Below are 131,215 nucleotides of genomic sequence, written 5' to 3'. Positions count from 1 at the left end.
GACCATGAAAAAATCCACCACAGGCAAAATCCTAAAACAAGGAAGAAATTAAGAAGTTATATAAACAAACATAAAAATCTTGAAAGAATTTCTTATAATTTACGCACCCATCCTTGTGGCCATCTATCATAATCCCAGCAACATGTTGATGAGGAAGGGGTGCACACCAAAGAGGTGGCTCTGTAAATAATGTAAGTTATATATGTCATGCACTAAAAAATCATAAAAAATATGAATAAATACCAAAAAATGGATATAAAGTTGTAAACCTTCAACCCTCGACTCCAACATATCCAAAGTGAATAGAATGTCATACATGATTGTCCCTAACACAAAACAAAACTTTTTAGAATATATACTTAAAACAAAGAACAAAGAGCCATGGAAACTACTTTTGGCATGCATCCTCCTCTTGTCATACGGCAGGGGAAAGGACGTGCTTAATAGGAAAGATACACATGCATACAAAAAGACACATACAGAAAATTAGAACACATAACTTCAATACGATACCTAAAATTATTACCCATAAGCATCTAAGATCTATGCATAAACAATGTTACTTATATATGTAAGCCAAGCAATAAGGTGGATATCCTCCCCCAAGTTAGAGACCATAACTGAAAGGATGTTCTGGTAAAAAAACTATAGCTATCAAATCAGGTCAATCACATACACACTGTCTCGGAAGTAAAGCATCTAAAACCTCTTACCAGTTTTGATTGCATGCAAAAGTAATAAATAAATCAAGTTTGCCCTTGGAATGGATAACTGCCATTGCATTTGATATATTTTCCAAGTCCACCAATAAAACTCGATGGTAAATGGTGACAATTAGCCATGCAACAAATTGCTTCTAGGTAGTTCTTATTGCCATATGCAAAACTTCCTTATATACAACATTAGTAGTACAAACCGTCTCTCGACCACTCACAGTAGGTAGTATCTTGAAGAAATACCTTGACAGCATTTGATGATCGCACACGTGAGAAAGCAACATATAACTGTCCATGACTAAATACTAGAGTTGCCAAGTATAATCATAAAAGAGACATTGTTTAGGCTTGTGATTTATTTATTGTCATGGCAAATGTGAGTCGAACAAGGAACTGCCTCTACCTTATATCAAATGGAAGCTGCAATATGAAAGTTATTCTTGGAATGAAGACCCTATCTCCAATGTTAGTCCCAATAATAATTTTTGCCTCTAACACCTTTGTGTGAAATTCCTTGTATCTTAATCGAGTACCATTGCACAATCCCTCTCGAGGATTTAGATTACGCAATAAAATTATTGGAGCATTTCTTTTCAGAATCAGTTGATGAGGTGGATAACCACCACCAAGATTAAGACTGTTTAGGTACTCTGTTGCATATAAAAAAGATCCTTCACCCCACTGTTATTAACTGAATCTACAATCAAGTACTCCTTGCTCTCCCCCCAGGCATGGCATCAAGTGCACTACTATTGATCGCATCAACTTCAAGGTTTCGAGGTGCAAGAATAGCATGCTCTTTAAAATACGATGCATAATCTACAACACTGAGAAGCCCTGTATACACCCATTTAATCAAGTCCTCCATAGACCCTCTCTCTAAAAGCATTTTTGATGGAATTGACACAATATCTTCTTTTATTCCCTCCCTCTTTGTTCTGTTTTGCCAATGTCTAAAACCTACTGTATGAATTCATGCTCTGTTAAGTTATTACCATTTCGAAGTACCTGCATGTTCTGTGTAAGCTTCAATACTGTAGTGTCTCTTCATATTTGTGAGTGACATAATGTGGCATTAACAATGTCCTCTTGTCCTCCCTTTGGAACAACTGGCAAGATCTGCCTAAAATCTCCACCAAACAATATGACCTTTCCACCAAAAAGCTGATCACTGCCCATGATGTCTCTTAATGTCCTGCCCAAGGCTTCAAAGGCATATCAATGGGTCATGGGTGCCTCATCTCATATTATTTGCTTAGCTAGCTTCACAACATCTGCAAGCTGATTGTTAACCTTTATGTTATAGGTTTTAGCTGCATGTAGGTCCAATGGTATTTTAAACCGTGAATGAGCTGTGCGACCATTGCCTACTAGTAGCAAGGTTGCAATGCCAGAAGATGCACACGCCAAAGCAACATGCCCGTCCCCACGCAACCGAGAAAGCAAACAATTATAGAGAAAGGTCTTTCTCGACTCTCTTGGACCATCGAGAAAAAACACTTCACCAACACCTGCATATACTGCCTCTAAAATCCGATTAAAGGCCGCTAGTTGACAATCATTTAGAGTTGTTTTCATTCGATAAGCAATTTGTGCCTGCTGCTCAACATTAAATATTCTCTCTTCTTGTAATAATCCATTTGTAACTATGGACACAATTGGTCTATCCACATGAGGCATTCCCTCAAACTCAACCAACCTCATGTTGCTGAAGAATGCGCTCTAAATGCAACAGAGCCTCATTCTTTGCCACTACGTGACTTTCCAATAAACCTCTAGCTATGCATGATCCCTTGAAAGTAGGATAGACTTGCGCATCAAAACTACGCAAGTCATCAAAAGACTTACAACCTTTGCAAACAGTAAGCAACATACGCAAGAAATATTGCTCACCAGCAGGCAAGATGGAGAAACATTGTACATGCGACCGATGCTATTGCCTAACTTTCTTCTAGTCCACTTCTTAAGACTCGTGTTCCAAAACCATCGGCTGGGAAAGTCACTATAAAGCAAATCTTTTGCATCATCGTGCAACTCGTTACATGCAAACCACTCTGTGAGGGTAGTTTTTTCGTTTCTTTCTCTATCGATTATACTATGCAAATCATCATCATCTCGAAACATGACATTATTATGTAGGGAAAGATAAACTTGTAATCTTTGGACATCGGGATTTTCTTCATGCATGTTATATTCATAAATTCGTCAGCATGCTTCTAATGCTGACACATAACGTGCATCCAAGTACCTACTGACCTCATCCACCACAGCATTAGTTGAATGTTCTAATTCTCCTTGCCTTTCTACATGATTTACAGTTTGCATTCTGATTGTTGCTCTGTCATGACCCTTGCACACATTTTTATACAAATATTTAATTGCTATGATTATGGAGCATACTTCAACATGTGTGCCTTGTATTTCATGGAGAGGAAAGGATTAAATGGCACTCTCGCTAACGATTATCAATGATAGCTCCTTTCAATTGTATGTTCTTGCCATCATCTCGATGCATATAAATAGGATAGCCATCGCTACCCACCACAGTAGATTCAGAGAAGGCACGCGGATAACGACGACTACATTTCCCATTAGTCATGCATGGAGCATTGGGATTTAGTGCACCACATGGGCCATGAACATTACATTGTCTAATAATCTCATGTAACTCAAAAAACATTTCCCGATCAGGAAGCTCTGTACATACTAATCGATCATAATGACTAATCTCAGTTGCCTTAAATTCATCTGCCAAAAATCAATAATATGTGAGTGTGGCAAACCTCTCTTTTGGAACTCAATCACACAAACATAACCAGCCACTTTTCCAAAAAAATTATCCTTTGTAATTGACCTCATCATATCCTTATGTTTTTTATTAAACACGAACGCGGGTTGTCAAATCCGATCGATCATGCGCACTCTGACCCAGGAAGCAATGCTTCAGATATTTCAAACCATTATGGATTGCAAGTGAATGTAACAAATAAATCTGGCTTACCCTTCTTCCTTACAATTGCCATTGCATCCTGGTATAGCTGATACATATACCATGGCCCTCCTGTAAAAGAAGATGGTAACACAATTCTACTTCCCACAGTGTTGCCCAGTATAGTTCTTGTACCATCAACTGCATTAACCATGTCTGATAATCCTTGATACACTTCTGCACGCAAAGTTGTTTGATTATTATGTATCCATACCAACTTCGATTCCTCCATGCTACTATATGCATCTACAATGTACTGTTGCAATAATCTTCCCCCACGTAGAAGGCAAGCATTGGTATCAAATCTGATTTGCAACAATCGATATGCATAATATTATCTTTGAGTAACACATTTTGAGCTTTGAATCTCATGCAGTGATGCATGGGCAGGAAATGTATATATGCCAACCATCCTCCCCTCGTGGAAATAAAAGAACATATAAGAGTGGCATATATGATCGATGCAAATTAGATATTCTTCTCACAAACCCATTGCGCAAATTTTTTTTGGATATCTCGATAGCCGACATCGGCATCATCTCCTTGCCCTGGCATGATAGCAGCAACCTCGCTAGCTGTGGGCACCACGTATTGTCTAGAGGTAGAGCAGTTCTCGCAAATTATCATCTTTAAATCTGCATGTGGATTGCTTCCCAATGCTACGGTTCACATTGCATTCTTGGTGAGCACGTTCTTGTGTTCGATATTGCTCCCTCTGTTCTACATTTCTAGGTGGCTATTTTTTTTAAAATATTGTTCTTTGCCTTTCAACATTACGTCATTCTTTGCACGTTACGTGCCTTGGTATTTGTTTCATAAAGCTTTACCAAGGTGTCCCACGCCTCCTTGGGGGACTTGGCATCTTGAATGTGCCCAATCATGGTGTCCTGTATACTAATGGAGAGCCAATACATAACCTTCCTGGCTCCTTGGTTCCAGTCTTTAAACTCTTTCACATCTGCAGCAGTCGGATTTATATCCGGTATCTCCGGTGCCTCTTCATGCTCACCTTCTATGTAGTCCCAATAGCCTTTTCCCATCAGGAAGTTTGTCAACCTGAACCTCCAAGCATGGAAGTTATTGTTATCAAGCTTCTCAGCCACAATCTGAGTTATCCCATCATTTGACATCTTGCCAAACACACAATTTTACCAGAAACTGCACTCTGGTTTTTCTGCACAAACTGCTGTATTTTCTGCACAGCGGTACTGTAGTACTCTCAAATGTCACAACCAATGACTTCAATGTGCATACATACACCCAATGGCAACTGTAGACCTCTTTACAGCACCCACAGTGTCTACACAATCAATCTGTCTTCCTGCAGTTCTTAAAACAGAGTTCTGCAGAGAATCGATGACTTACCCGCAGTGCTCGAAATCGCCTGCTTTCTAAAAAACGGAGGTCCAGACGTGCCCGAAACGCATTTCCGGCCCGAAAATCTCAGTCCAATAGGACTATATAGTTGCCCTATAGCTTTACTCCCGCGAAGAAAGCTCCTCAATCAGAGACCGTTTGTCGGTGCCTCCCGTAGAGCTCCCGATAAGGGTGTAGTCACCAACACAATAGGGAAGAGTAGTTGAAGCTCTTACCCTCGTACCGCTTCCTGTGGTTCTCTTGCTTGCAGCTCAGCCCTTAGCACGAACCAGGCTTTGATACCATGAAAAGATGCAAGGGAAAGAGAGCTTGAGCTCTTGTAAGCACACACACACACTCACAAAACCCTAATAGAGAACACACAAGGTGAGAGGTTGAAAATCTTCTTCTTCGCTACTCACTCAACACACACTATACAAGAATAAGAGTACTCATAATATGAAAGATACTCAACCAATACATACACGGGTTCTCTATAGTGTGAACCCGACTAAATGAGCTGGCGCTATAACTATGCCAGTCTCTAGAATGGCTATCACACAGCCTGTCATCCCACTGGCCGTATATCACCCAAGATTTCACCAACCATGCCAGTGGTGTAAGTGTGGGGCCTATCCCCCAGGCGGGTCATCAGTGTCCATCGCCTCACTAGATGAGCTCGATATCTCAATAGGCCATAGGTCCAATTTTGAGGGGACTCTCTAAGGTCACGACACATTAGAAACCAGATTAATGGAATGCACATTGTAATCAAATGTGCTTTGGTGGTAGCCAAACTTTTCAAGTATGTATATATGGACCCCACCCTCACTCTTGCAAAGTTTGGTCACCATTGAAGCACTCTTGAATGCAATGTGCAAGCTAAAGGTCCAATTTTGAGGGGGCTCTCTAAGGCCATGACACTTTGAAAATCGGGTAAATGGCATGTACATGGTAACCAAATGTACTCTGATGGTGACCAAACTTTGTAAATGTGCTCTGATGGTGACCAAACTTTGTAAATGTGTATACGTAAACCCCACCCTCACTCTTGCAAAGTTTGGTCACACCATCGTCAAAGCACATTTAGTGGCCATGTGCAAGACCAAGGCCCAATTTCAAGGAGGCTCTCTACGGCTAATGATACATTAAGAACTGCACATATGGCATGCACACTGCAAGCAAATGTACTCCGGATGGCAATCAAAATTTATAAGTGTGTATATGTGTATATATTTTGGTCACCATTGGAGCACATTTGGTTTTGCAATGTGCGAATCAAAGGCTCAATTTCAAGGGGGCCCTCCCAGGCCATGACACATTGCACATTGTAACCAAATATGCTCCAATGGTGACTAAACTTTGCAAGTGTGTATATAAGGACCCTACCCTCACTCTTGCAAAGTTTAGTCACCATTGGAGCACATTTGGTTGTAATGTGTAGGCCAAAGTTCCACTAAACAAATAGAGACCAAAAGAGACAAAACATTAGTGAAAGAAAAAGACATGTTTGGATAAGTTTGTGTGTGTGTGTGTGTGTGTGTACATGTGAATATTTATGTGTATTATGCGTGTACTGTAAATATTTGTGTGTATTATGTGTGTACATGTGAATATTTATGTGTGTTATGTGTGTGCATGTGAATTTTTGTGTGTGTTATGTAGGTGCATGTGAGTGTGTGTGTGAATGCGTGTGCATTATAGAGGTACATGTGAGTGTGTGTGTGTGAATGTTATTGTGTATGTGTGCAGAAAGAAAGAATGATACACTTCTATGGAACTAAAATGGTATAATGTATAAATATAAGAGAATAATACATAGGATAAATTATGAAACTACAACAAAACGGTACTAGCCCAGCTACGTAAAAAAGTTATTTTTTTTTTCATTTTTTGAATTTTTTGCGTAACTCGACAAATTTACGTAACTCGGTTGAGTTACCTAAAAAATTTTGCTTTTTTGGAAAAAAATAAAGAGAGATTGATTTGTTTTCTTTGAAATGTTGTCGGTGCATGTTTGATGTATATGATTGCCATGGGTTATTTAAGTAACTCGACCGAGTTACATATTGGGCATCCATGTAGGAAGCTCGTATATCAATCAATTTTCATGGTGGATGTCCACGTAGGTATCCATGTCAGTGCATGTTTGATGTACATGATTGCCATGGGTTATGTAAGTAAGTCGATCGAGTTACATATTGGGCATCCACGTAGGCAGCTCGTATATCAATTGATTTTCATGGTGGATGTCCACCACATAACTCGATCGAGTTATGTGATACCTACATGAATGTCCATCATGTAACTCGTTGGAGTTATATGGATGTCCACCTCCTACCTTTATTAAATATACGTGGATATCCACCATGTAACTCGATCGAGTTACATGGTGCGTTTGTGGATGTCCCTACCATGTAACTAGATCAAGTTACATGGTGCGTTTGTGGATGTCCCTACCACCACGTAACTAGATCCACTTATGTGGTCATTGATAGTATCCCAGGTGGCAAGGGCGGTAACTCGATCGAGTTATTTCCCAAACATCTAGTGTGACTGCCACTTAGGATGATGTAATTGGAAGTATAACTTGATCGAGCTGCTATGTCAACGGTTTCCCATCCGCATGAAACGATATTAAAGTGAGGTTCCTTATTGTACCACCACCCAGGTACCCATGGGACAAGCACTCAAGAGCTTGTCTCTCCATCCAAGCCCTTGACCAAAAATAAATAATAAAGAATATACTAATCTAAGGGAAATAAGAGAAGAGAGGAAAAGTGTAACAAGAGGGAAAGGAGCCTAATGGAAATGCAACACAACACACTTACACTCACCTCAACACCACACTCACACTCACTTCCACACCACACTCACCTCTCACTCACATGCATAAGCTCAAGAAAATGAGAAGGACATGGCGGCAAGATGAAGGCAAACTCACACAAGCTCTCCACCGCAAACCTCTCACACATGGGGAGTGCTCAAGAGTGAGTAAGCCACACCCTAACCTCCACTCCCAAGAGAATGAGGAGGACATGAACTCACTCAACTCAATAATCTAAGAAGGAATAAAAAGATGGACGCCACATCTTGGGCTAGAGGGAAATGAGATCTCCCTCACCCATGCTCTCCTATATATATTGAAAAAGGTAGGGCTATCACATATGCACAATGCCATAGGTGAGCCCTCAAAAAATCCATGTGACCCTGGAGTAATAAAAAACTGTGGAATGCCATAAATGTAAGAAATATCATTACCTCATCTAGTGAGATGACCATGGCTCGTGTGTCATGACATCAGCTAAATTCTCTCATACATCCTTAAGAAACAGAAAAATACCCCACCAATCCTTGTACCACCTAAGTATGTGCATGAAGCTCATGGCATGGGAACGCTCGCATGGTGGTGGAAGGAGTCAACAACATGTGCTAAATGATGTGCATGATCCTAAAAGATGTGCATGGAGTGAATCAAGGCACTAATACACATAACAATTGGGATGGTGTGTGTAAAAATAAACTTGTTTCTTTTTTGGAATTTAAATTTTTAGCTTTTTTGTTATTTTCTTTTTCTTTTTCTTTATTTTCTTTTTTAACTCTCTTTTTGGTATTTTTTGGAAAATAAAATAAAAGCCATGCAATGGCGGAGGGGTACTGAAAAAAGGAGAAGAGTCAACACAAAAAGTGCTAGTGAGGGGGAAAAATCACAAGAAGTAAAGAGGAAAGGTAGTTCAAAAAAGTTAGAGGGGAAAGGGAGGTTATAAAAAAATGGGGTTTTTTATATTTTTATATTTTTTTGGAAGATTAAAATAAAAAGAAATGCAAGGGGGAAGGGTTAGGTAGAAAAATAAAAGGGAGGAAGGGAGGCGTATATATATATATATATATATTGTTAGACCTCCATGCAAGGCAACCAAGATCTTTGTATCTAGCCTCATGCAAAAAACGCGAGGGGCCATATGTGGCCACAAGTGTGAAAATCCAGGATGCTAGTGCACCGTGATCCTAGTTTGATGTCCGATGGCCATGAAACTTGGCAAGCTAGTGCAAAGGGTCACCTCCTAGCCGCTTGCTAAGTTTCATGGCCATCAGACATTGCATGAGTGTGGTGGTGCACTAGAATCCCATATTTTTTATATAAGGCCATATGTGGCCCACAAGTGCGAACAATCTGGGATGCTAGCGCACCGCAACCCCAGTCCAATGTCTAATGGCCATGAAACTTAGCAAAGTGCAAAGTGTCACCTCCTAGTTGCTTGCGAAGTTTCATGCCATCCGACGACGTCGCAAGAGTGTGGTGGTGCGTTAGAATCACAGATTTTTTATATGGGACCATATGTGGTGGGCGACAAGTGCAAAAATTGGGAATATTAGCGCGTTAGAATAATTGATTTTTTATATGGGACCATATGTGGTGGCGACAAGTGTAAAAATTGGGAATATTAGCGCACTGTGACCCCGGCCCGATGTCCAATGTACATAAAACTTTACAAGCTAGTGCAAAGAGTAGTTTTTAAGCCAATTTGATATTTTCCCAAATAGACTAGATTTATTTTAGGTTTATCTCTCAAGCTTTTCTTAATCCAAGCTAATTAGGCTAATCCAACGCTAAGCTAAATGTCACTTTCTTTCATTGCTATCAGAGCTCTTGGCTTAGATCCTTACTTAGGGAGTGATTAGATGATAATCATTTTTAGATGTCACTTTCTTTCATTGCTATCAGAGCTCTTGGCTTAGATCCTTACTTAGGGAGTGATTAGATGATAATCATTTTTAGATTATTCTTAATCTAGTTTTTAGAGTACATTTTCTTGATCACGATAGTGTTAATAATTTTTGAATTACTGTTAATCTAGTTTTTTTCAGAATGCATTTCCTTGATCATGATTAGTGTTAATCATTCTCAGATTAGAAATTTTTGAATTACTGTTAATCTAGTTTTTTTAGAATGTATTTTCTTAATCATGTGATTAGTGTTAATCATTCTCGAATTAGGAATTTTCACAGTTTTTAAAATGCATTTTCTTTGATTTTGTTGCATTTCTTGATGTTCTTGAAAATCTTCTTGATTTTCTTGAATTTTGGAAAATTTTTGCATGAATTAGAGTCTATTTTCGTCAAATCTTCACACAAACCCTAGTTTCCTACTATCATTTGTTGCAAGATCCTTTGAGTTCTTTGCATTTTTGGGGAGACTCTTGGTTGTTGTGTAGTTTTTGGTGAAAGATTCATCAAGAAAGGTATTGGTTACCAAAGATACCTCAATTTCTTCTCCCCTGATGATCCCAACTGGTTGAACTCTTCTCTAATTAGCCATCCAAATCTAGAAAGGAGTAGGTTGCATGTTTATGATTCCTATCTTTTTGGATGGCCTATTTGATATTATATTTACTCCTGATCCTCCATCCAAAATGACACCGTCTCCCCTTTGATCTTTATGGTCACTTTTGGAACGGATGTGTCACAATCCTAGACTGTTTCCATATTCTTGTGCTCAGCGGCGCCGAATTTTTCGTTTCCTACACCGGGCATCTATGCCAATATTTCACTTGGCACTATGGCATGGAGAGCAGCTTTTACCTGTAGTTGGGAACTAGATTCAGCATTTGATCCAATGTGATGTTTAGCTTCATCTTGCTGAGATCCTCCCATAGGTCATATTCCTTCATGTTGCTTCTTTTCTCCTTGTCAGCAGAGCAGTAAGCATATTTTGGCCTCTGTACACTCTTCCTTCTCCCTCCTTTACTTCTCTTTCTTTTTCCTGACCTTCCCTTCTAAGTTTCCTATCCGGACTTACTCTGGATTTCTTTCCATTTCCTTTTTTGGGACACTTCCACTGCTATTGGTTGTAATGGGCTCCAGTTGGAACTTCATCTTCCTTTCTTCATTCGTTTTACTAATGCCTATTGAAATTCCTTCCCTCTTCTTGACTAGGCTTATCCTGTTTGGATCCGCGTCACCGTGCTCACTTAGGAGCAAGCTTTCCTGCACTATCCGCACCATCCCTTGTACACTCTGCACCAACTTGGTGATTTTTTCTCAGACCCTCTGCTGCCCTATCCACTATTCTGGCTTTTGTTTCTGTTATGGCTTAAAATTCTTGCCTGTCACTGTCTTGACAAGTCCTTATGATTTTGTCATAGCCATCACTACTACTGGTGGCTTTTCTTATTGTCTTCCTGCCCATTGGTCCACTTTTACCATATTCATTGGTGCATCAATTCCTATTGGGTTTGCCTCTCTTTGTGGCATTGCCTCTTGCAATTCTTGCTGACGGCATTGTAATATGGGGTAGTCATTTTGTCTATGCCCTAGGGCACTATAGTAGTAGCATATCATCACGACTCCTCTCTATCCAAATCTTCAACCTCCTCTTCCATACGGTATCTTGTTTTGAGGCTCCGGTGGTAGCTGGGACCTGTTTTGTAGGTTGATGCTGCTTGCCTTTCCACCACTCTCGAATTCCTATTCTGAGTGTTGTAAAAACATGTGTCAGTTGTGTGCTTTCTCTATCTGCATAGATAGTGCATGGCTATTGCATGCTTTTCATCTGGCACTCTTCCTTTGTGTGACCCTGGTTGTTACACTACTTTGTGCACCAAACGTCCGGTCTCATTCCGGATCTTGTGTTTCCTTCGGCAAGCGGGGCCTTTAGTTCTTAAACATCCATTGCTTGCTTTAAGCCTTTCTTCTTCTAGAGCTTTCGCTCTTCGGCATCCGACTCCAGAGACTGGAATCTGGTTCTGAGGTATCTTCTCCAGAATTCGACTCCAAAGTTTTTTCCTCCTCCTCCTTTATTTTGTCCCTCTTTTTCTTTTTAGAGTCTTTACTTGTCTGCTTCAAGATTTTGTTCAAAGGTGAGAGTCTCCAAATTAAATGAGGCCACCACCATCTACAGCTTTTACCTCAGTCCTCTCATAAACCATTGACTCAATGTGGCTAGGGCAGGTTTGTAGGGCTGATTCAGACGTATTAGCAATGCTTGAAATTCGGTCGCATAATCCTCTGTTGGCCTCTTCTTCTGAGTTAGCCTCTGCAGCTTCTCCAGTACTTCTGTGATAATCTTGTCTGTCCTGAATCTTTTTAGGAAAGCTTTCTTCAATTCTTCAAATGTGCTTTCATACCATATTGTGCATACCAACTAGTGGCTTTGCCACCTAAAGTTATCGCAAAATGCTCTGTCTTTTATGGCAATGGAGATCAGGTGGCCAAGAATGTGGTCTCGAAGGCAAAGACGTGAGCATCTGAATATTCCTCACTCTTGCCCTTAAACTTTGGGTATTTGTGAGAGACATCATTCCCACAGCTATCAATTCATCTTCTTCTTAATCTTCTTGCCTCTTGTTTTGAAGCTCCTGGTGCTCTCCCTCTTGGTTTCTTAGAGGTTCCTGATTCTATTGTTCTTATGTTGGTGCAAAATTCCTTTCGGAAGTCTTCTTAGACTATGCAGTTTCCCTTCACTTCTTAGACTATGCAGTTGCCCTTCACTCCTTGCAGCTTTGAGCTATCTATGGCGATACCGCATTGCTCTATTTGAGCTCTCTTTATTCTCCATGCATTTTCCATTGTATTCCTATGACTCTCTCATGAACATACCCGAAACAAGTATGTGCACACTTCCTTTCTTGATCTACCCCGACTAGCTTTTCTATTTGGACTTGTTGTGCAGGAAACCTTAGAATTAGACTCTACCTTTCTACTCCCCTTCCTGGCATACCATTCCCAAAAGTGTTGATGTGCAGTCACTACCCAGCACTTACATGGTTCCGGACCACCTAGTTGTCTCCTCAAGAGTGGTGACTAATGCAATTGTCCAAGAAACCCTTGGGGGGTTCACCTAAAAATATGTAAGTATACCACGTGAGTTCAAATGAAGGGGTTTTTTAATTCAAAATTTTAAGGTAAATTTACTTTTACAGAAGGAGTTTTTAAATCAATTTTGAAAAAAAATCTATAAGTCCATGAAGAAAAAGGGGTCATTTTATTCATGAAAAATTTACAGGTAAGGGGTTTTTTAAATACCCCTTGAATGCACATAATACATAGGTTTTCTTAGTAGTGCACCCCCTGAGAAGAAACCGTTACAAGGTTTACAAAGAAAGAAGGCTCAAACCGTAATAGTTTATTATACAATGGGATAGTCTAGGCAATGACATGGGCGGCGGCCTCAAATAGGTCGGTTGGCCGCCAACAATAGTACTAATCTATACAATCCGGGTCCAAGATAGGGTCACTTGTATCAATCCATGATCAAGGCCTGTTGTAATAGTAGAGACATTGAGAAGCCCTTACGCCATAGAAAGAATGCAAGGAGACAAACCAATGTCGTGGGGATTTTCCCAACCACACTCAAGAGCATAAAAAACTCAACCGAGAACCAAATTACTATTGCCTAACTAGCACACAAATTCACAATCGGGATGTGCCACTCACCTTGTTAAAGCTTGATGCCTGGGATTCTCGTAGGAGACAATGTTACCGCATAGACGCACCCAAAAGCTCCACTCCAACATTTCCGCCGCCACCGCACTCCAAAGGAAGATCCACCCTCGTCTCACCACTTAATCTCTCACACTCACTCTCTCACATGCAAGCAAGTAAGCAAGCATTCATAAGAGCTCTCAGATAAGCAAGCAAGAAATAGCATGAGATATTAGATAGAGAAGAAGGCACTCTATTGAATTAGCATAAAAGAATGAGTTATGAGAGTTACATTTTGCCTCTTATGTGTGGTTGCTAGGGTTTACACTCTTGGGTGTGGCTAAAATTAAAATTAGGTCCTAGGGCTCATTTGGCCACTCTAGCTTGTGTAACACCTAATCCACAAATAGTACTCGCTACCTAAAATCTCGTGGTGTGCCTTTAAAAGACAAGCGCAAGCATACACGTAAAATATGCAATACATGGTTTTCAAGTGAATTTCGACCATTTCGGTGCTAGTGGCCCAAAGGTGGTAAAAATGAAAAAGAAAAAAGTAAAAGAGTACAAAGTTAAAAATAAAAAAGTTTTTAAAAAAAAGAAAAAAGAGAAAAAGGAAAAGGAAAAAGATAAAAGCCTACCTTTAATATATATATATATATATATATATATATATATATATATATATATATATATATATAATTTTTTTGAAAAGTGTACATACAAGTTTGCCTATTTATAGGTTTTAGGCTGTTTGTGATCATTTTGGTGCACTTGATACAAAACCTTAACAAAGAAGTGAGAATCCTAACCAGGCCTCACCAGTTTGTCTAACTACTAATCCTTATGAGTGACCACGTAGCTAGCTACCTCAGAGGTTCGGCCTACCATGCTACCTCTGAACCAAATCTTACTACATATTGACCACACAATGAAGGGGTTGAGGTAAACTTTAGAGAGACACCTAGTGTAGTCTCATCATTACAAGTAGGGAGCGTGCGTCTACCTCAAGAAAGAGCTACGCTTGCAAATCTTGAACCAACATCTTATCATAGATGAGTGGGAGTATGACACATCAATAGAGACTCTTATGGATGTTAGAATACATGAATTTAGGGAGGCTCATAGCAAGTGATTAAGCCCATATAATGAAAAAACTAAGAAAATGCTAATATGAGATTAAGATAAAGATTAATCAATGACAATGGTTAAGTCACAAACTCCATAATCTCATTGCATTAGCTTGATCCAAGTGCATCCTTTTATAGCTCTCATGAAGCTCCCAACTCACAAGATGTGTGCACCCTAGTGCCAACCATGTGCCTATAAATGATCACACTACATGTGCTCCCTTGCACTTTCCATGTGTTACCTTTTTGACCATTGACTTTAACTTTTACAAATGACTAAACAAATCAACCTTTGCCAATGTACCCTTAGTCTATTCCTCTTTCTAATGTGCATGGTCCTCCCCTTTCTCTATTTATGTTGCACCCTCACACATTGTTTTTCTCAACAATGGATTTTGCTACAACCCAAGCTTATGGTGTTAGTTAGGAAGGTATTGTCCAACCAATATCTAGGGCCACAATAGAGGAGAAACAATTGTAGGGCATCTGTGGTTACATAAGTAGGATCATTGAACATGAAAGAATCCAAAGACCTATGGCGCAAGTCAGGACGTCCAAACTAAGAAGGCCCAATTAACGAAATGGTAACACCTCTTGCGAGCCCAGTGGATGCTAATTTTGTAGTATCACCTGGCTACATTATGCACCAAGCCCCAATTGTTACTATTGTTCCTCTAGGCTACACAGGACTCCAAGAATCTACAAGCACAGACTTCACATTTCGAGACCGTAGTAGAGAGGTACCAACCCAAGATCTTGTTAGCACAATTTTAACTTTGTGGTAATATGTACTACACCACTCATAATAACGACACCACCTATGACCACCAACCACGCAGCGTTTCCCATTAGTTTCATGCCCTCGGTCATAACTATGGCAACCATGGTTGCAATCATCCCCCCAACAATGGCTCCATGCCTAGTTAACGCATCCATATCATCTACTAGGGCCATACAAGGAGAAACCTTCACATAACATCCTCAATTCCTTGTGTCTTCCTCTACTTTACCAATACAGCCTAGAGCAAGGGGGACATCCTCACAAATGACTAGACCTGTGGTGCCCTTGGCTCATATGCCATCGACACCTATGGGAATTCTTGTACGACCCTCTACCCGCAAAGGTTACACACAAGTTTAATGGAGTGGGAAATCCTAGAAGACATCTTGAGGTCTTCAATCAAGTTTGTGAGGCCTTAGGTGGGAGGAATGAGCTTGCAAAGACCAACGCCTTACACTAGATAGCAAGGTACCCAACTCTGAGAGTTGAAGAGTGTCTAAATTTTACTAGGCTTCGAAGGTTATTCTTCCTAAAGCAATTTGTGCATGAGGAAGCTTTGTGGAGTGTGGCTTCATAGTTGCACAAAGCTGAGAGAGAAGAAGAAGATGATTCAGTGAGAGATTTTATTAGTCATCTCAAGTATTTAAACTCTTGATGTGGTCTGCATGAGTGCTTCTCCAACAATCAACTACTTGATCGATTTATCCACGAGTTTAAACATGAAGATATCCATAATGGTTTGGTCATTAGAGGTATCACCACTTGGGAGGACGGCACATCAACAAGTGGTCGTAGAACCACCATTGCGAAACTTGTAGTAGCTAAACGTAATACTTTAGTGGAAATAACTTGGACTGGCTTCTCAAAAGCCCTTCAAGAGAAAATGAAGGCTACCAAATCTTTGAACAATGCGCACATGTACCCGAGGAGAGAGCTACTATGGTGTTCCATTTGCCATTTCAAGGACATATTACTAGCGTCCAATTTTAAGAGCTCATTACAATGGTAACTATAGCTTTTGTGGGCACTATGGTCATGAAGCTTGAGACTGTTGAACACGCCTACAAGCTATTACCAACACAATGAGACCATAGCTAGCCTTGCCAGAACTGTAACAAACACTAGCCCTCAGTCCTGCAAATTAAGCAATGGTTGAGCATCCCCAGGAAACAACTTCTATCAAAGGGAATGCACAATGCACCCAATGTGCCATTACCTTTGCCAGTATTAGGACCACAACCACCTCCACCTCCACCAAGAGTGACACTTCTTAATCAAGTAAGCTTTGAGGAGTCTATTGATTACTAAGAATATGAGGTGGATGTACAATCCAACCCATACCTCTTTGAGGACCCCACAAATCTTCATATTGATATGTAGTTGATGGGAGAGGGGGAGTCAAGCCGATTTACCAACTTGTTGGGATGGGAAGGGCCCGGGACATTAATGCAACGGGAAGGAGAAATTGTCTCTAAATTTTTCTCAACTCAAACATGCCACCGGCCACCTATAACAGTTGTGGCATATATCATTGGATTAAGGACTGTCCCAACAAGATTGTGGTGACAAGTACACAGACGAGATCCATCACCACACCCCTAAACATGATTGGGGAAAGTAATCAAACTTAAAGGTAGATCCTAAAAAATCAAGGTTAAACACATTTGAATGCCACTGTCTAGCTACAAGCCCAAAACCAACATGTTCTCGAGCAATGATTTGTGGCCTCGATAGTAGAGTCTAAGAAGAAGAAGGGCCATAGGAGAAAGAAGTCGATTAAGAATGGAAAAATTAAGAAAACCAAAAAGACAAATCTTGAAATGCCTCAAGAGCCAGTCTCCACCATTAGGGACCTAGATGAGGACTTAGACCCCTTGGGCACAAGGGATGATTTTGAACTTGGTAGGGGAATACCCTCCAAAACCAAGAACACGAGGAAGGAGACCCCACGGGAACCTTTAATTCCTAGAACTAGATCACACATGACAAAACTTGGCTCTTATCCTGACCCTCAGCAGAAGGAGATTGAGCAAGTCCAAGGATTTAGTTGCAAAACCACAAGAGGAACTTGAACCAAAGCCCAAGCAAGTGAGAGTCTCCTAATCTAAAGAAAGGTACGAAGTTCTTCAAAACACCAAGGAGAATATATAAAAATGGCGGAGACATAAATGCTATGTAGCCAATCATCATAGAAGGCTACAACCACCTAATGGCTACAATATGTGGGTGCATTTGGTGCACATCGCAAGTTTATCAACAATTGGGGAGAGGAATTACAAAAAGTTATGTATTGCAACCCTCCTCCCACTAAGTTGATAGCCAAAATCGATGTCATAGATGAACCAAAGCTTAATTGTTCCGTGAGACAAAGGAAGAACAAAGAGTTGGCCTAGAAAGACAGGGAAGTGGAACCTACAGCTAAGGCAGTAGAAGAAAATCAAGAGCCAACACCTAACTTGCGTGCTAACCCAGAGCATTATAAATCTTTTACAATTGGGGATGGCAAGCTAGTGTTTGATAACTCCACATGTAAACCAACAAGTGAGGCAGAAGGAGTTTATGATGGTCCTACTGAAGTAAAAGTAGACTTGGCTAAACCTGGAGAAGACCCTAAGCCAATCTTTATAGCCAAAGACCTCACTCCAAATCAAGAAGCTGAACATATTTATCTCCTCAAGGAATATAAGGATTTCTTTGAATGGACTTACCATGATATGAAGGGAGTACCTGCTAAGGTTGTGTAGCACATAGTCCCCATCATACCAAACATTAAACCTATCCCATCACTAACCTTATCCAATGAATCCAAAGTATGCTAACATTGTTAAAGAAGAGATTGACAAGCTTATCGAATGTGGATTCATCTATGAAATTGAACATTCGGACTGGGTGTCACCCATTGTGGTTGTGCCAAAAAAGAATGAGAAATTACAAGTATGTGTCAATCTCAGAAAGGTCAACACAGTAACAAGACAAGATCATTACCCCTTGTCGTATTCAGAACACGTACTCGAATGAGTAGTTGGCAAGGAAGCATACAACTTCTTAAACGAGTATTTAGGATATAACCAAATTTTCATTGCTCTCAAGAGGATCAAACAAAAACTTTTTTTGTCATAGATTCTAAACACAGAGTTTATGCTTATAGAGTTATGCCATTTGGCTTAATAAATGCACTAGCCACATTCCAAATGGCTTATGAACACTGCCTTTAAAGATTTTCTGAGGACTTTTCTTGAAGTTTTGTCTTAGATGATTTGTGCATTCATTTGTCATGGAAAGAGCATTTATCCTACTTACAAAAGGTTGTCAATAAGCATGCGATGTGCATCAACACCACCCACATATTACAGCCATTAGGCGGTGGTTGTTCTTACTTGCAGCTTTCTATGATGATTGGTTGGTTGCTTAAAGCTTTCTATGATGATTGGTTGCATAGCGTTTACGTCTTCACCATTTTTGGAGACGCTCCTTGGCTTTTTGAAGAACTTCATCCCTTTCTTCAGATTGGGAATTCGTATCACATTCATAACTACTCCCTATAGTTTCTTTTAATGTTGTCAGCTCTGTTTTACTTGTGGTAAACTAAGGAATTGGTGTCACTTTCAGTCTCTGTTTCAGACTCCCATCACCACCACCATTGCTGCTTGTGCTTTAGTCATCCCATGTGGACTCATGTTCACCTATAACCAATCCCCTCGGGATCAGAAGGTAAAGCCCAAATCATTTGTAGTGGCACAACCTTAGGAAGCACCATTAGGTGTAACCCATATAGATCCTTGTTAATCCTGTTTTGGATTAACAAACATGATTCTCCAATTGAGGACATTAATAAGTGTTATGAAATGTCACTATAAAAGTTGTACATTATGAGGTATTGGCCACCCAAGACCTAGTAAGTAAGTTTTGGGCACCCAAGTGTGAATAAGGGCCAAATGTATTTAAGGCATTTTCTCATAATGAAAAGACACAATCCCCTTTGTGCTATAGAGAGCTCTCCCTTGTGTCTTGAGAGAGATTGAGAGAGAGAGAGAGCATTATAGCATTGTTCCTCTTTCATGCTTGTGTGAGAGACTGAGAGAGAGAGAGTGATTTCCTTATGCGACGGTGCGAGCGACTCTACGATGACAGCATGGAGGTTGGAGCTTAACAAGCGAGCTTGGAGGCCTCAAACAAGGGACTCAAGCTTGAAGCATTGGTAAGTGCCCTACAACAATTGTGATTTATTGGTGCATCCTTTAGGTGAATGTGTTGAGTTCCCTCTTGGAGGTGTGGTAGCCCATAACATTTTTGGCACCGTTGTCGGGGAAACACCTTTGTTTCTTCCATCCTCTTGGAGTTTCAGCTCCCATTGCATAAGATTCATGATTTCGCTTGCATTCTGGTAGTGCATTGTGTAGAAAATGAATGGATAAGATTTGTGTGTGGTAGGAAGAAATTGTGAGAAATTGGTTGTGATGTTATGTATGTTTGTGGTGGATAGAGTTTCACTGTTTTTTCCTGTTAATTTTGATATTTGCATCATTGGAAGCACCAACGTGAATGAACAGGTTGGTGTTCTTTTTTTCTTCTTTTTCAAAAAATTCACAAAAATAAAAAACCAAAGGAGCCATTGACTGTGCCAAAAACTTGAATTCCATTCCTTAGGCGTGGCACAATCAATTTGGGATCAATTGGATAAGTATTTTGCACCCAAAATCATAACTTTTGACGTAAGAAGTTCCACGTAAAACTGTAAAAAACGTTCATTTTCTACAACTTCACGCTCGTGAATCGCTCTCGAAATCAGATTGTAATTAACGTCGTAAATCACGGGATTGCCTTGCCAAAAATAGGTAGCCTCGTGTGACACCTCTGACGCCACGAAGTCTGCCAAAATTTTGACCACGTGAAAGTTTAGCAAAATGTTCACGACGTGAAAGTTCAACAAAAGGTTCACGACGTGAAAGTTTCTAGAAAATCTTCACGGCATGAAACCCTTTTGAAAATCTTCACGGCGTGAATCCTTTTGTGTTCACACGTGAACTTTTTCTACAGGCTCACGGTTTGATCCAATCCATGAATAGTCAGGCCAAGGACACAAAGGTCGGTAAGGGAGGGCAGCCTATAACAAAGAGAGGGAGGGGGTCTGCTGACCCGAAAGGCAAAAATCTTTGAGCACGTGAAAGTGCAGAATAACGTTCACACCGTGAACCTTTTTTTGACTTTTCACGTCGTGAATCATTCTCTGCAGTTTGACGGCTTCAAAAATAGAGTGATAGAATCGGAAGTAAAATCGAATTGGGTCGACAACGTAGCTTATCAAATCGTACATACATGCACTTAAGATGTGGAAAACTCATCGTAGACGATCTTACACCTGACAACAGTGCATCGAATCACCCAGGATCTTCCTATCAAAGAAGTGTGGGATCAGAACATTCCGCAAGCACACACCTGAGTGTTTTAAGAAACTTGACCACTACTAGCGAATGAAGAGTCCATGGAAGAAGGACTAAGATACACTGGGTTTGGGGAAGAGGAGGAACCACACTCCCCAACCAAGTCCAATGGTATCATTGATATCACCCGGGGATTTTTTGTTCTCCAAACCAGTCATGAGACGAAGAAGCGCAATCTACGAGCATGGGTCCGTCAACCAAAGCTGGACTCGGTCCACGACAAGAAGTGCCCATCCAAATGTCGAATTCTAGACTGTCAAAATACGGGCACCCCCCGAATAAGACGGGACATGGAAAGTACAGCCAATAGACGGGTCAAATATTCTTCCTCACCACCAAGGAAGTGGAGTTAGACCTCAAACGTATCGAGGTGGAACGACAGCTACGAGAATTGAGCATAAGGAAATAAGATCTCGATACTTGAAGGGCGAGAGCTGAGCAAAACGAAACGAGAAGTTTAAACCCACTCCAATCATGAGGGAAGGAACTAGAATTGGTTATGGGAAGAAGTGAGGGAGAAATTCCAAACTTGGAACCCATAAACGAGGAATCCAGAGCGGAGGAAGGGTTTACAACCATAGAAGAGGAGGATAACCTAGCAAGAGTGGCGGGTGAAGTAGAGGACCGTCTGTACACCAAAAAGGATATTGAGCAGATGATCAATCACCCTATGTTCCTACAAGACATGGAACTTCTGATTCTGCAAAGACGTATAGAGGTGACTAATGATAAGCCACTCCAAGGTACAGTGGCTGGACCATCCCACAGGCCAGAAATGCCTAGAAGAGCCAATACAGGAAGGGGGCGAGGTCTACGAAGGGGAGGGATAAATTCCTCAAAGGCCAAGGATGGATCCAACCATGGACCTTAATGCAATCACAAGGACATACCTGCTAAATATGGCAGCAGAGATGGGCCGAGGGATGGTCAGAGAACTAGGCATTGCTCTAGAATCTCGACCCTCCCAAATGAAACCACATATTACTTCCCAACTTGTCCAAAACTTCTATGGGAGGAGATCCTATCCAACATGTAGAGATTTTTGAATCCACATGTGAAACCTGCGGGCCTGTTAGTGATCTGAAAATGATTCATGCCTTCTCATTGATCTTGGAAGGAAAAGCTCATCAGTGGTTCTGAACCCTCAAGCATGAGGATAAGGTTAACTTCACAAGACTCAAAAATATTTTTGTGCCTAGTTTTGCCCAAAGTGGTGACAGATGGAGCCCTATGGCACAGGTACATAATATCAAACAAAATTGAGTTGATGAGAGACTATGTGTCTCGTCTTAAGCACTTAAATTCAAGGTGCAAACTTTAGGAGAGGTTAACTGATGATCACTTTTATTGCCTTGCTTCTGGAGAGGGGTTAGAGACCACAAAATGCATGATTACCTGGTACTAGCCCAACTTTTGCTACTCTTGATGCATGTTGCAAACTGGCAATCAAATATGAAGATAATATGTTGGAATTGCTACAACAACCGAAAGATGTCAAAACATCTTCAGCAACTAACAACTTTGCGTGTATCGAGTTACCAAGAAATTGGAACTCGAAGTAACAGCAAGTCGGAAACATGACAGTGGATGAGCTCAGTAATGCCATATTAGAGAAATTGAAAGTAAAGGAGGGAAGAGAAACATGTAGGCATGCGTATAATCATCTTTACCCCCGCACAGGGAATTGGTGTGGTGCTCTATGTGTAGATTAAATCACACTACCACCGAGTGTCCATAGTTAAGAGCAAGGCCATTACTCTATTGTGCCCACTATGTAAAATTAGAAAATCATGACACTTCAATGTGCAGATATCCAAGATTTCAAAATGTTGCACAACTACCAACACTTAGAGTTCCATTGGCTTTACATGCGCCACTTGTACAGATCACCCACTACTATTGGACAACCCAACTCTTTCCACTTACCTAGGGGGATGTTTCGGGTATAAGACACTTCACCTCTGCCACCACCAATTCTACCACCACAACCACTGCAGGCAAAAATCAATCAAGTATTGATTGAAGAGCCGTCAGAAGATGTTGATATGGTGCAAGAAATAGAACTTAGCAGAGAGTACTACGAAGAAACGACGGAGGTCACGCCGTCGGAATATTATGTCCTACACAGAATAACATGCCGCCAGTACCTGTGTTTCAAACCACGGTACAATGGAAGGGCAAGGATATGAACTTGAACCTGAGAAGAGGACCACTACAATTTTTTGGCTACGGAGGGCTGCATTCAAGTCACCGAGTGTCCAAACAAGAATATGGTTCATACACGCCAACCCCAACAAGTGGCGGCTATGCCCAATGACATGCCAGTACTCACCTGTACTAAATGTGGGATTGATCATTTGATCAAGGATTGTCCATACCGCGTCAGTGGTTTGACTTCTACTGCCAATTAGGCCACCATCCGAACCATTAGTGTATAGCCTGGGAATATCACACCACTCAATATCCTAACAAGATCTCAAGCTCAATTAGGAGACAAGGGAAAGAACTGAGCGGATGCAACTATTTCCAGAATTGGCCACAAGAGAAGAGTGAAAAAAGTGGGTACGGTGACACAAGGGTCACAATCCAAGAGGGATCCAAAGAAGATACAATCGACACCGGATCTACCCAATCAAAGGAAGAGGGGGATCAAAGGGATCAATCACAAGGGGTCGGACCAAGAAGAGCAAAGGGAGAAACCAACAACTCCTAAAGGGGTCCGTGAATACCCCAATGTCGACGAAGATGCCAGGGTCTTAGTCGAAGAGTGCCAATGGCTTCATGAAGCAAGGCTAAGGGCTAACCGGGTCAGGGATACAGTTTATCCATGAAACGAGCCAACCAGGGGGGATAGAGAATTGGACGTGCCTACCCCAATTCCGAAAGAAACATAAGAGGAGTCCCAAGCAAACACACTGTCCAGAATGTTTGAAGAAAATGTGTTGGAGGAGTCCATCCATTCCTTCCCTATGGAGGAATATAAGGCTCATACATGGGGAGAACCCTCTATCTCAAGGAACCCAGAGACATAGGAAGTCTCCCAGCTGTGCTGTCCATGCCTGTACAAATGCCATTAGGGCAACTGTTACGCAATTCACTAACCCTATGGACAGACGTAAAAGAATGGGTAGAAGGCAAACTACAGCCGATACTATAGATGAGACTCTGCCACCTCTGGCAAAAAGGACCTTGAGACACACAAGGAAAACCCGAGTCGTTAAGATACCAATTAATCAATTGGGACGCTACTACGAAAGTGATGACACAAATGCTACAATTTTGATTCATCATAATGGGTACTAGCACTCGCTATCCTGGATGGTGGGGCAGGGGTTAGCATCATCACAAAATGTTGCTGGGAAAACTTGGGAAAACTTAATCTAAAAAAAGCAGATCTAATCGTTAAAATGGCTGACGGAACATCTTCAAGGCCCATTGGACTTCTGGAGAATGTTAAATTCAAACTCTTTACAGTTCGCTACCATCATGCATTTGTGGTCATGGACTTCCTGCGCCAACCTGATTCATATGACATAATATTGGGGAGACCCTTCATGAGGGAATCCAAATTGGTGCATGATTGGGCCTTAGATCACGTGTATGTACGTAGGGATTCACAAATCTTAAAGATTGATCTGAGAACATGGAAAGCGCACCCCATGGAAGGGCAATTGTTCGGTAACGATTCAGTCACAACGGAACGGACCACCTCTGTACAAATATGCCAGCCCTCGGTGGGAGATCCCAAGGATGAAGAGGAAATGGAAATGTATGTGTCACTTCCTCCTCCGGACTTCGGTGAAAACTGGATGCATGTGTTGGCCACCATAGATGTGATGCAACCCAAGGGGACCCAATATGTGGAATCTGGAACCGTCCCCCACAACCTCTATCTGTATGGTTAATTGGTAGACCATTGATGAAGCATCAGAAGAGGAAACATCGAGTTGTACAGAAGGGACCATAGCACAAGGCCGTACCAGTGCTCAATGCCTCAGACAGTGGCGAAAACAGAAACGATATATAACCCGACGAAATGCCCTATTACAAAGAAAACCCACAGATGCCCAGTGGCTGAGATACCTTGAGGCCACTAAGGTACACGATGAGTTCTCAAAGGATTGGGGTGAGGAGTTGAGTAAGATATCACTGGAGGGAAGACACAAGGAGAAAGTCTTCAAAACCTATACTATTGGCGAACAGAAAGTGGTCCGACTGACAACAACAAGGGTGAAGGAGGATGGACTGTCCACATCATACGATGGCCCGGTAGAAGTCAAGAAGTGGACATTATGGGACTAGGGGAGGAAGCTCAACCCATATACATTGCTAAGGACTTGACTTGAGCTAAAGAAGATGAGCTCATCGCTCTCCTTAAGGAATTTGAGGATTGTTTTGCCTAGAATTACAAAGAGATGAAGGGGGTACCACCTGAGGTAGTACAACATACGATTCCAATCATGGAAGGGTCGAGACCAACCAGGAAGAAACCATACCAGATGAATCTTAAGTATGCGGCAATTGTAAAGGAGAAAATAGACAAGCTCATTGCTTCGGATTTCATCTATGAAATCAAACATACGGATTGGTTGTCACCAATCGTGATAGTGCCAAAAAAGAATGGAAAACGTAGGATATGTGTTGATCTTAAAAAGGTCAACATGCAGCCACTAGGAAAAACCATTATCCACTGCCTTATATAGAACATGTTTTGGAAAGAGTAGCTAGGAAAGAAGCTTACAGCTTCTTGGATGTATTCTCCGGTTACAATCAGGTGTCCATAGCACCAGAGGACCAGGACAAGACAACTTTCAATACAATGTGGGGGACATTTGCATACAAGGTCATGCCGTTCGACCTCACCCCCAATGCCCCAGCAACCTTTCAACAGTTGATGTGCATAGCCTTCAAGGAGGACTACTTACAAAAGTGGTTAGAGGTATTCATTGACAATCTGTGTGCACACTCTCGATGGGCAGACCATCTAGCCTGCTTCAAGAAAGTGTTCGAGCGATGTCAATTATATCATTTATCCTTGAACCCTTTGAAGTGTCAGTTTTGGGTCAAACATGGTGTGATACTGGGACACATTGTCTCAAAGAATGGTATATCCACGGATGATAGCAAGGCCAAGCTTCATGTTGGAGCTGCCACCGCCTACCAACTACTACAAGGGTGTGCAAAGATCTATGGATCATGTGGGGTATTATCGCCGCTTCATAATTTTCTATGCTGAAATATTTAGACCCTTGTACAAGATCCTCATTGTCTTTGAATGGACTGAGGAGTGCCAGGAAGCATATGATCGACTGAAGCAAGCATTGGCTAGTGCGCCAATTCTACGACCCCCCAATTGGGATCTCATATTTCACGTGCATATTGATGCATCAAATTTTGCTATTAGTTACATACTAGCCCAGCCTGGTGAGTTCAAATTTTGCTATTAGTTGCATACTAGCCCAGCCTGGTGAGTTCAAATTGGACTATCTAGTTTGCTTCGCTAGTCATCAGCTAAATGATGCGGAGGTGAACTACACCACTATAGAGGGAAGGATTGGCCATGGTTTATGCCGTCAAGAAATATCGACATTACATATGGGAACCAAGCTCTAAAGTAAGTAACGGGAAAATATTGATATTCCCAAGCAGACAAAGCCAAAGATAGGGGGGATAGATTTAAGGAGTGAGAAGAAGTGCCATGGTGATGTAATTTAGCGAGATGGGTACAAACACAATATAAAGGAACTAGCGCTTAATTGTTTAATGGTGGAGATAGCAGAAAGAGGAATTTGATGAGGGTCGTGAGATTGTGCCCTATGCACTCCCATCATCATGAAAGATGAAGGGAAAGAGACAATTAAGTCAAACCCACATGGTCTTCTAGAATAATTACCAATGCATATCTCTCACGAGATTCCTAAAGTATCTCTTAGGAAACCTCGGTCTAATTATGTGGGTGATTATGGTGCAAAGTTGATAAAATTTGAGGTATCGAAAGGAAAGTCTGGTGTGATTGGATCTATGTTAGAAGGATCTCATTTGGGAATCTCCAAAATGTCTTAGTTAAACATCTAGGTGTGTTTGCATGGGCTTGTATAAGGACTTAAAGGGGATTAAGCTAGAATTATGTCAACACTATATTGACCTAGAGCCAAATGCGCGTCATGTCTATCAACGACAAAACAAGACGAATAGAGCTTGTTAAGGTAGAAATTACTAAGTTACTAGATGTTGGGTTCATCTATCCAATGTCTTATAGTGAGTGGGTATCACCTATTGTGATAGTCCCTAAAAAGCATAAGAAGATTCGTATTTGTGTAGACTATCGCGACAATTGAATAATAAGGCAAAGAAAGACCGCTTTCCTTTGCCATTTATTGATCAAGTTCTAGATAAAGTCACTAGCTATGAGCTTTACTCTTTCATCATGGATGGTTTTAGTGGTTATAATCAAGTGTTGATTCAGCCTGGAGATCAACCTAAAATTATGTTTGCTACTGAGTGGGGAAAGTTTTCTTTTAGTGTTTTGCTCTTTGGACTATGTGATACTCTTGCTAAATTTCAACGTGCAATAATATCCACCTACTATCAAGAATTTTTAAGGAAATGGATGGAGATTTTTCTAGATGATTTTTGTGTCTGCGGACTCGCAAGGATATGCCAAGGAAGTTGGATCAAGTGTTTGATAGGAGTACAAAAGCGAGTATATCTCTAAGCCCACAAAAGTGTGTGTTTGGGGTGAGTAAATGTGCTCTCTTAGGTCACGTGGCATCCAAAGATGGGATCTCTCTAGATAGTAGTAAAATACAAAATATCAGTGAGTTATCACCTCCTCAAAACCTTAAACAATTAGGTGGATTTTTAGGCGAGGTAACCTATCATCGACGGTTTGTCACAAACTTCATAGTCATTGTATTATCTTTGACTATGTTGCTACGGAAGGATAATCCGTTTAGGTGGGCAGATACATGCCATGGGGCTTTTGAGCTTCTTAAGCAGAGATTGGAAGCACCAATCTTAATACCATCAGATTAAACTAAGGAATTTCATATCCATGCAAATGCCTCGATGATGGTAGTAGATTCGGTATTATGCCAATCGGATGATAATAAGGTGGACCATCCTATATATTATGAGAGGAGAAATCTAGGTGATGTGGAACGTAACTATACGACGACGAAAAATGAATGTCTCTTAATGGTGTTCTCCATTGAGAAATTTCGTCACTATCTTCTGGGAAATAAATTCATATTCTATATCCATCATGAGGCTTAGAAATACCCTCTAGATTGTCAATGAGGTCTGAGATCTCATCTATGTAAAGTCTAAAGAGGGTCAAAGATAGTGGGCATCCTTGTTTCACTCCGATGGTGCTAGATACCTCCTCAGATAGTCCTTCTGAGAATCTCACCCTGCTAATAACTAACTCATATAAGGCAATGATAGCCGAAATCATGTGAGACGAGACCCTAAGATGTTGTAAGCGCTGTAAGAGACGAGACCGAGGCACTCTATCAAAAGCTTTGCGAAAGTCCACAAAGCAACACTATAATCGACATGTGATTGCCCAAAAAAGAAGAAGAAGAAGCAATCACACACAATGGCCCCGACCCCCATCAACCATCTGCCTTGGCATGCCCGATGATAGCCCGAAGCATGAATATGTGATCCAACGTGGAGAAGGTCCTCCTGCATCCTACTTGCCCTGGTGCCCTATATCGTTCTCTTTGTCAGTGTGTTGAGCAGACTCAAGTATAGATCCATAGAGCTTTGCCAAGATATGGCCGATCATGATGGTTCTGTAATTATTAGGATTCGTGAGGTGTCCCGCCTTATGGATAGGCACAAATAATGTGTGATGACCAGGTGGGGGAAAGCCTTTAAGAGGACCCTATTAAACATATGGGCTAGGAGGGGTGCCAGGGTGTCGCCTGCATAAAGGAGGTGCTCCACCAGAAGCCCCTCGTGATCCTAAAGCCTGCGTATAGCTTTGACCACCATGTCTCCTATGAAGGTGGATGTGGTGGAACGTGTGAGGTGGATGTGGGAGCAAGGTTGGTGGGGTATGTGGTATAATGCATGTGCATAGATGTGTGGGTCTATGAGGAGTGGGTAAGCGTCGTTCCCAGATCCTATGCCAAGCCTCATCAAAATTTTCGCTTAGGAAGAGTTGGCATAAGTACTCGTGTTGTTTATGAGGACAAGGTGCTCGTTTCTCAATGAGTAAGGTACCAGTTAGTTCGTTTAGCTTCACGCTTCTAGATTCGACGATAGTTGACTCACACAAAAAATGTGCACGTGATACGACGCTTGTCATCATACCAACAATTTGAGGCATGGTACCTGTGCTAGCTTTGGCGGTGGTGTGGAAAACTCTTGATAACAGAGGTGTGGATGGTTGCTTGGTGGTGAGGGGTGCAAATGGGTCTACATCCAAGAGACGACAATAGAGCTGATCTACATAAATAAGATCACAATCATGGGTGAAATGGATCAAGGCATGACAAGATGGTAAAGTCAGTTATCAACGAGGATAGTTCCGATGATCCCATTAGATAATCGACTATGTTGGTGCCCCCTTGTACAAAAACCTGGTTAAGCCCTCCTGCTATATCAATGTGCCATCCCGTTATAGTTAGCAAGGTTGTGGCGCGAGCCAAGCTATTGGAGGCATTTCCCACAAAAATAATGGCTCCATCATCTAGTGAGATCCATTGTAGCCATGTGTCATCCTATAGCCATGGGCCACCTACAACCTAATAGGGTCCTCAAAATCATACATCTATATCTCCTCGCTCTTGGTCCTAGCATTTAAGTCCCCAAGTAAGAGTACCTCGCCAGTCCCAAGAAGCCACTAATACACTCAAAGAGAGCTATGTAAGGAGACCCCCTCCGGTCATGTGGGACATATCGTGAAGAACCCGGGATGAAATCGCATATTGCCACATAGATGCATCTCCAGGTTGTAATCTGTAACCGAACCCACATGTAGGGGGTAGATGCATCTCGTGGTTGTAATCTATGACCGAACCCACATATAGGGGGCCGCCTCATCCCTCCTGACTATGTTAACCATGGGTTGTAAGTGTGTTTTGAATAAAACCGCTCCTCATCCTGATCCCCTCACCCCTCATGTTGTTCGGGTCTCCCCCCTCACCCCTCATGTTGTTCGGGTCTCCCCCATCACCCCCTGGTAAGCTGACTTCCACTGGCATCCTAATACATGTGGTAAGTCTCCTCTCTTCACTCTAGTGCACCTATGATGCCTCATCCTGTGAAAGTCTCCCTGAATCCCCATTGCCAGACCACAAAGTCCCGTTGCAATTCCGAACTACCATCCTTAGATGTGTGGTCCCATAGATGATGTGCTTGCCATCTCTCTAAAGTGCCCACTTTCCCGCCTTATGTGCTTCAAGCACCTGCAACATGCTCATTTTCCTATGTGGGAGTGAGGTTGTCACTGAGATTAATTTTCTCACCTTTGAGGGCTGCTCTATGATCCAAGAATGCTTGCCGGCTTGTGGCGTCCTTGAATTTGAGGAGTAGTGGGCGGGCACGTGTGGTGTCCTTACCTACTTTCCATGCATCCATATATGGTGTGCCTTCTATGCCCATTTTGAGAGAGAGAGAGAGAGAGAGAGAGAGAGAGAGAGAGAGTTAATTGTTAACGCTCAAGCTTGTGCCCACGTATGGATAGGTATTTAAGGACCTTAATAATAAATCTTCCACATACTTGTCATACCTCTAGTACCATCCCCTTCACAAAGAAATTCATATTCCATCTTTCACACCAATAACTACTCTATAATATCATATCTTAATATTAATATACAACCATGGAATGATCCAATTCCATAAAAAAGGCTATGGAATGCAACAAAAAAACAACCATCATATGATATCAGCACCAACATCCACAATGGCTTGGAGAACAAGAGAGGAAATTATCTATAAAAGGGAAGCTCTTGGTTTGAGAGGGGGAGAGAGAGCTTATTGACGACTTAGAATAGACCACAAGGGTCTATGATAATGTCAAACAGCCAACATGCACATTGGCATGGAAAGAACATCAGAATTGAACACAACAAAAGTACGCATGCCTAGGTATGTGGAATGATAGCCATGAGTGAGCCCTTGTGGATGCATTTGATATCATGAGCAGGCAACATCACCTGTATGAAACTGTAAGGACACTGCTTTGAGCCTCTACAGTAAGTGTCTCTGGATCAAGTGAGAGGTATGTGGTTACAAGATGTATCCTTCAGATCTCAACCGTGCGCCCTTGTGAGGCTATCTTAGGCCCTTTCATTCCAGTCACTCGCCTCTATCACTATACATTAATCCTGACTCGTTTGGGAAGCGGCCTCCAACAAGGGTTTTCCAGAATGCCAATGCCCATAATGTCATCAGAAATCCTAGTCTACCAAGAATAGGATCTTGATTGGTTATCTATGCTATGGTGGAAAGAAGTCCGGACCCCTTGTGGCTGGCCACTCACTTTAGTACCCCTCAAGTGACCCTTATGTCGTCTTGTCTCAAAAAGGACAAAGCCTGTACACCTCTAGTCTCTGTACTGATTGAAATATGGTCAGAGGTCCAAAACCCATCTCTAAAGACAGTGTCCCCCTTCTAGTCTCACAGTAGACACAACACCTGAAAAAGATGCTTTTCTGGGAGACACACCGTTCATAATCTGTACTGATGGAAAGTTCACATTATTTCCCAATCTTCATAAAAATCAAAATGAGTCTACTCAAAAAGCTATCCCTTTCATAAGCAAGCTGGAGGTATCTCAAAATAAGATGGCAAAACCTCACAACTTGAATTATACAAAAGAATCACCATACAGTGTAAACCATCTTAGATCGCACAAGTACTTTCATGACAACAGACCATACATCAAGCTGCTATGCAACTGGCTCTCAATGCATGGGTAAATTGGGAAAAACAAGACCAAAGCCATTGCATTTCACCTATTTTGCCCAAGCAACAGCATCTATTTCATCTCTTGCTTGCTTGTACAGCTCTAATCTCTTTGCACATGCCGCTCTACGCTCCATCAAAGCTGGATCCTCATCTAGTAACATAGCAAGCTGTCGTCCCTGCTCCATCCAAAAGTCGAGCATATGTTCACGTTTGCAATATCTCAGAAGAAACATTCACCATTTTCAAACCAGAAAAACATAGGGAGGACATACCTCTTTTTTCCCAACTAAAGTATAGAAGTGATCCAACAGTGAGCGTTTAGCCTCCCGCACTTGGCAGTGCACCACGGCCTTGGGTATAGAAATTCTTAATGTCTCACAAACCATACCAATATATGCTGATACATTCGAGCCTAAAAGACAAAAAGATATCCCAATGGGTTCAGAAGGCTTCCAGATTTCAGGCACAATGCTCAAGTAATAAGGGAAAGTTGAGCTTACCAATCCTCCTGAGATGTCCCTCCGTGTACCGATCAGTCGTCGTAGATGATGGATTCCCACCTTTATCCAATTCTTGAGGGAGTTTTCTGAAGAAATCTACAGTCAAGTAGCTCGCCTCCATGTCTACCATTCGCAAAGCTGTCTTGCGACTATCATCACGGAATTTCTCCAATGCTTCGGTTGAGGCAGCTGTTAGCTCTGCTTGAAGGGTAGGGAATCGCTTTAGTTCCTGAAGATTCAACACCCAACAGAAGTGCATATTTACACCATATCTAATGAGAGGCTCATTTGGCTCTCTCTCTCTCTCTCTCTCTCTCTCTCTCTCTCTCTCTCTCTCGCAGGGTCTATGAGACCAAACACCAAGGTTGGCAGTATGGAACTGCAATGGCATCCTGTGGTTGACTCCAGGAGGTCTGAGAGAGATTTTCACAGGCAGGTCATTTTCTATACAGAGACTCGTAAGAGCACTGAGAGGGGCTTACCATACATAGCCGGGTATGCGTGGGAGTCAGCTTTCCGAGGCGAGAACCGCACATCAGGAGGAGTACTCCTACACACACTATCATATCCCCCATCAGCCACCCCTACCCCCACCACCAGATCCCCACCCCACCACCTCCACCTTCTTCAAAAAGGGCATGATCCTCGAGGCCATTCGTAGACTACGTAAAGGATCATGAGGGACTCACTGCCAAGTACATCTTGCATGCCGATGATACCTTGGCACCCCTACTAGCCTACATGTTCAATAGATCCGTTTGTGAAGGATTTCCACCCTCTTGGTCCACCAACACCATCACCCCCATCCTCAAATCCAGAGATCCACTTGATCCTAATAATTACAGGACGATCATGATTGGCCACACATTGGCCAAACTCTATGGATCGGTGCTAGAGGCGGAGCTTAATTCATTTGTAGAGAGACAGGGATGCAGAGCCTCAGGACAGGCAGGTCCACTCTACCCTTGACCACATTTTCATCCTCCTTGCCATCATCGAGGAGGGTAGAGCATGACATCAGAGGTTTTACTACTGTTTTGTGGATTTCTGCAAAGCTTTTGATACTGCAGCCCGAGCCTGCCTCCTACACCGTCTATAGGAGATAGGAGTCCCATCGGACATGGTTTGGAGCATCATCGCCCTCTATGAGTCCATCACCGGATGAGTGAGAGCCCCAGGAGGTACATTGCAAAAGATTTCCAGCACTATTGGGGTGAAACAGGGCTGCCCTCTATCACCCACACTTTTTGGCCTCTACATTGATGAGATCTCGAGTTTCATTGACGGATTAGGCGAGGCTGGTCCCACACTGGCAAGCATACTGATCCCCTTACTACTTTTTGCACATGACAGCATCCTCTCAGATTCAGCCAAGGTGCTTCATAGACAATTGGATGCCTTACAGGACTTCCGCACTCAGCGGGCCCTCTCTGTTGTTAACCTTGGTAAAACCAAGGTAATGGTCATCAATACTTCTCGCCCCTTCACATCCAAATTGATCTTCACATATAGAGAGGATCCTGTGGAGATTGTCTCATCCTATCTCTACCTTGGTGTCACTTTCAGTGGCCCACGCTTCACCATGCTTCCCGCAGCACATGCCAGAGTGACACGGGGATATGCAGCCTTGAGCTTACTTGAGCCGCACATTTCCAAGAGCCTAGGACGAAGGGTTGGCTTTTTGACACCCTCGTCACACCAGCCTTGATGTATGGAGCAGCCTTCTAGGACCCGGATTTATCCAATGAGGATTGGCAGCGAGTTGAGCGGCCCCAGGTCATGATGTTCTCCCGTATGATCCACAGGAAACCATCAGTCCCACACCAAATTATCCAGGCAAAGTTTGCCGCAACCCCCGATGGTAGTGGATGCACTCTTCCAGACAGTCACACACCTCCATCGCATCAGTCACATGGATCCCCACATGTATGATGTACCTGAGGCTTGCCCCGGAGTCCTCGAGATAGCTAGCACTTGAGGGCCACTCTGGAGTATGGTGTGCATTAGTTTCCACTTGGTTCTTAGTATATGGGCTCTGCATGGACCACCTACCACCCCTTCAATACAGTTTAGACTCCCCTTTTCTCCGGCTCGCGAGGATACCAACAAGTTATCCGGTTAGATCTTCTCAGCCTCTACACCCATTGCACATGGATCACACCTCTGAAGCTCCCAACGAAGATGCACTTCTACAAAGATCACTTCCTCACGCTCACTGAGGATGAATTCATCCAGCAGCCAGCCTCTATTTCAAAGCCTTTCATACGTAAGAGAGCATTTTGGTGGTAGTCCTTTGGAACTTCCGACAGCTACCTGAGTGTTCACATGTCCCCTGCCATGCAGATTGCGATTGGCCAGATACGGGTTTCATCCCACTGCCTCAGAGCGGAGACAGGTAGATTTGAGCACGTCTTCAGATCCGGGAAGCTCATACAAAGACCCAGAGAGGAGAGGATCTACCAATTATGCCACACAGAGGTTGAGATGGAGGAGCATTAAATATGCCACTTCCCAATATACTATGAGATCCGCAGGAAGTTTCATTGTCTGTTTCGTCAGGGATTTGGTCCACTCTCCAGGATCATTGACTTCCCAGACCAACGTTGCCTAGGCCTCTTCCTGCTTGAGCTCCGCAGACACAGGGACGCTTTCTTGAGAGAGCTTCGGCCCCAGCCACCCTGCCCCCTCCCTCGCCAACCAACCATCACCACTTTCTTCCAGACCCAAGAGGTGGAGGACACCGATATAGTGGATCTTGTGGACCCACCACGAGCTACTCCGAACCCACTTCGCCGAGAGGAGTTACCTCGGACCGGACCTTCGCACTCCAGCATGCCCGACGCCCCCGACCGTCAGCCATGATCCCCTCATCAACTTCAGATCGAGGACATGCTCCACCGCCATTGAGCTACCTTTCCACATGACATCGCTGAGGGAGATATCTCGGCCACACTCATTAGCCCCATGCTTGATATTTTGGAGAGTGGTATACCATCTACTAGGGGTTGATGCTGCTCTCATGTTTCTATGTTCCTAGCATTCCATGATGAGCTTCCATGGACAGTTTTGTAACACCCAAGTGAGATAGATATGTTTATGTTTTGTTTTTGTTTTATTTTTCATTCCATGATGAGATATGCCATGGACATTATTGTACCACTTAGGTCTCATAGGCCCATTGGGTCTTTAGTAGATGCTTAATCTCTCTCTCTCTCTCTCTCTCGTCTACACTTTTTCGTGTCTCTCGCATATTGTGAGATTCGAGGGCGCTACCATTGCCTTTTCAGAGAGGGATTTGGACCACTGGCTAGAGTCATGGACTATTGTGATCAGCGATGCTTGGGTTTTTATCTCCTGGAGATCCACAGGCTCAGAGAGTCCATTATCAGAGCAGACGCCCAATTGGCAGGGAGTCCACACAGAGACAGATTACTGACTTCTTTAGAGGGACTACCCGGGAGGACACACAGCCGACAGCCCAACAGTGGACACCCCGTGGGACTCTAGTTGAGAGAGCTATCCAGTTGGGCAGATCTAGACGCCCGAGGGTTCGCGGATCTACACATCGGAGACGGTGCCTACACCGGAGGATTCAGAGCATCATTGCGAGGCATCGGGCTCGTCCGACCAGGCATCTCACTATGGCAGATATCCAGGCCATCCGGCAGAGACCCATGCTAGAGCTCCTAGGATGCTTACGACTACAACCATATACTGTTGTACTCACTGTCACTTTTGTACTCCCCCATATTCATGTATTCATGTATCCATGTACTCATATACCCCATTTTGACTAGTAGCATTAGCTTCCCCCTTACAGATGTATTGTGGGGCTATCTCTTTTCTTTTCCAGACAGTGTATCAGATGTCACATGGTTGTAACTTTGGTCTCATAGGTCACTTTGGCCTTTTGAAGACGTTAATATAACATTTCATTTACATTTCATTTCATTTCTCTCTCTCTCTCTCGCCTACACTTTTTGGTCTATATGTTGATGAGATAGCAGCCTTTGTGCACAACGTTGGGTGCAAAGGCTCACCTCTGGCTCGGGTAATGGTGTCCACATTGTTGTATGCAAATGACATTGTCTTGATCTTAGGGAGTGGTGCCCATATTGTTGTATATGCAGATGACATTGTCTTGATCTCAGATTCAGCTAAGGGTTCACATAAACACACCTTGGCAAGACCAAGGTCATGGTCTTCAACACATCCTATGATGTTACATTACAGCTATCCTTCTTGAACAAAGATGCCCCAGTGGAAATTCTGAAGAAGGGTGTATACCTCCAAGTCACCTTTACGGGTCACCACTTTTGCATGACCACAGCCGCCACTGATCAACTAGTGAGAGGCCACGCCTCCCTAGCCCATCTAGAGAGTTTCTAGGCCCACTTCCAGGAGCCTCGTACCAAGTGTAGGTTTTTTGACACTTTCCTATGCCCAACAACTATGTATGATGCAGTTTTTTGGGGACCAAGGCTAGGTAAGGCTACAGGAACAGCATAGCGAGGCTACAGGTGATGATGTTGTCATGCATGATCAAAAGTAAGCCATCGATGCCAAATAAGGTTGTACTAGCAAAGTTTGGGGTGGCCCCACTAGTCATAGATGCCCTCTTCCAAACCATCACCTATATCTAACATGTATATACCTCAACAGGGATCACCTACCAAGGCAAGCACACTAGTCTTCTATGTAGTTACATCAAGAGAGGGAGAATGAGTTGCTGGACAACTCTCCTCATCATCAGCACCATCACCATCATTATCCTCGCCAGCATGGTACTTCAAGGTAGTTGAGTGGTTTGATGCACACGGCCTCTAAATGGATCGTCTCCCCCCTTTTCAGTATAGTACTGACTCTCACGGCAGGAGATCAACAGGATTATTTAGTTCGATCTACTAAGGGCTTCACATACATCGGCCACGGGTGTCCCCTTCCTCGGTGCTTCGCTTGAAATCCCAGTTTTACAGCTCGATCTATTCTATAGGACAGACGCCCCAGACCTAGAGCATCATGATCCTCCACCCGACAAATACAGATCCAGGAGGCTATTCCACGGCTTCCATCATGGAGGCCTCTCTTGCCCATCTAATCGGTATTGGCTAAGGTGGGCATTACCATTAGTTGATCATGGCTAGTTTACCTCATACACAGGATCATATGTTGATGTCACATGTAATTGGCCTTCATATCTATGGCCATTTGGTCCCAGAACTGCACACGTGATTCAAAAGATCACAATGGCCAACACCTCGACTCTCATGCCAGGCCTGATAAGAGGCTTGATGTAACAGGCCTCTATAAGGGTTGTGGCATGGGTACCTTTATACATCATCATAAGGCCAGATGAATCTAAACTTATGAATAATTTTAAAAGAAAGAAGAGAATCACCAAAAACAAACAATTTTTTTTAAAAAAAAGGCTCAATAGAGACACCCGAGAAACAATAATAATAATAATAGTAATAATAACTTGCAAAAATAGACAAATACATAACTAAATCACACACGCCCACATACACACACACAAATTCTTTATTGAACCACAACAAAAGAATTTCTAACAAACAAGCTAAACAAATTTTTAATGACTAATTAGCAAAACAAACTTTAAATGACTAATTCACTAAAGCAAAACGAGTAATACAAAAAGTGTGAACTTTACCTCAAAGATTGTCCAATCAAGAGTATAAGATCATCAACTTCATCATGCATAGCATGGACTAGGTGATACGACATCCCTACTCACGTCATCAATGCCCTAGAGTAGATGCAGGTTTACATATAAAAATTTATGTCCTAACCAAGAGGACGCAATTTTTATACAAAGACCAACAAGCTGAGTTTCTCTCACTTCTCCGGAGGTGAAGAGCAGACTCAGCCATGATTAAGTGACTCATGGGTTATTATCATTATGGCTTGATAGTTGGTCTTTGCCTAAACCAAGAGTTTTCATATTCCTACCGTCGACATGGTGGATCATAGATAGTCTTGCCGAGGGCGTGTATATGTAGGCGCTGGTGGTATGGATGCTAGGGTTGAATGGCATGGACATGTGGAGTGATAACCTTAGCCCTGGCTCGGGGGAGTTCTGTGCAGGCGCGGACCGTGGTTGGGTGGTAAGTCTGCTTGCACCCTTGGTATAGTTTCATGAACGTGGATTGTCTATACTAATGCTGCATTGCACAGCATCTTTATGTGCTTGCTTGCAATTGAAATTGCATGTTGTTTTCATGCTTGCCTGACAAATGTGCAGTTCCAGGTAAGGGAGCGCCCGCTCGTGAACCGTAATCAATTTCCTATTAAAGTAATGCTTAAGCAAGGCTAGAAAAAATGATAAATAACAACTAAGAGCTAAAATGATCTAAACAGAAAATGGGCTTTTAAGCTCCCCATTTTTATGAAACTTATTACGTATAATCTTAAACATTCCAAAAGCAGACATCTCAAAGATATATCTACTTCGATTCAAAAAGCAACGAACTTTGCTTAAAACCTTTTTAAAGCAATAATCCTTTTGCACAAGCAAATTGATGAGTCGGCAAACTTGAAAAATAAAAGCAAACTTGTTTGAACAAATATGAGAGAATCTGAATAACTGAAAAGAGACAACACCATATTTAGTTATTTTAGAAATGTTATAAGTGAAGTGAGGCATTCTTATGATATTTAAGTTGGAATACTCGGGTTGTAAACGTTTATCATATATATCTACATCTAAACCAACACAAGATTGAGAAATCTTAAGGTCCAAAAAAAGGACAATGGTCATTATTTGCAATGCAATTAAGTTCACAAAACTCTTTGGGATGAATTCCTCCACCTAGAGAGGTAGAGTTTAAATACATAAAGTCTTGGAAATCAGGAATATTGGGAACAAAAAGATCATCAACAAAACGTCTCACTTGACAAAGGTTGTGGATAAAGACAGGACACGTATCAACGGAAACTAGGCATTTCCTAAATTCAAATTCATATATAAAAAGATAAAAGTTGGCCAAAAAAAAAAACCCCCCGACACAGTTAGTACCCATAGGAATACCAATGGTTTGTTTAAATAAGAAATCACCTAAGGTTATATAGAGGTTATCCACGAGAAAATCTAACCAAGACATAATATCATCTTGGCCTATAATCTTAGTGTATCTTTTTTTATTCTTGGCTATGTCTTGGTTTTTGTTTTTCAACCAACAAAAATCAAAATGACTATCAACAAAGCTTTGTATCTATTGTGCTCTAGTTTGTAATGAAAGACTCCACAAATCAGAGATTTAATTCTACTATGCAAGTTTTTTTTTTTTCCCGAGAAAAGATCCTTTCATTAGTTATATAAAAAACGCCCGTAGGGCTACAAAAAATCTCTCCTGCTCATAAGAGAAAAAGAGCAGTGAATACAGCATGGCAGCCCGGGAGACTCTCCCTAGGTGCTGCAAAATACACGCATCAGCACAAAGGACTGAGAGGCTAAATCATACAATAGGGGGGGGAAGAGCCAAACAGGTGGCCTGTAGTGCCAACGGGGGAATCCCGTGTGTAAGGTGTAGAAGGGGCCACAGCGCCAAGTGGTGTGAAAGGCCTGGCGCCGCAAGATCGCCTCGTCCGAGTCTCCCCGGATGCGGTCGTACTGTCCTCGCAGGGTGTGGATCAACTCCTGCCAAATCCCCCGTACAGTCTCTGTTGGTGGCTCCAATCTCCCCTCCAAGGCCGTGAAGCACCGGGCCCTCCAGGTGAACCAGATGGTGAGGCTGCTGAGGAGCTCCCATCGTAAATCCCTCTCCTGTGTCCAGCTGGCGAACGAGAAATCCGGTGCCGGAACCAGGCGAGGCTGGCCCCTAATAAATCTAATGGCCTGACTGCCCTGCTCCATCTCATAGCCCATCGCAAGCCCTGACGAGGTCGACCAAGCAGCGGCACCCCACGTAAACATACCCTCTGGAGAGAGGGGAGCCAGAATACGCAGCATCCGCAGCCAAATCTACTGCGCCTGAGGGCAATCCCAAAGGCAATGTCTCTGTGTCTCCATAGGGTGGCCGCATCGGACGCAGGCCGCCTGAAGACCGCTGTAAACAAGCCAAGTGCCAACTGCTGAGCCCCTATGGGCGACCAGCCACTGAAAAGTCGAGATCCTGCGGGCCTGTCGACTAGCCCAGAGCCGAGCCCAAAAATCCTCCAGGAACTCCTGTGATTCTACTATGCAAGTTGTTTAAGTCCAACTTAGTATAAAGAGTAGTGAAATCAAAAGTTTGAAGGCACAAAGAAGAAGACTTCTCAGTGAGACTACGAGAAGAGTTTAAGAATATAACAACAGGAATCACTCCCACTGAATCTTTTAAGATCCAACTACGATCTATAGGTACATCCTTCTTTCTAAGCAAATTTCTCCAAAGCTCATGGACACTCGGCAAAATGGCTTTAAAGCCATTAATCAATCATTTTGAGACCGAAGTTAAAGAGGTATTACTAGAGGCAGCTATAAATCTAGGCTTCTTGGGATGTTTATGAAACTTCCAAATAGCATAAAGAAAGGAATCTTATTGCTCAAACCTTGAAACCAAAAGATTTGCAAAAATCTTGGTGTTTTGCTATAACCTCTTGAGACGAGAGAAAGCTATTTTCATACCTTTAGGTAGAAGAGTTAACTTCTTTCAAAAGACATTCTAAATAGAACTTTTTGCATGTAAACACAAAATTATTAGAACATTTATCTACATAGGAAATTACAAAATCTCGATGAAACTTACGAAGAGAAATTAAGTCACTTGAAGATAAAGAGTTGCCATTAGAGCAAATAGTACTTGAATGGGATTCCATAAGTTTTAAAGAGACCTTTTTTAGAACCGTAGCTTTCCAATGAGAAAGAATGCCTTGAACTCCAAGAGACTCTTCTAAGTTATTGACAAAATTTGAGATACCCTTATCAGAAGCTTTCAAAAGACAAGAGTCAACCAAAGAGGAGAGAAATTAAGTCACTTGAAGATAAAGAGTTGCCATTAGAGCAAATAGTACTTGAATGGGATTCCATAAGTTTTAAAGAGACCTTTTTTAGAACCGTAGCTTTCCAATGAGAAAGAATGCCTTGAACTCCAAGAGACTCTTCTAAGTTATTGACAAAATTTGAGATACCCTTATCAGAAGCTTTCAAAAGACAAGAGTCAACCAAAGAGGAAACTCTAAATTTAGTGCCTTTCATAAACAGCTCTTTAAGCGACATAGAAGGATGAATAGAACAATTAGCTGTAACTATATGCTATAAAGACTCACCCACAAAAGATGAGAAAGCGGCCTTGTTACAACAACATTGACTATTAAGACTGGTTGATTTAGTAGGCTCCTTCAATTTCCTGCCAATATCTGAATAATTAAAGGCTTTCTGTCCTAAGGTTTTTACGTACTTGAAGGCCACTACAGGATGAATCCACACCTTCTTGACACAAGAAGGAAGAGAGTCCATAACTTCAGATAAACGCAAAATGAAGCTCAAACCTATCTTATCTAGATCAGGAGAAGTGAACACAGTAATCAGCAAATCCTTTTTCACAAGAAAAGAACACGGAGCAGAGAATTTGGACTTAAGATACTTACCTAACAAAAGCTTCAATTGAATGCTATGAGATCTACTAATCCCCAGATCCTCAAAAGAAAGGTTTTCTAAAGTATAAGTATAAAGAATTTTAAAGAGATTTCTAACATTATACATGTCAAAAATTTTATAAGAGAAAAGGCCCGAAGTCATGATCCTATCTAAGTGTCTCTCGAAGCAAAAACTCTTTTGTTTGAAGCACTCACAAACTCTACCTCATGGTTTACTATATCTTCAACTTTTATGTCATGATGATACTCTTGTTCTAAGGTGGGATGATGTTCTCCATTTACATCAATAGGGGAATGAGAAAGAAGAAGGGCAAGACCAAGAAGAGAAGAACTATAAGAGACTTTAGGCATCTAAACCCCTCTACTAGAGTGAGAAGACATAAGTAAAATTTTCGGTTTGGGATGATTTCTCCACATCAATGGAGTTTTACGAATTTTTTGACTTTTACGAGATGAGGATTTGCCTTCCAGATTATATCCTCATGGGTACTTAGCTTATCTTCAAGAAAACAACTTCTTCACACATAAAAACCTTGAGAAAAATCTGAAAAATAAACAAAAGAGAGAGAGTAGAGAGAGAAGACACCACACTAGGGGTTAGAGTAGCCTTGCGCGCGCCTCCCCCCCCCCCCCCTCCCCCCCCCCCCTTCAAGTTATATTAGATAAAACTCCTTGGAGGAGTTTTGAGCATAGTCACAAGGAATGGGCATTTATAGACTCAGGAATGTTGGGAATGGCAGCATCTTCCCGTCCCATGCCACTCTATAGTCACATGGAATGCGCCCCCCCCCCCCCCCCCCCCCCCCCCCCAAGTTATATTAGATAAAACTCCTTGGAGGAGCTCTAGTTCTTAGAGCTAGAGAGCTCTCTTGTCTTTTTGCATGTATCAACAATGAGAAAATAGCTGAATTTATAGTTCTTGCCCAAAAGCACTTCAGAAAAGCGCTTTAAAACTCACTCATGGTTCAAAAAAGCATCTTTTTAATAATAAAAAGCTCCTCTTTTTAGTATTTAAAAAGCTTGTAATCTTTTGCTTTCCAAAAGCTAGTCGCATCATTCCAAGCCTATAAGGTGGCCCCACGCTACTATCCTACCACATGTCATTGCCACATCACCATCGCCACATCATCTCTATCACTTTTTTTTTAAGAAACTTTTTTTTGCACTTCGCATTTTTGCATATCAACAACTTCTATTTTGATGCTTCGGTGACACTTGACCACACATGATATATGTCAACCATCCTAAACTACCCCCCTTGACAAAAAACAAGAGTAAATTGAAGTACTGGAGCCTTTTATAACACAAGGCGATTACAAACAAATATAATCATGTTTCTGGGGACATCCCGGGTAGAGAACCCTTATTGACAATCCTAAACATTTAGAATGCCCAATCAGTATCTATCTCCGAAAGAGACAAATCCAAGAATGTGGTAGTGAAACATTTTTCAAGTGTTCATGTAGAGGTTTCCGACTTCTCTAGAGCATCTTCAAACTCTTCATCTTCATCTACATTTGTAGCCACTAGGTTGGCATGATTCTTCCCTTGTTTCTCTGCCATTCTTTTGAAGACCATTCTTTTGAAGAAACTATCTTCTTTGTGACCTAGCTTCTTGCAGAAGGTGCACTTGACAGCTTTGGTTTTTTTCCTGCCCTTCTGTTTTGTGAAGAAACCACCTTCCCTAAGTCAATGTTGGTAGAGCTTGCACTTGAAGTCGCCTATCCTCGTCAATGAGGATAGCCACCATGTTTTCATACAACATCTCCCTAGATACCCAAAGTGTAGATAGCACTTCTTTGAATCTCTCAATCTTTTCTAGGCTAGAGAAGAGTACTGCCTTTTTGTCATCTTCGTCAATATTGGCCTTTAAGACCCAGTTGTTGCAAGAGAGCCTATGGTGCTGAGGTGCTCTTGAAGAGAATGGTGCTCTTTCATTTTAAGATAGTAGTATTTTTGCTTGAGAAAGACTCTAGAATTGGTTTTGTTTTTGGACGGTTTCTGAGGTAATATATGTAATTATTATTGATCCAAAAAAAAAAAACAAATTCTCAAACTTATCCCATACCTCCTTTGAAGTTTTGTCGAAGTCGAGGTGATGTTTAAGATTGTCTGCCAGTCCAAGACCTATGTGCCAAAGCTTGGTCGTTCTTGTCGTTCCAGGCTTGTACGGCTAGGAATGTAGCAATGCCTTCAGGTTTCTCCTCCGCTCCATTGATGACATTTTAGAGCCCTTCCCGCATCAGTAATAGCCTGAACTTGGTTTGCCATGTGGGGAAGTTGTTCCCGCCGCTAAATCTTTCAAGGGCTAAGTCACCTTTGTTTGACTCTATCATACTCTATTTTGAAAAAAACCCCAATTTATATTAATGCTGGAATATTTAAATAGATGAATATCAAGGTGGGGGAGATGGCCTAGCGGTAAGGCCTCTTGCCCTACACTGCAACAGCCCGAGTTCAATAGCCGCCCCCTTCTCCTGCATGCCTAATGGCATGCAGTCCGTCAATTTCGTCTCTAAAATAACCCTCGCAATACACCAAAAAAAATAGATGAATATCACCTCATTTGTGAAAATACCCAATCTGAATCGATACCGGAAAGGTACAGTGAATTGCTGATGACAACCTCAATGGCAGCAGTGATGAGGAGCTGGTGGTGTAGCTCAAGGCACGGCAGCTGGTGGCACAACCGGTGTTAGAAGAGATGGCATTGCAGAGACAAGACGGGTTGCCGATCTCAGCAGCTTGAGGCAGATAGGAACAATCTGCGACACGGCAGCTGGAGTGGAAAGCAATGTGCTGCATCAAACCTGACATGCAGCAATGGCAGCAGCTTGGCAATGGCAGCAACAGCATGCGAAGGCGGCAGCAGGCAGAGAGCGGTGGCGGAAGCGGGAGCAGAGCGGCGCTGCAGGTGTAGCAGGCAGGCGGTGGCTGTCAAGAAGCGGGGACAATCAGATGGGAAGTCATTGACATCAACAGCAGGAGTGACGGATAGAAAGTGCAGGCGACATAGAGAGCTGTAGCTCTGATGAGGTGATGCGCGTGGAGTAGCAACCTAACCTAAGTGAAGCTGCAGGAAGTCAGCCCCATGTTCCAACGCAGGCATCCCGCTCTGATACCATTTGTCGTCCTCCATCACACAGGTGCAGCACTAAGGTGGTTGATGGAGAGCCATGCTGTATGTGTGGTGGTAGAGAGAGAGAGACACAAAACTCAAGAGAGACAGATGTGTTGCACGACTCAATGATATTGATTGATGTCATGTGTAAGAGCTTCATCAAGTGCAATGCTTTTATACCCTTACAGGCTCAACTAAATGACATCACTGCTTATGTCAAACAGGTATAATATCTATATATTTATTCTAACCACTCTAAGAGTGGATTACACGTACATGATGGATACACACACACAAGGATACGCACATACGAGACTCCGAATCCCAACATGGACTTGGCGAATCTCTCAGCACTCAGACTCATCTATGCTAGATATTCTCGATAGATGAGGATGATGACATCACACCCACATAAGCCCTCCTTTTCTTGTACCAACTTGGAGATGTATCCTCCACATGTATTTTCACATGTTCTCACATGCTCACCGTAGTGCACACCATGCTCATGATGATGATGATGAGATAGACACACAGCTACTCCATCTTTTTGTATGAGTATTTTTTCAGTTTTGTTAGTCTTTTTCCATGGCCCAATACCACATGGAACTCTTATACCAGTTTTGGTCTCATACACCCGTTGGGTCTTTTAAAGACGTTTACTATAACTCTCTCTCTCTCTCTCTCTCTCTCTCTCACACACACACACACACACCATGCATACGTACATTTGAACAAAAGTATTGACAAAATAGTGATTACAAACACACAAAATTAGCATTGATATTATGTGCACGTCTCTCACCTGGGTCTCATTCAAAGACTTGCGGACAAGCTCTCGCAAAACAAAATGCACCTGAAATGAAAAGCACAGAAGCACAACTCATTACCAAAGAATCGCATTTGCAGCTTTGAAAGATAGACAGCATTGCACAGTTTCCTTTTCTCTAATGGTTCTCAAATTACAAAGGAACAGCAAGATGCTTACTGCATCAACAACTGCCTCTGCTGGACCCCTGAAATACATGAGAGCACTCTCGATCAGCCTCCTGTAGCCTTGCTCCGGAGCAATCAGATGCGGCTGATACCCGTCTGCTTCAGAGACGATCTTTCGAACATTTTGTAAAGACAAGTGTCTGTCAAAAGGCAGTTTCTTTAATGCAGCAGGAAACTGATTATCAAAGACTCCATATATGCGCTCCCCACCAGGGCGTCTGCACCAGAGAATGGAAAATTAGTATATGAAGGAGGAAATTTATAATGATACTATAAAAACACACTGCTTAAAAGTATAAGGTTAGCCCGCCAAGAGGACCTCAATTTATGCACTCTCTTAGTATTGGTTGTGCTAAACATTTCAGCATTGGAGACCATGAAGACTTGGAGGTGATGCAAGGGAATGGCCAAACCAGTAAGAAGTTTGCAAGTTCACAAAATACTAGTATGCTGGCTGTATATACGTAACTATCTGTGCCATTTTTTTTCCCCTTGAGTACATTCTTCTGTACTCGCAATTTAATACCTCCCCTCCCCAAGTCCCAAGCCCACACCAGTCGGCTACAAAACTTTTTTCCTTTTTTTTTCCCATTCTACTGTATTACTGCCCCAATTCTTTCATCCATGTCTTAAATTGAATCTCCTGATGCAGAATTTTGAATAGTATAAATGCACTTTATTTGGGTCGGGACTCAACAAGTGAAACCGGCCTTCAGAAATCTAACGGGCAGTGGAACAAACACTCGCACACAAAACACTTCATCACCCATGGGAACCTGGAAAAGGAAAACAAATAGGGGAGCTAGAGTGCTCCTGCAAATAGTACAAGGACACCGATTGGCCCTAAAACGCAGTGGCGCCCCTTGCGGTATTTCTTTACTTAATCAAATATGAGTACAAAGTACAACTCGTAGAATCCTCTACCAATAGGATCCTTTAAAGCTTTTCACCCAAGACTTTCCAAATAAGAACCCTCACTATTACAGCAAAGCATTCCATAGAAAAGGCACACCTGTACGACACCTCCTTGCTAGAAAAGGTCTTCCCCATCTCTACAATGGATCTCACAACCCTTTCCCAAGCAGCAGCAGTGTTGAACCAAACCACATGTAATTCCTATAGTCACAGCTTGCATGTAACCTCGAGAAAACTAGAACCTGTTCACATGAATCCAAAGACGTTCTTTCCACATGAAACCAAAGACCTGTATCCATAAACCATAGGCCTGTTTCCTCGTTACCTAAGTCCTGTTTCTTCTCGAAAAACCAATGTCTTGTTTCCATGAGAAAAATCCACATATGCACCATCCAATCACGGTGCCAAACACCTAGAGAGAGAAAGATAGAGGGCGTGTCAAGCAAACCCTGAATACACATAAGTCCAAGATGAAGAGCAACACACATCTCTTCCAGAACATCATCCTGTGCATCTTAACTTGATCCTCTGTATCCAAATCTCGTAAACAAAGCCTGCTTGCGAAGAGAGAGAGAGAGAGAGAGACCCCACGGTTGTTAGCCCCTCGGTGCCTCCTTCAACTCGCCTTTTTCCAAAAGAGATAGAGAGAGACCCGCGCTGACTGCTTCCACACATGCAGCCACCTGGCGTAGAGGGCCTCCCATCTGATGCCCGTCTGGCTGCAGAGAAACTCCTGCCTGACGCCTGCCTAGCTGCCCATTGATGGTTGCCCGTCTGGTTGCCTGTTTGGCTGCCATATGCTGCCCACTGCTGCTCGGCTGTAGTCCATACGCAGTAGCAGCACACCCGACGGGGGCAGCAGCAGCATCCGGCAGCGGCGGTGGCGGCGGCGGCAGCAGCAGCTGCTGCCCATGCGCAGCAGTACTCCAGGGGATGCGCCCGTGAAGACCATCCGGTGACCACCACGTTGATGATCCATATGGCGACCTTCCCTTTGATTCCGCCAACCTACGCCTTATAAAGAGATGATGCGCTTTCTCAAAAAAACACCAAAAGCAAAGATTTAAAAAAACACATGCTCAAAAATAATAATAATATTTAATCATCAAAGGTTATTAAACCTTATAAACTTAAAAATCCCTTTTGTCCCCTTTCACACTTGGGCTGGCCACACTTATGAGTTTTCCTTTTCATATTAAACTGATGCCTGACCACACTGTCCATCCCGTGCCCGTGCCCGTGCCCACCTGCTTGTTGTCCAGAGGGAAAAACACAGGGTCGTAACTGCAAGTGTACTCACCTAAGCTTATTACCAAATGTAAATTCACATGCTTTGTGGTTCAATATGAGGGCCCCAACATAGCAACAAGGGGGCAAAACTCTTTCCATCAGAGGTGAATGGAGGGGGTAGATGAAGGGGGACAACTTTCAGATAGCTCTAAATGGGCCCTTCCTGTAGTAAAGGATGAAGGTCAAGGGAGAGGAGACGTCTCAACACAATGGCGACTAAGGCTGCATGGGGAGGTGAAGACAATAAATAGGCTTTTGTTTGAGAACGCAAGGGAAAGGGAAGGGAGAATTTGTCTTTTGACTCTTACCAAGCTTAGCTTGATCAACGGCCTTCCAAGGCTCCCCATTCGGTTAAAGACTGCAGACAATACGTTTCAGAGGAAGGCTCTAGAACCCACAATGCACTATTCCGAATTCCTCTGAGGCATAGTGATGGTATCTTGGGTGACTTTAGCTCGAGCATCATGGTTGCCATATTTCAATGTACTGCTGTTGTTGCTTTGCTATGAGGTGCAAGATTGCATTTCATACACATATGAAATTGTATAGTCCGTACAGACGAGAGCTTCTTGGCTCACAAAAAGGGGGTGTTTTGGCCAATGAGGTGATAGCTATAGTGGTGAAGGTGTTTGTCTAGGACAAGAAGGTCCTAGGGTCAAAACCCCACTAGGTGCTTCCTCGGCGACATCGCCTATGGGCCGATGAAAAAAGAGTCTAGGGGGAGTGAAAAACGGTAACTACCAAAGGATCTTCCGCCTAATGCTAGTCGTGTTTCGCTACTGCCATGATGCATCCACAAAAAGCCACAAGATTTCCCTCGATGGATCGTGGCATATCTCCAAGCTCATGCACATCTAGTCCATGTAATTAGCTTCTATAGCCGCATCTCATATACATATTCCTAACCTGGTGATAGTCATGTAAATCAAACTACCCACTATGCACCGCATGTGCATAGTACCGTACTCATGCCCTGGACATGCCAGATCACAAGCCGTCTTGTGAGGGTCCCTTAGGAGAAGCTCTAGTGGTATGTGTAACATGTGGAAACTTACAGAAAAGGATTATACTTTGATAATACTTTTAGCCCTTTGTTCTTGACAATGAATAGCACAACGTAGAGAAGATGAGAGTGCAAAGAGAGAAGAGAGACAAATACACAGTATTGGGTTCCAAATACCCTCTCAAGGGCCCCCACCACGTATGGTGTATTTGCTTTATTAAATGAGTAGACTAACAAACTAATGGCTATAAATAACCAAGACTGAATAGACTTGGATACCTTCCCTTGGCTTAGAATCGAGATAGCATTCAGCCTTAAGGTAGTCCCTTGATCTACACTTTCCACCTTCCTTGGCCCCTTCTTGGCTTGTTCTAGCCCTTGGACTTAAGCATTTGCAGAGAGAATATGATGATTTATGCCAAATGCTGTCCATCGCTTATATAGGCCCCTTCTAAGCTGATCGGTTTGCTACAACAGTTGTCAGCCTGCTCACGACTGGATAAATCACCAATCATTGCAACACTTTTCGCACATGTGAGCCTTCCTGTCCCATGTGCTATGGGCTGGCCTAAGGCCTAGGCTTGGCCATGGTAGCTCTTGGACAAGCCTTCTATGGCCATGAGACAGACTCCTATAGGGCCCATCTCCTGACCTAGACTAGGGCCCGTGCATCCGGCGAGAAGCCTAATAAATGTTGGTACACCTCTACAATCAGAGGGTTACAGACGTGCGGGACATGCATTGACTTCATGTGTGGGGCATGCACACCTAACCATGACCCTCTACAGTGGATCCATGGCTGACTTGTCCCGGACAAGGACTCACAAAGGGCCAATTACCACTGTAAGACTTGCACCTGTTGTACAGATATGGCCACATCATCCAAGTGTGGGGTGCATGTGACATCCCCTTCTGCTTAACTTGACGGAAGTTGCATAGCCTCCAAATAATCCGTCAATAATGCCGGATAATCTTCAAAGAAGTTTTTGTTAAGCTAAATTGCTTCAGGCATCCCTCGGTCCCAAAACTTCATGAGGAATTGAGCTCTTCACGGCCAGAGCCATGCTTGAAGCGGTGCAAAAGGATCTCTTCTGGAACCATCACTTCGAAAGAAGAAGCCTTTTCCAATTTTATATCGCCCAAACAAATACGACGTGGAAGCTATGTTCAAACTCTTGGTACAATGTGTTTAAACACATCATGCATGTTCCACCAAGAAGACAACTTCAACTTCATAAACACCTCGTTGATCTTCATCAGAATGGGATAAGGACTCTGAAATCTCCTGATAAGGCTTAGTCAATCGGTTAGCGTTAGGCTCTGAAGACGATGTTTTGGTCAATAACGACTGGAAAGGTCTACCAAACTCTGCCGCATATGGAGCCTTGCCAATAGCTGAAGAAAAAGAGTCATTCAAAATAGCTTGAACCAAAGGCAAAAATTGTTCCCATTTATGTTGATGATCATGGACATAACACTCCAAAATGTCGAATGCCAATTAATTGTAAATCCCTGTCTGGCCATCCTTCTGTGGGTGACACTGGAAACTTTATACCAAAATTATCAAACAATGCCCACCAAAAATGAGAGATAAACTTGGCATCAAGATCTAATACAATGGTCCTAGTAGGTATGCCACCAATTGGGTACCAATTCCAGATAAACAACTTTGCAACTTCTTCAACATTAACATTAGCCCTACAAGGAATAAACTTGTAAAAACCATCAACAACCGTCAAACACTGCGTGTTACGCTTACCTGGACTTGGACTAGGACACATATTTGTCACAAATCCATAGAGATATCCTCGAAAGGGCCGTTGGGAATTAGCAATGGTTGTAAAAAACCCACCGCCTTCACCTGCGATGCTTCCACCTTTTGACAAATTGGACAATGTTGCACATATGTGAACACGTCCCGCCTCATTCTAAGCCAATAAAATTACCTCTGGATTTTCCCCAACGTTGAGTTCATGTCCCTATGTCCATTAGTGATGGCGTCATGGGCATCATGGAGAATAGTTGCCCTAAATTGCTTCAAAAATCCCAACCAAAATTTTACATAGACTGGTTTTTCACTGGTTCAAAAAACTGTTTTTTTCTGACGTTGATTCCTAGCCCTTGCCTTTCAGTCAACCAACCCATGTAGCCTAGGCCATGCATTCGGCCAACCCATGTGGCTTGGGGTCCAATCGGCCAGCACTTGACCAGCCCCACAACAGCCGACTAGGCAATTGCTACCAGTCGTGGGCTTTACACAGCAGCCGACAAGCATTTACTGCACCCGACCAGGTATTATAAGCAGCCGACTGTCATTAATGCAGTCGTGGGTAATTGCAACAAGCCGACAGCCTTTTCTGGCAGCCGACCAACAATGGGAGGCCATATATAAGCGTGTGCCTCAGTCCCATACAAAGCATTCAGGTATTCAGCAAAGTACACACAGTTTGCAGCATCCAGTCAACTCCAGGCTAAAGAAGGAAGCTCCTCTTCACATTCAGCTAGCATACGTGCAATCCTACAGCTATCTAGACTTGCATCAGTGGCCAAGGAGAGTCTTCAGCAAAGCCTCGGACTAGATGGATACTCAACCGACGTACGGTCTTCCTTGTCCTTGCGTTGGGCATTCATATCACTTGTACTTAGCATTGTACAGCATTTCTCCAAAGAATAATATAAGCAAATACTCCGGCTTGTAAGGGGGGGGGGGGGGTGTTCAGTGGGTATTGGGACCCAATACTGTGTCGTCTTCTACATTCTCATTCTCCTCTCTCTCTACTCTCTAAAGTTGATGCTAAAGATTCTCACCACATAAAGGTATAAATAAGGTCCAGTTGTGCGTTATCACGATCAAGCTCAGTGCATGTAACACACGAAGTAGGTGCTTTTTTAGGTTTTGCTAGCAAGATAGGATTCATGTGGATTCTAAGAGGGGAGAGAGAACAGGGAGATTTGTATGCATGCGTGTGGGTGAAATTGTCCCGAGAAACCCATGTTTTTGACTGGAACCCTCTCTACTATGCAACCGTTGCAGGTTGTCTGTGTCTTCCCTGCATGTGTGCAGTAGGTGTGCGCAGCAGGCCATCGGGTCTGAAACAGGCCGTACAGGTCAGCAGGTGGCTGTAAAGACTGGCACAAATGGACAGAGCAGGTAGACGGAAGGGCAGCACACACACAGAAAGAAAGAAAGAAAGAAAGATATATTAACGTCTGCGAAAGGCCAAAGTGGTCTATGAGACCAAAACATAGTACACAACTGATGGTGTCTCATCAAAAGTAAGACAAAAAGGACTAAAAAAGTCCTAAAACAGTCCTAAACAGCTATGAAAGGAAAATACTCCTACTGAGGTACAACAAAAGTGTATAATATCTACAACTAGCATAAGATTAGTGTAATCTGCTCATCTCAGTATCTCTCTCATGGGGTGCTGTAAGATAAGAGAAACTAAAGTGGCAGGGCAGTCGTCTCCTATGGCGGGTGATGATGGCTCTAATCCACCGGTGACGAAGCAGCCATAGACGAGGTCCTGGTAAGCGTGGGCGTCTCGCTCGACAAAGTGCTATGGCTCTGTCAAGGGTGACTCCTCCTAAAGGACGTCTATGGGATGTCTAGCTTGCCGAGGGGGTAGTGGAGGTCTTGGTCGTATCTGCCGGGGTGGTCTTCGCCCTGAAAAAATCTGTCATGGCTCGCTGGCGGGCTGGATCCTGGCGTACTGACCTGGCTCGTAGGAGAGCCTCTCGATGGCATCTGAGCTCCAATAAGAAAAGCCCCAAACACCTCTGATCCTCAAACTCCATCACATGTCGTAATGGTCCAAAACCCTCTCAGAAGACACCAGTATCTCCCTCGTATCTCATAGTACATAGTACATCGGCATATGTAGTGCTCCTCTGACTACACTTCCTGGTGACATAGCTGACAAATGCGGTCTTCTGGCTTCATCCCCTTGTATCTGCCAGTCTCTACCCTCAGCTGATGTGATGAAGTGTGGATCTGTCCAATGGCGCCATGTGAGAGATGGGTGTCCATGTATGTAGACCATGTCACAAAGCCATATGGGGAGAGATGTAGAAAATGGTCCCGATAGGGGGGCATCTTCGTGCCTAGAGGTAGGGGCGGGCTGGACCATGTCCTTTCTGCATCTAGCCTCACGATGACCATCTTGATCACCCTATTCTGCTCAAAGCGACTAAGGTCCAAGAAGGGGCAGTCCAGGTTGTAATCAAATTGGAGGGAGTGCATCAATCATCATGCCATGTAATCTCAGCCAGGTACACATCTGGGCATACCAACATCGTGTATTGTCGTCTGCTACTAACTGCTCCAAAGAGATAAGTGCTAGGTGTGGGTATCTCTGTCTGGGGAGCTCCCATATCCTCTGCAAAAATGTCATTGACTAGAACTGGGCTTCGGTAACCACTGTGCGGCTCCTATCTCTGCTCTGACAATCTCATGAGGTACCGATGGTTTGCTCTGAATCATGCGTGCGATCATAGTCACCGGTCGTTTCTCTAGTACTTGCCATCCATCATAGAAATCTCTCTCTGGTCCAACCTGGTCGACAAGCGGCTCCCTCCTTGTGTGCTAGGGACTTGGTCCCCATATGGGTGAGCCATATAAGAGGGTAGGTGTGACCAATGTGTCAAACAACCAAACTGGTGTGCGGCTCCTGAAACTGAATGTAGGCACATTGTCTCTCTAGTGCCCCTATTGCTACATATCCACGTGCCAATCTGGCCTCTGCTGCCTGCCTCATAGAGAGTTGTGGTCCGCTGAATGTGACTCCTAGGTACACATATGTACTCCACTGATTCACCTCTAAAGGTGAACTGATGGGGGCCAAATCTAGTCACCCAGGCCTGTGCGGTATTGAAGACCATAATCTTAGGCTTCCCAAGGTTCACTCTGAGGTCCCTATCTGCACAACACAACTGCAGAGCATCCAAATGCTGTTGCAAATCCTCAGGGGAGTCTGCAATAAGTACAATGTCATCGGCATATAGCAGTATGGGTATCCAAACCCCTGCCAGACTGGCCCCCTACCCCCCCATCCTGTCAATGTAGTCGGATATTTCATCAATGTAAAGTCCAAAGAGGGTAGGTGACAGTGGGCATCCCTGCTTCACCCCAATGGTGCTAGTCACTGTATCCGACATGCCTCCGGGAGTCCGTACTCTGCCTATCACCGCCTCATATAATTCATAAATGCCCCACTGCATCTCCTCGGGAACACCAATGTCATGCAATCTCCTCATGAGTCTGGCACATGGCACCGTGTCAAAGGCTTTGTGGAAGTCCACAAAGTAGCAATATATCCTCTTCCCCCGTGCTTGTCCCTCCTCAATGAGAGCCCTGAGGGTAAATATATGATCCAAAGTCGTGAAACCTCGTCTGAAACCTGCCTGCCCAGGTGCTCTGAGTCCATGTGTCTCAGCCCATCTACTCAGCTCTCAATCCAAAATAGATCCGAATATCTTGGCCAAGCAATGGCCAATCATAATGGTCCTGTAGTTCCCTGGTATCATGGGGTCACCACTCTTAAATAGAGGTACAATAGTATGTGCCCATAAAGTCTGGGAAACCTTCGCAAATGGCCCTGCTAAACATGTGTACTAGCAGTGATGTCAATACATCTCTGGCATGTGAAAAATGTTCTGCTACCAAACCATCCTGGTCTTGGGCTCTTCCATTATGTAGTCTGTCAATAGCATCCAAAACCATCCGAATGGTGACAAAAGTACTATGATCCGGGCAGGTCGCTGACAGATGAGGGGTGGGGGGCCTGCCCTGGTACTTCATATAAAGTTCTTGCATATTCATGCCATGCCTCACGTTGTGACATGTGAGGTCTTCGACTGTAGTAAACACAACCTTAGTCTAACTAAACTGCACTTAATGATGTTTAAGAAAGACAGATAGTGTCAATGCAATGCAGCTATATTAGATGATGAATGCGGTTACAATGAGATCCAAATGAATCTATGTTGTCCTAGATGATGTCTACCCCTGGAAGAGAGGGAAACATGCTGAAGAATGATGAAGGATGGCTGTCCTGATTCCAATGTTGAGTTCCACCACTTGTATGCTGGTATCCCTCTATGTAGGAGTTGGGAAGATGGCTGAATATGCTGATGCGTGGCTGAATTGCTGCTCCCAAGGCTTCCTGGAGGAGAAACGATGGAGAACACTTTGCTGAAAATGGACTTGAATGCTGGAATGATGAGGCGCCTGCTTATATAGGTAGGAATGCTGCTGGTCGGCCAGCATAACTGCTGTCCGCCAGATGCAAATGTCCACGACAACTGAATAAACCTTTTCCTGCTGGTTGGCTGCCCCATAAATGAGCCTAAAAATTGCCTAAAATAAACCATGGGATGCAGATGATGTGTACACTATTGTAGGTGCCATTCCAGCCCCATACAATGATGTACAAGCTGAAAACATTCATTTAAATGCCCATAAAATGCCTGATAAATCTTGATGATGTTTATGATGCTAAAATGATGCCATGTCATTGTACACCTGAAGGGTGTGCACGTGACATTCCCCGCTGCTAAACTGTTGCTGGGTGGTATACCTGGCAACCTTCGACTCCTCTGGGGATCCTTCTCCTCCGAACCACTGCCCCCTTCTGTCTTCTGCTGCCGGGACTGAGGTTGTCTGTAGGAGTGAAATCCTTTGAGCCAAGACGCTATGTACTGCGGGAACTGAATGGCAAATGCTGCTAAAACTGCTTGGAAATACCTAAGTCACCCCTGACCTGCCTGTGGAAACCTTTCACCTACCATCTCCGTCATTCTTGAAGCTCTGAACCTCCTGAGGCAATGTTGGAGCAAACTTCCGTCTTCTGTGGAAGAGAAACCCCCTGCTGCTGCCAGTTGAAGCCCAAGACTTATGTCCTCTTTTGATGATGGATGTCATTCTTCCCCAGAGAGTTCATGGGCAAACATGTATGCCTTGCAGATGCAAGACTGACTGCTAAGATGACTACTATGTAAATCATGTGCAACCCTATATGCTGTGAAAAAATGCGGATGGATGGGTTACTGATGCATACCTAAGGGAAAATCCCCAAGGGTGGCCTGCAAGATTTTGAGAACTAACTGGGTTTAACTGTGCGGAAGCGATTAACATGATGTCTGACTGAATGACTGATGGAATGAACATGATCTAAGGCTAGCTACCCTGTAACGCTCTGATACCAATGTGACATGTGAGGTCTTCGACCGTAGTAAACACAACCTTAGTCTAACTAAATTGCACTTAATGATGTTTAAGAAAGACAGATAGTGTCAATGCAATGCAGCTATATTAGATGATGAATGCGGTTACAATGAGATCCAAATGGATCTATGCTGTCCTAGATGATGTCTACCCCTGGAAGAGAGGGAAACATGCTGAAGAATGATTAAGGATGGCTGTCCTGATTCCAATGCTGAGTTCCACCACTTGTATGCTGGTGTCCCTCTATGTAGGAGTTGGGAAGATGGCTGAATATGCTGATGCGTGGCTGAACTACTGCTCCCAAGGCTTCCTGGAGGAGAAACGATGGAGCACACTTTGCTGAAAATGGACTTGAATGCTGGAATGATGAGGCGCCTGCTTATATAGGTAGGAATGCTGCTGGTCGGCCAGCATAACTGCTGTCGGCCAGATACCTTTAAGCCTAGTCCATGCCTCATTGGCTGAAGCAGCACTTGCTACTAGTGGTATTTGTGTGTCATTCAGTCCTTTGATAAGGAAGGCTAGAGCCTTCATGTCAAGTGCTTCCCAGACTTTTTGTGCCTCTGCATCCCTAGTTAGTTTCTTGTAATCACCCTTTGTTATGGTCCAATAGTCCTTCTCTACCATGGCCATTTGCATTTTTATGGACCATGTGTGATATTTTGTACCATCAAATCTGTCACACTTCTCAAAGAAGTCATTCCCCATCTCTAAGGTTTTGAAGAGCAAGATTAAGCAAAATAATTCAAACAACTTTGGCTATATAGAAACAGCTGAAAGATTAATACAAGTCAAATGTTTAAAAAAATGTTTCAACATGTATTCAGAGTCCATCACCACACCCATAGAGCTCCAAATTAGCAGCCAAGAGATCTCAAGGCCTTGAGCTACGGCAGCCTCGTAATACCACGGCTTATCTTTTCTACTTTTTCCTTGTATGATTCTCTCTTGGTTGACTGCTCCCTTTTTGAATTTTGATAGAAAGGATGTCTAACCCAAAGTGGATCACAATGCCTGGTCCTTTTTCTGGCAGTTTGTTTCACTCTAGGAGTCTGCTTCCTTCTTCTGGATGTGACCTCCTCTGTGCCTAGAGCCAGAGCTTCAAAGTACTCCCTCTCGATCCTTACTTGAGTGTTTGGAAACTCAACAGATGCGTCTGAAGATACTTCCACAATCCCTTGTATTCTTGACTCTTTGGTATCTGACGAAATCTCTATTGTGCTCATTTCATCATACCCAATGAGTTATTAATACATGTGATTTGCTCCTTTTACACAAAATTGAGTGATCAAAACTCAAAGAAAAATTGCCCAAATTGACCTTCACATGGATACTCTAATTTTGACTCAATATTATTGATTTTCACCAAAATTATTAATGGGAGATGCTCCAACGCGTTTAGATTTTTTTCGATTTTAAACTTATATATTTGAGATTGACCACGTGTTCACCAACTCACCTCTGTGACTTTCACTGATTACCCACCACCGCCTCCTTGTTAGTCGGCGACTTACGAATGGTCACCACACTCAGCACTTCCTCCCCAACTACCTTGATAGACGGCTTGATGCAATCTCCTCGACTACCTGTAGGCCACTCTATGGGCTATCCACAGGTGTCACTCATTCCTTGGTATGTGCCTTGGTAGGCCTAGATATTATCAGTTAGGACCTATGGTACAATTAGTACTAGTTCCAATTGGGACACCTAGTACATGTATGACACCCAATTAGGGGTTCATCATATTAGGTGTATCTTTTGTACTCTTTATCACTTTAGAAATACATCTACAGCAGCTCGCTTCCTTCCTTGCTCCTGCCTCCATTGCTTCCGTTGTCCACTCCACCCAACACTACCTTGACAATCGGCTTGATGCAGCACAACCGCCTTCTCGACTGCCTTTACAGTCGGTTTGATGCAACACAACCGCCTTCTCGACTGCCTTTACAGTCGCTGATGTCTAACAGCTGCCTTCTTGACTACCTTTATATGGCCACCATGCTTACCCTCGCTTCCACTAGACAAAGCGCTTTAGTGCTTTGTTGGCCACGGCGAAGCATTGCTCCTCGATAGTTCGTGGTGGTGAACCAAAGCACACCAACCTCAAGCTTAGTATTGCATCTCTGCCAACCAAAGCACACGCTCAACCAATCGGCCACTATGCTTAGTAGTGTTGGGTATGATCAACAGCTACACTTTAGGGATAACTTCAGCACCTGTCGCAATGGCCTCAACAGAAGAAGAGTATGTAGATGACCAATCGAAGAAGGAAGCATAGCAGAGCACTTTGAAAATCTCCCTCTTCAGAGAAAACCCACCATCTTGTTTGTCACTCCCCCCCTCTCTCACTTGTGAAGCTCCCTCTCTCTCTAAAAGAAGCTACCTCTCTCTCTCTAAGAGTAGATCTCTCTCTCACTGAAAAGTCTCACTCAGAGTATATTTTTTTTCACACTCTCTCTCTCTCTCTCTCTCTCTCCACCGATCCATGATGATTCATGGTTGTATCCAGACACATGCACACTTTTTCTTTTGTTTCTTTTCTTCCGATGACCGGAAGAACACAATTGTATTATTTTTTGTCTCATAGGCCGACTTTGGCCTCTCGTAGACGTTAATATATCTTTCTTTCTTTCTTTCTCTCTCTCTCTCTTTTGCATTCAGAGAATCTCAAATGCCTCACATAGAAGCCTCATCCAACATGATGTTGACTCTCACAATAGAGATTAGCTAATATAATATTAGCACTTCTCCCGCTTTCTCTCAACAAGGTTTAGAGAATGCTTAGTAGAAGATTACCAATAATGCTTCTAATTATATAAGCCTCATAGGATTAGAAAAGCATGATTAGAGAAACATGAATCATAATGTAGACATAAACACTTAATTAGCCCCACATAGGATACTATTCACATAAAGATAAATCCCCCTCAAAGTATAGACTAGGAGCTTAACACAAAGTTAACTCCTATCCAAACAAGCATCACAAAGAGGTCAACCACAAGCTAGACATGCTCTACAAAGGACTTGACCAAGAGCTAAAACAACTCTTCACATAGAGAGAGTTCCCATGAAGGATGGCTATGATATTATATTGGAAATAGAGAAGCATAGCAACGGGCAAGAGAAAGCAATGCGAAACTCCAACAACAAGTCACGGGTCACAGCCGCTCCCACAGGTACCGCGACTCCAAGCGCAAAGATCATTTCATGGAGCCGCGATGTCCAAAGCTCCTACCTTATTTATCTTGCAACGAAATCAAATAGAGTTTGATGTCCTTTCACCACCACTGGGGGAGGGAACCTTTGCATACGCCACCAAATGCAAGGTTCATGACAATAACTTCCCTGAATAGTGGTATGTTTGCAAGGTAATCAAGATTGATGAAGAGAATGTAGGAAGAGACAATGCAGCAGCTGTTGAGGCCACCGTAGTGGATGCCATTCATCGCAGCATAGTTAATCCTCTTGGACTATGCCACGATGAAAAAGAACCCATGATCATTTTTTATCGCTAGAATGGCGGTAACCTCCACAATTGGATGTGGGTATGCACCGCAGATGGCAAAAGAGCTCCCCCTAAAAATTTTGTGAGTTTAGCTAGGGATCCCAATGACAAGCGATGCGTCCAAAAACATATCTTCCACATTATTAATGCCCTAATGCGCACAATGGAATATATGCATAGCATGGATTTACTCCATAACGATTTGCATGCCGGCAATGTCTTCATTCACTTCTCGACGACAAATTATGAAGTTTATGCTGGTATCGGAGATTAGGGAAGGTCTACACGGTCCCTAACACGCAAGCATGAAGTTCCCTTGAATCAAGGCACTGCCCTAGCAAAGGCAGAGGCCATACAAAATTGGCCTTGGATGGCACCTGAGAGGCTGTGTATGCATCCACCTCCCTCCAAATTGTGCCAAGCGGTTTCTTTCCCGCCATCTGATCCAAAAGAGGTTTCCTGAGACACATAGAGCTTGCGTGTGAGAGAGCCACCGATGAAGACCCAAATAAAAGGCTGACGTCCTATGAGTTGGTGATGTGTTTAACCAAAGCCCCCCAATATGATGCATCTCTACCTCGCCATGCTGGTCTACGTCCTTTCGAGTCTTGACTAAGTCAATTGTACTTTGTAAACAAATCTAGTAATTGCGATTTGGATATTGGTTGTGTCATGTCTCTTTAAAGTGATTCAATTTCCGGTGAATGTGTAATATCTCTTTCATGTTTTTCATTTTCCGGTGAATGTCTAATGTCTCATTGATTGTCTATTGTCTCATTGCTTGTCTTTTGTCTCGGTGAATGAAGAGAAAATCTCTAATTGTCAGTACAAGGGTTCTCATTCTAGCTCTCTATTTTGTTTTTTCAGTGTACCCTGTCACCTTGCCAGACTTCATTGCAATGGAGGCGAATCAAGAATGGGAGGATTTAGAGGACATCCCCAATGTTACAATTCCGTACCTACTTCTTGCTCCAGAAGATTTAGACCACAAAGAAGCAAAGCACATCCTCAAGGACGAGGATGCAAGGATATCTAGCAGTGGATTACAAGGTGGTTTCAAATATGTGCAACCTCCAAGAGAGGGACTTGGGGGAGAAAACTAAAACGATGCCAATAATCATCAAGTGCCCCTATACTTCATCCAGCAACTTTTTTGTGAGAAGTTCCTCAACAAGCAAGTCAATTGGGATGATAAGCCACCACAAGGGGGTGCAGCTCAAGGTCGCCCCACTGACAAAAAGAAGGCAAAGATGGAGGGGAGAGAAGTACAATGAACAAAGCCTCTTGTGCTCACACCTCATGGGCACATGAACATTCAATATCTTGCCGTCGAAGGAGTTACGCTAGCAACTCAAGATACGATAGCGCAACAACTACCGCAAGACTATGAAGCCTTGCGAAGAGAGAACGAAGAGCTAAGGAGATGCAAGAGGCAAAGCTCTTGTTGCGGTATGAAGAAAAGTATGGAGCATTGCCACCATATCACATCACATCCACATCTATCCATATCTCATCACATCCATTCACATCTCATCACATTCATCCACATCCATCCATTCATTCACATTCACATCTATCCACATCCATCCATTCATTCACATTCACATCTATCCACAAGACTTCGTAATATAATGTATATTTGTTAGTTGTGATTTATGACGATTAAGCTCGATGTTTGCGGGACACTCGTTAAGAAAGCATCAATGCAGGGGTTCGCAAATGTTTTCTCTCCTAAGTTAGGTTGTGGTCTTCTAGTTGGACACTTGGTTGATCACAAGATTGTTTGGATCTCAGGGTCTCAGCCTCAAAGAATGAGTCAGCTGGGGGAGGACGAGATTGCCTAACATCAGTCGGAATATCTCACGATTGGAACAGATCGCATGGTATAATTCCATGTGGGAACTCCATTAGGACGAGAGTTGTCACATGTGTTGACATCTGTGAATTATTTCATTGTTATTCCAATGGTTTACCTGTAGGACGAACCTGGGTGGAGGTGTAGTACACCAAGACTTAGTTGGGAAAAGATTGATCACCCGGACTCGGCTTAAAAAGACTCGAAAGGAAATTTTATGTGGTTTGTATCCTAGTGGTATGGTATAACTATTTGGCCCTCCTATCTATATTTCACATGATGAAACCCATGCTTGGACACCAGTCAAGTGGAAGAAGACATGGGGACAGGGTCCATAAGGTTTGATTAAGAAAAAGCACCAATCTTGGTCAAAAAGCAAGAATAAATAAAAAGTCAATGCCCCTAAGTCACGCCATCTGCAGCCATCCAGTCACCCTGTGCAACCAGTGCTGCAGCCAGCTAGCTTGCGCCAGAATCGATATTTTAGGTACCTGGCCGCCACCAACTCCTACTAGCCACCATCAACTCTGCCAGCTCTTCCGCCATCTAGAGGTGCTGTCCAAGAGCCGCCAGCACCTACTACTAAACCTGGCCACTGCTATCTACTCCTGGCCACCACAAGACACACCTAGCTGCCACTGTTGTACAAAAGCTAACCAACGATATCTGCTGGCCGCTGCCCCTAGCCATTGCCTGACCCACATTTATTGAGGCAACTGTATGAGTTGTTCTACATCTTACTTTATGATTGCTGACTAGATACTACTATGAGACTACGAGTGTTGGACTCAGTTCATACTCCCTTATTTGGAATTTCGTGACCTATTTCTATCTCAGGATTGGGCAACAAGCTTACAGCTAAATCACCAAAAACCTCGTCATTAATACACATCTATTGTACACTTCGTGTATGGACTTGGAACTTGAATTTGGACATGGATTGGAACTTGGGCTTGAACTTGGACTTGGATCTGGAACTTGAACTTGGACTAGAATTTGAACATGGATCGGAACTTGGACTCGAACTTAGACTTGGATCTGGACTTGGACTTGGACATTGGATTGGAATTTGGACTTGAATCTAGATTTGGATCTGGACTTGGATTTCGATATTGGATCTCGTACTAGCCTGGTGAGAGATTCTTGTGGATCATCCCTGTAGTGTGCTCAGCATCAGAGATCTTGTGCCTACATCGACATCAACATCAATTTGGATATCCTACATTGGCATATCTGTTTGTTTTGTATTCATTGATTGTATTAATCCTGGCCAGCATGCCCGTGGATTGTTCCTGAATAAATTCCTGAAAGAGAGCAGGGCCTGTTCCCCGCTTAGTGTGGTGTACTGTGCAAGATCCCTATTCCCTTCTCTCTCTCTCTCTCTCTCTCTCTCTCTCTCTCTCTCTCTCTCATTATCTTTTAGATACATGGTTGAGTCTGTCACAGCACACCCGTTGGGCTTACATATGGGACGCTAGGATCTCAGACGTAGAGTTTCTCGGTGTGTGTGTATTTTCTACCTTGCTATGTCATATCCTTACGAGCGGTAGTTACCCTACGGTAGACACGGTTACACAAGACTTGACAAGAAAATCAGAAGGGTAATTTGGATGGGGTTGCTACAATTCGGAGTGAATCTTTTACCCAGTTTTGTGCTAACTTGTATGATTCCTTGAGAGGGCTATGTCAGGCCGATGAGCATTTCATTTGGTATTGGTAGTAGGTCCAAGCAGGGAGCTCCATTGATGAAGACCAAGACTCGGGAATAATTCCATTTGTTAGGGTGGAAATTATACCTAGATGAATCCAGGAACATGCCCAAATTCACCTTATAAGAAAGTGCAATTTATAACCTCATGGTAGTCATCCACAAGACAATAAACCATCAACTCCATCATGCATAGTATGGACTACATACTACAACATCCCCACTAACATCATCAGTGTCCAATAGTGGGTGTAGAACTTGGTATCAATATATGCTCCCACACACACACCCCACGTACGCACACACACACACATAAGAGCATACATTCATACAAAGCTCTGTGTACTAAGTTTTTGTCAGAGCTCCGGAGATACAGGGCAGACTCAACCATAATGAAGCCTAGTACTAAGTATCATAACAAATAGAAAGAATTATTACAACAAAAAGGTAATTGATAGGGCATATGCACCACTAAAGATAGAAAGAATTAACACAATATCAACAAGCTACAACTTGGACGAAAACTTCACAACGTGAAATTTGCATGTCCGCTAATACAACAATGAAGATATACCTAGATGAATCTAGGAACATGCCCAAATTCACCTTATAAGAAAGTGCAATTTATAACCTCATGGTAGTCATCCACAAGACAATAAACCATCAACTCCATCATGCATAGTATGGACTACATACTATGACATCCCTAATAACGTCATCAGTGCCCAATAGTGGGTGTAGAACTTGGTATCAATACATGCTCCCACACACACACACATACTCCACACGCACACACACACACATAAGAGCATACATTCATACAAAGCTATGTATACTAAGTTTCTATCAAAGCTCTAGAAGACTCAGCCATAATGAAGCCTACACTAAGGATCATAACAAATAGAAAGAATTATTACAACAAAAAGGTAGTTGATAGGGCATATGCACCACTAAAGATAGAAAGAATTAACACAATATCAACTAGCTACAACTTGGGCGAAAACTTCACAATATGAAATTTGCTTGTCCGAAGGTAGTCAGTACCATATTCGGAACCATTTGTTGTTCCGTGATGATTTAGTCAATGTACCGGATTGTGCTGAGATTAGGAGAGAGAACTCTTATAATTATCATGACGCTCCTATAGCAAGTCATCCAAATATTCACGACTGCTATTTTTCTCATCATTCTCAGCCCAATGGGCAAACAGAGAGGGTGGGATCCAATCTTGGAGAGTATGCTTTGTGCATCTCGCTCCAGGCGACCATTTTATAGAGAGAGGTACATCCCTATGGTCGAGTTTGCCTATGATACTACTAATCACATGGTTCTAGCAACAGCTAGAATATGTTTGGTAGGAGTTGGGTTAAAACCTTGAATCCCTCAGACTTTGATAGCTTGAAGGAGACACAGTTGTGGTGCTTTGATAGTTAGGAGTCTCTAAGAGGGAGGTAAGATATCCCTAGGTATGAGGATTTACCAGATCCTAGAAAGGATGGCTATTATGTTGCAACTAGCACATATTTGTCTCGACAATTTCAGGTTTCCAATTCTTTGAGGAGTTGGAGGATTGAAGGATAGTTTATGTTCTTCAAGGACTCGAAAAGGTTTGGTTTTTTTTGTCTTGTTTCCACAAGTCATATGCCAGAGGAACATCAGCTTCAGTTGAGTTGGTTCCTTGATACGTGGACATGTGGATTTGATAGATAGGTACAACCCTGATTTCAGAGACAGTTCATGTAGGTAGCTAGTTTCTCCTTCATTTATTTCCAAGAATAGAAATGTCCTAAGTGGGAGGAATGTTACGTACCTAGCACTAGCCCTTGGGGTCAGGGACTAATCCAACAGAGTTAGGAGAAGCCCTGAGATTAGGGAAAGCAAGCGGATTCGTGTGACTAAGGTTCAGATTTAGTAAATCCAAGGTTATTGACTATTTATGACTGGACTATTATTTATAGCAACAATAAGCACTATACACATAGTCACAAGGGACGGGGGATAGTGACGGGGGACGGCCATAAGTAGGGAACGGGGACGGGGGAGAGAACGGCACTCAAAAAATACTTTTTTTTTAAATTTTTCTACTCTACACTTATTCTACTTTGGAAGTACATCAAAATGAGCACAAATTTACACTAAAATGGTAAGCTTTTGAGTCATATTAATAATTAAGTAGATACAAAATGAGTCATGACTCAAGAGTCAGGACTAAGCCTTAAGGAGGCAGAATACATGGACGGACTCAAATGAGTCAATGACAAAAAAGTGTTTAAGACTAGAGGCTAGAGACTAGAGCTAAGTAGTAAGGTCCATGAATCATGATCCATGAATGATCATCCACGTGAAGTGCTCGCCTCATGGTCATGGGTAGCTTGTGCCAAAGAAGCATCAAGCTCATCCTCAGTCTCATCCTCACTGGCATGCTGCTCCTACACCTCATCCTCTTGTTGCTCTTCTTGTTGACTCATCTCCCACTCGGTGAAGGGATCTGCCTTCTTGGTCACGCTCTTGCAAAGCATTCGCAAGTTCACGCTGACGAAGACAAGGTCATTGGCACACTCTACCCCGAGTCGGTTCCTCTTCCTAGAGGCAATGTGGCTGTAGGTACTCCAAAGTTGCTCCAAGCAAGAGGAGCTGACGGCCTGGCTAGCTATGCGGATGGCAAGCTATTGCAGCTCCGATCCATCCCAACCAAAGTCCTCCCACCATAGAGCAGCACCAACTTTGGAGCGGTCAACCTGTGCATCATGACAGCCATAGGAGCCATGAAATGACCTGTACATCGAAAGCTGGTCCCTGATCTTGCGCCCAACCGATGCATCAGGCACAAGACGATCCAAGATGATCCTCCATCTAGCGCTCACCTCCCGGTCGCTCTCTTGCTTGTTGCCTTGGAATTCTGGGTCCACCACATAAGCTGCTGCATGCAATGAAGAGTAGTAGGAATTTGTCACGATTGTGACTTAGTTCATTATACACAGTCTCCTCATGGTTACAGATATTGAAGTGACATGATTACAGAGGACCCCTACACTCAGAAGGTCACGACTATTCGCTCTAGAGACATGCCTCTTCATCAAGAGCCACACTCCTTCGACAACTGGTCACACCCCTTCGCTCTAGGGTTGCAACTCTTCATCCAATGGTTGCAGCTATTCGTCCAAAGGATGTGTCTCTTCACCTAGAGTCATGACTATTGGTCATGAAATGTGTCTTTTCATTCGTGTCTCTTGAACTCCTATATAAGGAGCCTGTTGTATCACAATTTCAATCAATCAATCAAACATCTGTGTTCAAGTCTACTTTTAGTTTCAGTCTTAAATACACAGATAGTGGATGAAATACTAAGTAATAACACTAATCCTCACAGTGGTATCAGAGCAAAAAAAAATTTCCCGGGCCTACGGTTGTGAGCCTCTCACCCTCTCCGCTCTACTCCCCTACCCGGCGTTGTATGGAAGCAGAAGAAAGATGGAACCTACATCTACGAGTATGAGGTAACCTAAACCTTCTCTCTCAATTCACATATAGAAGACAGATGCACAGATGTGTGTGGCGTACCCGGTGAGTGCGCAGAGATTTCCGGCTGGTAGCTCTTCGTGTGCCTCTTCATCGGGTTGTGTGCCCTTTCATGTATGGGTTCGCATCCCTTCACACGAACGATGGCACCACGAGATAACACCTCCTCGCATGGCACCTCTTCGTTGATCCTCACGGCTGCGCACCTCTTGGGCGCCAGCGCATAAGCGCTACGTTCAACAATTCAGCCTTCGTGGGTTTAATAAACGGCGCAGCCCTTCGTGGGTTTAATAAAACGACCAGCCGGCCACCCCATTAATAAATTTGGGCGGCCCTTTTTTTATTAACCCACGTACCCTTTTGTTACATCAAAAAAAAAAAGAGCGACTACGGGGCCAGCGCAACGAATTCGTTCGCCGGCCAGCCCATTCGCTTCACTCGCACGCCGTTCCAGGAAAGGTGCGCTCCTCTCACACGCTGCCACGCCAGGGACTTCTCTCCACTCTGGCACACATTCCCATTCTCAACAAGGCGTCCAATGGAACCCAACAGAAATCAGCCCGCGCCTTACATCTCGTACATAGACGAGGTCCCGGAGGCCATATTGCCCGAAAATCCTCGCCCAGCCCCAGAAATAATTATTATACCCGATACACCCACACCGGAGCCCGCCCCATTACCCGAACCCGAACCTATTCCGGCTCCAGTACATGTACCAGGTCCCCTGGACTTTTTATTATACGTCAGTCACCGCCACGCCACTCAGTTTCAGGCGTGGGTGATCTGGCATATTTACTTGACGTGTCCAACACATCATCTTGCTCATTACGAGTTTATTTTGGGACGGTATCCACATCTTGCATATTTCCTGGACGAGTGCCGTGTGGATGCAGTAAACCGGATCATCTCGCTTCAGCCCTTGGTTCGAGTATACAGCGAGCTCATTGTGCCAGATTACACTCCCTTAACCCCTGCAAAGACACCTCCTCTCGACGAGGTGGAAGACTTCGAGCCTTCGGAGTTAGGCTCCAATTTCTTAGCAGAATTGGGAGACGATTCACTGTCACTCTCTCCTCCAGCAGTACCACATATTTCACCAGCTTCTCCGCGCTACTCCCTCTAGCAGATCCAACATGCCATCTATCTCAGAGGAGGAGGGCCAGCAACAAGACGAGCAAATGCAGGCCATTACATCATTACGCGAGCAGATGGAGACACTTCAGCAGACTTTTTCGACAAGTCTCTCTACCATCAGCAGACGACTCGACCAGTTGCAGCGGCCCCATCCAGCGCGCACACCAACCAGTGATCCACAACCATCTTCTTCAGAGACTTCGGTAGCAGAAAATGAAGATGAACCAGATCCAACTGCCGAGGTAAACAATGCAGAACTCCAACTTCTTTATAAAATATTAACTGCTGCACAAAAAAAGAAACTCGATGTCAAACTGCCTGCCCCTTATAATGGTCGCCGCGACAAGCGCGTGCTTGACCAATGGATATTCAAAATGGAGGTATATTTGACCAATACCGATTTGGTCGAAAGCAAGAAGGTGGCTTTAGCCAGTTCCCTACTCAAGGATACAGCACTTCTATGGTGGCAACGACGTGTTGCAAATGGTAAGCACACTCCTACTTGGGATAAATTCCGGCGCACCCTCCGCAAGGCCTTTGAACCTGCCAGTGCGGACTACCATGCCCGGTCTGCTCTCCGCTGCCTGAGGCAAACAGGATCCTCAGCCGCATATATCACAGAGTTCCAACGTTTAACTCTGGAAATTGAGAGCCTCAGCCCCGCTGACAAGCTACACAGCTTCATCGATGGGCTTGAACCCAACTTACAGGAAGATGTGCAGAAGTTTAACCCTCTCACCATAGATGCTGCCATTGCCTATGTAGAGCGCCTTGGAGATCTACGACGACAACCCAGGACATCCTTCTTTGGCAATCGGTCCTCAAACAGTGCTCGTTTCTCCCAGCACAATCGCAGAGGAAATTTATCTCAACCTGAGTCTCAATATTCCCAATCCTTTGGTCAGCAATCTACTCGGCAACAGCCCTTTCGACCTAGATTTTCAGGTCAGGCAGCAGCCTCACAAATAGGATCCTCTTCCAACAACAACAATCGGAATCGAGGACGTAACTGGCAAGGTCGCCAACCCAACAATCGCCGCAATTTTCGCCGCGATACCTCAGCAGGTCAGCAAGCCTCTACATCGGCACCTTCAACCTCTCAAGCCAACCCTTCAGGTCTTTGCACCATTTGCTATGGACCACACAGGTGGTATGAGTACCTAAAGCGTAATTCTCGCCAGAATTCCAACATGGAATGTTTCCCAGAAGGTGAACATGGACATCATCCTTCTACGCCAGAAAAAGGCAAGCAGGTGGTTCATGCAGTGCGAGTTTCTAAAGTTGTCAGTGCTTTAATGCTGAATGCCCACAACCATACTTCAGTGCCTGTTAACCTTTCCAATCAAGTTTTGAGCTTATTGGGATTTATTGGCCAGCATCCTATCAATGTTCTTGTTGATAGTGGATGCTCGACTAATTTTGTGGAAACTACTCTCGTCAGCAAGTTGCGATTACCTACTCAGCAGAGTGCGGAAGTTTTCCAAGTGGAACTTGCAGATGGTTCTTTCTTGCATTGCAGCAAACGGATTCAGCAGTTGCATTTTCAGATTCAGGACTATCAAGATCAGCTGAATTTCTCTATTATGCCTTTGTCACACTATGACATGATTCTTGGACAGTCTTGGTTATATGAGTATGATCCTTTGATCAGCTTTCGAGATCATTCCATTTGACTTTATCATAATCATCGAGAAATGGAATTACGAGGTCTGTTTAATTCTAAGCCGATTACTGTGGTTTCTGCTATGCAAGTCAAACGCTTAGTGCGTAAACGCGACAGCACTTCTGCCTTAGTTATGTTGCGAGAAGCAGAAGACAATACAGTTGACCAATCGGAATCCTCGCCATCAGATATTTCTTATTTACAGCAGCCCTTCTTTCAACCTTATAAGGATTTATTTCCTGACGAGCTGCCAACGACATTGCCTCCTCGACGTTCTGTAGATCATACGATTGATCTAATCCCTGGACAACCACCGCCAGTTCGAGCTCCTTATCGAGTTTCTTATTCAGAATCTCAAGAAATTCAGAGACAATTGGCAGAGTTGTTGGATAAAGGTCATATACGTCCAAGCAAAAGTCCTTTTGGTGCTCCAGTTTTATTGGTCAAGAAGAAGGATGGATCTATGCGACTTTGCATTGATTATCGTGCCCTTAATAAGCAGACAATCAAGAATAAGTTTCCCTTGCCTCGCATCGATGAGCTCTTTGATTAGTTGCTTGGTGCGAAGGTATTTTCGAAGATTGATCTGAAGTCAGGCTATCATCAAATCAGGATTCGAATTGGAGACGAGTATAAGACAGCTTTCAGAACAAAGTATGGACATTATGAAATTTTGGTCATTCCTTTTGGGTTAACCAATGCCCCAGCTACTTTCATGACTTTGATGAATAACATCTTTGGTCCTTACTTGGATAAGTTTGTCATCGTTTATCTGGATGACATTTTGGTCTTCAGTAAGACTTTAGCAGATCACAAGCAGCATTTGCAGATTGTCTTCGACGTACTCCGTACGAATGTCTTGTACATCAACAAGAAGAAGAGTCAGTTTTTCAAAGATCATGTGGAATATCTTGGACATATCATCTCTGGACATGGTATTGCAGTTGATCCTAAGAAGATAAAGGTCATTGTTGATTGGCCTTTGCCACTTACAATTTCAGATGTGCGATCTTTCTTGGAATTAGCAAATTTTTACCACACCAAGGTTCACAAGTTCTCAGATATTGCTGCTCCTTTGACGGCCCTTACAAAGTTAGATAAAATGCAATGGTCACTTGAAGCTGAAAAGTCCTTTAATGATCTTAAGCATGCGTTGACAACTACGCCTGTTTTGGCTATTGCGGATCCAACTCAGCCGTTTGACGTCATGACTGATGCTTCGGATAGAGCATCTGGAGGCGTTCTTATGTAGAATGATCGTGTTATTGCTTTTGATAGTCATAAATTTTCGGCTATTCAAATGCGATATCCCGTTTATGACAAGGAATTTTTGGCAATTGTTCATGCTTATAGAACGTGGAAGCATTATCTTCTTGGTGCAGATTCAGTGGTTAAGACAGATCATCAGTCTTTGACTTACATCTTTACTCAGCCAGTGATGAATCCTCGTCAAGGACGATGGGTTGAATTTTTGGCAAATTTTCACATGGCGATACTCTATGTTCCTGGATTACAGAATGTGGTAGCAGATGCTTTGAGCCGCATGCCTCGAGCTACGAACTTTGCTATCTCAAATGTGCAGATGGAGATTCCTACGTGTTTTAAGCATGAGTATTTGACAGATATAGACTTTGGAGATGTCTTTCGAGCTCTCAAATCTCTTCATCCTACTGTTGCAGAAATGAATATGTTTGCCGCGTATACAATTGCAGATGATTTACTTTATTACTTAGATCGCATTTGTGTTCCTCACAATGCATCTTTGCGGAAACTCCTTATTCAAGAGCATCATGAAGTACCCTTTGCAGCTCATCCTGGAATTAACAAGACATATCGTCTGTTATCAGCAACATACTTTTGGCCTCAGATGCAACAGGATGTTATTAAGTTTGTTAAAGCTTGTCACTCTTGTCAAATTATGAAAGCTTCACGACAACTTCCTCAAGGATTGCTTCAGCCTTTGCCAGTTCCTCAGGAAAGATGGGAAAGCATAAGCATGGATTTCATCACTACTTTGCCGCGATCGCAGAAAGGCAATGCTCAAATTTTAGTAGTGGTTGATCGGTTTTCCAAAATGGCACATTTTATTCCTTGCAAGAAGACAGTTTCTGCTCCAGATCTTGCAGCGTTGTTCGTACAGCATATTTTCAAAATCCATGGATTGCCAAGATCTATTGTTTCTGACAGAGATCCGAAATTTACTGGACATTTTTGGACTTCCCTAGTCAAATCTCTTGGTACGAATCTCTTGTTCAGTTCTGCTTATCATCCTCAGACAGATGGACAGACAGAAAGAGTAAATCAAATTTTGGAAGAAATGCTTAGACATTATATTCAGACACGATTAGCTTCTTGGGAAGAATATTTGCCTCTTGTGGAGTTTGCTTACAACAATTCTCCGCATTCAGTCACTGGAATGACTCCTTTTCAAGCAGCATATGGTCACACTCCACTTGTGCCTACAAACTTTGTTCTTCAACACAAGGTGGCATTAGCAGATCAGTTGATTCAAGAAATGCAAGATATTCTTGTGCAAGTTCGAGACAGACTGATTCATGTTCAGCAGAAGTATCAGAAGTATGCGAATAAGCACAGAAGGCATACTGAGTTTCAAGAAGGTGACTTGGTTTTGCTTTATGTTGCACCGCATCGATATAAGACAGTAAAGTCAGTCTTTCCGAAGTTGCGACCGCGTTTCTATGGTCCATTTAAAGTTATAAAGAAGATTTCAGTTGTCAGTTATAAGTTGGATCTTCCACCATCTTGGGGAAAAATTCATCCGACATTTCACATCTCTTGGCTCAAGGAATACATACAAGGAGATTCATCTATTCCGGAGTTATCTTCTTATGTTCCTGAGATTGAAGATGATCACATTATTCTTGTTCCTGAGAAGATTCTTGACGTTCGTCAGAACGAAACAAGACGGAAGATTACTACAGAATTTCTTGTTAAGTGGATGGACTTGGATGAGTCAGATTCTACTTGGCAGACAGATGAAGAAATGCAACAATATCCTCAACTCCTCCAAGAATTCTTTGGCAGACGACCGACTCTCATTTAATCACATGGGTTTTATTTTAAATGGGAGGGAATGTCACGATTGTGACTTAGTTCATTATACACAGTCTCCTCATGGTTACAGATATTGAAGTGACATGATTACAGAGGACCCCTACACTCAGAAGGTCACGACTATTCGCTCTAGAGACATGCCTCTTCATCAAGAGCCACACTCCTTCGACAACTGGTCACACCCCTTCGCTCTAGGGTTGCAACTCTTCATCCAATGGTTGCAGCTATTCGTCCAAAGGATGTGTCTCTTCACCTAGAGTCATGACTATTGGTCATGAAATGTGTCTTTTCATTCGTGTCTCTTGAACTCCTATATAAGGAGCCTGTTGTATCACAATTTCAATCAATCAATCAAACATCTGTGTTCAAGTCTACTTTTAGTTTCAGTCTTAAATACACAGATAGTGGATGAAATACTAAGTAATAACAGTAATCCTCACAGAATTCCACCTTCCTAGACACAAGGCATGGATCTCCTCGTATCTGTCTTCGTCAGACACGAAGTCTTTCAACTTCTCTATCATGCGATCCATGGCCTTGTAGACCTTGCCTATGCATGGTTGCATAGCGTCTACAATCCTCAATAGGTGGACTATGGCCCTCACCGTAGCATCTGTGGTCTTCACACACTTCCACCAAGAGGCGTCATCCGCCCGTAGCCTACACTCTTGGCCAGTGTTTGTATGGGACTCTTGCATGGCGACAAACTCGTCGCTAAGGAAAAGCCCTCTCAAAGCACCGCTACAATCCTTCAACCGGCCCAACATAAGAAAGTTGTCGGCCGCTTGCTCTACAATGCGCTTCTACTTCTCGAGCAATGTAGTGCGCACGCTCTCGGATGAGGGGGGCGTATAGGTTGAGCCATACTCCCCAATCTTCTTAACCATGACCTTGAAGTATTCCGACCTATTCAAGAAAGTAATTTAGTAATGAGAAGGGGACTAGGATGATGAAAACATGAATGATGAATTGGCAATGATCGATTGCACTTATCTAGCCGCTTGAAAGGCCATGTGGTTGTGGAAGAAGAAGCGGGCCACCACCATATCCACCTCCTCCTTCAACTTGGGGTTCCAATTCTCCCCAAGTGTAGATTGTCGTCGTGGGCCACGTAATGGTTGAGAGGCCATGGAGATGGAGGGTGCCGGCGTCGTGGATGGAATAACATTCCGACTTGATGGTGAAGGTGATGGTGTGCATGATCCCGATCCACCACATGACTCCATTGTAGAGGCTTGAGTTCCTCTCCCCATCGTCGCGAGATCCACGGCCACTCGTGGTGTCCTTCTTGTCGCTTCGACTGCCTCGTAGACGCTAAGCTTGTCAAGAAGTTCCCATCTCTTCTCGGGCGTGACATTCGTGCAAAACCTCACCTCATGCCCACTCTCATGCAAGAGATGGGCTCGCACTTTGTCAGCGCCACCCGTTCGCCGGAATGGGCAAAGCTTGCATACCCATGGCCGAGAACCGCCTCCATGAGCGGATGGGGTGTAGTTAACCTCCTCCCACCATGTCCATCCCGTTGTCCTTCTACGGGAAGCCCCTGCACGTGAGGAGGATGCCATGGTTGAAGATGGCTTGACTCTTGAGCCTTGAGGAATGAGAGAGAGAGAGAGAGAGAGAGGCCTAGAGCCTAGAGGCTTGGAAGTTGGAAGACCCAAGACTCAAGAGGCTTGAAGGGAGAGGGAGAGAGAGAGAGAGAAATGAAATGAAATGAAATGATATATTAACGTCTTCAAAAGGCCAAAATGACCTATGAGACCAAAAAGGTTACAACAATTGGTGGATCTGATACAATGTCTGTGTAAGAAAAGCTAAAAACAACTAACTGAAACTGAAATAACTATGAGGAAAAGTACGGTACTAGGAGCTCTTAATGGATAACATCTGGGAGGAAAACTCCAACAACAAAGGTAAGCATCATACACATCACTATCCAAAGAAGTCTCTCATCGGTCGATGGCGGATATCCTCAATGTCCTCCATGGTGAGTACTCTCACTGGACGTCTCCCATGCCGTGCTAGTATGGTCCTGATCCTCTGTTGTAGTCTCAAGAGGCTTAAAGGGAGAGAGAGAAAGAAAGAAAGAAAGAAAGATTTTATTAACGTCTTCGAAAAGACCAAACTCGGCCTATGAGACAAATCGGAGTACCTGTATGGGGTATCCTCTGTCATCCCAACAAAATGAAAAAGTACTAAACAAAAAAAGCTGAATTTGGGTGTGCAGGGGATGGAGCTCTACTACTAGGAGAATGCAAAGCTATATGCATGGAGTATACAATCATGATATGCAACCTAGCTAGCTCCATCCTGTACCATACTGGGGGTATAAAATGGTATACATCAGTGAAGGGGGTGTCCACAACTCCCTGAAGAACATGCCTGGGTGTGCTCTGAAGCGAGCCAGTCGCTCCACACCCTCTCTGTGAAACTGAGCTCTGATCTCTGTCATCTCTCTCTGGTATAGGCGTGGTGTCCGAAAGCCAGGTGTCCTCTGTCTCCTGCGGGCTCTAAGTGTCTCTGCTCTCTGGAGAGTAATTCCCTGCCGTGTAGGGGCTGGGAGGGGGATGGGTCTCTGAAAAAATGTAGTAATCTGTGTCTGTCGCCCCCCCTCTGGAGCTGTCTGAACCTGTAATAATGTCTCTCTGTGGCGCTGTATGTCTAGAATGTATCTCCCCAGTATGCGCTGGTCTGCTGCCTCAAAGATCTGGCATAGGGAATGTGGCTCTCTGAATAAAATGGGATATCTCTCTCTGATGGCTGTATATGCTCTGCATCTGCATACATAATGCTCCTCACTCTCCACCTCCTCTCTGCACAGTCTGCATACCCTCTCCTCTCGGGGGATCCGTGCTGCTCTTCCAGTCTCAATCTCCAATCGATGTGATGAAACTCTGGGCTGACCAATAGCCACTCGAGAGCCTAGAGGCTTGGAAGTTCGAAGACTCACGACTCAAGAGGCTTGAGTGAGAAATGAAATGAAATGATATATTAACGTCTTCAGAAGGCCAAAATGACCTATAAGACCAAAAAGTTTACAACAATTGGTGGATCTGATACAATGTCTGTGTAAGAAAAGCTAAAAACAACTAAACAACTAACTAAAACTGAAACAACTATGAGGAAAAGTAAGGTACTATGAGAGAGAGAGAGAGAGAGAGAGAGAGAGAGAGAGAGGCCTTGTGTGAGAGGCTTGGAACTTGGAAGTTGGAAGCTAGAAGAAGCTTGAAAGCTTGAAAGTTGTGTGTGCTTGTAGCCTTGTAGAGGCTTGTTCTTATATAGATAGGCAAGAGAGAGAAGCAAGCCAAGCTTGAAAGTTGTGTGTGCTTGTAGCCTTGTAGTGCTTGTTCTTATATAGATATGCAAGAGAGAGAGGCAAGCCTCAAGGGCAAGAGAGAGAGAGAGGGCCAAGCCTCAAAGGCTCAAGGGCCAAGGCCCAAGGCCAAGGCCCAAGCCATAAACGGCCAAGCGGCAACTGCAACGGCTAGAAACGGCGAGCGCAACGGCAGAAAAACGCGCAATGGCTCCCTGCCGTCCCCCACCGGCGTCCCCGTCCCCGTCCCGTGTGAGTGACGCTTCTTAGGGGACATCCGTCCGTCCCCTGCCGTCCCCGTCGCCGGTCCGTCCCGTTTTGGCGTCCCTCCGTTCCAAGCACTCATCCCTTCCGTCCCCTGTGACTAAGTCTATATAAGTGAGTCTTGGGTTATTATTGATTCATTGTGGTCTAGACCTCGACCAAGAAGCTTACTCCAGCCACGGACATAGCGGATCACACGTAGTCTTGCCGAGGGCCCTTGTGGGCAGGCACTAGTGGCCTTGTTTTCAAGCTTCGATTTCCAAGGGAGCCACTATCGGAGGCTTCTTGCTGATCTAGGAAACAACATGGGAGATCATCAGATGGTATATGCTGATAGAACTATCCCCCAACACCCCCCCCCCCCCCGCCCACCCCACCCCCTTCCTTTCCTTCAAGGAAAGTGTGTCTTCCACCTTCAGTTTCACGCATTAGCTTTTACACAAGAAAAGGTAGCGTTTCAATCAGATGCGGAGACAAAATTTCCTGAAGAGAAAATCATCCCTTTGAGCAAGCTTCCCGTCTTTTCAAAAAAAAAGATTAAAATGACGAAGCTTGAGTGAGTACCCTCCATCAAGATGTTCTTTAAACACTCGATCGAAAGCTCGGCAAAGCTCCAATATAGTGTAAAGCTGTGCCTGCACATATGGAAAAGTGAACAATTCAAATCCATACTTGAATTATCCATCCACCTGCTCCTTAAACATCAGTGGTACAAAGCCATCCAAATTCTCACCCCTGCATCAACAGCGATCGGTCTTCCTAGCTGGTTCATTTCATTTTCAAGCTCATCAATGCTTTTATTCACCAATGATAAAATACTTGGAATGCGTGCCTTTATCACTGCCTCTAGATACTGCAAGGACCAAAAATTGAGTTTTCATGAACATTCAAAATCAATGATGATGGGTATAATCCTTGGCAAAAAAGCACTCCAACATGAGTTCAATGCACTCCCACCTTTGACAACATCTTTCCCAAGTACTCTGAGCCCATTCGTCCAGCTAGGTGTGAATAGTCAGGACTGGTTGCAAAATACTCACGCTCCCTGCGTCTAGCAGCTATCATGTCAACGTTTCGGTTTATGTCTGCTTGTGAACGATTGACAACTCCAATCCAAGGATGCTTCAAATGGTATGCACGACCTTCAAGCACCTGCAAGGACCTATGCATTTTGAATCTTGTGTTTTGGTGATGCATTCTTTCTTTGGAGCAAGAGAGCAAACAAGGTTGACAATTACATTACGAAATGCAACATCAACAAATGATACACGAGACGAAAGAAGCTTACGTCTATCGCATTGGTGCCCTTGTCCATTAGATCGAGCTTTGTCAAAACACCCCAAGTGCGCTCACCTGCACAAGGCACAAGATCATTCAACACACAAAAAACAACCTCACTTTTGGAAAACCCATGATTAGAGCTGTGAACCCCTACTAGCAAAAAGTCTACCAAAAACATTAGCAAGTTTGGCGAATATAGAATGAAATGGACAACAATCACCCTTTTCTTCCGAAGTACCATAGTTCTCACCTTCATAACCATTCCTTATGAATGCCTAAACATTTTAAAAAGCATACACAAACGGCTCACACTTTCTTCCCGGGTGGGGGGGGGGGGGGGGGGGTTGGGGCTTTTAGTTTGGCAAATATAGAATGAAATGGACAACAGTCACCCTTTTCTTCCGACGTACCATAGTTCTCACCTTCATAACCATTCCTTATGAATGCCTAAACATTTAAAAAAGCATACACAAACGGCTCACACTTGCTAGTGCTTTACCTGTCACCAGATGGACACCTTTTGCCAGCACTACACCGCGACACCCAAGGCATTCGGACCTTCGGTGCCCCAATGGCCGAGGCTTCAGGTGCAAAGCCCCCACCCCGCCCTGCCCTCCCCTCAACAGCCCCCTCTCTCTCTCTCTCTCTTCTCTCTCTCGCTCTCCCCCAAAAAAAAAAAAAAAAATCCTCAGGTGGTGCCTCACCACAAGGGGAGCCGGACCAGGGGTGGCAGACTGTTGGCAGCCGCAACCCCCAGCATGTCACAGACACAGTGCTCACTCTTCCACCGCCAAGGCGATCCCCCAGGCAGAGGGCCCACACCCCAAGGCAACAGTCACTTCAGAGAACCGTTTCCGGCCGTTAGCAATGATATCTGGAGAACATCATCAACAACCATAAACCACTACCAAAAGTGTGCTACACTGCCATTTCAATTCCTAACAGTCTACCAGGAATGAAGCACAAAGCTTTTGATCCTAATTTGATGCTGGTTTCTGGTTGAATCTGGACTCCAATTGCTGCTCCCTATAGCTGCTATATTGGGCTGAGGGCTGAGGGGGGAAACCAAGAGGATTGGGTGCTATATAAAAAGGCAATTCCCCGCGCGCCACCCCCCCCCCCCCCCCCCCCCCCCCCCGGGCGGGAGACTGCTGGTCTACCACAATGAGCCGAATTTGACCATTGTCCAGAAATTCTCAAATTTGAATTTACCCTGATCAAATTTCAGCCCATTCATCATTAAACGGTTTTTTGGTCTACCAACATCCATCCTGCTGATCTCTCCCATACAAAAGGGAACCACCACATAAGCAACCCAAAAGGAAATCACCTCTTGCCTTAAATATATGGCTGGGAGGCTTCTCCTACAGCACCCTTGAGCATGTGGTTAGGCCAACATCAAACCAAGCTCTGAATCCAAACCTGTGTCTCAGACCACTAGAGCCCAACATCCAGGTTTAAGGATACTACTTAACACTCACCCTCCCTGTTAAAGTCACTTTATACCCAAGAGGATGTAAGCCCAGCGGGGCATACAGTGACAGACTCAACCACGTGTCCAAGAGATAAAAACATAAAGAGAGAGAGGGGAGAGAGAAAAGAGAATGGGGATCTTGCACAATACACCACATTGAGCAAGGAACAGGCCCCGCCCCCTTTCAAGAATTTATTCAGGAACAATCTACGGGCACGCTGGCCAGGATCAATAGAATCAATGAATACAAAACAAACAAATATGCCGATGTAGGATATCCAAGTCGATGATGTCGACACACAAGATCTCTGATGTCGAGCATACCACGGGAATGACCCACAAGTATCTCTCACCGGGCTAGTACAAGATCCAATATCCAAATCCAATGGATCCCAAGTCCAATGAATCCAAATCCAAGTCCAAGTCCAAATCCCAGTCCAAAATCCAAGCTCCATGTCTAAGCTATGTGTTCCATGTTCATGTCCGAGCTTCATGCCCAAGCTCTATGTCCAAGTTCTTCATGTCTATGCTCAAATTCAAGCTTCCATGTCCAAGCTCTAAATCCACTCGCTCATCCCATGAATAATCTCCACAATTCCTGTAGCCTTGTCGATGATGAAAACCTTAGAGAAGCTCTTTCTGGCAAGAAAACTGATATAAAACTGGTTTCAATGGTTTTCAAGCGATAAAAAGCAATTTTTAGGGATTTTTGAGCTGTTTTAGGGTTTCTGGAATTTTTAAGGTTTTTGGAATTTTTTGTCCGTACAGTCCGTAGCTGTACGGATCCGCACAATCGCATGGAAAGATGGTGACGTGGCATTGCAATTGCTGGAGGCACTCAGAATTCAGCAGGTAGTGATGAAAAACTCCATGATTTGGTTCATACATGATGATGAAGAAGATAATCTCCACGCGTGAATGAAGATGGCAACGCGATGAAGAGGTTCTTCTTCAACTTGATGCTCAAGAGAGGCTCATGCTTCTTTTACACTTGGGAAAGCCTTGCTTTTTGCCAAAAAGTAATGCTTTTGCTTTCTTTGCTTTTGTCTTGTTATTAAATATTATTAATAATAGTCAAGGTTCTTGATTTGTGCTTTTACAACTTCAAGCCTTGCTTTTTGGCCCTAGAGTTGCTTTTTGAGAAAGCGGCTTTTAGCTTTTTGGTCCAGCTTAGTCTCCTCTTTCCAATGGTGCCCTTGGCTCGTGGTCAACCCTGTTTGACTTTTTGCTTTTTCTTGCTTTTTGACCAAGAATGGTGCTTTTTCTTAATCAATCCTTATGGACCCTATCCCCATGTCCTGTCTGGTGTCCAGGCATGGATTTCATTATGTGAAATAGAGCTAGGAGGACCAAATAGTTACATTCCCTCTCTCTTACATCGCAGTTATCCTCAACTGCGGACTGCAAGTGTTTCAAGCACATCCATATGTTCCATGTATATCCGTGTGTTCCAAGTACATGAAGTACTTCCATATGTTTGAAGGTACTAGTCTCATTTGGTGAGCTTATGCATTTGGTCTTTCCCCATATATGTGGTGTCATTTGCTCATCTCGCATTATCTCAATGCCTTTTCTTTGACCGATGTCCTTGTTCTTGATGGTACATCTTCATGGCCTGTCACATGTGTTAGATAAAATAAATGCATACTTACCTCCTGCAAAAACTAAACACAAGCTAGTCAACAAACAAGTATGCATCATTCGCATCTACTCGGCATTCCAAGTACTGGCCAGGTAGTCTAGAGCCTAGTGGACTATCACATGCCATAAATCCAAGCATTGTCCATACAGCAAAAACAGCACACAAAGTCAAAGAAATTCAGACATACATCAATATGCAATGCACAAGTAATGATTCTCCTATTCATGGATTGTCCTGTCTGGTTTCATCGAAACCATGCTGAGCCATCTGGTCACTAGGACCGCTCAAACTTTTCCTCAAGGCCATTTGGTCACTCGGACCGCCCGAGAGTTCATCAATAGTCATCTGGGCCATCTGGTCACATTGACCGCCCAACTATGAAATCCAATACAGTCATCTGGGCCATCTGATCGCAATGACTGCCCGACTGCGAAATCCAATATATCTGGCATCGTTGCCATCCAATGGGTCATCTGGCATCGTTGCCTCCCATATACAAATCTCGTTCGGATATCGTTGCCATCCAATGGGTCATCTGGCATCGTTACCTCCCATATACAAATCTCATTCTGGCTTAGTTGCCGTCCATATATAAATCTTGCTCCTTGGGCTTTCTCGATCATTGCCACCCAAACTAGAGCATGTCCAAATAACCATTATAAGTAGTATAATGATCAATTCCAGTCCAATATATATACAGTGAAGAGGGCTAGAGGTATGATCCCTCCCTCTTGAATCTGTCTTGATCGCAAGACATTCATATCTGTACTTCAAATACATCTCGATTCTCGACCAACCACTTCCTCAATGCTCATAAGCTCAAAGTATATCTGGATAGTCTTAGAAGTACTCCTCTGGCATCCATTCACGTCCAACAGCGAATAACTCTTTAATTCCAAGAGGAACTTTCTGACCATTGTCTTTTCTCCTTTTCTCATAGAATGAAACACAATCTATTCTGGATCTTCCACCCCTGGTGGATCTTCAAAACAAGTTCCTCTGAGGATAACCTGTACATGGTTTCAGTAAACTGTCACGGAAAACATTATATATCTTCCAATGATCTGAAAGGTCCAACTCATGACATACATGGTTGATCTTCTTGTTATCTTGAAAGGGTCATATACCATCATTCCCAGTCCAAAGATAAAATCCATAGCAATATTCTCCCATACATCATTCAATGGGTGCAAGAATCTTACTGGTGTTTGTCGATTAAACTTGACCTTCTAGCAAACCAAACAAAAGGTAGCTCTCCAAAGCTTTAAGTGTAGTCAAGGTGTCTCTATGCCCCATGTATGGAGAAGCATGGCACTCTTCCATTACTTTGGCCTCAAGTCCTTGTGTTATACATGACCTGGGTTTGTATCATAAGAAAACTCTTCTTGATGACATAAAAAGTCACCAAATTTCTATTCTGCAATCTGTTCCAAAATATCTTTGAAATCCTCTTTGGTAGCATAAGGATCCTTAATCAAAGTGAAATCCATATGGTAACCCATAGAAACCCCATGGCTCAAGGGTCTCCGAGATAATGCATCTGCTTCCTTGTTGGCTTAGACATTCATCGGCCACAACATGGCCTGCTTGGTTCAAGACTGCTCCAATGCAATCTCATCATGTTTAACCACAAAAAAAGGTCTAGAATATCCAACACTAATCCTTTGCTAGCATAAAGTCTCAATGCTTCAAAAGGATTCTGTTTCAGCTTTGTTCCACAAAGATCCCATGGCTTTATTTGTCGAAACATGCAATGGGCTAAGCACCGCTGCAAACCATTTGTCGAACTTCCTGGCATGATGTCAATCTGATAATTTTCCGATCTCTCTGGCTTCTTTGCCTTGCTTTCCCTTACCTGTCCTGAAGAAACTACATCTAAAAGAGTAGGCCTAGGAGTAGCTTCCTTGTCTCCTCCATGATAAATAGAGCAGGTAGCTCTAGATCCTTCTGCAATGGTGACTCGAAGATAGGCTTTAGCAGCTTCAACTCCTTCGGCTTTAATGGCTTAATCCTTGATGAAATTTGCAAACATTTGAGCCCTTCTTTGCTCATGTTCTCTTTTGGTTCTCCAAGAAATAAATTCTTCATCTCTGAGAGGTCGCCTGAACTGCTGAAAGTCATGGTACTCTTCTAATGTCGTGGCCGTGATTCCCAACAAGAATTTCTGTAACAACCTCATGGTTGTTCCCTTCATGAGGCCCACGGTCTTTCTTTAATCTCGACATGGCTCTGTCACCCCAAGAAAGTTTCTTCAAGAGAAATCTTGCTCTGATACCACTGTAAGCCCAGCGGGGCGTGCAGTGACAGTGACAGACTCAACCACATGTCCAAGAGATAAAAATATAAAGAAAGAGATGGGAGAGAGAAAAGAGAATGGGGATCTTGCACAGTACACCACATTGAGCGGGGAACAGGCCCCGCCCCCTTTCAGGAATTTTTTCAGGAACAATCCACGGGCACGCTGGCCAAGAACAATACAATCAATGAATACAAAACAAACAAATATGCCGATGTAGGATATCCAAGTCGATGTTGATGTCGACGCACAAGATCTCTGATGTCGAGCACACCACGGGAATGACCCACCACAAGTATCTCTCACCAGGCTAGTACCAAGTCCAATATCCAAATCCAACGGATCCCAAGTCCAATGAATCCAAATCCAAGTCCAAGTCCAAGTCCAAAATCCAAGCTCCATGTCTAAGCTCTGTGTTCCATGTTCATATCCCAACTTCATGCCCAAGCTCTATGTCCAAGTTCTTCATGTCTACGCTCAAGTTCAAGCTTCCATGTCCAAGCTTTAAATCTACTCGTTCATCCCATGAATAATCTCCACAATTCCTATAGCCTTGTTGATGATGAAAACCTTAGAGAAGCTCTTTCTGGCAAGAAAACTGATATAAAACCTGTTTTAATGGTTTTCGAGCGATAAAAAGCAATTTTTAGGGTTTTTTGAGCAATTTTAGAGTTTCTTAAATTTATAGGGTTTTTGAAATTTCCTGTCCGTACAGTCCGTATAGCTGTACGGATCCGCACAATCGCACGGAAAGATGGTGACGTGGCATTGCAGTTGCTGGAGGCACTTTGAAATCAGCGAGTAGTGATGAAAAACTCCATGATTTGGTTCATAGATGATGATGAAGAAGATAATCTCCACACGTGAATGAAGATGGCAACGCAATGAAGAGGTTCTTCTTCAACTTAATGCTCAAGAGAGGCTCATGCTTCTTTTATACTTGGGGAAGCCTTGCTTTTTGCCAAAAAGTAATGCTTTTGCTTTCTTTGCTTTTGTCTTTTTATTAAATATTATTAATAATAGTCAAAGTTCTTGAGTTCTGCTTTTACAACTTCAGGGCCTTGCTTTTTGGCCCTAGAGTTGCTCTTTGAGAAAGCGGCTTTTAGCTTTTTGGTCCAGCTTAGTCTCCTCTTTCCAATGGTGCCCTTGGCTTGTGGTCAACCCTGTTTGACTTTTTGCTTTTTCTTGCTTTTTGACCAAGAATGGTGCTTTTTCTTAATCAATCCTTATGGACCCTGTCCCCATGTCTTCTTCCACCTATCTGGTGTCCAGGCATGGATTTCATTATGTGAAATAGAGCTAGGAGGGCCAAATAGTTACAGAGGATCCCATTCAGAGTCTTCTATAGATGAAAGCCTAACCTCATCATATAACCCAGAGACTGATGATCCAGTGGGACATAACACATGGCAGGCCAAAAATTAAACCACAACATTAATCCTCTTTTGGGATAAACTCCTCACTAAAGACACAACTCCTCACTAAATTAAACCACAGCATTAATCCTCTTTCGGGATAAACTCTGAAACCAGACGGGAACTCAAATGCAATGGACAGTCACTTTAGATGTCTTTATGAAAAACACAGCGGAAGAACCATAAACAATATAAAAACATTGCACTAAGCCAGAACGGCCGGCCCCCCCTAGGAACTTCTTTATTCACACAGAAGCTTTTACAAGATACCAAGGTGCGGGTGCATACAGCACCGGATTTTCCACAAAGCATCAGCACAGATCTTGTCCAGGTTTCTATCCAGTGCCAAGATAGAAACATCCCTAGGAGCTGTCCAAAACTTTCCCAAAACAGTCCTCAAAAAACAGCTCATAAATCAGCCCGGTAAAAAACAGCTCATAAATCAGCCCGGTACGGAGCCAAAAGCTGCCCCGAACTCCGTGCCCAAATCAGCCCCAAAACTGGGCCTCAAATCAGCCCCCGAAGAGCTCTCAAATCAGTCGCAAAAACAGTCCATAAGCAGTCCATAAAAACAGCCAAAAATACACCTTTGCTGTTGAAACCTGTACCGCCTTCTGTACGGTTGCAACACAACGGTATACCTGATGTACCATCCGTACAGTCAGCGTAGAGAGTAGAGGAGGTGCTATACAGCCTCTGTACGGCCTGTACAAGAGGGAAGACAAGGCTGTGTGTTGTACGGCCAACGCAACAGAGAAGAGAGTCTGTAGTCGGCCAGCCCTGTCAGCATCTATGGAGGAAGTCGACCAGCCCTGTAGCATCTTTGGAGCAAGTCAGCTAGCAGAGAGAAGAGAGGAAAATTCCAAGAGGGATGCGCATGATGATAAAACAACCCAAACCTGCTTTAATAGAGTCGACTAGCTCTATTTTTGAAGTGCTTTTTCCCTTTTTGGCTAAAAGTGGCTGAACCAGCCCAAAATATCCACTTTATGCTTTCTTTGGCTTGTATTCCAAGTTCTGGCCCAAAAATATCAACTTTATGCTTTTCTTGGCTTGATGCCCAAGTTTCATCTAGGCGCCTGCTTTTGTCCACCTGTCCAAGGCCAAAAATAATAATATGTCCAGCCCATCATTAATGATATGTGAACACACTAACTTATAAATATTATAAGTCACTTTGATAAATAAAATCCCATGTTGCTCATGCTGTATGGCCATCTTTCAGGCCAAACCATGCCGGTAAAATGCTCTAGCTTTCTTCTCTGGAAAATCCCCATTCACACCTTGGTTCCAAACAGTATGTGAAACACTACTCAAGATTGGTGAGGGGAACAAATTGGTGACATCCCCTCCATCTTATAAGACAGTTGTCCGCAACTGTATAAGCCTGATACCATTGAAATATCCTTCAAATATAGCAGATCCACTGCCCATCAGTAGTATTCCAAATCCACAATCCAAACTTAGATACGAGTACAAGAGCCAACCGTATCAAGAAATTATTTCCATATCCTGAGTCAATAACTCTGATAATAACCAAACACATGCACAAGAGCCAATTGTGTCCAAAATATCCATAAAGCCATAAGCCGCTTTTCTGAATGTTCAGGGATGCTGAATCCTTCCCAAAACAAAAGTACGAAGTGAGCACCGGGATTGCTAGTGCTGAGAAAAATTACACCATGTTAGGCTGCATTTACCATACATGTTCTACAAGAAAAGCACACCATGTTAGGCTATATCTGTCATACATGTACTGTCATGTCAGGCTCCATAAGCCACACATGTTGTGTTATGTCAGGCTTCATAAGCCACACATGCTCTGTCATGTCAAGCCTCACAAGCCATACATGTTCTGTCATGTCAAGCCTCACAAGCCATATATGTTCTCTTGCCATGTCAAGTCTCACAAGCCACACATGTTCTGTCATGTCAAGCCTCACAAGCCATATATGTTCTGTCATGTCAAGTCTCAGAAGCCATACATGTTATGTCATGTCAAGCCTCACAAGCCACACCTGTTCTGTCATGTCAAGCCTCAGAAGCCATACATGTTCTCTTGCCATGTCAAGCTTTAGAAGCGACACATGTTCTGTCATGTCAAGCTTCACAAGCCATACATGTTCTGTCATGTCAAGCCTCAGAAGCTACACATGTTCTCTTGCCATGTCAGTGGGCTCACACCAGAGTCCTTCTTGGGATCCATCCACATACATGCAAAAGATCTAAACTCCTATTGACATGTCAGTGGGCTCACACCGGAGTCCTTCCGGGGATCCATCCACATACATGAAAAAGAGAGAAACTCCTGTTGACATGTCACTGGGGGCTCACACCGAAGACCTTCCGGGGATCCATCCACATACATGCAAAAGGAATGTGCCATGACAATGGGCATGATTGATGTGAGAAATCCTTCTTTGCAAAGTCGCCAAAATAAGCCCATGTTTACATAAGCCAGGGAAGCTCAATTGACACTTTGTTGTCGAGGACAGCCCTGCATATCTTTGACCAACATACGAGCATAGAATACCTTCCATGTTGGTTTCAAAACACCTCATAGACTAGAATCAGCCAATCCATGATACTGATAAATAATTCATAGTTTTATAATCGCATATGCGACATATTCTAGCGTCCCATACAAACTAGAATATTCTCCATATGAGATCCTTGTGTAGGTGACAATTCTAGCATCCCATACTGCTAGAAGCCTCCAATACACAAGACCAAAACCATAAACTATTCATCAAAACCATAGAGAAGCCTTTTCCAAAATCAAAATGTTTTCCAACGAAAACGCCTTTCAGAAAAGAACTCTCCTGAAACACATCTCAAGATAGACATGAGAAACACTCTCCACTTGCATCAGCAAGGGAGTTCAACATGTACAAAATTCCAAAATATTGGCAAAAAGCATCAACTTGGTAAAAATCAAAGTATACTTAGCTTTTCTTTGCCAGGTTCGTGTCAGAATGCGCAGCGGAAGACTAACGCACGTAGGAGACGCATCACCATCGAGCACCACGAACACCCCCAACGGGCATTGCAGCATCCCTCCACCGGGCTCCCATCTCCCGGTGAGCTACCTCCCAAAACACCGGCCGGAGGAGATGACTATGACAAGGTGCCACTCTAGCCTATATATGGCTCTTCAACTTCCCATGCTTCCACTTATGGGATAATCCAAGGCACCTTCTAGCCATAGATCACATGCTCGAAATCGCCAACCTTCCAACACCCTCCCTCAATTCGAGCTCCACAAGCCACCGAGGCGCGAGGGGGTCACCCAGGACCACACACGCCTGGGCCGCCCAGGACCACACTCTCAGAATACGCAGCGGAGATGATGACCAGATCTGGGAACACGAGCAAAACGCAATGCAAAAAATCACAGCACAAGAGAGAGAGAGAGAGAGAGATAGAGGCGTGTAACTCTGCTCTATATACACAAAAGAATCCCGGAATACTACAATGATGACAACGGGGCTGGGGGCCATTTTATATGGCCCCCCAACAACAGTCGGCCTGCTGTAGGGCAGCCAACAGGACCACAAAACCCCACGACTGCTGAAATGCACAGTCGGCCAGCAGCAGGGGGGGCCTACCAGCATCAAGGAGGTCCACGACCTGTGCAGAGCAGTCGACCACCTCCAGTGTCTCCACAGATGAAGTCGGCCAGGTTCAAGGTCCTCCTGCCACTACAAGACTGCCTCCCATGCCACAAAAAAATAGGAAAAAAATGGGGGAAAAATACGGGGAGTGAGGAAAAATGATAAGACACCTACAAAGGGCAGGCACACCCACAACAGAGGCCCTGGTGTATATGTACAGACAGGAGATGACTTCTAACACCCCCTCTCAACTCGTGGCTGTGAAACCAACCACAGGGAGCTGGGGTGCTGCCTGAGCAAATCCTGAGATAGCGACTTCATGAAGAGGTCCACCGTACTGTCCTCCGTCGAACAGAACTCTAGCAAGATGTCATCAGCAACGATTTGTTCACGAACAAAGTGCCTCTGGATGACCATGGGTTCCTCCAGTGGAAGCCCAATCCTGCAATGCACCCTCACCACCTCACAAGCAGCCCGGTACTCTACCTCTGTCATCGACAAGGCAAAAGATGACTACCTCTTACTGCTCCATAAAACTGCTCTTGGGCCTGAAGTAGATCCCCTCGTGTCCGGATCTCCTCCCCAAACTGAGTCACTCCAACCGTGGAGTCGAACTCCATCAATCAATCCCCCTCTTGTGTACAAGAGTCCATGATCCTTCGCATGCCACAGAAACCACAAGAAACGCAATCCTGCCTCACAAAGAGTCATCCGCAACCATGAGCTCAACTGCCTCATCAGGAAGCTCCCGTCCAATCTGGTGTCCATCAACCAGATCAATGAACCATTCTGCTTCTGAGTCAAAGAGGCATCACACTGCTCACAAGGATCAACACCTGTTACGGTGCAAAGCCTAGTCCTGGAAACCTGCTGAAGACCACACAAGGCCTTTTGAAACCTGTGAACCACCCCCTCTGAATCCGGAACCACAAAGCCTAGAGAATGCACCTCCTTCTGCAAGTAATCAACTACCACCTGCCTGGCTTTCCGAGAGGTCCCCGTGGAAAGAACATCCTCATCTACAGGAGTTTCTTTGTCCCGAATACTACGAGACATCAGAGCATAAGTTACCTGTTCAGTTTCCTCTGATTGACGAACACAAGAACCACCAACATCAGTACTGGAAAGTTCCTCCCAACTGCTACCATCAACTGGCAAGCTATCCACCATCTGGTCCCAGAAAGCCTGCACCTACAGCATATCCACACTTAAGTGGCCATTACCAGACTGGCACTCATCACAAACCTGAGGACCTGGGAGAGAGAGTGCTGAAAGCTTGTAAACTCCATTCTCCACTCCGCCTTCCCAAACTACCTAGCCTGTTGCTTTGTCTCGGAGAGCAACAAAATGCTCATCAAACTCCACCCGTACGCCAGTCTTGCAAACCTGATGCACTGACAATAGATGAAAACCAAGTGACGGAACATACAACACCTGGGAGGAATGCTTCCCCCCTCTGCCATCGGAAACTATCTCCATCCTTCCCTCACTGTGAACTGGGATAGTGGATGTATCCCCAGTAAGAATGTGACCAGAATACCTGCAGAGATCCTGTAAATCAGAACGGGAAGGAGTCATGTGCCTGGAAGCACCACTGTCTAGATCCACTCCCGAGTATCCGTTGCGGAGAATCCTCCAACCTCCTCCCTGCCTAAAGAAAATGAAACATCGGTGTCCATCACCTCCAGGTGCACAAAAGCCGGAGTCTTCATGATTGCTATTGAGGAATCTTCACCCTTCTCAGTCTTCCGCTTGGAACACTACCTCCAATAGTGGCCTTTCTCGCCACAATCATTACAGGTCCTCTCTACCTTTAGTTTCTTGCGGTCAGTAACGAGCTTCTTCTCAGAAGACTTCTCCGATGAAGCCTTCCCTTTGCCCGTGTTACGGCCTTTCCACCATTGGCCAGTTAAGGCCTCCGAACCTCCACCCTGAGGAGGATTCGTGAATCGTTCCTCTTGGTCCAAGACCATGGGCACAAGCACCTCCCACGTGATGGTGCTGAGCCTGCCACTCGTAATCAAAGACGAGTAAAATGCTTAGTACTGAGAGGGCAAATGTGACAGCAACGTTATAGCCATGTCCTCTGACAATATCTCCTTCCCAACCTGAAGAACTTCTTGCTGAAGAGCCTGTAGCTTGTTAATATGCTCCCGCATCATCGATGACTTTGCAGGGCTCATAACCCGCATCTGTACTTCCAAGGAAATCCTCTTCATGGACGATACCCTGTTGTAAAGAGAGGACAAATGCTGGCATATACCTCTGGCCAGGGTCATATGCTTTACATGATTGATTACCTGCGGTGTGCAGTTGAGAGAGAGAAACGAACGGACCCTGGCGGACACGATCCCACATCTGTGTCTGGGCCTCCCGGTCCTTTCAGATCGACGATAACTCCCCTTCCTCTACTTCCGGCCGCGGAACCCCAACGACGACGAAATCAGCGAGGTCGTAAGACTCCTGAACAGATTCCATCATAACCTTCCATATGCCGTAGTTGTTCCCGTCCAACTGACGGTCCACTGGGAACGTGGGGAGTGTCAGGATCTTCACATGCCTCTCGGCCATCTCACACAGATCTGCCATTGCGGGGACGTACTCTAAAAAAGGGTGGATGGGTGGGAACAAAGACGAACTTACACCTTCAAGTAGCTGTCCAACTAATCAGCCCGCCGTCCTCTTGCTTCTCCTCTTCCCGAATAGTCCCGAACAGTCCATCGATCAGCAACACAACAGTCCCCTCTTGCTCACACAAATCCCAAGAACTATCTAGAGTCTAGGCTCTGATACCATGTCAAAATACGCAGCGGAGATGATGACCAGATCTGGGAACACGAGCAAAGCGCAATGCAGAAAATCACAGCACAAGAGAGAGAGAGAGAGAGAGAGAGAGAGAGGCATGTAACTATGCTCTATATACATAAAAGAATCCCGAAATACTAAAATGATGACAACGGGACTGGGGGCCATTTTATATGGCCCCCCAACAGCAATCGACCTGCTATAGGGCAACCGACGGGACCACAAAACCCCACGACTGCTTACATGCACAATTGGCCAGCAGCAGGGGGGATCGGCCAGCATCAAGGAGGTCCACGACCCGTGCAGAGCAGTCAACCACCTCCAGTGTCTCCATAGATGAAGTCGGCCAGGTTCAAGGTCCTCCTGCCACTACAAGACTGCCTCCCATGCCACAGAAAAATAGGAAAAAAATGGGGGGAAAATACGGGGAGTGAGGAAAAATGATAAGACACCTACAAAGGGCGGGCACACCCACAACAGAGGACCTGGTGTATATGTATAGACAGGAGATGACTTCTAACACACACATGCCCGGGCTCTGATACCATGTCAGAATGCGCAGCGGAAGACTAACGCACGTAGGAGACGCATCACCATCGAGCACCACGAACACCCCCAATGAGCATTGCAGCATCCCTCCACCGGGCTCCCATCTCCCAGTGAGCTACCTCCCAAAACACCGGCCGGAGGAGATGACTATGACAAGGTGCCACTCTAGCCTATATATGGCTCTTCAACTTCCCATGCTTCCACTTATGGGATAATCCAATGCACATTCTAGCCATAGATCACATGCTCGAAATCGCCAACCTTCCAACAGTTCGTCGTGAAGCCAAAATAAATATCTCCTCAACATACACATAAGCTACCTTGAGCTATAGCTCCATATAACTCGCTTGAACAAAATTTGATTCAAAATCCAGAATAGTCTATATGGAACAAGTGTTGAACATGGACATATAAAACTAACTCCATACTTTGAGGATAAATTCTGTGAATCCATAAATCCTTATGCCAACTACTCATGCTCTAGACAAGTGACTGCTTCCATAAGCCCAATAGCCAAACTGTTCATCAATGTAGTCCCCACTTCTGATCTTTTCTCTTTCTCATTGTTAGAAGGAAGCCTCTGCTTCCGAGAAAGCCTAAGCTCTGATACCAATGAAACCAGACGGAAACTCGGATGCAATGGACAGTCACTTTAGATGTCAACAAAGATATGAAAACACAGCGGAAGAACCATAAACAATATAAAAACACCGCACGGAGCCGAAACAGCCGGGCCCCCATAGGAACTTCTTTATTCACACACAAGCTTTTACAAGATACCAAGGTGCGGGTGCATACAGCACCGGATTTTCCACAAAGCATCAGCACAGATTTTGTCCAGATTTCTATCCAGTGCCAAGATAGAAACAGCTCTAGGAGCTGTCCAAAACAGTCCTCAAAAACAGCTCATAAACCATCCATAAATCAGCCAGGTACGGAGCCAAAAGTTGCCTTGAACTCTGTGCCCAAATCAGCCCCAAAACTGAGCCTCAAATCAGTCCCCAAAGAGCTCTCAAATCAGCCGTAAAAACAGTCCATAAGCAATCCATAAAAACAGCCAAAAATACCCCTTTGCTGTGGAAACCTGTTCCGCCTTCTGTACGGCTGCAACGCCACTGTATAGCTGGTGTACCATCCGTAAAGTGAACGTAGAGCGTAGAGGAGGTGCTGTGCAGCCTCTATACGGCCTGTGCAAGAGGGAAGACAGGGCTGTGTGCTGTACCACTAGCGCAACAAAGAAGAGAGAGTCTACAGTAGTCGGCCAGCCTTGTCAGCATCTATGGAGGAAGTCGACCAGCCCTGTAGCATCTTTGGAGCAAGTCGGCTAGCAAAGAGAAGAGAGGAAAACTCCAAGAGGGATGCGCATGATGATAAAACAGCCCAAACCTGCTTTAATAGAGCCGACTAGCTCTATTTTTGAAGTGCTTTTTCCCTTTTTGGCTAAAAGTGGCTGAACCAAGCCCAAAATATCCACTTTATGCTTTCTTTGGCTTGTACTCCAAGTTTTGGCCCAAAAATATCAACTTTATGCTTTTCTTGGCTTGATGCCCAAGTTTCATCTAGTCTAGGCGCCTGCTTTTGTCTACCTGTCCAAGCCCAAAAATAATAATATGTCCAGCCCATAATTAATGATATGTGAACACACTGACTTATAGATATTATAAGTCACTTTGATGAGTAAAATCCCATGCTGCTCATGTTGTATGGCCATCTTTCAGGCCAAACCATGCCAGTAAAATGCTCTAGCTTTCTTATGTGGAAAATACCCGTTCACACCTTGGTTCCAGACAATATGTGAAACACTGTTCAAGACTGGTGAGGGGACCTTACACCCTCAAATGGCCTTCAAAAATCATCACAAGACCACCTCCATACATTAATCAAGGACATACCATAAACGTACTGTGTTTATGGCCATAGTGGGGACGTGGACAACCAGCTCAGAGACTCCATCTCAGCCAAAATACAAAGATAACATTCTGATTACAAGAGAGGCAGTTACTACGTTGACTGACAAAAGGGTACAGCAAAAAAGTTTGTACCAGAAGGGTCTACTTCTCGGGCCAATTTAATGGCATCAGAAGTTGCAATATCTTGATTTGCAGGTGATATGGCTAGTATGATCGTGTTTGGCTGCATCCATGAAGAAAAATATTAGCAATAAACCATTTACATTATACACAAATGTGATTTTTTAAATTATAATAAATAATCTTAAAATCTGCTCCAGCAGGGAACCAGGGATGGAAGGATTAGAAGAGCTTCCCAGGCCTTGTATGAGAGAGCTGTATCCAATCTAGAATTTAACTTACGAACTGTAGGAACATCATAAAAGCAGAGTAGAGCTAGCAGCCTGCAACAGATATCCGAGAACAAGCAGAACAATTATATAGGGTTTCTGTTCATGGATGCCAAGCTGCAAATTAGGGTATTTGAGAGCAGGAGACAGGTCAATGATGAAGAGAGAGGGTTCTACATTTACAAGCTAGAGTAAGGTTGTAAGGTTCATAATTGTTCTGATACCGCTTGTAGAACTACTTGTAGAATTGTGTTAGGGAACCAGCTGCCATAGTCTTGGGGAGGCAGCTCTGATGGAAGTGTGCAAGACACAAGAGACATGTCAACATTCTATGCAGACATTCACAGGTAGTCACATCCGCTGGTACAGAAGGTTAATGATGATGATCATAGGGAAGTACAGGAGATGTCAATTCTGCTTTTTATTGTGGGCTCCACGATCCAGATCTTTCCTATGCTGATCCACAACTGTGATGATTGAATAAAGAGAAAAGAGCTAAGTTCAGTGCCATACCTTATCTACGTACAAACGAACCATATTCTCTATGTCTGTTACAATGCTCTCCGGTTGTCCTTCTGTTAAAAGCATCTTGAATCAGTCCCTTGCCAGAACTTAGGTTTGATAATTGACACTCTTCAAAAGTCTGAGGTGCAATGCCAAAATGCTTACCGACGGCAACTTTTGTTAAACCCGGCAGGTCAATTAGGGTCAAGTTTACAACTGCAAATCAAGCAATATCAACACATGAAGCAAATGGTCTTCTATAATATGAATCACAATAAGCCTCTAAGCTAATAGTTTACATCAATTAGCAAAGGCCTACGAGGCATAGTGTGCAGATATTAGCTCTAAATTTTTTCAAATTTGATCCACTAAATATGAGTTAACAAAAAAACCTATAAGCCAAAGGTAACGAAATGCGCAATCATAGTGCAATATCCATTGAATCGAAAATTTGGGGCCCAGCAGCGTTGAGAACACAGTACTCTGTCATTGAGCTGGAATGCTCCACTTTTGCTTACCATGCGGTGAGTAAATGCTCAAATGAATTGGAACCGGTGATATCTGCTTGTTTCTTCCTGTTATTCTGTCCGTCTCATCTTGGATTTCTTTCCTCACAGCAGCTGCAGAAATTCCACAAGCATTAGCAGGTTACGCACTACAAAACTCTCACAATATGTAGCCTTTGATTTTGCTGAGAAGAGAGATCAAGCCATGCAATCATTATACCCAAGAAAACAGTGGTGAAACTTATCCTCTAACAAGCTGGAATGCCATCAATAGAACTTACATATGTACATATGTACACACACATATACATGTACTGGATGGATCTGTGTATAAGTGTTTGTGTAAATATGAACGTGTGCATGTACATATGTATGGATGTATGGATGGATGGATGGACGTACATGCGTGCGTAAATGTATGCACGCATGCATGTGTCACGTGCACACCTGCAGTACTAAGGTGCCATGTGGACTTTCTGCTTGCTTAGTACATTTAGGATACCTGTTCTGAAGGGCCAAGAGCACACTGTGAGCCCTAGTCCAGAAACTTATCTCAGGCACCCTCTAGGTCAATTGGGGTAGGTCAGGTCATGCCCATGGCACAAGGTCAATGCAACCCTCTTTGCAAGGTGTAATGTTTGTACAGGCACAAGCAGACACTTATTAGACCATGACCGGGTGTCTAGGAGAGCCAAGTCATGTGTCAAGTCTTTGTCCAAGTCCCGGGAAAATGTGTCTTGACATGTGATAATAGCAATGGGCAAATTAGGGCCATGGAGCAGTGGACAGCCCATGGGCACCCCAACACCAAGGTTCAGACCCTCTGCAGTCAGACTTGAATCAAGCACATAATGTTAATAATTTTAAGGCATTCCTTTCCAGGCCCTATATCGCTTTGGACTGACTTGCGATAGATTCTGGAGTAAAAGATTTGCCCAAGCTTCTCTCGGGTTGTAGAGTGCTCTCACCGCCCATTTAGCACTCAATCTATCTGCTAAGGTTTTTATATCAATTAGACCTAATCCCTCCACTTCTTTAGGCACACGAAGAATACTTTGTCTTGCATTATTTAATTCTTCTTTCCCCAAATAACTCCTCCGAGTACCTAACTTAGCCTTTCAATTTAATTGTTAAGAAAGCCTCAAGCAGCATAGGAAGTATTTGACACTGGACAAAAGGATTTTATTTAGAAGGATAACTTTCCCTTCCATGTTGAGCATTAAATCATACCAAATGCTACCTTTTTTGGCTATAATTTCAACTAACCCCATAACCACCTTTCAGCATTTGTCACACCACATCCCTACAATTTTGATGATGGTCCCTCCTGTAATTGTTGTGAAAACCACATTCTGCACAAGCTCATCCACCTGGCAATTTAGGACCAAATCGCGATTTTGGCTAGGGATCCTAAAATCATACAAAAAGTTTATGGCCAATTTTCATGCTTCTTTAAACTGGTCAAGTGTTAAGGCAATGTCATCAACAAATTCCAGTAAATGTTTTTGGTCATTGGGAAGTTAAACATACCTCAAATTTTTTTGCATATCCCATCCAAGGGCACTCATGGCTAGGGGGTCAAGTGACTAACACTTCTCCTAAGCATAATCAGTTGGGATCATTGGCCATGTATGTCTATGCTAGAAATTGAGTCTTTCATTAGCACTCCGGCCGACCTGATAAAATATAGAGCCAGGTCAATCAGCTGCATCATATCGATAATAAATTCATCCTATCATTGGCTTTATCTAGATCCACTTTCAAAAAAAATGTTTTCTTGATTTGGTTTGTGGATCCATTCCTTATTTTTCCACATGGTGATTATTGCATCTAGGATATATCTGCCTTTGAAAAAGCCTCTATGTTCCTTTCAGACTATTTCTTTCATCCAGTCCGTCTCAAGGCAAGGGCTTTTGCTAAAATATTATATGATACATTCAAGAGCCTCATGTTAGCAGTCATCTCCTATAGGGAATGAGGGGCTCTGCTGTGGGTGTGCCCGCCCGGATAGGTGTAGTCTCCATTTTTCCTCATGTTCCATGTTTTTTCCCTGTTTTATCCGGCCGTGGGGGCTGTCTATTTCTGGCCGACTTGTCCTGTCTTTGGGCGACTGTTGTGATGCTGGCCGACTGCCATTTTATGCTGGCCGACTGGTATTTTCCAGTCGTGGAGATGATTGTGCTGCTGTCGGCCTGTTTTAGGCTGGCCGACCAGCAGCCCAGGGTGGTATAAATACTACCCTTGCCCTGCACACCGTTCTTGTACCGGATCTTGTGTATATAGCAGAGTTTATACAGCTTCTCTCTCTCTCCACTTCTGCGTTTTCTCTCTCACAGCAGAATGAACACATAGAACCATAAATGTATGATATCGGCATGCCAATAGCATATAAAAATCCATACCGTCCTGTTGCAGCATATAATCCATAAGCATTTGCTTGAACATCCATCATATGAAAGAGCATAGAAAAATCTCCAAGAATAACCGCATGCCTTGTTACCCATCATAGGCAACAAGCTGAATATATCTCTTGTGAATATCTGTAAACCCACTTCTACAAATCAACCCTCCATCACATGGAAAAATCCATCAACCGACGAGATTACACTCATCTGCAGGCTATAGATAAAAGAAGTTTATCTAGAGAATGCCCACACTAATTGAGAGCTTGAGGGTTTGCTGTTTTTGGGTGCTGATTGGAGAATTTATGGGCTGTTCGGGACTTGGAGAAACAAGTAGAAGGCGGCCATCATTGCTGGACAGCCACCTTGCATAGGGTTTGCAGCCTTTTCTTCATTTTTTTTCCCACCCACCTGTCAGAATATGCAGCGGAAATGATAACCAAACTTGGGTAGACAAGAGCAAGTAGACTGCAGAAAATAGACAGCACAAGAAACACAGAGAGATAGGTGTGTAAACTCTTCTCTATACACAAGATCCCACAGAAAACTGAATGAGGAAGTGGTGGGGGCATGGGGCCTATTTATATGCCCCATGTGAGCAGTCGGCCAGCACTGGTGGCCCTCCACGACTGCATGAGCAGTCAGCCAGCAATAATGAAGCCCACGACTGCATACATCCAGTCGGCCAGCAGTACAGAGGTCCACGACTGCTGTTGGGCAGTCGGCCAGTCACATGTCTACTGATGGGCCAGTCGGCCAGCCACTCAGTGCTCCTGCCAACCTTTGGCATCCCTCCACACCACTGGAAAATGGGAAAAAATAGGGAAAAAATACGGGGAGTGAGGAAAAATGCTAAAACGCCTCATAAGGGCGGGCACACCCACAACAAAGGCCCTGGTGTATAAAAGTAGATAGGAGATGACTTCTAACACCCCCTCTCAGCTCCTGGCTGTGAAACCAACCCAAGGGAGCTGGAGTGCCGCCTGAGCGTAGCCTGAGGTAGAGACTTCGTGAAGAGGTCCGCCGCATTGTCCTCCGTCGAACAATAAAGTAGCAAGATGTCACCAGCCAAGATCTTCTCATGTACAAAGTGATACTGTATCTCTATGTGCTTGATCCGGGCATGGAAGACCGGGTTCTAAGCAATAGCTATACAACTCTGGTTATCGCACTGGATGACTGTGGGCTCCTTCTGTGGAAACCCAATCTCGCCTAGCAGCCTCCGCAGCCACACCACCTCACAAGCAGCACCACAAGCAACCAGAAGAAAGGGCAATAGTTGGCTGCCTCTTGCTGCTCCAAGAAACTGCTCCTGAGCCAAGGGTGAAACTGTATCTTGAAGTAGATCTCCTCGTGTCTGGATCTCCTCCCCAATCTGAGTCACTCCAACCTTGGAGCCTGACTCCATCCCCTCCTGTGTAAAAGAGTCCTAGATCCTTCGTACTTTGCAGATACCGCAAGATCCGCAATCCTGCATCCCAATGAGTCTTCAATGACGTCTGCATAAAAGAGCTCAACAGCCCCACGGAGAAGCTCAAGTCCAATCTGGTGTTCAACAACCAGATCAATGAACCAACCAACTTCCGGTACTGCGAGGCATCAACTGGCTCACAAGGATCAGTAACGGTTAACTTCGTGTTCGGGTCCATCGGCGAAGTAATAGGCTTGCAGTTCTCCATCCCAAAGGCCTCAAGCAACTCATGAACATACCGCTGTTGAGAGACGAAAAACCCCCTCTGGGTCTGCCAGATCTCCAATCCCAAAAAGAAGTGGAGTAAGCCTAAGTTGGTCATCTCAAACTCCTTTGACAAGGCAGCCTTCGTCACTCTAATGTGCTCCACATGACCGCCGGTGAGAATGAGATCATCCACATAAAGGATAATAAGCATGACCATGCCGCGTTCCCGAAAGAGATACAGGTTTGGATCTGCAACCGATCTCTGAAATCCAGTCCGAATAAAGAAGGAATCAATCTTCTGATTCCAAGCCCTGGGAGCCTGCTTAAGACCATACAAGGCCTTACGTAACCTGTAAACCATCCCTTCAGATCCTGGAACAATAAAGCCTGGAGGCTGCTCAACATGCACCTCCTCCTGCAGGTCACCATTAAGGAACGCAGATTTTACATCCATTTGATACACGGGCCACCTCTGAGAAGAAGCAAGGGCAAGAACGGTCCGAATCGTGCACATCCGTGCTGTCGGTGCAAAGGTATCCTCGTAGTCGATGTCTGGCCGCTGAGCATAACCTTTAGCCACAAGTCTGGCTTTGTGTTTGTCCACCGACCCATCAGACGCATATTTGGTCTTAAAGACCCATTTGACACCAATGACTGATCGCTTCGACGGCCTCGGTACCAACTCCCAAGTGTGGTTCTTCTCGATCGCATCAAGTTCCACCTGCATGGCTTTCCTCCAAGTATCCTGTGAAAGGGCTTCCTTTACGGAAGTGGGCTCTTTGTCCCGCATGATACGAGACATCAAAGCATAGTTCACCTGAAGAAGCTCCGCTGTGTTGCTTTTATCTCGGACTCTATGTGATCTTCGAGGGCCGTCCTCTGTGGTCCACTCGGAGGGTAGCTCCGTGACACCTGACTCCCGAAGGGTGTCTAACAACCACCTAGGTACTCGAACAGATCGTGGAGCCTCCTGTGATCGCGGGGGCTCTACTCCAGCTGTGGGCTCAACCTCCTGTGATGACCGAGGTTGATCAACTGGAATGATAGTCTGGGAATCATCATCAGACTCCTCTGGATCTCCAAGAAGTGGCAGCTCCTCGACAGTGGATACTGGAACATGCTCGTCAAAGACCACATCCTGGCTGACAACAATCTCGTTCCTGTCTGGATCATACAACCTGTATCCCTTGGAAAGAGAGTTATACCCCACAAATACAAGCTTGCGGGACTTGGAGTCAAGCTTCCCCCTCTGCTTCTTCGGAATATGTACATACGCGTCACTCCCAAAGACACGGAAGTGCGAGACATCAGGTTTCCTCCCAAAGTATGCCTCAAATGGTCATATGGGGTACTGAAGTCGTCGGAGATCGGTTGAGGGTATGGACAGCCGTTGCCACAGCCTCTCCCCAAAGTGGACGAGGAAGATCACGATGCTCCAGCATGGTCCTCGCCATCTCCACCACAGTCCTGTTCTTGCGTTCAACAACTCCATTCTCCGAAGGCCATCCAGTTGAAGGCAATGAAGGGTTAGGGTTAGGGTTTACACAAGCTCAAGCAGGCGTGGAAAACCAACACACAGAGAGAACACGACTTTAGTGTATTGCTTGATGAAAAAGTGAAGTACAATAGCCACATGATAGTGACCCTAAAGATAAGTGTTCAGTATAGATAGGTGTAGGCTCCTCCACTGAAATATCCATATCAGTCATGAGACGACGCAGCCAAACACACTCAACAGTAGTAGTGTAGGTTGCTCTGTACTCTGCCTCACAAGACGAAGTGGCCACTGTGGTCTGTTTCTTGCTTAGCCAAGAAATGCATGAAGAGCCAAGAAAGAAATAATTTCCACTAGTGAAATGTCTGGTATCAAAATCACCAGCCCAATCTGAATCACTGTAAGCGTGTAACTGCATGTCACCCCCCTCAGGATAAAGCAATCCAAGAGACAAGGTACCCTGCAAATAACGGAATACACGCTTCACAGCTTGCCAATGTGACAACCGTGGGCTGTGCATGAATCTGCTCAACTGAGAGACTGCATACTGAATATCTGGCCTTGTATTACACAAGTAAATGAGGCACCCAACAGCCTGAGCATATGTAGTGGCATCAAAGGAAACACTGTCATCTTGTAGTGACAGTTTCATCCCAGGCTCCATAGGAGTACTAATAGGCTTGCAATCCTGAAATTTAAACTTCTCCAGAAGTTTAGCAACATAGCGTGATTGCAACAACCCAATGCCTCTGTTATCCTGCACAAACTGTATGCCCAAATAGTAATGTACAAGGCCCAAGTCAGACATGTCAAATGTCTGTTGCAGTATCTCCTTAAAAGCTGCAATTTTGTCATCGTTTGATCCCATGAGCAAGAGATCATCCACATAAAGACTGATGACCAGCAGATCTGTCTCTTCTTTCTTTACATACAGAGTGGCTTCTGATGGACTGTTTACAAATCCCTGAGTGAGTAGAAAAGCATCTATTTTTGCATACCAAGCTCGTGGAGCTTGTTTCAAACCATACAAGGCCTTTTTCAGCCTGCAAACTTTCCCCTCATGACCATGTTCTGCAAATCCCATGGGCTGAAATACATAAACTTCCTCCTCGAGGTCCCCATGTAGAAATGCAGTCTTTATGTCCAACTGGTGAACAACCCAACCACGATGTGCAGCCAATGCAATGACACACCTAAGTGTCGACATACGGGATGTAGGAGCAAATGTCTCCTCATAATCAATGCCCTTCTTCTGTGCATAGCCCTTTGCAACTAGACGGGCTTTGTACCTGTCAATGGATCCATCTGCATGTCTTTTCAACTTATAGACCCATTTAGTACCAATTGCTTTCTTGCCTTTGGGCAGATCAACCAAATCCCATGTTTGATTCCTTTTAATAGAATCAAGCTCATCCTGCATGGCTTTGTTCCAATGCACATTATCTCGTGCATCCACAAATGAATCAGGCTCATCATCATCCTGTAAACTGGCTGCCATAACCAGATTCAAATCCATGATGTGTGCATGCTCATTGGTCCTTGTCTCCCTACGAGTACGACCAGCAAGAGGACCCTCTAAATGGCTGTCCTGTAATGTTCTCAAATACCATCTAGGTATATGTCTGACCTGTGGTGCCTGCTGCCCATATTTGGTTCAGCTTCTGGCTCATTTGGCTGCTGAATTTCTGCACCACCTACATCATTTGCTGGCTGTCCTGTACCCTCATGAGTTGGATCACCAACTGTGGAATGAAACTCCATGGGTAGTAGACCTTCAAACACATCATTTGCAGCCTGATTTGCCTCATAACCAGCCATGGATATTTCTGATTTTTCATCAAAAATCACATCCCGACTAGTGAATATCTTCCTGGATAGTGGGTCATATAACCTGTAGCCCTTGCTCTCACGGCTATACCCAACAAAAATGCATTTTGTGGCTTTATCATCCAGCTTCCTCCTCAACTCTTTGGGTATGTGTGCATATGCAAGACACCCAAAGATACGAAAATGCGATACAGAAGGCTTGCGGCCATGCCAAGCCTCAAAAGGAGTAATAGAAACCAATGCCTTTGTGGGACATCGATTCAAAATATGACAAGCACACATGACTGCTTCCACCCAAAAGATATGTGGTAGCCTTTTTGCTTTTAGCATACATCTGGCCATCTCCATGAGTGACCGATTCTTCCTTTCTGCAACCCCATTCTGCTGTGGAGTGTAAGGAGTAGTATACTGATGTTTTATACCTCTACTCCCAAGAAAGGAATTCAGCATATGTGACATATATTCCCCCCCTCGGTCAGAACGGAGAGTCTTCACCTTGCATCCTGACTCTGTCTCAGCAAGTGCTACAAAGGCCAAAAATGCATCATATACCTGTGATTTCTGTGTCAAAGGATAGACCCAGCATATACGAGAGAAGTCATCAATAAATGTTACAAAATAAAAGCAACCACCTAATGACTTCGTCTGCATGGGACCACAAAGATCACTGTGTATAAGTTGCAACTTTGCAGTTGCTCTTAGAGCCTTATCACATGGGAAGGAAAACCTGTGCATTTTTCCCAAAATACATCCTTCACAAATGTGATCTGGAGGCTTCTCCATGAGAGGTAGATCTGTAAACATGTTATGTCACTGCATAAGCATAAGACTACCAAAATTTACATGCCCCATGCGAGCATGCCATAACTCCGCATCAACCATAGCTGGAGTAAGAGTGAATGCATGATAAGCAGACTGATCCACTGGCTGAAATGCATCCAACTGATAAAGTCCATGACATAATGTACCAGTAAGCATCAAGGTCAAGGCATTAGCTTTGTCTCTAACCATGCATTTATCATCATCAAAGTGGACTTGCATTCCACAATGTGCTAAAGAAGAAATGGACAACAAATTCTTCTTTATCCCTGGTACATATAAGGCATCTGTAAGGCGGAGAATGGAGCCATCAATGGCTGTGAGCTGAATCTCCCCAATGCCACGAACTGGATATGAAGCATTGTTGGCACACTGAACAGTTTTGCCAACAGGGGCAGGGCCAACATGACTAAACAAATCCCTGCGAGATGTGATATGCTTTGAGGCACCACTATCAAAATACCAAGTACATGCATGCTCTGTCAAACTGAGTGCCTGTGAAGACCAAGAGGCATCATAGCTGCATGTATAAAAACAGTAATCCCTGTCCTCAACAAAAGAAGCAGTCTCTGGAGGAGCTTTAGAAGCATCAAGACATCCCAGCTTCCTTTGCTCCCAGCTTCCTTTGCCTTCTCTTTGGCAATCCTCTTCCTACATTCCGTGATGTAGTGACCTGGCTTCTTACAATAATGACATTTGCCCTTCTTCTTGGGCTGTCCATCACTTTTCTTGGTATCCTGTGAAGAGCCACCATCACCTGAATTTTGATTTGCACTCCTTGGCTGAGTTTTTCCTTTCCCCTTTTGACCTGTAGTAAATGCTTGTTCAGCATTTGTGTTCATATTCATATTCTTCCTCATTTGCTTCTCTTGTAGTAAGAGAGCAACAAGTTCCTGATACTTGAGGGGTTCAATAGCATTCCTCATGCTGAGGTTCAAAGAGGTATGAAAAGCCAAGTAAGATCTTGGCAAAGAGTGCAAGATGGTGGACACAAGCTGTGTCTCAGGAATAATCTCATCCACATTGATGAGTTGCTCTCTCAAATCCTGCAGCTTGTTTAAGTGGCTAGACATATCATCTCCTTCATTCATTTTCTGATTTTCCAGCTCTCTTTTCAAAAATGAGATCCTAGCCTCATTACGAGCAGCATACATCTGCTCCAAAGTCACCCATGCATTCTGTGAAGAGCCAGCTGAACGAATATGAGGTATAATGGACCTCTGTACTGACAATGCAATGAGTGACAAAGCTTGTGCATCCCTGGCATCCCATGTCTTTTGAGCATTTGTTCTCTGAACAGGCAATGGCTGTCCTGGAGCCTGTACCTGTTGTCCTCGTCCACGAGCACCCCCTTGGGGAGGAGTCTCTGGAGCCAATGGACCTGGACGTGGTTCATCACCACTAACAAAATCCCAAAGATCTTTTGCCACAAGCACATTTTTCAGCATAAAACTCCACAAGGAGTAGTTCGTGCCATCCAATTTGTCTTCCTTAGACAAATATGTGAATACATCACTTTGCTGTTGATTTGCCATTATGCTTACGCACAATGTTGTACCTGTTTACCAAAAAAACCCAATAGCAGAAACCCTGATAATAACTGTACTCCACTGAATACAGTTCACCCAAATATGCCTGCACTCTCAATCCTCTGAATGTGCAGCTCAATGCACCAATGACTGAGTAGAGCAGCAAATGGCCCTGGTCAGTCTCTCGGTCCCGTAGAGCAACTGAATGCTCCTCAAATTCCACCCGAAAGCCAGTCTTGCATATTTCATGCACTGACAGAAGATGAAAACCCAGAGCAGGGACATAAAGAACACGGGAAGCATGCTTGCCCCCCTTGCCGTCGGGAATAATCTCCATCCGGCCCTCACTATGTATCAAAATAATGGAGTTGTCGCCAATAAAGATGCGACCTGACTGCCGTTTCAAATCCAGAAAGAAGTCACGGGATGGAGTCATGTGCCTGGAAGCACCACTGTCAAGAATCCATTCCCGGGTATCCTTCGCGGTGAAGCCCCTCCTCGCTCGAAGATAATGAAGCGTCGGAGTCCACCATCTCTAAGTGCACAAATGCCGGAGTCTTTGCAGCTGAGGCCGAGGAATCAGCACTCTTCCTTGTACGCTTAGGACACTTCCTCCAATAGTGGCCTTTCTCGCCACAATCATTACAGGATCTTTCGGCCTTTAGCTTCTCTCGTTCTGAATCAGGCTTCTTCTCAGAAGACTTCTCCGGTGAATCCTTCCCCTTGCCCTTGTTGTTATTCCGGCCTTTCGACCGTTGGCCAGTTAAGGCCTCCGAACCTCCGCTGTGAGGGGAGTTCGTGAAACGTTCCTCTTGGTCCAAGACCATTGGCACAAGCTCCTTCCAGGTAATGGTGCTAAGCCTGCCACTCGTAATCAACGAGGAATAGAAAGCAGAATACTGAGCAGGCAAGTGGGACAGCAAAGTGATGGCCATGTCTTCAGATGATATCTCTTTCCCAGCTTGTAGGACTTCCTGCTGAAGGGCCTGCAGCTTGTTAATGTGTTCCCGCATCGTCGAGGACTTTGCAGGGTTCATAACCCGCATCTGCACTTCCAAGGAGATCCGTTTCATGGGTGATACCTGTCATACAAAGAAGCCAAGTGCTCCCATATGCCTCTCGCCAGCGTCATGTGCTTTACATGATTGATCACTTGTGGTGTGCAGTTGAGAAAAATAAACGACCGGACCCTGGCGTTGACACGATCCCACATGTGTGCATGTGCCTCTCGGTCCTTCCTCGTCGACAGTAACTCCCCTTCCTCTACTTCCGACCGTGGAACCCCGATGATGATAAAATCAACAAGGTCATATGACTCCAGCACAGACTCCATCATGACCTTCCAAATGCCGTAATTGGACCCGTCCAACTGACAATCCACTGGGAACGTGGGGAGAGTCGGAATCTTCACGTGCTTCTCAGCCATCTCTAGTAAATCTGCCATCACGGGGAGTAAACTGAAAGGGTGGGTGGGTGGGAAAAAAAATCTGTAAAACCTGCAAGTGGTTGTCCAACACCTTAGCCCGCCTTCCTCTTGCACCTTCTCTTCCCAAACAATCCAAAACAGTCCACCAATCAGCAACCTAACGATCCCCCTCTTGCTCAGAAAAACTCCCAAGATCTATCATGAGCCTAGGGCTCTGATACCATGTCAGAATATGCAGCGGAAATGATAACCAAACTTGGGTAGACAAGAGCAAGTAGACTGCAAAAAATAGACAGCACAAGAAACACAGAGAGATAGGTGTGTAAATTCTTCTCTATACACAAGATCCCACAAAAAACTGAATGAGGAAGTGGTGGGGACATGGGGCCTATTTATATGCCCCATGTGAGCAGTCGACCAGCACTGGTGGCCCTCCACGACTGCATGAGCAGTCGGCCAGCAATAATGACGCCCACGACTGCATACATCCAGTCGGCCGAGGTCCACGATTGTTGTTGGGCAGTCGGCCAGTCACATCTCTGCTGATGGGCCAGTCGGCCAGCCACTCAGTGCTCCTGCCAACCTCTGGCATCCCTCCACACCACTGGAAAATGGGAAAAAATAGGAAAAAAATACAGGGAGTGAGGAAAAATGATAAAACACCTCATAAGGGTGGGCACACCCACAACAAAGGCCCTGGTGTATAAAAGTAGACAGGAGATGACTTCTAACACCACCCTCCCTTCACAAGACCTTGTGAACCCTTGAGATGGCTGATTTGCTTGAGATGGCTGAGAAGCATGTGAAGATCCCCACCCTCCCGACATTCTCGGTGGATCGAGAGTTGGACGGGACCAATTATGGCATATGGAAGGTAATGATGGTAAAACCGGTCTATGGACACATAAAGCGGTAATTCATTCACAAATAACCTGGACTTACTCAGACACACAATCACAGAATCCTCGCTCCCTCGCTCAACAACACATTGGCCCCGAAGTCCGACGCCCCTTGCGGTATTTCTTTATTGTTAAAAAGTTGGAAAATACAAAGCACGAGTGCAACAGAGCACTCTACTTGCACCAACTGAGTTTTACAAATTCTGGGAGAAATTTGCCAACATAACTGCACTAAAACTGTTCCATAACATCTCAGAATGAGTCCCAACTGACAGGCTCACTTCCATAGGCATCAGACTACCCAATGGGGTCCAAAACATCACAATTCAGCTTGCTGTAATTTTCTGCACAGACCTGTTTTCAGCTCTGTTTTCAGCCCAAATTAACCTTGTACTGTCCTGGAAGACTTTAGCAAAGTCCTACTGCATTCTGGCATCAACCGGGCAACATAACAGCCCAAAAACAGCACCTAAACAGTGCTGAAACAGCGTTGTATTGAAGAGGTTATTACCCTCTTCCGTCCCTGCTTTGGTGTAGGAACTAACTACACCGGTTCCTGTTCAAGGAGGCAACTAGCCTCTGCATATAAGCATGAAATTCACACAACTGTACCTGATTTTATCTGATGAGAGCATTACCATAGTCTGCAAGAGAGAGAGAGAGAGGCTTTGGGGAGCAAGCTCAACCCTCAATACATGAGTTGCAGGGCAAGGGAGTGCACCACAATAGCTCTTAACCTGCAACAATCCACCATAGCTGCAAATGAGCCTCATTCAGTCCAAAATCCCACGCTTCCCCCTTCCCAGTGTGGAAAATGCACATAAATTTGACACTTGGCACATTTTTAAGCCTTTTCCACATGCAATCTTCCAAGCTAAAAATCTCCTGACTGGTTCACACTCTCACAACAGTCCTTTGCCAGCTTTTGGTCCCCTTGACATTCTGCACAAACTGACGCGAAGACTTTTCAATTCCGACACTGCAAAAATAGCAGTTCCCTAGATTTTAGGGATGATGTCATCTGCATTCCTTCTGGTCTCCTGACCATCTTTGACCACTATGGTCACTTCAGAATTTGCTTAGAATTCAAGATACATTCACATTTCGGTGGCGGCCACTTACTAGTGTAAACCGGCCTATGCCCTCATTCAGTGACCATGCCCTGGACACTGTCATTCATCTTTCAGTGCAGTTCTCAGGCTTAGCCAACCACTGGTCCAAAGTCCCACTGGCTGACCCATTCTGACATTGCAATGGCCCAAGCCCTTCCAAGAGATCCCGGGGGAAAACAACAGCAACCAAAGAGAAAGAAAAGAAATATATATATATTTATAAAGAAATGTAAATAAAGAAAACAACTGCAAAAAGTTTCACCTCCCGGTGACAGATTGTCATGTGCATCACAGATGCCATGGACATGCTCAGGGCTAGATCCAGAAGAGGCAGCCAGATAAAGAGCAGAACCAGACAGAGCCAGGGATTGGAGCACAAGTGGCCAGTTTGGATGTGGAGAAGAACCAGGGTACAGTCGGCTGAGTATAGGAGCTGCTAGCTGTACCAGAAAGCATGTCGGCTGACGTGGCAGCAACAGGCGCATCAAAGACCAAAAGCACATCCAGTCGGCTGGATTAAAGGGGTATTAATGAACATGTAACTGGCCGACCAGCAGTCGGCCAGTTCATCATTTATTCCAAGGCCTATAAAAGGGCCCCCTTGCTCATAGCATTGATCATTCCACCCACTAGGGGTGTGGGTCACTTAGAGGTCCCATAGGGGACAGAATTTAGGGTTAGGAACCTTTTTATGAAGGCAGCCCATGGCTGCAAAGATCTGTACCTTTTTTGTACATAGTATATACTGAAATTCCAGCACTTCTCACTCTCTCTCTCTACTCTCTCTCTACCTGCGTTTTTGCATCATGGTGCGTTTTCGCATCAGAAGGTCTTCAAGAGTGTTTAGGGCTGAAAGAAGACTACCCAGAGCTTCCGCGCGTTACATTGGTATCAGAGCATCAGGCCCAGCCAATCTAAACACTGATTCAGTCCCATATGATGGTGTACAGGTCCAAGGTACAGGAAAGTACACGGATTCGAAGCCCAAGGCAGGAACACAGATCGAGAAGAACTCCCAGGAGGTTTGTTGGTGGTGTTCCACAGTGCCAGATGGGGATGGCAGTTCCGTGAGCCAGATGGGTTCTAAGGGAACGGTCCCAAGGGAGGTTGATCCTCCAAGGGTGATGTGAGAGTGCCAGACTCAGTTCCAGGAACGAAGACCAAGACAGTGTTCAGAGCCAGGGCAGGAATGGATTGTGGACTAGAGGAAGACCAGATGCATAGATCTTCATCAGAGACAGAGTGGTTTGGAGAACAGAACGGAGTTTCAGAGAAAAAGGTTTGCCAGGGATGGATGATGACAGAGGGACTTCGGAACAGGATTGGGATGATGACAGTCATCCAAGAGCAGGTTGGATTCCCGTCATCAAGTTTAGCAGAGGGGGATGTCATGTGCATCACAGATGCCATGGACATGCTCAGGGCTAGATCCAGAAGAGGCAGCCAGATAAAGAGCAGAACCAGACAGAGCCAGGGATTGGAGCACAAGTGGCCAGTTTGGATGTGGAGAAGAACCAGGGTACAGTCGGCTGAGTATAGGAGCTGCTGGCTGTACCAGAAAGCATGTCGGCTGACGTGGCAGCAGCAGGCGCATCAAAGACCAAAAGCACATCCAGTCGGCTGGATTAAAGGGGTATTAATGAACATGTAACTGGCCGACCAGCAGTCGGCCAGTTCATCATTTATTCCAAGGCCTATAAAAGGGCCCCCTTGCTCATAGCATTGATCATTCCACCCACTAGGGGTGTGGGTCACTTAGAGGTCCCATAGGGGACAGAATTTAGGGTTAGGAACCTTTTTATGAAGGCAGCCCATGGCTGCAAAGATCTGTACCTTTTTTGTACATAGTATATACTGAAATTCCAGCACTTCTCACTCTCTCTCTCTACTCTCTCTCTACCTGCGTTTTTGCATCATGGTGCGTTTTCGCATCAGAAGGTCTTCAAGAGTGTTTAGGGCTGAAAGAAGACTACCCAGAGCTTCCGCGCGTTACACAGATGGAGTCTATCCTAGAGTCTTATGATTTGGCTGATGTCATTGTGGTTAGAGTTTATACCCCCCTCTTGAAAGAAGCAAGCGACCTCGATTGCAAGTCCACATGCAAACGGATGACACAGGACAATCACAAGATTCCCCAGGTGATTAGTGTCATCGCATGCATCTCCTGTGAACAGATGACACAGGGCGATGATAGGAATTCCCCACTACCATTTGTGTCATCACAGGTTCAAGCCTTTCAAATACATGTTTCCGGATACAACACAGGGCGATAGCACGTGTCCCCGCACTATTAGTGTCACAACACGTATAATCATTCATTGAAGTGTAACAGATACAACTTCAAAGCACTGAAAGTTCATTCATTGATTAAGTCATTGACAACAAATGTCAAAACTGTACATTGCCAAACATATAATACAAATGTGCAGGTCATTCAAAATTCAGGTTCAAAAAGCAGAAATAACTGGGACAGACTCTCCTTTCAGCTTCACATCCAAAACATGAGTCTTGTCCCTATGTACAATTGTGATTTTCCTGTTGAAGGCATCCAACACTGCATGTTTCCTATGACACCATGGAATTCCCAATAGGACATCACATCCTTCCAAGGGCATGATAAGAAACTCCTCTGTGTCAACATAACTCTGTATATGCATGCGAAGTTTGCCAAGTATAGGAGTGACAGGAACTGAATGCCCAGGGCATGCCAAATCAGCCTGTCCAACTGGTCCCATCTCTTCAACACGAATTCCCAACTTGGCTGCCAATGCCGGTGAAATAAAGTTGGCTCGAGCACCAAGGTCAAAGAAAATCAGCACTGTAGCATCTCTGATTTTACCCCATGCTCTGCACAATTCTGTCGCATCATCACATGGCTGGTCACCAACCATGTCAGGTATCAATCCTACACTCAGCATTGTCTTCTTCTTGGGTGGCCCTTGTTTATCCTCCGCATCTTTTGCTGGCTGTTGTGGACATTTTGCAGCCATATGCCCTTTCTGTTCACAGATGAAACATTTCCCAGCTTGCATCAATGCCTTTCTCTCTTCAAATGACTTGCCATACAGTGGCCTCTTCTGTCCTTTGCCTTGAGGTTCCTTCTTCACTGTGCTCTTGAAACCACCTGAACCTCCATGAAGCAATGCATTAGCCATGTTTGCATTCTCAATTAGTTGAGTCATGTTGGAAACATTGGTCTTAATACAGTAATCCCTGATCTCTTTGGGCAAACCACAGCAGTACTTCTCTATTTGTTCAGACAATGGCACTGTCCTGTAAGAAGTTACTGGCAAGAGTGCATTCCAAAATTTCTTATTGTACTCTTCCAGATTTGCACAATTAGCTGCATCCAGTTTGTGCCATGCTGTCATCACATCCACTTCAAAAGTGTTTGTCAGCCATGCAAAAGAGAACTATTGCTTGAATTGGACCCATGTAGCAGGTGCCTGTCCTTGCATCAACAGTGAGGTCCGCCACTGCAATGCGTTAGCTTTCAAGAAAGTAGTAGCCTTCCGCACCTTAGAAGACTCTGTGAAGTTGCCTCCAGTGAATGCTACATCAAACTGCTGAATGAAAGTCAGCGCTTTCAATTTGTCCTGCATCCCACTGAAAGTCTCAAACTTCACTGCTTGACCACCTTCTTTGTAATCCTTTTGCTTACTGCTCTTGGGGGTCAAGTAATCATAGACTGGCGGCTGTAAGAATGGTAAATCCTTCTGCACTTTCTCTGCACCAATCCTTGCTGCCCTTTGTCCACTAGGCTGAGAAAATTCAGCCACATAAACAGGTGCTGCAGGCATCAAAACTGGACTGAAATGTGTCCGAAGTCCAGGCTGCACACCTATGTTGGCATAAAGAGGGTACACAAATTCTGTAGGCATACTCTTTTCTGCCGGGATCTTTCCTTTTTCCTTATCTGCCATGCTGTCTACTGAGCCCTCAAAGGAATCCTGTATCCAAAGAAAGATCTCGTAATCTTTCTCACCTGTAATCAGTTGTACCTCTCTGTGTGTGTCTCTTGTTCACCCAATGCAATCCGTGTCCGGGCTCTTGCAGAAAAGAGGACCCTGTCCCGGCAACGGAACCATAAAACCGGTCTATGCACACATAAAGCGGTAATTCATTCACAAATAACCTGGACTTACTCAAACACACAATCACAGAATCCTCGCTCCCTCGCTCAACAACACATTGGCCCCGAAGTCCGGCGCCCCTTGCGGTATTTCTTTATTGTTAAAAAGTTGGAAAATACAAAGCACGAGTGCAACAGAGCACTCTACTTGCACCAGCTGAGTTTTACAAATTCTGGGAGAAATTTGCCAACATAACTGCACTAAAACTGTTCCATGACATCTCAGAATGAGTCCCAACTGACCGGCTCACTTCCATAGGCATCAGACTACCCAATGGGGTCCAAAACATCACAATTCAGCTTGCTGTAATTTTCTGCACAGACCTGTTTTCAGCTCTGTTTTCAGCCCAAATTAACCCTTGTACTGTCCTGGAAGACTTTAGCAAAGTCCTACTGCATTCTGGCATCAACCGGGCAACATAACAGCCCAAAAACAGCACCTAAACAGTGCTGAAACAGCGTTGTATTGAAGAGGTTATTACCCTCTTCCGTCCCTGCTTTGGTGTAGGAACTAACTACACCGGTTCCTGTTCAAGGAGGCAACTAGCCTCTGCATATAAGCATGAAATTCACACAACTGTACCTGATTTTATCTAATGAGAGCATTACCATAGTTTGCAAGAGAGAGAGAGAGGCTGTGGGGAGCAAGCTCAACCCTCAATACATGAGTTGCAGGGCAAGGGAGTGCACCACAATAGCTCTTAACCTGCAACAATCCACCGTAATGGCTGCAAATGAGCCTCAGCCCAAAATCCCACGCTTCCCCCTTCCCAGTGTACTTGATTTTATCTGATGAGAGCATTACCATAGTCTGCAAGAGAGAGAGAGAGGGTGTGGGGAGCAAGCTCAACCCTCAATACATGAGTTGCAAGGCAAGGGAGTGCACCACAATAGCTCTTAACCTGCAACAATCCACCATAATGGCTGCAAATGAGCCTCATTCAGTCCAAAATCCCACGCTTCCCCCTTCCCAGTGTGGAAAATGCACATAAATTTGACACTTGGCACATTTTTAAGCCTTTTCCACATGCAATCTTCCAAGCTAAAAATCTCCTGACTGGTTCACACTCTCACAACAATCCTTTGCCAGCTTTTGGTCCCCTTGACATTCTACACAAACTGACGCGAAGACTTTTCAATTCCGACACTACCAAAAATAGCAGTTTCCTAGATTTTAGGGATGATGTCAACTGCATTCCTTCTGGTCTCCTGACCATCTTTGACCACTATGGTCGCTTCAAAATTTGCTTAGAATTCAAGATACATTCACATTTCAGTGGCGGCCACTTACTAGTGCAAACCGGCCTATGCCCTCATTCAGTGGCCATGTCCTGGACACTGTCATTCATCTTTCAGTGCAGTTCTCAGGCTTAGCCAACCAATGGTCCAAAGTCCCACTGGCTGACCCATTCTGACATTGCAATGGCCCAAGCCCTTCCAAGAGATCCCGGGGGAAAACAACAGCAACCAAAGAGAAAGAAAAGAAAAATATATATATTTATAAAGAAATGTAAATAAAGAAAACAACTGCAAAAAGTTTCACCTCCTGGTGACAGATGGAGTCTATCCTAGAGTCTTATGATTTGGCTGATGTCATTGTGGTTAGAGTTCCACGGCCAGAGTTGGAGGGTGAGCTTTTACCTTCTACTAGGAAAGAGTGGGAGGCTCATGCCTAGTTGTGGGATCGTGTCAATGCCCGTGTGCGTTCTTTCATCTTCCTTAAATGCATACCCCAAGTGATCAATCACATCAAACACATAACGTTGGCCCGAGGGATTTAGCAGCACTTGGCTTCTTTGTATAATAGGGTATCACCCATGAAGCGGATTTCCTTGGAAGTGCAGATGCGAGTGATGAATCCTGCAACTTTTCTAGCGCTTTGTCTTCAATACGTGGAAGGATAATGCACATTCAATGAGCAATTCGGTTATCTCCCTCGTAGCTGCTGCCACAACTTGCTTTTGGATGCCTCCTTTCCACTCCCCCTCTTCAATGCATTCACAATGGGCAACTTAGGTGGGCGTGATGGTGCACCACTAACAACATTTGCATGTGCACCAAACTTGAAGCCACATCTTGCCCAACTTGACCCGATCCTGCACTTTCCTCTTCCTGATCCTTTACCCTTATGGTCACACCTTGACCACTACCTGAAAAATCCTCAACTCCCTCATCTTAAGACTTGCAGCCATCTGTGCTCGCACCTGATTCACCACATCTTTGGGGACTCTAGGGCATATAGCAATGCCCTTCCCCTTAACCCGGCCAAGTGGACTTTGACACGGGTAGCCTTCCCTGTGTAAATGTCACCGCAATAATTGCATCTCCACCTTCCTTGGCCACTCTCATTGTAATTGGTTAGCTCCTCTACATGTGCATTCACTAGATCCGGAGTTCGGCCCATTTCAAGACTCAGGGGCAGATGGAGCAAAGGCAGGAGCAGAAGAGGGGACAAAAGGCGGGAGCAGATGGTGGGGGGGCAACTTGCAAGGCAGGAGCAGAAGGGACAGGTGGCCCGTGGGAGCAGCAAAGAGGTTACCCGTGGGAGTAGCAGATAGGCAGGACTCGGGAGCAGGCTGCAGCAGATAGGCGGGAGCAGAGGGTGTAGCCTACAAGGCAAAGGCCAGAGCAACAAGCGAGAGTAGGCGGCGGGAGCAGTGCAAACCATAGCAGCAAGCGGGACTCACGAGCAAACCAGAGCAGCAGGCAGGACTCGGGAGCAACAAGCGGGAGCAAATGCAGGCCCTGCGGGCAGAGAAGAAGGTGGCGACACTTGTTTCAAAGCATGGAAGGCGGCGGCAGCAAGCTCGAAGGAAAGTACAGGCGACGACAGCACGCTCGAAGAAAGTATGTAGTTCGATATCCAAAACGTGGGGTTTTTATTTTTTATTTTTTTAAAAAAAATAACCGCCAAAATGAAAACGTTCACGTTTTTCATTCTTCCAAAAAAACGTGTTTTTTAACAACTATGGTGATAAGCAACACAAGGAGTCTTTTTCAAAGCACGCTACTAGGGCTTCGAAACCTTTGGAGTTGGTACACACTAATTTGTGTGGACCTATGCAAACCCCATCTTTGGGACGTTCCTTGTACTTCATGCTGCTTGTGGATGATTGTAACAGGTTTACATGGATTTCTTCTCAAAAGAACCAAGCCTTTGCTCAGTTCAAGGAGTGGCATGTTATGGTGGAAAAGGAGTCTCGATTGCAGGTGTAGACTATTCGGGCTGACAAAGTAGGGGAGATTTCTTCTAATGCTTTTGTGCAGAACATGGCATCAAGCGAGAGCTGGCCAATACAGATCGCCTTCAGAGAATGGAGTAGTTGAACGTAAGAACCGGACCGTGGTGGAGATGGTGAGGACGATGCTGGAGCATCAAGATCTTCCTCGTCCACTTTGGGAAGAGACCGTGGCTACGGCTATCCATACCCTCAACCGATCTCCAACGACTTCAGTACCTAAGATGACTCCATAGGAGGCTTGTTTTGGCAGGAAACCAGATGTCTCCCATTTCTGTGTTTTTGGGAGTGATGCCTACATTCACATTCCAAAGAAGTAGAGGGGGAAGCTTGACTCGAAGTTCCAGAAGCTTGTATTTGTGGGATATAACTCTCTTTCCAAAGGCTACAGGTTGTATGACCCAGAGCGAAATGAGATTGTTATCAGCAGGGATGTTGTCTTTGATGAGCATGTTCCAACTTCCACTGTTGAGGAGCCGCCACTTCTTGGAGAACCAGATGAGTACGAGGATGATTCCCAAGCTATGGGTCCAGCTAGCCAGCCTCAGCCAGTTGTCGAGGTTGAGCCCGAGGTTGGAGATGAGCCCCAGCAGCAGCAGGAGGCTCCGCGTTCTGTTCCAGTACCAAAGTGGTTGTTGGACACCATTCGGGAGTCAGGTGTTACGGAGTATCCCTCCAAGTGGACCACAGAGGATGGACCTCGAAGATTGCACAGAGTTTATGATAAAAGTCAATAAGAGGAGCTATTACAATTGAACTATGCTTTGATGTCTCGTATCATTCGGGCCAAAGAGCCCACTTCCATTAAGGAAGCTCTTTCCCAGGAGACTTGGAGGAAAGCCATGCAAGTGGAACTTGAAGCCATAAAGAAGAAAAACACTTGGGAGTTGGTTCTGAGACTATCAAAACGGTCAATCATTGGTGTCAAGTGGATCTACAAGACCAAGTATACGTCTGATGGATCAATGGACAAGCACAACGCCAGCCTTGTGGCTAAGGACTATGCACAGCAGCCTGGCGTCGATTATGAGGACACCTTTGCACCGACAGCAAGGATGACCACGATTCGGATAGTTCTTGCCCTTGCCTCTTCTCAGCGGTGGCGGGTATATCAGATGGATGTAAAATCTACGCTCCTCAATGTTGACTTGTAGGAGGAGGTGTATGTTGAGCAACCTCCAGGCTTTGAGGTTCTAGGATCAAAGGGGATGGTTTACAAGTTACGAAGGCCTTGTATGGTCTTAAACAGGCTCCCAGGGCTTGGAATCAGAAGATTGATTCTCTTTCTTTCTTAGAAAGGGTTTCCAAAGATCAGTTGCAGATCCGAACTTGTATCTCTCTCGAGAATGCGGTATGGTCACCTTGATTATCCTTTACGTGGATGATCTTATTCTCACTGGCGGTCATGTGGAGCACATAGCTGTGATGAAGGCTGCCTTGTCAAAGAAGTTTGACAGATTTAGGCTTACTCCATTTCTTTTTGGGATTGGAGATTTGGCAAACCCAGAAGGGGTGCTTTGTTTCTCAGCAGAGTATGTTCATGAGTTGTTGGAAGCCTTTGGGATGGAGAACTACAAGCCTATTTCTTCACCGATGGACCCGAATACCAAACTTACAGTTAATGATCCTTGTGAGCAGGTTGATGCCTCCTGAGTCCTTGTATCGAAAACTTGTTGGTTCATTGATTTCGTAGTTGAACACCAGATTGGACTTGAGTTTTCCAATGGGGCTATTGAGCTCATTCATGCAGTCACCTTTGAAGACTCATTGGGACGCAAGATTGCGGATCTTGCGGTATCTGCAAGGTACGAAGGATCTTTGACTCTTCCATAACACAAGCGGGGGAACGACAGAACAAGTCAGACTCCCAAGTTGGCGTGACTCAGATTGGGGAGGAGATCCAAACACGAGGAGATCTACATCAGGCTACGGATTTACCCTTGGCTCAGGAGCTATTTCTTGGAGCAGCAACAGATAGAACTATTGCCTTGTCTTCTACAGAGGCAAGGTATCGAGCTGCTTGTGGTGTTGCTTGCGAGGTTGTGTGGCTGTGGAGGTTACTTGGCAAGATTGGGTTTCCACAGAAGGAACCCACGGTCATCCAATGCGATAACCACAGCTGTATAGCTATTGCTCGGAACCCGGTCTTCCATGCCCGGACCAAGCACATATAGATACAATTTCACTTTGTTCGTGAGAAGATTTTGCCCGGTGACACCTTGCTTATCTCTTGTTCGACGGAGGACAATGCAGCGGACCTCTTCACGAAGCCTCTACCTCAGCACATGCTCCGTCAGCACTCCAGCTCAATGGGGTTGGTTCTACATCCAGGAATTGAAAGGAGGTGTGCCCGCTCGGATAGCTGTAGTCTCCATTTTGTCAAATCCCCACCGGATCTCCTCGTGGAACGCTCCTGGTACGAGACTCAAAACCTGCAAACAAACAAACAACAAGGGGGGGTGCAAAACTAACTCACCTCCCAACCATGACAGCTGTGGGCAAGCCCACAGTCTTGGCTGTCCCCACCGAGCCACGAGCTGAGCTAACTAGGTTGACGTACCGACCAATCTCCACCTCGCGACGTCCCATACCGCCACGAAGCTACCCTCGCGGGTCTCGAGATTGCTACCGGCCTCGGCTGCATAAAGCAGGTGCACGTCTGCACTAGATCCAGGCTCCAGACCATAGCGCTCTCACAAATCACGCGAGACTCTATATGACTAATGACTAACCTTGGCCACCCTTTTATAGGCTCTTGACCGGTCATCGAGCGTCCACACTTGGGCGCCCGCCCCTCCATACTTGGGTGCCCGCCCGTTAGTCTATCCCTATCTCAGCTCGCCAATCAGCCTGCCTAGCTCCAAGCTTCCCCAAACCTCGAAGCTAGTCTTGTGTGCGTGTAGCACACGGTAGATACACACTGTACACATGACATACTCCCCTTCCTCTAAGAGCTCACTCCTGAGCTCACTAAAAAGCCAGGGTAATCTCTCTGAAGAGTAGTCAATGTCTCCCATGTAGCGTCCTCCTCAACACGATCCTTCCACTTGATCTTGTATTCCGTGATAAGCGTATTACGCAATCTTCTTTCACGAAATGCAAGAATCTTTTGAAGTTCGTGCAGAACAAATGTCATGTCCTCGACATCTATAATTTCTTGAGAAGTAACTAACTGGTCCGTTACACCCAGTACTTCCTTACGTCTAGTGACATAAAATATAGGATGAACTTTCACATGAGAAGGCAAATCCAATTTATATGCAACTGAACCAATCCTTCGTGTAATACAAAATGGTCCACAGTATCTAGGAGATAATTTCGGAGATCGACCTATCCGTAAAGTCTCGAAATCTTTCGGAACTCACAAATACACCATCGTTCCTTCAAAGAACTCTCTGGGTGAACGATGTTTATTAGAATAAAACCTATCTCGGTCTTGAGCACTTCTAGTAGATTCTTTCGCAACTTGTAACATTTCTTGCATATCTTGCAAAAATTACGTGCTGCATCATGCTGAAGTCCTGAGAATCCTACTGTAACAGGTGATCTAGGTTGAAAACCATACATAAGCATGAAAGGACTAAAACCTGTACTCGTATGCTTAGTACTGTTATATGCAAATTCTAACATAGGAAGATAATCCTCCCATGAACTCTGTCTTTTGGATACATATGCTCGAAGCATATCCTCCAAAATCTGATTCACTCTTTCAATCTGGCCATCAGATTGAGGATGATCTGAGGAACTCAAATTCAAAGTTGTTTTCAACTTCCCAAAAACAGGTTTCCAAAAATCACTCGTAAACTTAGAGTCCCTATCACTGACTATGTCCTACGATAACCCGTACAGTCTAAACAATTGCTCGATAAACTGCCATGCTAATTGCGTAGCTGTAATAGTGTTCCAGGTCGGTAAAAATCTAGCCATTTTTGTCAAGCGATCTACCACAACCCAAATAGAATCGTGACCTTCTTGGCAATCCGGTAATAAAATCCATGGAAATACTTTCCCATTTATTACCTGGGATTTGCAAAGGATGCAACAACCCAGCCTGTCTAAAGCGTTCAGCTTTATTTGCCTGACAAATTTGACACTTGAGAACATGATCTTCTACATACCCTTTCATCTTTGGCCAATAAAAAGTGTGTTTCACTAACGATAGTGTCCAGCAGAAAGGACGTCGTGACACTTTTTAAGAATCTTGGACCTAATGTCCGAGATCTGTGGTACACAAATTTTGTCATTACGGAATAGTAAACCATTCCGAATCATCCACTGGCCTCTTGCAGCCTGAATGGTAGACTGCTCAGTCATTAAGGCTTGGTCAATCAATGAGCTCCCATCCTGGATCTTCTGCCAAAATGGACCAAAATAACTATCAGTCTTGCAAAGCCCTCTCAATGACTGAAATAAGTCAGTAGAAATCTCGGTGAACGACAAAGTATTCACCTCTCGAATTCGACTAAGCGCATCTGCAACACTATTCATGAACCCTTTTCTATAACGAATCTCAAAATCAAAATCTTGCATTAACTCAGCCCAACGAGCTTTCCTTCCTCTCAAATCATCCACATCACACACATACTTGATTGACTGATCATCAGTCAATACCACAAACTTGGAGCCATATAAATAATGTCTCCAAACCTTGAGAGCATGAATCACAGCATAAAGCTCCTTCTCAAGGGTTGGCCAACGAGATTGAGTGTCGTCTAGCTTTTTACTTTCAAAAGCAACCAGTCTCCCATCTTGAAATAGAGCAGCCCCGATGGCATAGTCACTGGCATCAGTTTCAAGAACATAAGGCCGACTAGGATCGGGTAATGCTAAGATAGGTGCTTCCTTGACTTTATCTTTCAAAAGTCTGAAGAACATATCCAAATCGTTATTCCAAGTGATAGGCTGATTTGACTTACGTCCACGACCTTTCAATAAGTCGATCATCGGTAGTGTGAGCTGAGAGTACTCCCGCACAGATTTCCGAAAAAAAACAACAAAACCGAGAAAAGAACAAAGTTGTTTAACTGTTCGCAGCATAGGCCAGTCCAGAACCTTCTGAACTCGGTTATAGTCAATGCTCAATCCATCTCTAGTGATCTTGTGTCCCAAGTAAATAATGTCTGTCATAAAAAACTCACATTTACTTAACTTAGCATATAGTCGATTCTGTCTTAAAATAGATAAGACGAGGTGTCTAACATGATCCTCAAGAGTACGACTATATATCAAAATATCATCCGGAAACACCACCACAAATTTCCACAAATGGTCACGAAAAAGATCATTCATCATTTACTGGAAAGTGGCTGGAGCATTGGTTAATCCAAAAGGTAATACGAGAAACTCGTAATGACCATACCTAGTCCGAAAGGCGGTTCTTTCGACATGCCTTTCATGAATACGTATCTGGTGATAGCCAGTACATAAATCTATCTTCGTGAAATATTTCACTCCTGCTAACCGGTCAATCAGGTCATCTGATCTAGGGAGAGGATAACGGTTCTTAATTGTCAGCTTGTTCAATCTCTTGTAATCTATACACATTCTCCAGGTGTTGTACTTCTTTCTCCTAAGCAGCACAAGTGTACCCCAAGGTGATTTACTTGGACGGATCTAGCCCATCCTCAAATAATCTTCGAGTTGTTTAGCCAACTCATCTTCCTTAACTTGGCTCATCCTGTAAGGTGGAATACTGACAGGATGAGCACCAGGGATCAAGTCAATACGATGATCTACGGCCCGTTCAGGTGGTAAACCCGATGGCAGTTCCTTAGGAAATACATCTTGAAACGAATCAAGTATCTTCTGTAATTCTTCGCTTTCAAACACACTTAATTAATTGACATCCATGGAAGGGATGAGAAAGGAAGAAAGTGGAATCAATACACAATGGAAAGCGATATACAAAGAAGAATCCATTATATTTTCAAAATCAACTGTATTTACAAGAGGTCCCTGAGACATTGAATACAATCACCTAAAATACTATACTGGATGTTCTTATGCTGAAAAGAAAAAATATGACTAGACCAATCTATCTAGACTTGAAGAGTCTTAAACCACTCAATACCTAATAACAAGTCTACATTTTCTAGGTGCATAATATAGCATTCTAGAGTATCTTTGTAGTCTTGAATCTGGATTGAAAGCATCTCCACCTTTCGATCCCATACTTGCCTTCCCGCATATAGGCATACCTCATAGGTATGATCGCTGGGTGTCGTATCAAGACTCAATTTCTGCACAAGTTTGTAGTTAACAAAGTTGTGTGAGCTGCCAGGGTCTAGAAGAATGTGAATTTGATGGCCATTCACTTCTCCATAAACTCGAAGAAGATCATGCAAGCCAAATACTTGAGAGTTGAACAGACAATCAGAGCATGTACTAGGACGAGAAAGTACAGTAACTGACGTACCTGTCAAAGACAACTGGTTAGCTGCCTCTGGCTTGGGTCCTACGTTGGTCTTTGTACCCTTTTGCTTCGGGCACTCGTTACGCATGTGTTCTTTTTCGTCGTCTCGCAGATAAAACAATGTCCCTCCTTGAGCTTCAAAGCTTTAAGGAGTCGTTTCTTCTTCGCTGGTGTCGAACTTGAATTCTTCGAAGATTGGTCCGAAGACTTTCCTTCAGTCGTGTTAGCCATAGGTGCAGAGAACTTTCTTTTATGCTTGTTCCTCTGCTCGGTAACGGGTTTAGACTTGGAAGAGACCATTGTATCATCATAGATACGAGCTGAATGAATGGCTTCGTCCAATGTTTTGCATTTGTTATTTTTTACATGTAAACGGTATAAGTCTGGTAAACCAGCTAACGAAGAACTCCAAAAGAGTAGTGGGATTTATCTTTGTAGCTTTCATTTGCAAGTCCCTAAACTTCTGGAGGTACACCTCATAAGTGAGGTGCTGCGAGGTCATGGTCAAAGCTGTAAACCAGGCAACAATATCATAATCATCCTCTTTCTTGAGGAATTCCTTCTTGAAGACGTCTTCGAATTGTGCCCAAGTTGTTGGCTTTGGGTTGAGTTTCTTCCACCAAAGTAAAGCTTTGCCTGAGAGGAAACCTGCTGCTAGCTGGATCTTTTTTCCATCATCATATGGATGAAACTGAAAATGGACCTGCCACTTATGTAGCCATGTGTCCACGATCTCCTTGGTATGCTGCTTTTGCTCGCCCCTGAACGGTTCCAGAGTAATATCGGGGCCTAAAGCAGAGGCCAAGGTATCCATACCCGAAAGAGTAGAGACAGTAGTGGTCAAGAGACAGATGGAGTTCTGCAAAGCTTGGCGGCGAGTTCCGAAGAAGAAGCTTCGAGAGCAACTTTGAACTCTTGGAGATCTGATTTTGACACATAATCGTCAAAAAGATCGGCATTGGTATCTTCCGTAGTAGCCGGCAAGCCTTCGCGTTCGACAAGGAGCTCCAACTCCGATTCTTGGGTCGACATCGTGAAGAGGACAAGTGGAGAGAAAATTCGATCTTTGCACAATAAAAGTGCAAGAGAACTTGAGAGCTTGAAAACTTGAGAGATTTGTGGCAAGAAGCCCACTTAAGGGGTTTATATAACTGTCCCCAAAAGCTACTTGAGCTTTTGCTTTTGTGTTTATATATATATATATATATATATATATATATATATATATATATATATATATATATTATTTTTTCTTTCTTTCTTTCTTTCTTTCTTTCTTTCTTTCTTTTAAAAAAAACACCTTTAAACCTTAGAGGGGACCTTTAAACTTTAAATAGGTCTTTAAACCTTTTAATAAGGTTTAATCCAAAAAAACGAAAGCAAAGCGTATGTTTTGTTTTTTTTTTCCCCAAAAAAAACAAAAACTAAATTCGAACGCTGGTATGCTTTCGTGTTTTTTCTGTGCCCACCTGAAAATAGCACCACCTGCCACCTGCGTGGCGTGAAGTCGCCTGTGTGGGACTGAAGTCGCCGACGCCTGTGCTCATGCCTTGCCGTCTGCGCAAAGGCGTGGCTGCCTGCGCACGGCTGCCTGTCCACGCTGCACGCTTACGCACAAGCTTTGCCAACTGCGCATAGGCATGGCCGCCCGCCTGCCTGCGCTACATAGGCTTGGCCGCCTGCCTGCGCTGCGCACTGGAGATGCCAACCTATATGCCTGCGCCCAGTGCCTGCGTGCAAGTCCCGGCTAGCAGTATCCTGCGCATACAACAGTTGGCGATCCTTTCTCTCACTCTCTCTCTCTTTCTCTTTCAACAATAGCCGACTGGCTTTTTTGCTTTTTTTTCTCTCTCTCTCAACTGTTCATGCGATTGCACAAACACGAATCTTCAGCCTTCTTGCAAAGCAAATCAACCCTACTAGACCACCTTCTCCAACACAAGTTCTTTGATGAAAAAACACATACTAACTGAAAAAAACAGCAGCATGCATAAACAAAACAGCAAGCTTCTTGAACACATACCTTTCTTCGACCTCATCTTCTGAAACCGGCCTCTGATAGAAACCAGAGTGCGGTAGACTGGCAGTCACCCGTCCACTTGTAGTCTAGATATGAGAACAGAAAAGATTGGGGCTAGAGTGCCCAAATTTGAAAACAAAGCGACACCTGTTGGCCCCAAAGCTTGGCGCTCCTTGCGGTATTTCTTTATTCAATTCCAAAAGTATGAAAGGCTGAGTACAACCAAAAATCAGCCAAGAGATTACACCTGTATGTCCAATCTGACGGCCCACAATACCTCTTAGCACCGAGGATCCATGTACACAGATCTGCGTCTCAAAGCAACACACTGTGCCTCCCTCTGTTCAGCCAAGACCACTAAGCAGGGCAGCCATGAGCATACATCTGGCATAACTCAAGCACATGATTCAACATCTCAGCTCATACATACATGTACTGTTCAACCTCTGTCTCCACCCTTGTCAATCTGCCATACCCCTCCTCTCACAAGGGGCCAGATAACTCAAATCTGCAACAGACATCAAGCAGCAGAAAGAGAGATAGATGAACACATGCGGAGCTTACCAAAATCAGCCCGTGTATTTGCACTGGAGGAAGTAACGGTACCAATCTGTACTTGCAGGCACTTGTTTCCACAACCCTGCTTCACACGTGTGTAAGTACTTGTCTGTACCCTCCTCCTTGTGTCCAACTCTATGCTGTACTTGACTGTACAGATCTGAAAAACAGCACTGTACCAGTCTGTACTTGTTTGTACTTGTCCTTACAAGACTGTACGGGCTGTACCTGCAGTAACCAGTAGTAGCCGCCTGCTGTCTTGATGCTGGTCGCCTGCGCCGCCTGCAACAGATGATGCCCAGCACCTGTACTTGCTGTTGTACAGCAGACACCACCTGTACCTGATTGTACGGCCACCTGTCAGCAGTCGTACAGGTGTCTGTACCTGCTGTACAGCCCCTGTCAGAGCCCACAGCCTCTGTACCTTCTCTGGCTGTCTGCACCGCCTGCACCCAGTGAAGAAACTGCAGCCGTACTGTACTTGCAGTCGTACAGTGCTGTACGGACTGCACACGTGGACTGTACGACTGAGTTTGCAGAGGAAAACAGCAGCAGCACACCTAATCAGCAGTCGACTCCTTCTCCCCTTGCTTTTCCACGCTTCCCCACAAGGGCACGTTTGCTCCACGATTCTTTTTCCCAAAAAGAAGAGAGAGAGAGAGGAGAGAGGAGAGAGAAGCACACACTCCAAAAGTGGAGTGGCCCCCTCCCCATAATAATCCTAGGGCCCCCCACTTTAATTATCATTAAAGTTCCCTAGGGGCCACTAAGGCCTAGGGGCAACTTTAATAAAACATTAAAATTCTAATGTTCTAGTTCCCCCCTTCACACCTAGGGATGTCCACACATCATTAACTCTGTCCGGGCACCCCCCATGTGAATAGCTGAGTTAGGGATAGACTAACGGGCGGGCACCCAAGTATGGACGGGCGAGCGCCCAAGGGTGGACACCCGATGACCGGCCAAGAGCCTATAAAAGGGTGGCCAAGGTTAGTCATTAGTCATATAGAGTCTCGCGTGATTTGTGAGAGCTCTATGGTCTGGAGCCTGGATCTAGTGCAGACGTGCACCTGCTTTATGCAGCCGAGGCCAGCAGCAATCTCGAGGCCCGCGAGGGTAGCTTCGTGGCAGTATGGGACGTCGCGAGGTGGAGATTGGTCGGTACGTCAACCTAGTTAGCTCAGCTCGTGGCTCGGTGGGTACAGCCAAGACTATGGGCTTGCCCACGGCTGTCCGGGGGGGGGGGGGGGGGGTGTGCAGGCCTGACTCACCTCCCAACCATGACAGCCGTGGGCAAGCCCACAGTCTTGGCTGTCCCCACCAAGCCACGAGCTAAGCTAACTAGGTTGACGTACCGACCAATCTCCACCTCGCGAGGTCCCATACCGCCACGAAGCTACCCTCACGGGTCTCAAGATTGCTGCCGGCCTCAGCTGCATAAAGCAGGTGCACGTCTTCACTAGATCCAGGCTCCAGACCATAGAGCTCTCACAAATCACGCAAGACTCTATATGACTAATAACTAACCTTGGCCACCCTTTTATAGGCTCTTGGCCGGTCCTCGGGTGTCCACACTTGGGCGCCCACCCATCCATACTTGGGTGCCCACCCGTTAGTCTATCCCTAACTCAGCTCACCAATCAGCTTGCCTAGCTCCAAGCTTCCCCAAACCTCGAAGCTAGTCTTGTGTGCGTGTAAGCACACGGTAGATACACACTGTGCACATGACACATTTTTCCTCATGTTCCATGTTTTTTCCCTGTTTTGTCTGGTCGTGGGGACTGTCTATTTCTAGCCCACTTGTCCCGTCTCTGGCCGATTGTTGTGATGCTGGCCGACTTGCTCAAGGGCTGGCCGACTGCCATTTTATGCTGGCTGATTGGTATTTTCCAGTTGTGGAGATGATTGTGCTGCCATTGGCCTGTTTTACGCTGGCCAACCAGCAGCCCAGGTTGGTATAAATACCACCACCCTTGCCCCCACACCATTCTTGTACCGGATCTTGTGTATATAGCAGAGTTTATACAGCCTCTCTCCACTTCTGCATTTTCTTTCTCACAGCAGTTCATCTCTTTTCCGCTGTGCATTCCAACACCTCATGTGTCTCCACTTGCTCAAGTGGTTTTTTGTCCTCCCCTTTGTCAAAAAACATAATGACTCCCTTGTTACAACCATTGGGTAGTTCATTATTTTCCACACAAAATTGGATCATTTGTCAGTAGTCCTCTTTGATAAAATCCCATGCCCATCTATACCATTTGGGGGTGAGCCCATCTGGTCCAGGGGATTGCTCATCCTCCAGTTCCCCTGGTGCATCATGGAGCCATCTCTGATGGAAGACGACTAAGCCCAGTTGGTTGACTTGTTGGCTGCCCTTTCAACGATCCTAAGGATGACAAGAAGAAGATAAACACCAAGATGATAGCAGTCGGATGATGAGCAGGATAAAGGTTGCAAAATTTCCGGTCATATAGCCGTCATTCTAGTTGACATAAGCAACAACGTTCTTGGTTTAAACAGCATCCCTCCTACAAATACCAGTCCAAGAAGCATGAGAAGCAGTAGCTGCATTCCCTTCCTGGGATCTTTCTTTCACTTTCAGTTCCCTAAAAGCTTCTCTGTTCCTCAGTCCATCTCTCAATGCCACGTTGAACCCCGAGCGGACTCAGATGTTAAAGATGCCAAAGATTAGTGGGAAGATGGATGGTAAGACAGCCACTGGGGGATGATTGCCACACTCTTTAGCTTCAACAGGATAGGAAGCTGGCTCCAATACTATTAGGTCGACAAAAGTAAAACTATGGATAAAGCATGCAAACAAACCCTTTCATTGAACTTCAAGCCCCATGGCATCATCTCTTAGAGACTTCAAGATACCAGACAATGTAAGTGTGTGTTGCTCCTCCTCTTATTAATATTCTATCATGCAATATGCACTTTTTACCACACATTTGATTGCTCTAAGGTGGTTTTTTGGGACTTCTGTAAGTGCTCACATCCACTAACGAGCCAATTAGTCCTAGGAGCTGCACAAGAAGATAATGGATTTCTTGAAAAACAAGTCAAGAATGAAATCAATCCTACCCGTTGAACATTGCTTAGGTTCGTGAATGCAAAATTCCAAAGCACTTCATGCATCCATAGACAGAGAACCTCTGGAGATATACTTACCAAAATCTGTAAACCTCCGTTTGGGCAGATGAAGAAATTCTGCATACTCTGGTCCATCATCTTGTTTGTGCAGTTGCAAGACAAGGGGTCTTCTTGTCACAATTCCTGCCCAAAAAAAAAACCCTCAAAGCATGGTTTAATCGTCACGAAAACAACCAAACAGAGAGCCAATAAGCCCAAAAGAACTAAAAGAATCAGAAAATCTGATGACCTTCATTAACCAACTAAAAGGAAAAATATTTTGGTTTTTCTGCCTTTGATCTACCTGAACCCCTGGGTAAGAAGTCCCTGCCCACGATGCTCTCCAACACGGAGGACTTGCCGGAGCTCTGCCCATGAGAAAACGAGGAGGTAGGTTAGATTCAACTGATCAGAAAGGGAATGAAAGACATTAAGAAAATTATGATTAGGGTTTCCATTTTTGGATGAACCTGCCCGCCAACGACCGCCACAGAGGGGAGAGCTTCCCACAGTGTGGGCAAAGCGCTGTCGCCCCCGTAATCGCCCAACGCAGTGCAAGCCCTCTGGATCCGATTGACCAGGCCGATCAAGTTCTCCATCGCTGGAGCAAATGCCCTCCTGCGTCTGCGTGCGCCCTGTTTGCAAGATCAACGGCTATTCTTACTCTTCTTTGTTGATGATGAAATGTTGTCTGAAGATGATGGCCTTCCGCGTGGAGTATGATTGCTGAACTGTAAATTCCGAACGCATATATATGGAGCAATTATGAAGAGCCTAAATAAAAAAAATAAGTACCCAAATTTTTTTGGTAATTAATTAATTAAAATAGTGCTCCCTACGTTCATGATTAATTTAAGTGAGAAAACTAAGAGCACACTAGGTTGCATTACTTTTTCTAACCTTAGGAAACATCACTCTGATTAATATTTTACATGCGCCTCCATGTGAAGAAACTATGGTTTTGTGTTGCTCTTCATTTTTGCATGCGCTTTTCATTGCCGCTCACGTCTACCCCATGTGGTCTCCACACTGTGTGACCTACACACCTCTTCATATCATATCGATTCTTCACTACTTGCAAAAGGGCATGGGTTCTGCCTCACCTTTTCTTCTCTCTCGTACATAGGAGTGCACCAAACTCTCTGTCTATCTTAAAGGTCTATCATGCATAGGAGCACATCAAAGGCCCCTCTCTCTAGTAAGTGCGGAGCTATGTTCATTCTCTTGCCTGCTCTCACATTAAGCAACAACACGCTCATATACAAGAGTGTCTTTACAGCCATCACCCTAGTTTGAGCTTTTGAACTATAGGGTGTTTTGTGGAGCTGCAATTACAGATGAAGGCATGGCTCTCTCTCTCTCTCTCTCTCTCTCTCTCTCTCTCTCTCTCTCTCTCTCTCTCTCTCTCTCTCTCTCTTCTTAGCAATAATGCTAATTGTGTTGTGTGCAAAGGGGGAAGCAAGAGGGGGAGGGGGGTGCTCTAGAGGGGAAGTAAGAGGGGGAGGGGGAGGGGGGTGCTCTAGAGGGGAAGTAAGAGGGGGAGGGGGTGCTCTAGCGAGAGGGGATGAGGTAGCTAGGAAATTATTAAGGACAAAACCTTATACGAATTAAATCTGAATATGCACACTTACAAAGTATCTAAAATATGTACCCCTCACATAAGTTTTTGTCCTCCGCTTCAAATAATAACAAGAGAATATTCATTGCGACATAGAACTCCTCCCCAAGATCTGGTTAATTTTTACGTAGCATTAAACTAGAATGCTTAGGTAGGTCAGATTATGGTTTTTGAGTTAGTATCAATTTTTATGATTTCGAGTAAGCTTGTTAAAATTTCATTTTACTAACCTTGATCATAAGCTAACCTAGATTGTTTTTGGAATAGAGGATTGGTTTTTTAGAGCTTATCTGGTAGTCAAGACGATATTGCTTTAAAGAAACATAGATGACATAATGGAATAAGATAAGACTACATTAAGAGAAAGTGACATCGATAGTTCATAACAGAGGAATAGTAAATATGTATCAAAAGTGCGCCCTACCAAAATTTGAAAAGTAATTATTGGGAACGAGGCTTCTGTTTCTCTTCATAGTGTGGGAAAAAAACCGTCCTTTAATGTAATTTTCATGGCTAAAATTTAGAAAAACTTATTGTAATTTTGCCTGTTTGAATTTAAAGATTCAAATATTTGAAAATGTAGTTATAAAACCAATTAGCTTATGCATTTCTTCAATAAAAACCGGTTAAGCTTGAAGGTCATCCACTATAAGAGAAAAAGTTTATTTCTGACACTCGTTCTGTTTATGCTTGCATTGCATGGTCTCCAAATGAAGACGAGCAAGACTTCCACAAACAAACCATCAAGGCTTCAAATAAAACTCAATGTTGGTTTCCATGTTTTTGGAAGCCATGCTTCCCAGCTAGCTTAGCCTCCATGCCTTACCTTCCATGATATCCACCCACACCAACCAATCTCCATACACTTCAACTTTTTCCACGAGCGACAAGGCTCCATGAATTCTAGTGTTGCCTTGTCCACCTTTATCTTTATTCCCACCTCAACCCATAATTTCCACAATTTCAACTCAATATGCACTTGCCAGCTTTTGACATACATGAAGCTATGATAAAAGAATCAGTCCATTTAGCTTGCCAAGAGAAACTCAACACAGCTATTAGTCTTTAAAGTAATGGACTCAACGAATGGACTTGGTGAGATTGAACTTGAGACATTGCTTTTTGTGTCTTCTTCTTCCTCTCTCTGAGCTTTCATGCTACCATGGCTTCTTCATCTCTTGTAGGCAAAGAGCACCCTTTGCTACCCACATTAAAGCTAGCCCAATGATGAGGTGGCTCTCGAGTCGAAGGTTATTCTAGACTTGAAGAGCTAAGAGAGATGGAGGTCATCCATCACGTGCTTCAAAAATAACTCTGATACAATTTGCTGAAAATTGCATAGAACTTTGAGAGCTACTCCTCTGAGTCTCATGAAGAGCACGCACGTCATCCATTGAGGACCCACTTGAAAGCCACCAATTATGCGGTTGATGCTATTGGCAGCGTATATGTGTAGTGCTAGGATGCTCTATATATGCAAAGTGTGCAAGGTAAAAGAGCACCTGGATTTGGTAGAAGTTGTTTTAAAAAGCTAAGCAAGTTGATAAAAAAGCTACCACGTAGGTTTTTGTACTTCCGTGATTTTTCTCGACCTTCGTATGTTGCCCAAGTAATTACAAGAAATCTCCCATAAATGGTATTTTCAACATGTGGGATGCAACATAGAGATTATAATCTCTTTGTGCTCTCCCTCTGACTCCCTCCCCATTGTAGAAAGTTATCTCTCTACAGTAAAACTAGTTTGATCATAATGGAGATGTTTCTCTCATTTATTTTTGTGTCACTCATGTGGGCAAAATTGAGTAGACTTTCCCTCTCTCTCTCTCTCTCTCTCTCTCTCTCTCTCTCTCTCTCTCTCTCTCTCTCTCAAGTTCTTAGAACTTGATGTGAGAAAAATGAATGGGGAAAAATATTTAATTGAATGCTTTACACCAAAGATGGGAGATACATGAGGTCCAAATTTGACCACCAAGCCACACACCTCTACCTTGGCTATTTGGTCATGTACACATAGTAACATGACCACACTCAAGCTGTCACGTAGCTTGTAAAAAAGTTACGTAGGGCTCAACCGAAGATGGTCAACCGAAGA

General features: G+C 44.2%; 2 protein-coding genes across 2 annotated transcripts; one reads left to right on the top strand and one right to left on the bottom strand.

Annotated features, from left to right (window-relative positions):
* Positions 1 to 31,519: 31,519 nt before the first annotated feature.
* Positions 31,520 to 128,243, bottom strand: LOC147610226 (phragmoplastin DRP1E-like). Its single transcript, XM_086786543.1, has 16 exons — positions 127,976 to 128,243; positions 127,810 to 127,873; positions 127,545 to 127,649; positions 94,838 to 94,939; positions 94,485 to 94,535; positions 94,329 to 94,390; positions 93,559 to 93,649; positions 77,729 to 77,793; positions 77,398 to 77,592; positions 77,174 to 77,293; positions 77,005 to 77,075; positions 45,964 to 46,189; positions 45,781 to 45,831; positions 32,261 to 32,489; positions 32,033 to 32,172; positions 31,520 to 31,936 (listed from the first exon to the last, which is right to left on the bottom strand). Exons 1-16 carry the CDS (start codon positions 128,102 to 128,104, stop codon positions 31,808 to 31,810), a joined length of 1,830 nt encoding a protein of 609 aa, XP_086642669.1. The 5' UTR covers positions 128,105 to 128,243; the 3' UTR covers positions 31,520 to 31,807.
* On the top strand, positions 67,329 to 68,114 carry LOC147610227 (uncharacterized). Its single transcript, XM_086786399.1, has one exon. It carries the CDS (start codon positions 67,530 to 67,532, stop codon positions 68,112 to 68,114), a length of 585 nt encoding a protein of 194 aa, XP_086642525.1. The 5' UTR covers positions 67,329 to 67,529.
* Positions 128,244 to 131,215: the final 2,972 nt, after the last annotated feature.

The sequence above is a fragment of the Cibotium barometz genome, chromosome 49 (assembly GCF_041138505.1).
Source record: "Cibotium barometz isolate CiBa-2024 chromosome 49, ASM4113850v1, whole genome shotgun sequence".
Classification (NCBI taxonomy): Eukaryota; Viridiplantae; Streptophyta; class Polypodiopsida; order Cyatheales; family Cibotiaceae; genus Cibotium; species Cibotium barometz.
The sequence above is the reverse complement of the archived record's forward strand: the minus strand, read 5'-3'. Positions and strand labels throughout refer to the sequence as shown.

Coding starts and splice junctions, on each gene's coding strand:
- LOC147610227 (XM_086786399.1), top strand. CDS start 67,530: ATGGAACCCAACAGAAATCAGCCCGCGCCTTACATCTCGTACATAGAC.
- LOC147610226 (XM_086786543.1), bottom strand. CDS start 128,104: ATGGAGAACTTGATCGGCCTGGTCAATCGGATCCAGAGGGCTTGCACT. Junction 93,650..94,328: donor TTCGTTTGTACGTAGATAAG/GTATGGCACTGA, acceptor TCATGGATGCAG/CCAAACACGATCATACTAGC. Junction 32,490..45,780: donor AGTCTTTGAATGAGACCCAG/GTGAGAGACGTG, acceptor TTGAATCTTCAG/GAACTAAAGCGATTCCCTAC.